This window comes from Dipodomys merriami, unplaced genomic scaffold (assembly GCF_024711535.1).
Source record: "Dipodomys merriami isolate MVZ:Mamm:240054 unplaced genomic scaffold, mDipMer1.0.p SCAF_305, whole genome shotgun sequence".
In the NCBI taxonomy this organism is placed as follows: domain Eukaryota; kingdom Metazoa; phylum Chordata; class Mammalia; order Rodentia; family Heteromyidae; genus Dipodomys; species Dipodomys merriami.
The window spans coordinates 314897-459075 of NW_027204549.1; the positions used below are offsets into that span (position 1 = coordinate 314897).

General features: G+C 41.9%; 1 protein-coding gene and 2 long non-coding RNA genes across 3 annotated transcripts in view; 1 reads left to right on the forward strand and 2 right to left on the reverse strand.

Moving 5' to 3' along the window:
• LOC138840877 (metabotropic glutamate receptor 7-like) overlaps window positions 1-1478 on the forward strand; it is a gene marked incomplete at its 5' end in the record, with an annotated part of 307199 nt that extends 305721 nt beyond the window's left edge. The window contains one exon of the mRNA XM_070041270.1: window positions 268-1478. The remainder of the gene's footprint in view (window positions 1-267) is intronic.
• A 25391-nt stretch (window positions 1479-26869) lies between these two features.
• Window positions 26870-29270, reverse strand: LOC138840886 (uncharacterized). Its single transcript, XR_011376258.1, has 3 exons — window positions 28811-29270; window positions 27119-27195; window positions 26870-27022 (listed from the first exon to the last, which is right to left on the reverse strand). It is a non-coding gene; the product is annotated as an uncharacterized lncRNA (long non-coding RNA).
• A 12397-nt stretch (window positions 29271-41667) lies between these two features.
• LOC138840885 (uncharacterized) lies at window positions 41668-112707 on the reverse strand. Its single transcript, XR_011376257.1, has 4 exons — window positions 112630-112707; window positions 73675-73812; window positions 58094-58243; window positions 41668-42029 (listed from the first exon to the last, which is right to left on the reverse strand). It is a non-coding gene; the product is annotated as an uncharacterized lncRNA (long non-coding RNA).
• Between the last annotated feature and the right edge of the window lie 31472 nt (window positions 112708-144179).

Consider the following 144179-nt stretch of genomic DNA (forward strand, 5'->3'; position numbering starts at 1 on the left):
CAGATTTTAGTGGAAAAAGTTTAGCTATAGAGATACACAGGGTAAGGGTGTGTGTGTGTGTGTGTGTGTGTGTGTGTGTGTGTGTGTGTGTGTGTGTGTGTGTGTGTGTGTGTGTGTGTGTGTGTGTGTGTGTGTGTGTATGTGCGCGTGCGCGCGTGTGCGTGCGCGGCTCAAAGCACAACTTAAACTTACACCCTGCGCCATCAGAGCCATCCTTCTTCAAGAAAGGTCACTGCCACAACTGACTCTTTTCCTTTTTTCTTTCAGGCCCTGCTGCAAAAAAGAAGTATGTCAGTTATAATAACCTGGTTATCTAGCCTGTTCCATCCCATGGTACCCTGAAGGAGGAAGACCCTCACTTAGTCTGTCACCCAACCTGGCATAGGACTCTTTCGGTCCTGCGCGCTTCCCACCACCCGGAAGAGTCACCCAGGCCAGGAGACCAACGTTAGAGGATCCAAGTGTTCTAAACAGCTGCTTCATGAAAATATTGTTACTTTATCTTGGCTTAATAAGTCACTGGCATCCACACTGCCAACTTGGCTGCAATTCTGGACCTTCCCTTACCAAAGGGAGAGTTGAGACTCAAGTCCCAACCAGGCTCTTTAGGAGAAATCGCTGAGAGCCAGAGGACCGATCTGGGGCTGCCTTGTCTTTCTACGTATGTATTTCCAGGCTGCAAGGTTTTGAAATTTTCTGTACAGTTTGTGAGGACTTTTGCACTTTTGCCATCCGATGTTGTCCCTTGGTTCTGTTTGTTTTCGAATGCCCTGTTTTCATAGAGCACCTATTCTCTCAGATGGTGGAATCTTTGGGGAAGTTTTAAAATAAAAAAAAAAAACTCATAAAAGTGATCTCGGCAGACACTGAAAAAAAAAATCCCTCCACATACATCTGTACATGACTGTATAATTCTGATATAGAACCACTGCAAATCACATTATTTTTTTTAAAACAACAAAAAAAAAGATATTTAAAGACCAAAAACTGTGCTGGGAAAGTAGACTCCACCTATCTCTGCTACACGGTAGGTTACACAGAAGGAAAGTATCGGCCGAATGGAAGCGAGGTCTTGATCTTCGGAATGCATGTCAGTAATGTATTTTTACAGTACATGTTAATAATTTACGTTGGCTATTTGTATTTGTGTTCTCTTTCGTTATTTTCATTAGGGTATATGGGTATTTTGCAATAATTTGAATAATTATTAAGCTATTGGGAGGAAAGAATATGGATTTTTCACGTCTTGAGGTTTTGTTCATGCGCCCCCCCATGACTGAACAGTGTGACAAGAACAAAAAAGCATGTATGTTTTTTACTGTTTGTAATAAGTACTTTCGTTAATCTTGCTGCTTATGTGCCAATTTAGTGAAAAAAAAAGTTTCCCTTGCTGAAAACAAAAAATTCCCTCTTTCCATTCTCTTTCGATTCTGTGGTATTGTCCAAGAATGTATCAATAAAATACTTTGGTTAACTTTTTTATTTTTCTGCAATAAATATTTTAGTCGTTTTTCCCCCGTTTAGTTAAGAGTTTATTTCCAATCATAAGCTAGGGAGCAATGTAGAAAACCAAACTCGTCAAGGTAATACTGCGTAACTCACCACCACAGCCATACAGAACCCAGAGAAGCTAGCTGGTGCCCTTGGAAAGGAATGACCACAAGAATTAGGCTTTTCTTCTTTGTCTTTGAAGCTGAGAGCTGCAATCTCTTGGACATTTTCTCAACAAGCTGTCTATCTAAAACAAGTGACAGAGAGAGGAGAAAATAAAGTATAGCTTACATAAGCATGAAGGCAACTTAATGAAAATATAAATGTTTCTGCAATCTTTAAGAACACAAGGAACTAAAAGTAAACCAGTATGAGGCATTTGTTTATGGTTTAATTATGTATTATCTCTAGTTGTACAAAGAAGGTGATATTTAACAAGGCAGTGTGTGAATACAATGCATGTTGGTCAGTATCATTCCATTCAACCTTCTCACCAACCCTTTCTTAATATTATGAGATATACCAAGAATTCTTGATTGCATCTCCTCTTTTCTCTTTTCATTCATCTACACCTCTCTCCTTGACCCCAAACCATGTCTTGCATGTACCCATTTCTTTGTGCTTCTTTTGTTGGGCTTTGACATAGAACTATCCTATGATCCAGCAACACAAAGTTACAGTTAAGTAACCAGCACAACCACATTCACTGCAGCATTATTTACCAGAGTCAAGATATGGAATCATCTATATACAAATTAATTTTATTCACCCATTAGAAAGAATAACATTTTGGCAACTACCAAAGTCTTCTTTCTGTCCCTTTACTTCCTGGGCCCAACCAATGCGTTTGCAGAGACTAGAAAATAGAGATAAAGAATATCACAAAATTTGCCATTTCCCTTATTCCTTAACTATCCTTCAACCAACTGTCCTTGGAAAAAAGGCAAATCAAAGCAGAAATGAGTTTTGAATTCGCCATAATTTTTATGTTGTACAGTTAAACTGGTATAAAAACCTGGATCTGAATGCCAGCTAACTGTCCTTGGGGAAATCATGTAAACACTCAATTCTTCACTTCCTCAGCCAGAGGAGAATGCGGCACAGAAGCTGTTCCATAAGGATATGAAAATTCCTGTGGAGTTTTTGGAAAACGACTCAGCAAATGGTGACCTTTCTACACTCTGCTTTGATAACCACTGCCAAGGTCATCCTGGTATCAACGTCAGGGCTGTTGTCTCTTGTTTACAAAATAGATTTAATGCTGGGCACCTTAGGAGGCCAGCCCAGGTTAAGAAAAATAAGAAGGGGGCTGGGAAGGTGGCTCAGTGGTAGAGCGCTTGCCTTGTATGCATGAGGCCCTGGGTTCGATTCCTCAGCACCACATAAGCAAAAAGAAAAAAGCTGGAAGTAGCGCTGTGGCTCAAGTGGTAGAGCACTAGCCTTGAGCTGAAGAGCTGAGGGACAGTGCTCAGGCCCAGAGTTCAGGCCCCACAACCGGACCCAAAAAAAAAAAAAAAAGAAAAAAAAGAAAAATAAGAAGGAATAATACATACTGTATCTCAACAAGGCCAAGTCAAATTAGAGCTATGGCTTAATCTAAAATCTATCTAGTCTCCTGTCCATTTTACTTATCACCTACTGCTTTCCAATCTCAGCCAAGCCATGCTCCTTTGGAGCCCTCCAGTTTCCATCTTTGGTGTGGGAATCAATTATAGATGTATAACCCTTTTTATTAACCAAGTGACATGAATGAACATGATCAGATCACCTAAGACAGGGTTGGACTTGGGTCCAACGAGGGAAAGAACAACATGTGTGACTGTTGCCATAGCGACTGACGCCTCAGTTATCCAGCAAAATTTTTGGCCACCACTTCCCACAAACAAAAGCAATCAGACTTCAATGGGCTCACACCCACCCCACAAGCACTGTGCTCCTCACTGGAACTCTATTGTTTTCCATAGGACATTTCTTCTATCAGTTTGTCTTTATTGTGCTATCATCACTGTCTGTCTAGATCCTGATACTCAAATCTCTTTTTTTCCATCCTTCCATGCTAGTTGTGCTGGTGATAAGTCTGGTTACAGTCCTCAAGAGCCTAGAAGATAACAGAGTTGTAGAATAGGGTGCTAGAGGCTCCCACAGAGACCTGAGATTTTGGTGTGTTACAGTCTTCCATGGGTACAGTTGTGATTATTTATGTCTGTGTGTGTGTGTGTGTGTGTGCGCGCGCGCGCACGCGCGCGTGCTTGCACCTAGATTGGAGCTTGAACTCAGTGTCTCAAGCTCTCGTTTGGCTTTTGGCTCTCCTAAATATGACCATTGGTTTTTCTCTCATGCACAACAAATACATAACATATGAGGGGCATTTGTCCTCCTGGAAACACCAGTTGCCTCCGTGGCATTTCTCTGACTCTCCACAACAAAACTAAGACATGGGATGGAAAACCTGGGAAGGGCTCAACAGCTCCCTGACCTGGCTTTTGGTCTCTGTGTACTGAAAAGGATTCAGAGGGGGAAATGCTTACAACTATTGTCAGGATTATCCCCCCCCCCCCGCACAAATACACACACACACACACACACACACACACACGCCAAGAAAAACCTTGAAAGAAATACACACGATGGGTATGCAATCACGAGTTATCATTCACTCTTCATCCTGCCTCCCTTCTTTCCATTTCCTCTGCAATGGGATCGTGCTGCATTTGTTTACAGGAAGGAAAGTCAGTATTTAAAAAAAAAATCCTATGGATTTCTGCTAAGATGACAAACAGTGCAGGATGCTGACTCCCAGCTCAAAAGCATCTCTGAACCCAGATTTCAGGAATACACAGCTGCTCTGCACCTGTAGCTATAATAGAATCGTCTGGGGGACTTTAGAAAAATAGCCAGGCTCAGACTCCACCTCAAACGGTGGCAGAAACATCGGAGAAAACCTAGACAGTGATGTATATTCTAACTTCCCCTAGCATGTTGTGTTCTTGAGAGACACTTGGAAGCATGTACCAATGGGCGCACACCATCAGGAACAAGAGCAGCCTCTGACATTGGCTCCAAGGTCCCATCTGGGCATTGCACAGCCTGCCAGAGGATCAACACACCCGATGGGCCAGAATGAGATGCTAGAAGGAAAGTTCGCCAATGGGATTTCGTCAGGTGACAGAAATCTAAGAAAGCACTTATGTGAAAATATCTTGTAATAGTTCTCCCTGTGATGCACAAAAGTAACAATTCCAGATGGACTATGGACAAAAGGGTACAAGAGAAAACAGGTTTGTTCAAGGAAAGTCTGAGGGTCTCTTTTTGACTTTGGAAATAGGGGATTATTTCTAAAGGGAGATGAAAGGAATAGTAATAGTTCTTATATTTAAAAAATAAGGCTACTGTTGGTGAAAACAATATATTAAAGGAAGTAGAAACCTGTGAGAAGATTTTTTTAATTGTGAAAATACTGTATAGAAGGGTTACAATTACATGGGCAAAGTAATGTTTCTTATCAAACTGTGAGAAGATTTTTGTAATACATATCCCATCAAAGGATTACCAGAAGAAGTATCTATTAGGGATAAATACCCAAATGCACATGGGACATATATTTATACACATATGTACACACATATATATATACATGTGCATATATACATATATGTGTGTGTAGCATTGGCATGTAGCCAGTGAATGTGTGTGTGCTCCTGATAATCCTGGTCAAAGTCTCAGCCTCTGAAACCATGTATTTCCTTCTGGGCCTTCTGGGAGATAACAGGGTTAGATGTGGTTATGAGGGTTAGAAGAGAGAACAGAGACGTTGCTTGCCAGGCACAGCTTTCTGCAGCCAGAAAAAGACCCCTACCACCACCCAACCATGCTGATGCCTATGTCCAAAACTGTGACCAATACATTTGTTTCTAACCCACTCAGTTTCAAACCCTGAAGGAATACTGTGTTGGAGTATGTTTGTGTGTGTTCATGTGTCTGTGTCTGTGTGAAAGACGTACCTATCTATGAAAATAACATGTTAGGACAACACTTAATCCCTTATAAATCAGGAAGATATAGCCAAACCACTGAATAGAAAAGAAAAAAACGAAGAAGTAGTTGTTCAAAGAGGAGGAAATGGTATGTCTGATAAACATAGGACAGGGAATCAGGGAGAAGTAAATGAAGATCATCAATGCATTTCATTCAAATGGCAGGGTTAAGAGGAAATGTCAATAAAAGGGAGCTCATCTATCCCTGAACCAAGAGTTCATGGGTTCCACTCACCTTTCATGGTGTTGAGCATTCACATTTTCTAAGGGTCAGGATTCTCCTTCTGGGCATGGACTCAAGGGACACTTGAACGCATCGGGAGCTATGCAAGAATATCTTGGCAGTACTTGTGTGGCACACTGGAAAAGCCCAGACACAGCCCAAAGTTCACTAACAGGCAAATGAGCTTTGGTGCAGTCTGACTGTGGAATATAATACAGGAATCAAGCAATGAAATCATTGCAATAAATATTAGTAGCCTAATATTGGGTGGGAGAAGCAAACCATGAAAATCACAAAGTTAAGGGTCAGAAAGACGGGACACAAAAGAGAAATGAGGATAGATGTGAGCTATTGATACAGTTGAAGTTCTTGCTCCAGATAGAAGTTAGTTAGTATGTGATCTCATAGTAAGTCATAGATGAAGAAGGAGTTTGCATGAGCACATGGATGTGCTAATGGTGCTTCATACTAAGATGATGACTATCTTAATTGTCTAGAGTCTATGCACACAGTATATTCCCAATGCTCAGAGTTAAGATTCCAATCTTATAGATAATGCATCTAGAAATCACTGTGGTGCTTCTCAGGTTATTTGTTGAGTCACAATTTATGTTTTGGCAGCTCTAGGGTTTGGAACGCAGCTGTGCACTTGGTAGGCAGGGGCTCTACCACTTCAGCTCTGCCTTCAGCCCTTTAGTTTCTTTGTTTTTCAAATAGAGTCTTTCTAGCCTCAGACCATGATCCAACAGGCATGTATCATCTTGTCCAGCATGTTTTGCTGAGATGGGTATTGATCACTTTTTGCCCAGATTCTCTTCGAATCACAATGCCTCCCAACTAGATGGTGTTACAGGCAAGAACGACACAAATTGCCAGGCCTCACTTATGAGTTCAGTTAACAAGTAAGTGGTCATTTCCATTGCCCACTGTCACTGTCTTATTTAATTAATTCTGTTACAGAGGACAGCTCCATCTCCATTTGACAGAAGAGGCCATTGAAGAGCAATGGGTTAATGAAGCCGACTTCTTTATAATCTTATAGCTAGAAAGCTAGGATCTGGGCCTAGTGAGTCACAACAAATCTCTCTCTTGAAAGCATGGCAGAAGGTTTGTTGGAAGGGCCAGAGGGCGTCCGCATCAGAAGGGGAAGGAGAGGCCTCAGATCACTAGCAAATCACCTGGATTTACTTTCCTGCTAGTGTCATTTCTGCAGTCCAGATCAAGAAGGCATGGGACGTAGTGACAGCTTTGACTCGTCTCCTTGGAAGGAAGGAAGTCTGGAGGGAATTTGGCAGGGCTACAGATACACCTTCCTCAAGATCCCTTAACAACAAGGACTTCTACTCATCTGGGAATAGTACCTAAGATATGTGACCCCAGCACCCAAGTTGTGATAAATAGAGTCATGTGACAAAGCACTCAGTGTGAACTGTAAACTTTGGAGCTGAGCTGCTAATGGGTTGGGTGGTCACAGTGCATGATTTCCATTTTTGTATGTTTTTTCCAAAAGTAACCTTTTCATAGGAAAGGTTTAGGGTGAAAAAATATTTTTCTAATGAGGGTAGTACTTTTTTTTTTTCTGTCCTATTTGGGATTACATGGAAAATCTCATGCTTTAATGAACTGTACTTTTTCACTAGTGTGTTTACATGACATAACTTTCAACGGGCAGGTGCTGGCCTCATAAGGACATTTTGGTCAGTGATGGACTGCATATATTATTATCCTCCAATGATAATAAACCTGAAAACCTCCCTTGCCCAGTGGTGTGGCCACTATAATGTCACCGCATCCCACACAGGATGTTTGCGGTGTCAGTGCTGTAAATATACCCTACAAGCCATCCTATGACAGGATAGCACAAAAAATTATGCATGCTCTATAATCCTTGAGGGTGGTAATAAATAATAATGCCTCTGGTGTATGTATTTCCCATACTATGTTTATGTTAGAGTGCATATAAAAGAAAGCTTCCTGTATGAGAGTGTTGCTGTATGCTAACCGCTTCTTCCCTGCATGCTCACTATGTTTCTTGATTATCTTAGGCAGCCACAACAAGTCATATTGACTTTCACCATCTCTGTGTAAGACCACTCTGATGTTCCACAGGGACACACTCCCCCCATGCTTGCCTCTCTCAGCATTCATTCTTGCTGCTAAGCAACATGACTCTGGCCTACTGGAAAATATCATAGATTTTTTTTTACAGTGGTGAAGCACTGGAGTAGGTTTTTCAGTCACTTCATGTAGATAGAATGCATCACACATGGAGAAGGTGGAAGCAGCGGTGTCTTTGAGGAAGGCATTATATGACGGGGGGAGTCTAAAAGCATAATCATAAACAGTAAATACTCAACAGACTGTTTCAATCAGAACTTCATTTGGCTACCAATAAAACTTAACTATCAGAATTCTTCAAGTTTTGGGGTTCCAAGCATGTCACCACACCAGCTCCTTGAGAAAGACGGCTGCTTCCGAATACACAGACTCGGAGTAGGTGACATTTTATCTTGGCAAAGAAAAAAATGAAAAGAAACCTCAAACTCTGTCTCAAGAGATACCATCATACATCTCTTCCTCATTCTAGCAACTACTTTTACCCAGAAGGTAACAACTGCAGAGTAGCTCCCATAATCCCTATGCCAGTAAGAAAAACATAGGGGTTTCCACATCATTCTAGAAAGGCTGCCTCACACACTGAACGTTAGTGCGTCGTGAGGCCTATGCATTGACTGTCAGAGAAATATCCTCACTGAGAGCTCTGTGGAGAGTCTGGCAGGCTGTGTTCTGTTCCACAAAGCTATCTTTGGACACTGACTGAAACAGATAGCATCCCCAGAGTTGCTTAACTAAAACTCAGGATGGGAAAGCGAGGAGCTGGCAAGGACCACTCCGATCAATCCTGCACAGATGGTTAGGCAGTTCCCGCAGCCTATTTGCTCCGTGGGTAGCAGCCACTATCCCTGTGTTTGCTCCCATTCTGGACTGCATTTGAAGGCAAATTGACTATTCCATCGCTGTTGCTCATACCCAGAAATCACAATGACGCATTTAGTTCCAGGCTGCAATGCATATACCGATCTGAGCATGAATCTAATTCTGCCTCTTGCGGCTTCAATCCAAGCTGGTCTTTATACCAAAAATTACAAGATAAGGTAATCATGTACTGTGGTGCTAAGTATCCAATAGAAGTGGAGGCAGAGCTAACCAAAAACACAATAACAGAAACATCCCCATCCAGACATCTACACATCATCATCGGTCTACAGATTACCAAGGTTTTGAATGAATCCTTTTCTAATGTGTTTTCTACTCTCATCTGTTAATTGCCTTAGTGGATTTCCTGACTGTCCTACAAAATCTAACAGAGAAGCCGTGTAATAATCATTTCCAAATAGGTCAACAAACTATGGAAGTATCACAAAACCATAAAGGTACTGGGATAACTACAAGTATCTGTTTCCAAATGCAAGGCCCAGAGCTTTCACACACACACTCATCTGTCCAGGCCGCAGGTCCCATGCAGAGCCCCTAACACAGTGTGGCTCAGGCCAAGCCATGCTGACAGAGAACAAAGACCAGCATTGTCAACTCCCTAGGAGGTAGATATTGCAAATCCTCTCTCAACAACCTTTTGGACTCCTTTTCCATAGAAGGGATGGCAAAGCCTAAAGGTATGTTACCCAGGGTCCTTTGCAGCTGAACTTCTAGCTGCGTATTAGTTATATGGATTTGAAATCATGCCAGTGAGACATAGAGAGTGATAACAGTGTAGTGGATAACAGAAAAACATTTCAGGCTGAGGGCAGAGTTAGGCAGAGTACTTGTCTAGCAAGCAAGAGGCCCTGGGTTCTAACTCCAGCAACAGCAAATCAAAAAAAAAAATAAAAATCCCTCAGTCCCCAGATTACCTGCTTTCCTATTAACTCCTATTAGTTTGAGCCACCCAGCGTGTGATCGTTGGGGCTATGCTAACAGTGGAAAATTCACCCTGTCACCAAGAATTCATGGGCTAAAAAAGCAGACACGGCTGATTTCAATCTTACTTTTTTCCTTCTCTGGCAAATCTGCCATCTCAAGGGCAGTAAACCTGGAGTCATGCCTTCAAAATACACATCATTACAGGTATCAGGAGACAGGTGTGGTGGTTCAAGAAAAAAAGGGTGGTCTGAGGAACTGAATGAAAGGAGCAAGATCTTTTAAAATTTTTATTGTTTTAATTCTTTTATTATCTTTAAGTGTTGCACAAAGGACTTGCCATTTAACAAAGCAGTTACAATACAGTATCTCTGGCTCAATGTCATCCCTCCTCTACCCACTACTTCTCTGACAGTACTTTTGTAGGATATACATTGGATTATCGACTGCATTCTCTCCTCTTCTCTACATTCATCTACTCCTCTTCCCTTGATCTCACCTCACCCCTTTCAAGTAGCAATTTTAGTATTTGCTGAACTTTGTCTTTGCCTTTCAAAGGATTTACACTATTTGACTTCTCCTTTGAATCTACTGCATTTAATACATTTTTATACACTTGCACACCACCCAACACATTTCTTATAGGTTCATGAACTAATTCAAGGTTCCGCCTATGAGGGGAAACACACATGCTGTCTCTGGTCCTGATTTAATTCATTTACTATAAATTTCCCAGGTCCTTCCATGTCTTTGTAAATGATACAAAATCATTCTTTCTAATGCATGAGTAAAATTCCATTGTGCATATATAACACATTTTCTTGATCCATTCCTCCATTAAGGAACATCTGGGCTGATTCCATATGTTGGCTATGGTGAATAGTTCTGCAGTGAACATGTTTGTGCTGATGGCTTTACTGTATTCTGGTTTTTTAATCTTTTGAATAAAGCACAGGACTGCAATTGCTGGATCATAGGGTAGTTCTATGTTTAGTTTTTTGAGGAACTTCCATACTGCTTTCTAGAGTGGTTGAGCAAGTCTATAGTCTCACCAACGATGTATTAGAATTGTCTTTCGCCACATTCTTGCCAGCATCTGTTGCTGTTTGTTTTTTTGATAATGGCCATTCTAACAGGGGGTGAGGTATTGTTTTGATTTGCATTTTCTTTATGTCCAGAGATGTTGAGTATTTCCTCATGTGTCTCTTGGCCATTTCTATTTTTTATTCCCATTTGTTAATTGTGGTTTTGGTTCTTTGAGGGTTTAAGCTCTCTGTATATTCTCATTAGGCCATGTCTGATAAATATAGCAGGCAAAAAAATCTTTTTCCATTTTGTTTGCTGTCTTTAGCTTGTTGGATATGTCCTTTGCCAAGCAGAAACTCTTTACTTTGATGCAATCCCATTTGTCAAGTCTTTCTTTGATTTGTTGAGAAGCAAACTCTTGACCGTAAGAGGATAGGGCAAATGGACTTTATAGAGCCTATACAATGACAGGTGAGTGGTAGTGGGACAGCCAGGAATGAGAAGATCCCATGTTTTAATCTGTCTATTCCAGCCAGCACTGACCCTTGTTCCCCCTACAGCCATCCCCAGAGTTCATGTAACACCCACTATTACCTTCAAGAGACCATGTTTCATCTTTTGATGTGACCAAGCTCTTCCAAAGCACCCAACTACACAAAAGCCTTCTGGTTCCATGGGAAGCCCAGCAGGATGGCTTCTTTTTGAACCTGTGGTAGTGACCTAGGTGGTATGACAGAAGACAGCAGGGAAAGAAGAACCTGTTAGTCCAGTCACACTCTCTTGAACCATCCTTGCATCTACTTCACTCACCATGTCTATCCTGGTTCTTGAGCCAACAGTTGCAGGAACACTGGGGAAATGTAGAGAAGCTAGTTATTTTATGATTGAACTTTAGGCATAATATCACATTGATTCTGGATGTCTTCTATTTTTAGACAATAATAGATTAAAAATGCTAAAGGCAGGACAATAAAACATTGTAGCAGTAATTATTCAAAATCCTTTGTTTGGTCCAACTCTTATATCTGTGCATTTTTTTTCTTAGAAGGCAACTAGGACTCACATCATCTAACCGCTTCTAAAGCAAGTTATTTATCTCTCAGCCATGCCCTATGCTACACAGTGACAAAATGGACTTAGGAATCCACCTCCTGCCTCCCCAGTGCCCTCCTCTTCTCGCACAATAAATGACAGCAAATTGAGAAAAGAAGACAGCAAAAAAATTAATAATTTTTGGAGGAACTTTCACATTGCTTTCTAGAGTGTCTGAATAAGTTTACATTCCCACAACAGAGTGGTGCTACGGTTCCCTTTCGGCCACGTCTTTGACAGGACCTGTATTCACTTGTTTTCTTTTTTGTATATTTTTATTTTCTTTAAGTAGTTCTGCAGAGGAGTTGCCATTCAACAGAGTACTTCATGACTGGTGTGTCTCTTGATCAATGCCAGCCCTTTTTACATTCTTACCCACCCCCCTTATCCACCTCTTTTCTCATTTTCTTAGTTTTTAGGTTACCTATTGGACTTTTTGCCATTTATCAAGGCAAATTATACAGATAATGCATCTTGATCTGTATCACCCCTTCAACATCTTCACCCTGCTTCAACCCACCATTCCCTATTTTCCTTAATTCTGTGGGATACACAATGAATTATTGCCTGAATTCTACTCATGCTCCTTTCATTCTTCTAGACCTCTCTCCTTGGCCCTCTGCCCACTCCCTAGCAAGTACCCATTTCCTGGTGCTTACCTTGTTAGGCTTTGACTTAGTCTTCCTAAAGAATGATACTATTTTGTGGGAGGGTGTGGGGGGATGATTCTATTTGCCTTCTCCATAGAGTCTATTATATTTCAGTTAGCTCACTTATAACTACTTGGATACCACTGTGTTTTCTTCTAGATTTATAGACACATTCCAGCTCCCACAAATGAGGGAAATAGTGCGATTTGTGTTTCTCTAGGTCTGGCTTATTTCACTTAATAATGTTTTCCAAATCTATTTCCTTACAAACGATACATTATCATTCTTTCTGATGTATAAATAGAATCCCATGGTGTTGAGATATGTGTGTGTGTGTGTGTGTGTGTGTGTGTGTGTGCCACATTTTCTTGATCCATTCATCCATTGAGGGGCATCTGGGTTGATGCTATATCTTGGCTATGAGAGACTTCTTGGAAGAAGAAGTAAATATGGTCAATAGACACATTTGTTTAATATCTCTGGCCAGAAATGAAAATCAAAATGCTACCAAAGTCCCACCTCACCCCAGTTAGAATGGCCATTATCAAGTAAATTCATACTAAGAAATGCTGAAGTAGATGTGGCCAAAGGGAACTCTATTACCCTGTTGGTAGGAATGAATGTAAGCTTGTTCTGCCACCCTGGAAAGCAATATGGAGGTTCCTCAAAAAACTAAACACAGAGCTGCCCTAGGACCCAGCAATTCTACTCCTGGGCATGTATCCACTAGAGAACAAACAAGGATGCACTAAAGCAGCACAACCGTGTTCACTGCAGCACTGTCTTCTTGATAATGGGCACGCTAACTTTGGTGAGGTGGAATCTCAACGTTGTTTTAATTTTCACTTCCTTTATGGCAAGAAACATTGAGCATTTCTTCATGTGTTTATTGGCCATTTTTATTTCCTCTGAGACGACTCTCTTTAGCTCATTAGGCATTTATTAACTGGGTGTTGGGTTTTGAGGATTAAAAACATTAGACACTCTTTATATTCTGGATGTTAGGCCATTACCTGATTGCAGCTGGCAATCTTCCCCACTCTGTAGTCTATCTTTTTAGCTTATTGGCAACAAGAAATGGAAAAAAGAGGTCTCTGTGTTTTTTAAAAATCTATACTGTTTATAGCTATTTCTTCTTCTTTTTTTCTTTTGGTTTATCCCCTGTTGTCACTGCTTTTTGATTTCAGAACCCTTAGTCTTGTATATAAGTTTATTGATTCAGGGAAGGGAAGGGGAATCACAGAAATGGTCACCCAAAGGACAAAGGGTGAGCCAGTGCAACAGTGATACTCAAAGATACTATGTTGGAAATGAACTTTGCAACTTGGGAGAGGGTAGCTGGGGGGGATAGCAGGAGAAAATGAGGGAGGGATAACACTGTTTGACAAGAAATGTACTCATTTCCTTAGTGATGTAATGGTAACCTTCTGTACATCACCTTCACAACAAAATAAAATAGAAAAAAGAATCAAGTTTATAGACTCTTGGTCCCTGTTCTCTCCAGTGAGAGTCTGTGGCTGCCTGGAAGAGCTCTGCTTTTGTGAATACTGTACTCGCTGAACTGGCACATATGAGCTCTTTACAAGTGAACAATTTAATCTCTCCCTTTTAGGTTGTAAATGCCAATTAATGCAATTTCTGAGGGAAACTGAAAATGGTACCTGCCACACCTTCATATGAGATATATCAACAGGCCGTAAGAGTAACCACACAGTGTTGCTTTAATATATCCCCAGATGGAGTAAAGGCAGGACAACCCACAGAACATGGGATTCATGAAAACATCATAAGCTAACAGATGATGACAGAAGTGATCACATAAAATTCAAGCCCTAATTTATCCAATGGAAGAATGGCTTCCAAAAAAAATGCTAAAGTTTGTTACTTAGATTCACCCAAGAAAAAGGAAAACAATCTTCTTCTAAGTTGGTTTAGAAGAGGAGGTTTAGAATATTAATGAGAATAAATCTTTTATGACAGATCCAAAGCCTACTTCTCCTTTCTGCCACTGTCAGGAGTTTCTGTCTAATATCTTAAGGCAAACTTGGCTTCTGTATCTCTTGCTGTTGTTCTCCTTTATTCTCCTCTCTTTCAGACACTCTTTTGTTGTATGCAAAGTGCTCTGGGTAATATCCTGGGGTTCTCTAAGGAGACCTGGCTGGCCTCTGCTGTGATCCTACATGGCCTCTTGCTTCTGGCTAAGTCAGCCTGACCATCTACAATTCCTCCTTCTTCTCACAGCACCTGATCTGAGGCACTGACATGCAGAGACTATGGTAAAAGTCTCAAAGTCCCTGCTGGGAAGAAGGCTGAAACTAGGTCAATGAGTCCCAGTCATGAAGCACAGCAGGGGCAACACTATAGGAGGCAGCCTGAACTTTACACTAGCCTGATACAGAGCTAGAGGGCCCTGGGGCCCGCTGAAGGCAGAGAACAATGTGAAAATAATACACGTTGAGTCAACATGGACAGAAGAGAAGGTCACAGACCCAGAAACCAGAGTCCAGAGCCAGGGCACTCATTCCCCACTTCCGTAAGACTCAAGCAAGCTGCTCACTTCTGCATAACTCAGCTTTTGACTTACTAAGTATTTGGAGGTTGCGTAAAACACAAGTCTAACAGCTCTAACAGTCAGATAAAAACCCAATACTCACATTCATCTTCTCGAGTGTGGCCACAGGCAACAATGGTTGATATGAAATGGACTCATTCTCTTGCTCACGTGATTACATGTAACCCCTCTGTAGAGTATTTTCACAATAAAAAACTGATTAAATAGAAAAAGAATCTGAGATGATAGGAAGCAGGGCGATACGGAAGGGATAAAGTGAGAAGGGTCAGGGGTCACAGAGTTGGCATATTCTGGAATGTGTGTTGAAAGGACATGTTCAGTCAGAGGAACTGGGCATCCACTACATATGCTGGGTTTATAATAAGCAATCAGGAAGTGCAAATATATGCTTGTCATTGTCTCCATCCTCAGAAGATCTACACCATTAATTTAGGAAAATGCATCCTTGGTAATAATATAATATGACAAAAATAAAACTACAGATAGGGTTCATCAAGGAGTAGGGACAGGGGTAGAATGTGCAGAAAGACAATGACATCGCTTTGGAATTTTCAAGATTTAAGCAGGCTAGTATGGAAGAAAAAGGAAAAAGAATATTAAGAATATATATATATATATATATATATATATATATATATATATAATTTCCAAATGGACCAAGTGGTAGAGTGCCAGCCATAAGCAAAATGTTCCAAACCTAGTACCCACACTAGCACATGTGCACACACACAAAACACACAGATTAATATTGATAGAAATCTATTGTCCCACCGTTCTAGAATCTGAAGGTAATATAATAACCAGAGGTAATATAATGGAAGTCACACACAAAAAAAAACAAAACAGAGGACTTCAAAGGAAGACATTTCTCTTTAATCCACTCTTCCTGGAACCAATTCAGATAGATAATTTTCACCTTATTCATCTATATCTAGGCCCTAGACTGATTTTGTGATGTATGTTTACAGGGTTAGAGGTTGTTCAGCAGCTTCCTTGCTTTGGTTGACAGGAACACAAAGTGGCCCACAACAAGAAAAAAAATGCATATGGAAGCCAACAAGAAGGGCCAGTGAGCGGCCAGGGCTCTTCTCAGCTACTGCTTTACAAGCGCTCCAAGTTGTGGTTCCCTCACTTACCTGATGGGTTATCCATTTCTCAGGGCTTTAAGCTTTTGCTTAAGCATCAGCTTTCGCTTAAACATCTGGTACTTAAGCACAGGCTGCCTAGAGTCCAAGTAGGTTGGGTGTCTGGCCTTTCAGGAAAAGAAATGGTAGCAGAGATCAGGCACTTCTGCTTTTGCATAAAAACATGGCACTCAACATCATCATGGGCCCAACCACATCCACCAAGCATGCTGAGAGACAAGAAAGCCTATGCAAACTTCAGTTTTTTGCCACAAAGCCAAGCTGTACCCAGTGACGCTCTCTGGATCTCACTCTAAGTCATCTCACAGGACAACAGGAAACAAAATGTCAGCAATAAAAGCTTCGCTGAACCTCAGCAAATTATATTAAGAAATAAGACACCACACTCCTACACCAACTCATAATAAAGGGCAACAGCACCTAAACAAAGCTGTTTCTCAATGAGTTGCTTCAATATTACTATGTGGGGAAGGAATCCTAAATCAGGATGAAGTCTTTTGAATTAGATACCTGCAAGCAATGTGACTTAATAATGTCTTCACTTTCCTTTGTTCAAGTAACTGTTGTCTTATTCTGGGAACAAGATTTTTCCTTGGCTCTCCATGAGGAAAATATAACTCAAAAAGCCCCCAAAAGCCATGTGCACAGCCCTAAAAGCCATGAGCACAATACCATGAAAAGCAATCTACTCATCACCAATGACCAGGCAGACCGACTAAGGTGTTTTCTCCTTGTTGAAATATCCCCCAACTTAAATGAACCGCTTTGGAACTATATTTCCTTTCTACTTAATTACTTTCCTCCACAGGTGACTGGCTGTTCCACACACCTAACCTCCTAAGAACAGTCCTAGAAGAATTAGTAGAAGAGTAGGAGGGACAATGCAGTTAATACCTATTTACAAACACTTGGTTTTGGGTACTGCGAACATGGCAGTACAAGAAGCATACTGCCTGCCCCCAGAGCAGCTCATGGTGCAGTAGAAGGGATAAGGAACAAAAAGATCATCAGAGGACACTCCTCCTTCGCCACCACATTTGTATGTATACGACATTGTGCTTCCTTCTCCCAAGTCTGAGGGTTGGCAATGTGGAATCCCACTTCACGGGTGAGATGCATGGGCCCAGAACAGCATCCAATGGGTGGGGGACAGCAAAGCTGACTGGACGACGAAGAGTGGAGTTTCCATTGTAACCAGACATGATCCAGGTGTGGAAAGCAAGGATGAGCAGAGGGACTAGCCCATGCACAGCCACGGGGTCAGGCTGAGGCATAGTGTGCTCCAGAGAAAAAGGAAAAGCTCCGTGATACGGGAGTGCAAGCAGGCAGATAGGGAAGCAAGCTGGCTGTGGCAGGGCATATGGTAGCTGCAGAAATGAGAGGTTCTGCAGGAGGAGGAGGGGCTGAAAGGATACCAGGTGTGTGATGAGAGAAAACAAGCCATGAGGGGTATCTCCTTGCCTACAGAGGACTTAGGTGGCGGAGTCACACCAAATGGGAGGAAATTATCAGTCACATCTGAGTGAAGGAATGATACCTTCCTGAATTTGAAATTACCATGCGCACAAGGCTATTGCGGAGCATCTGTTCTGCACTGGGCTTTGGTGCATATGTAGAGATCGTTTCCTCCTGATGCGATCTTACAACCCCCTGGAGAGGATTTTAACTACTACGTGGAGACAGCAGAGGGACGGGCTTTTGAAATCCTTCACCACCAGGCAAAGGAGAGCAGGTTGCAGGAAGTGATTGGCTTGGCGATGTAAGATTAAGGAGCTCAGAGGTTTGCATTGTTATCTTATCTCTGCAGGTGTGCCACTCACGATGTCGACCTCTGCATCAGATGCCACGAAATTAGGTTGAATTAAACCGCACTAATTAAGACCATTTACGGAATGGTCTGTGTAAATTAATAAGATGCCAGATGGTAAACACAGTGCTAGAGCCTCAAAATCAGATTCATCCAAGGGACTAATTCAGGATTCTGGTGTTAGAAGAAGGGACAGGAGAGAGACAAGGTAAGGATGAGCACAAGGAGTGTTTTCATTATCTATTGCTTCAAAACAAACAGACCTCCCCCCTCCCCCCCAGCCTACTTGCTTCAACTGGAAACCTCGGGTTGAGTATGTTCCCCTTATTGGAAGTACAGAGAATCAGGAGCGTTTCAGAAGCTTTTCTTTTTTCTTTCAGGTTTTGGAATATGTGTTTTGTTAATCACATATAGTTTGATAAATATTCTTTTATGCCTTGACAACAATTAGGTAAGAGTGTAAAATTTTGTTTAGCTTAGAGACTAAACAAAAGCAGACTACCACCTGGATTCGGCCCATGAGCTATAATTCCTATACTTTATGGGGGAACCCATTCTTCAGTACACTTGTAAGACTATACATTGTGTGTGTTTGTGTGTGTGTGTGTGTGCGCGCACGCATATGCGCCTTCAGGGCCTAAGCATTTTCTTTTTTCACTTAAGGCTAACGCTTTACCACTTAAGCCACAGCTCCACTTCTGGCTTTTTGGTGATTAATCCTACCTGGGCTGGCTTTGAACCATGATCCTTAGATCTCAGACTCCTGAGTAGCTAAGCTTACAGGTGTGAACCTGTTGACATTCAGCTCTATTTTTAAGAACTTCATAGACTATACTAACATAGCAAAGACCTAGAAATTCTCAATAATCAGATTCACATTGACTTAAAGATTTACATTGATAACAGGTTTTTTTTTCATGGAAAATATACTTCTGCCTCTCTGTAGTTTAGGTTAGACTGTGACCAAGGAGACTTGAGAGCTAGTTAAAGATTGAAAAACATTATTTCTATAAAATGTTAATTAGATATCAGCAATGAGTTCTCTTTAGTATCTAAAAATATTGTGCTCTTCTCAGGAGGTTAAGTCTTACCCTTAAAAGGATATTTTCACCATGTGTACATTTAAAAAATTCCTATTGTCCCAAATTTTAAAAAGTCTTTCACAACAATCTCACAAGTTAAAAGATAAATGCAAATTAAGAAGCCAGGGTGGGTATATCATGACAAGAGGGTTGGGCTTGAATCAGGGGCCCTTCCATTACACGTCCTCTCAAGAATATGTGTGTTGGAGATATGAGTTCCCCTACCTTTCAAGATGGCTGTGAGGATGACAGTGAATGGAGAATCATTAGTGGAAACATTTCTACATTATGACATTGTGCTTCCGTTCTGGGTAGACAGAGGCAGAACTTAGGGATGTGTTGGGCTAAACTATCAGGTGTCAATCTTGACTCAACTGTCTATGTGACCTTGTGGCAAGTTATTTACCCATCAAAGACTCCAGTGTTTCATTTGCAAGAACCCTACTTCTTGGGGTTTGTGTGTTTGTGTGTGTGTGTGTGCGTGTGTGTGTGTGTGTGTGTGTGTGTGTGTTATCAAGGGCTATGCAGGTAGGTGGGAATGTAAAATAGCATTCAAACTCTGATAGGATAATTTAACTGTTGTCACCACTAAAACTGATCAGTTATTGTGTGTGCCTACTACTAGAAGTTAGCTTTAATCTAATCTGGATTCCCAATCATTTCCAAAATTGTCATGTGTGAATAAGACTAATAACAATCACTAATAATAATAATAATAATAATGTATAGTTGTAATGTAATAAAAATAACATGAAAGTTAATACCCATATGTTTGCCATATTCCCAGTCTTGAGTGTAGGTGTGGTACATGGGCTATAGAACTTCTTCTTACAAGTGCACCACAACCTAGCCACTGACAAAACAGGAATGCTAAGTGACTTTCCTGAAACATGGTGGAACTTTTTCCATCAATTCTGCAAGCCAACTTCCAAAGTGCAGATTCTCCACCACTATACCCTGGTGTGTCTGGAATAATAAAGACTGGGAAGGGAAATTAAAGAAGTCAGGTGCCCCTAAACAGAATCACTGCTGCCCCTTTGTGTAGCAGAGAAGAACTGGATCTGGTTCCAGTGTTTAGCGTTCTTGCCCAGGACCAGCCTACACCATAGGATTCCATTCTCTATGCACAGAAAGCAATTGGCACTGATGACCTGGAATAGATGAAGATAGCCCCTCTAGAATAGCTTAACACCTTTGAAACAGCTCTGCAAAATCCCAAGTGTCAGCAGGAGCTTTTGCATCAAAAAGGACCTGGGGCTAAAATAAAACAGAATGCATTTGGGACAGGAGATGTATACACACGCACGCTTCAGCCGTCCTCATAGGCTAGGCACTTAGGCTAACCTGTTTAGTTGCCCAAGCTTGAATTTCCTAGCAATCCTCTATACACACTAGACAAAACAATACCCCTCTTATTCACTCCCATTGTAGATCTTACAACAGTAAATTTAACATAAGCCTTAGGAAAATAGAATTAGGAGCTAAATCTCCAAGGGATATCTCTGTGAAATGTATTCATTGATTCAATAAATATTTACTGAATGTTTGCTACCAGCCAGACACTGCTGTAGGCATTGGAGATTCATCAGCAAACAAGACAGCAAGAGGCTGGATCCTCAGTGTGTTCACTGTGCTACTGAGAAAGTCAGGCTAAGTAAAAAAAAAAAAATAGAAACAAAAAAAAGTTTATTTCAGGGAGTGGGAAGGAAGCAGACTACATACAAAATAGTGATGTAATGGGGTATGGCTTTTAGGAAACAGCTGTATCAGTTAGCTACTGCTGTATAACAAAGCACTATCCAATAGAATGGTTTAAGATAAGAAGATTTCATTGTTGTTGTTTTGATAAACAAATAAGCAAACTATGTATTTCTGCTGTCTTGGTGCAGGGCTAATCTGAGTTGGTTTTGTTGATTAAATTTCAGTCTAGTTTATTAATTTTCAATCTAAGGATAAGGTGGTGAGGCATGGTTACTGCTTACCCAACAGGGCAGCTGGGTTGTGTGTATGGGAGCAGTGGGATTTCAAAGAAGCATGAAAAGCATATGGCCTCTTGCAACTTATAGCTAATTTGGGAGGTTGGCGATTGGTCTAAGAAAGTTTATGTGGCAGGTCAGAGGAAGGGAAATGGATTCAGCTTCTTGAAAAAAGGAGCTATAAAATCATTCTATGACATTTGCACAGCAAGACGAAAGGAGAATATTCTTAGGAGACAATCACAAGGGCTCAATAGCTATGTGCATATGATTATAAAATGATGTTTACAGAAATAAACTCCATGAAATGGAAGCAAGAGGTGTTTTTGTTATTTTGCTGTTTGTGTGTGTGTGTGTGTGTGTTTTCTCCTTTGTCATTGTTTTGGATTTCTGTACCTTTTGTCTTGTATGTAAATTATTCTGTTCTGGGGAAGGTAAGGGGAAGCAAAAAATGATGGATAAAGGGTGAACAAATGCAGCGGTGATACTAAACACTGTATTGAAAATGAACTGTATACCTTGTGGGAGAGGGGAGTCAGGGGCGGAAAAAATGGAGAAACAAGGGAAGAGGTGACACTGTTCAAAAAGAAATGTACTCAATATCTGACTTATGTAACTGTAACCTCTCTGTACATCAACTTTACAATAAGAATTTAAAATAATTAAATGGACAGAAAAAAATCATCTTATGAAAGGTACAAACACAAGAGGATTGAAGACAGGGAACATCAACCACAAATACCAAGACAGGCCTTTCTAAGGAAGTGACATTTGAGCTAAGACTTGAATGTTTGAAAAAGTCAGATACAAAAAGAGCTCCTACTTGGACTAAATACCCTTGTGCTTGAACATAAACAACAAGTTTGTGTGTGCATGAATTTGTAGATATAAGTAATATGTACTTGTGTGCATGTAACACAAAATTCACATGAAAAGACTCTGCTAATAGAAAAGCCCTGACTCTGGGTCTCTTGTCCTTACCTTCCGTATTTAATACAGGAACAATCACACCTGTGAGTGGATATACTTCATTCTTACAACCTAATGTGCAGAAGAACCACCTTCACAGCATTTTAGAAATATGAATCCTTTAGTCTCCTCTCTAGCAATTCTGATCTGCGAGATCTAGAGTAGGCCCAGGGGATCTTCAATTCATTGAGTGCTCTTAGTCCTACAATAAGAACCCAGCTCTTCTGCACCTAATAAATTAAGAAATACTGTTTTAACTTCTTCTTGGCTTTTGAATTCTTCATGTCTTCTCCATCCCTAGACAGTTGTGTTGAATTTACAGTTCCAATCTATGCTATCTGGCCCTTTTTCTTGAAGAAAATTTAAGTGAATGTGTACCGGGCTGATAAGGGAAAAACAGAAACGAATGCACAGTGAAAACAACAACAGAGTCCTGGAGATATCATGCAATTCCCCAGTTGCTTGTTCAAGTAAGAAATTTGCAACTCTGCCTGCTGTCAGGGACAAGCTGGGGGGAGGGGGTTGCATAACCCATGGGTACACAACTCCAAACATCAAGTCAAGGATGAAAATATTCTTCCCAGAGTTTCTCAGCACTGGCTAGACACTGAACTATCTATTTTCAAACAGGAAAGAGCCAGGTGCTTGTGATTCACCATGAAGACTGAGCTCCACTGAGCAAAAGGACTGAATTAAAATTTTAAAAGCACAAAACCTTCCTTAGTCCTTGAGTGAAGGTTTTGAGTCAAGCCCTGCATATGTCAACGCATAGCTACCTGCCAAAAAGGGCCCAGGACTTTGGACTTGAATTTCTACTTAACAATCAGATTCTTTCTTTGTGTATGTACTGATTATGCTCAGGCGCCATGCAAAAAGCCTTCAATAATGAAGGCTCTTGAGTGGGTAGTATAATAATTTCCTTAGATAAGCAACTGCCAGGATATAAAGTAAATATGCCACTGAGATGTGACTATTCCATAGGGACCATTTAAAATGTCACTTGGTTTATGGGAGAGAAATATTAACATATTATAATCCATGGCAGGATGGTAATAACATATGATCCAGATGATTAGCCGCATTCATTGGGGAACGCAGAAAATATACAGGAAACGTACATTGCAGAGGTTGGTGAACTTGCAGTAGAATTGCATCTGCACTGTGTGTGTCTCTGGTTTGAGAGTCTGTTTCTCTCTGAGTCTATTTTGTCATCAGGAAAATGCACCAATCATGTTAAAATCACAGACAGATGCTTGGAATAATTTGAAACAGGAGTCAAAGACTGTCACACAGAAGCAAAAAACAAAACAAAACAAAACAAACAAACAAAAAACGCAACAATAACATTAGGCTTTGTGAACCAGAAAGTATGTCATAGCCACTCAATTCTGCCAACATGAAAAGAGTCTTAGGAAACTCTCAAACAGATGAATCAATAAACAAGGGCCATACGCCCCTGTGGGTCAAACTCTGACTTGGAGAATATGTGTGATATACATAGCTTCATTTGGACAAAGCTATAACCTGGACAAGATGGTGCCCAGCCATGCTGTGAGGCTCAGGAGGGGGACGGAGAGGTCTATGGCATCATTACTATTGTGATTACCACCCCCATCATCAATGGAACCCAGAGTCTGTGAGCAGAAGGTCTTCGTCTACTTCTGACTCCAGCCTATTGTAGGTTGCTTTTCCTCTCTGGATGCGATTTGAAGGCATTCCCGAGGAGGACCTCAAAGTGCCTTCGGCCTTCCATCCTGAGTCAAGAGCATCTCTTATAAAGCCATCTACTGACCTCACAAAAACATGCAGCACTTTCACACTCTTACCTTGTTTTCCTTCTTCCTGTGAGCAATGGAGGATAATCTGCACAGAGAAGGATGTGCCTCCCAGAAGCAAGAGCAAAGAATGCCTCTTCTTTAAACTAAACTTCTGCCACAATACTTGCAGGAACAGGTCCCTCAGTCCTCTAGTGATTCAGAGTTTGACTGCAGATGTCAAGATGGATAGACTTCCAACCTACTGTGGGGGGTGATCATTTTCCTCTTAGGTTTTTACATGGACAGGAAATGGGTAAAGACAAAAGCGACTTACCAAAAAGATTAGGTAAGGTTGCACTGTGAGACAATTTAAAAGACATCCCGCCCGCGGTCACTCACAAGTTAAAGGCAGCTGCAGAGTTATAATGAAGATAATTAACTTCAAATTTTCAAGTGTTGATGTGTTTTATTTGTTTCCTAGCAGGCATGGGGAGGGGGTGGTTTCTAAAGTCTAGATACTATTTATGAGAAACTGAGTCCCAAAGTCTGTGCCTGCATTATTTCAGGAATTGTCCAACAATGGAGAAACTCAAGACCTCACTCAAGCACAGATGAGCAGCCCAGTGGAATCCCTACCTGTGTGAAGTTGGAGAAGTGCTGATGTCAAGTGACAGAAGCATGGCTGATCAGGACCTGTACGCACTCATGCAGAGATTCCTAACCGGCAACTGTTGTTCTCCTGGAAGCCAGCGCTTTTCCCTTGTCTGCGGGGGTCAGAACCATCATTTCCTTTGGGGTAACCCATCTCCCTCCATTGCCAGAGATTCTGGACAATCTCTCTGTCAAAATCCCCCACCTCATCTGGAACGGGGCCAGAGCGAATCTTTCTTTGGGGACCTGGAGCTTAGTAGAAGGACTTCAGGCACACGAGGAGCTCAACACCTGGATCAGGAAGACACATTCATTCATTCTTGCTTGCTTGCCCTAGAGCTTGCAGGTTCCAAGTTCTCAGGACCTAATCTCCCCTGCCATCGTATAAGCTACCTGACACTCTTCCACAATGAAACCTTTGCTTTCTCTTTATGAAAACCAAAACAACAGAAACAGCCCCGCCAGGTGGCTGCCTGCTTCTGACACACACGTGATCATGGACAACGACCATTTGAATTGCATAAAGATACCTGAACAAGGAAGGATGTTGCTAAGCTGCTTAACCCCATCATCCTGCAGGGCAATCAGTCCAGTGCTGACCAAAACAAACCCCAGTATCCCATGATGCCTGGCACCTGAGGCAGCGGCGATCTGGGCAGCAGGTGGGGATGGAGGCCCAAACAGATCATGGGAGATGAGCCCGGGAAAAGCACCCAGATGTGGTCCCAGGTGGAGGCAACAGCAGCACCCCCGCTAGCAGCTAGGACTGGACTGCCCACTCACCAAGGAGCAAGCATCAGGACCAGTCTTGTGGCGTTTGCTATGCTGTCCGTAGCTATATCACATCCGGTCCAAAGGGACTTCAAGGATGAAGAATTTGTTCCTATAAAAACTGTCAGCAGCTGGGCAGGATGCAGGTTGATCTGGGGTGTCTGATGGAGATTCAATAATATTTCCTCAGCATCTCCTTTCTCGGTGTGGGCTCCCAGGACGTCACAGCTGTCAGAATTCCTGGGGATAGCCTTTCCACATGCACAGAGAATGGCAGGAAAACCCTGTCTCTCTCCCCAAATATTGAACTTCACAACCAAGAGCTGACTGTACCTGAGGAACAATGGAAAAGGAGTGGGGCCGACCCCATACACCCAGGAAAAGGGTGAGATCGTGCCGGCAGCAGCCACTGACTCCATGAACACAAGATATGGGCCTTAACTATCACAGCCCTTAAGTAAGATTGCTTATAGCAATGAATACAGTGGGTAAGGAGCAGAAGGAAACAAGGGTATCAGTGGAAACTGTTACAAGTATATTTGAAGATTCTCCAAGTCACGAAGTACTGATGAATTGGAGAGGCCAGCAGACAACTTCAGCAAAGGGCCAGAGAGTAGATGGTTTGGGTTTGCTCTCTAGTTCACCCATTCAACCACTGCTGCAGAACTAAGGAAGCCACACCCAATACATAAATGGTGGGTGTGGCTACGTGACCCTGACACTCCATTTATCCACACATACTGGCTGTAGCTTGCCAAGCCCTGACTTAGAACTGCAAAACTTGCGTGCTTTGCTACCATGAGCTATGGCAGATTAGCAGAAGCACCTTGACCCAGCCTCTACCCCTCCAACTCCAGTCAACATCCAGAGTGGCTTGGCGTTTGCCCTCACATTTCTTAGATGAAGAACTCCACTGATATGACCAACGCAGAGCACACCGTGCAAACATGCAGAGTATAATTGGTGTTCTTCCTGTCCTTCACCGTCTCCCAGAGGATAACCTTTGGTCCCTCCTGTCTCCTCTCCCCAGCAGCTGTCCCCAACCGGCACTTTTATCTACCTCATTCATCATCAATTCCTACTCAACACACACTTAAACTATTCTTTTGTATCTTTCTGCACAACTCTGCTTCTTTGCGACCTTCCAGTTCCACTGCGTTCATTGCATTGCTTTTGCTCTTCATTTCCCTCCATGGCTCCCAACTTTTCAATCAGTTGTCTGGTCTTGGTGAATTTTCCTGGATAGGTCTACTTATCAAGACCCCTTTTCCACCTCACTAACAGGCTGGGTGTGGCCTGCCTAGTAAGCTCAAACATTTAGGTTTCCTTCCCAGGCCCAAACGCCTTTTAGAGTAGATGCCAGGATATATGACAACCCCTTTAAAGTCAGTTCCGTCATATTCGAGTTTGTATTTTCCTTTCCTACCTGCAATCCTTTCGGGCTTGAGGAGTTTACACCGGCTGCTCATCCATTGCTCTTACAGTATATTTTAACGGGCAACTGTTACAGCATATGCCTGTAATATGCTTTCCCTGTGCAATTAAAATTGCCACCTATCTGTATGAATGTGCGTGTACATACGTGTATGCTTCACCTGGTGGCAGAAGACATTGTCACTGAGGAGTCTGAGGTACCACATCATTTCCCTTTTGTTAATATTTTATTTCTGGAGCTTATATAATCTCCTTTCTAAGGTTCACCTTGTTTGCAGCAGAACTAATTCCCCACTCTAACCACAATCCCATTCCTTGCCTTCCCTTTGTAGTTCATGCATCTGGAAGGATAGAAAGCTTCAAGCAGATCCAGCACCAGGCTGACTTCATGGGTCTTGTGGCACATTCATAGCAGAAGTGAGACCTGAACAAATTAAAGGCCACCACATCAGCCACTTTCCCTTGGATTTCCCGGCTGGCTGTAAAGTCGACTCCTACCTCCCGCAGCCATCAACAGCACCTGGCCTTGTAGCTGAGGTGAACCTTGATGTTCTGCTTATGGTCTTGTATGTCCTCCTCCGCTGGTTCACTCTACTCCTGTGGACAGAGTGCAGAGAAAGGAGGAAATGATCAAATGATGACAAGTGCACTGGTTCTCAAACACGAATGGACAGCCATATCGCTTGGAGATCTGGTTGCAACACAGAATCTGGTTCCTGTCTGCAGTGTCTCTGATTCCTCAGGTGTGAAGGTCTGGAGGGGGTTGTGGGGGCGGGTGGAGCTCAGAATTTACAACAAGCTCCTGATTGTTGCACATGGGGAGAAAGCCTGGTCTATACTAATCCGGGAGCCAGCTTAACTCCAAATACACTTACTGAATGGTGTCTCTTATGAAGACCCCTGAGGTCTATACATTATGTAATAAATGTTTGAGACAACTTGGCATGAGGAAATGTGCCACTGTAACTCAATCTTGTCTTTGGGAAAAAAATTCAAATAAATGGATGTTTTAGAAAAACAAACAGATCTGTCAACACTGAGCTTTTCATCCTCCTGTCATTACAATGGATGAACCCAACCAGCGTCCCATTAGAGCTGTGCTCTTCTGTCTTGGCCTTGCCTCTAAATGACCTGAGCACTCAAGCACAACAGAACCTCTGGGGATAGGCCTTCCTAGCTAATGCTCTAAAGCGCCAGGGAAATGCTGCACTTTCCAGAGTCGCTGCAAGCAACAAGCGATATCCGTACAGCAGTAGCCATTGCTTCCAGTATTTAGTGAATACTCACTCTGGGCAGGCATGATGTAAAAGATGTTAGACATTTAATGAACCTTAGAAAATAGGGGAGATTGTATAGTCATGAGTGTCCAACAACAGAATGAATAGAGGTGATCTATTGCATTAAAAAAAAATGAAGGGACTATATTACATTTACTTAGTAAAAAAAATAAATAAATTGAGTTATTTTCAGGCTTGACTCTTCCAGTAACTAGCTGTGTTCTCACAGGCAAAGATATAAAGTGTGTGTGCTCGGAGGCTTCAGTTATAAATATGGGTAATAATCAGATGCACTTGCTGGGCGTAGAGGATTCAATAAGTAGATATTTGATGTGGCTTTCTAATTTCAGCTCCGGCATCTTTCCCACGTCCCTATCCTTGTCTTTCTAACACCTCCATTCTTACAATGGGAGGAAGCTGGATAAATTGAGAACCAGCGTCTTTTTCATAGGACTGTTTCATAGGACTGAGATGGCAGGGAAAAGCACCACCATGGGTTCTGGCAAGTCAGGTACACAGAGTCTCCGGGACGTTCTGCCTGCCTGCAGCAAGAGGCCCTCGCGGGGACACAGGATTGAGAGTGGACGTCAGTTGCTGGTGACGCAGTGTGGACCGGCCCGCAAGGATGATCCTGGCATCACTGAAAGATGTAGGAAGTCTTCTTCCTCCTCTTTTTCCGTGGCTCTCTAGACCTGGAGGTTTGTTGCACTTTGTGTGACTGTCATTTTAATTCTGTGTAGGCTGAGATTTGGTGGGAGAGGTGTCGCTTTCTGGACTCAGGAACGGTGTGCAAATCTTGAGGTGAAGAGCCTGGAATATTTCTCTCTCTGCCTCTTGCGGATGCAAGGAGGAAAGTCATTATGACAACCTCAATCCCAAGGTTTTCTCCGCAGCAGAACAGGTTTGGAGGCCTTAACTCCTTCAAGAGTCCTCACCTGCTCAAGAGCTCTCCGTCCACCCTGCATCACTAACGGGGAGTAAGGCATAGGACTGAGGAGAATTCTGGGACAACTCTAGTGCAAAAAAGAAACAACAGATAGGGGTTAAGAAAGAAAAGCTGCATCTCTGTGAACATTTGTGAAGGTCGTAGGACTAACATTCTAAATGTAAGGAGGACAGAGAATGGTCCCTTCCCCGGTTCCACCCGTGACGTTCCCACTAGAGTTCCCACGTGGAGCTCTAGTTAATACCATGCACTGCGTAGAAGGAACTGCAGGATGCAGACATTCCCCGTGGTGGTGAACTTGGAGAAGCTCAAAGTCATGAGGGGGAAAACAAAGCAAAGATTCCTCAACAGGAGCTCCAGGCACTGACAGCTACAAGGATTAAGCTCAGCCTAATGCCTACCCAGATTAACATGCTGTCTCACACTGAAGAACTGTTTACTTCAACTCCTTTCACCCAATGGACACTGACCTTCAACAAACATTGCCAGGCATACTACAAAGGGGGAGGAAGCCACACTTGTAAAGGACACAGCAGGCATTAGAGTCAGTCTCAGACTTAACGCAGGTGTTGCAGTTAAGGACCTGAGCTTTTGTCCTTTTATAAATGGATACTAGATTTTGCAATTTTTGTGTTTTTTGTTTTTTTTTTTCTTTTGGGTCCGGTCGTGGGGTTTGAACTCTAGGCCTGGGCACTGTCCCTCAGCTCTTTAGCTCAAAGCTAGTGCTCTACCACTTGAGCCACAGTGCCACTTCCGGCTTTTTCTTTTTGATAATGTGGTGCTGAGCAATCGAACCCAGGACCCCATGCATGCAAGGCAAGTGCTCTACCACTGAGCCACCTTCCCAGCCCTTGTTGTTTTTTTCTACATGTTTTGATGTGATCATTTGATTGTTGTCTTTAATTGTCTTAATACAGTCTTAAGATATTAAATTGCTGGGCACCGGTGGCTCACTCCTGTAGTCCTAGCTACTCAGGAGGCTGAGATCTGAGGATCACAGTTCAAAGCTAGCCTGAGCAGGAAAGTCCATGAGACTCTTATCTCCAATGAACCACCAGAAAACCAGAAGTAGCACCATGGCTCAAGTGGTAGAGCAATCACCTTGAGCTGAAGAGCTGAGGAACAGTGCCCAGTGCCAGAGTTAAAGCCCCATGACAGACAAAAAAAAAAAAAAAGATATTAAATTTCTGAGATAAATTTCTTTGGTTATAATAAACAACCTTTTTCATATATAAGTAGACTTGATTTACTTGTTTTTTTATTTACTTATTTTTATTTGCCAGTCCTAGGGCTTGAACTCAGGGTCTGGGCACTGTCCCTCAGCCTCTGTGCTTAACACTAACACTCTACCACTTGAGCCACAGCTTCACTTCTGGCTTTTTCTGAGTAGTTCGTTGGAGATAAGAGTGTCAACACCTTTACTGACAGGCTGGCTTTGAGCCACACTCTCCAGATCTCAGCCTCCTGTGTAGCTAGAATTACAGGTGTGACCTACCAGTGCCGGGCTGAGTTGCTAATCTGATGAAGAAGTGTTCATGTTTATGGTCCCAGGGGTATTAATCTGTGAGTTTTTGTTTTATTTTGTTCTGACATGCTGAGGAATCAAACTCAAGGCTTCATGCATGGGAAGCAAAGCATTCCACACTGACATACAACCTCAGCCCTTTCTTTCTTTTCAACTGGTCTAGTATTATTGACATCATGAGCTGAAGAGAATGCTAGGCCTTAATGGCTCAGACCTGTAATCCTAGTTTCTCAGGAAGTTGAGACCTGGAGGGTCAAGATTTGAAGCTACCCTGGCAGAACAATCTTCAAAATTACTTCATCACCAATCTAGCAGAACTGTTGGACTGGAGGCATGATCCAAGTAGTAAAGCACTAGCTGTGAGCAAACAAATTGAATAAGAGAATAAAGCCCTGAGTTCAAGCCCCAGTACTATGTTCTCTCATTCTCTTTTATCCTTTGAAATATTTATGTAGGATTGTGTTGCCTTAGGATTATTTCTTCCTTTAATGCTTGACCGAATTCTGCAAAGAAGCCATCTGGGCCTAGATTTTTATTTGTTAAGACAAAAAAAAGTTGTAAATTTCTAATTTGAGTTTCTTTCCTCAATGTGTACATGAATAGATTTTCTATTTTTCTCTTGAGAAATTTTCAGTAATTTGTGTCTTTCTAAGAATTTGTCTATTTTGCCTAAACTGTCTAATTTGTCAGTATCCATTTTCTCATAACATTTTATCTTATAATTTCTGTAGGTTGGAAATAATGTCTTTGATTTCATTTCTAATTTTATGATTTGTGCCATCTTGTCTCTTCCCTTGAAAGCAAGTACATATTAAAAGCTGCCATAACTCACAGGAGAAAAAAAAAGAAAACAAAAGAAATAGTGAAGCCAACCAACAGAGAAGAAATGATTGCAAATACCTTGACATAGAGATAACAAATTCCGGTTCCCAGTCATACTGCTAATTTACTTTGAGGAGAAAAGATGCTGAAAAGATGTTAAAACCTAGGTTAGATTCTGGAAGACAGGCAGACCTTAGAACCCACCTGACTACCGGGACCTTTGCCAGTCCCCAGCACCTTTCCTCTATCTCCATTACTGACAGCCAATCCATGACATTCCACACGGCTGCTTTGCTGCCCAACGTACTTTATACCCTTCGCTACAGCTATGAAGCACAGTATAGGGTACTTAAGATAAAACTCAGACCAAATCATATCAACAGAGAGTGCACCACTGAATGAATCATACATTCTTTTCTATGTTCTGATACTTTGACATCTGGGGCCTTCCTGAACTGGAAAGAGCTCTTCCTTCCACTGTGGGCCAATTCTCAGAGGCAGACAACTCACCTGCAAATTCGCTTTTTTAATGCAAACCAACCGATCCAGAGTTCATACTTACACTGTCTCCCTTGATTGAATCCCCATGCTTCAGGGGACTACTGGGCTGTCACAATCCTCCTAGGGACAGGTACCAGACAATTAGGGACAAGCCCAACACTGCAAAACACACTAGAATTATTCAGAGCAGCTGATGCCACCCTTGAATACCCTCTTTCAACTATTCCCCTACCAAGAAACCACAATAAAGGCTCCAGCCTCCATCTCTCCCCACCCCCACACCTCCTGGCAATTTCTAGTGTGTCCTAGCTGTGGCTCCTTGTGGTGTTGTGTGCTTCTCTTCTTGGGATCTCTGAATAACATTTTTTATTTAAAAAAAATGAAGGAATAGGACTAGGGAGTCAGTTCAGGCCTTTGCACTTGCTAGGAAAATGCTGTGTCTTTTTATTTTTTAGAGAGTCTCATGCTTTTGCCTAGGGCTGGCCTAACTCCTCCCATCTCTGCCTCCTGAAATGCTGGGATTACATATGCATGCCGCCATGTCTAGACCGAATAATAAACTGCACAGTGGCACCTGACTCTGAGTTTGCTGGTCTTATCACATTATCCTATGAACAATTTAAATCAGTCAATGAGCAATCTCTCCCACACTGTGGACATAGGCTGCGTCAGTGAGTGGCTGAGACAGAAATGGATATGTCTACATCTAGGCATTTCCTTCTTCCATCACTAACACACGCAGCACAGGCCTGCTTGCTGGAGCTGAATATAGCAGCTAAGAGGAAATGACCTTGAGTAAGGACTCCATTGTTTCTATCAAACCCCAGTGGCCTTCAGGAGGTTGCTGGCAGAAAAGCTCTCCTATTGCCACATTGACCAGACCCGATCTCATCCATGGTGGTGGGGTGAAGGTATTAGGAAGGAATAAGAAAGCTGGAGTGTTATATACCCAGGTTCCAGGTCACTGTACTCATCCACCGCCTCATACCTGTATCTAACAGGGGCACCAAGGTTCCTCACAAGACATGCCAGGCAAAGGTGTGTGTGTGTGTGTGTGTGTGTGTGTGTGTGTGTGTGTGTGTGTGTGTGTGTGTGTGTGTGTGTGTGTGTGTGTGAGACGGGATATGAGAAACAAGAGGAGAGGTATCTTCAGCATTGTGGATGATTTCTTCCCCTTCAATCAACAACCCTATATATCCTTAAGAATGTTTATCTGCTATACCCAGTGTCAACTACAGGTCTACTGGCCTCTCAGAGCAGCTACAGCATGCACATGTATGAAATGTGTTCAAAACCTACAGCAAATACTTATCACAGGCAGGGCCCGGGATGTTGATGAAGCACAGAGGTGTTGACAAAGTGTAGGTCTGCAGACAAACGTCATGTTTCTGTATGACAATTCAGAGACTGCATATTACAGACAATAAAAACACATTCCAGGGTGATTCTTGATATTCTGCATATACACCTTCCAATAGACTGTACAAGCAAACTCATCCCACTTGGCACTCACCATGGGTAGGAGCTGTGACTAGACACCTCCAGAATACAATGGAATGTCCAGGCTCTTTAAACTTCTTTACCAACTCTGGAAGACATGGGAGCAAGGGAAACAAAAACAGTCAAATATCAGGTATGGCATAATAGAATCAATGGCATCTCAATTAGACCTAGAAGAATAGATCGAGCTTCTAGAATAGATGACAAGATTAAAGGGAATTCCAGGCTTTGGAACTTTGGAGAAAAAAAGAGAAGAAATGGCTTGATCTCTCTTTCTCTCTCCATCTTATCCTCTCTCCCTCTCTCTTTGTCTCTCTGTCTCTGTCTCTCTTTCTCTCTCTGCCCACCATAAGTAAGCACACAGGCCAGAAAAAGGATAGAATAATTCAGCAGCATCTACAAACAATGAAATGGGAAGGCACCCTGAGCCTGGAGGACTGCTTCTGATCCCAGTAGAGAAATGCTTGCCCATGTGCCTGAAAATTCACATTCATTTTCTCAGCAGTGAGGCCAAAATTGTGCAAACAGTACAAGTACCCGCCAGCAGATAAATGGATAAATAAAAAATGCATTGGGGAATAGTTCTGGCTATCACAAAAACACGATTGGGCCAAAAAAGCAAATCATGGAACAGTACACACGATACATGAACTAATATAAACAAAGTAATATCATATAGGCTTAGTCTAAAAATGAGCCAGGCAATCAGCAATAATCCTACGGGAATGGTCCTCTGAGGAAGGTGGCAACATATCAGGATTGACCAGAGCAATTAAGCAGAATTTATTCTCTGCAAAACACTTCCTCTCTTAGAATATGTATCTCATATAAAATATAAATAGAACATTTACAAGATTTCTAAAAGCTAGAAGCAATGTGGCTCTCTGGCTTACCACCACCGAAGATTAATTCCCAATAGAACTCTGAATGTCTTAGTGTTTGCCATTCCTCTGAATTCTTTTCCATCAATCAAAACCATAGTGTGCTATTACCAAAAAATAAATAAATAAATTAAAATAAAAAGAAAAACAACAATGACAAACTGAGATCAGAAGGGGAGAGCAGTTTAACTGGGACATCAAGGACAGCTCTAAGAAAGGGGGTCAAAAAGATAAATGGGTGCCGGGTCACCCAAAACTTTCAGCTCAAGGTTAGAAAGTTGAGATGCTCACTGCCTCTCAACTGGATTTATTACTTTTTGTTTTGAGCTGGGGACCATCGAGGATCAAAAGGATAAATCAATATCCGTTCTTCACTCCTGCCTCTCAAAGAGCATCTTATCAGCTCCAATTGGGCAGAACTCCCGGAGGTTTTAGACGGCAGACAGGAACATGAAAGACAGGCTTGCTTCTCTCCTCAGGGAATACACTGTTTAAGGGGGATTTAGACGCTCAAGAAACACACTGAGAACCGCTCCTTCATCACGTCTCTTCATTCACCTTTTCTTCAGAGCATGAAGATTCCTAACAAGGCTCTTGAAGACGCTGGTGCTTTTTGATTGTAAGTTGTACATGGCATCCATCAGCAGGAAAGGGCTATCATATTTCTTTTATCTCCACACCCTCCTAGGGTATGCTTCAAAGTGGAAATGACTCCTAAGCCCTGTGGTGAACACAGCAAAGCAACCGTAAATGGGATGGCTGTAAAGAAAAAATAAAAATCTGTTAATATCCTTCCTGAAATCTTGTGGCATTACCGAGTTAAGAAGCTCTGAGTAGTAGAAAGCTATGAGACAGACCTAGTTTGGTTCCCAAGATGCAATTTGTGTATATGATTTAGCCCCCAAGTGTGTGCCACAGAGAAACCCAGGGATGTCCACCCAAAAGGCTTAATGCTGAAATGTGAGCAAACCAGAAACAAAGGCTAGCAAAGGAACTTCCCATCTGTTCTTCAGACATAACCAAGACTCCCTTCCTTGATGCTCTCCTATGCATTTTCAACATGATCAAAGAAAGTACAATAAGAAAAACAGCCCAGGGGGGAAATAGGGTTAAGTAATAGAAAATAAAAAGGGATGAAAGACAGAGATAAGAGGAGCAACTCTTTGTAGACTTGTAGACAAGCTGCTACTAACTGCCTGAAACCACAGGTAGGACTTCTATCCTGGTGAAGTTTAAGTCTCTGCCCTGGTCATTCATTCATTCACTCATTCTCAATTGGGCTGTGCATAGACTGTAAGCACAAGACTGAATGGTAAGTACTGGAGCAAATCCCTATTCCCAACGAGCTTTACCCCTGCTCAACCCCCCATTATTCCTTCATCGTGGGTAAGAGGTAAATGCACAGCATCCTGATACATTCATATGTACAGGTAAGACCATAGCTTGCCTGAAGTCTTATAGCTAAGACAAGGCAGAGTGACCTCTGACATGAACTGCCTAGGCTTCTGTTCCTTGTACTCCATGATTCTTCTAAGAACCTTTGTAGTAGAGAAAGAGCCCTACCCATCTATCTGGACACCCAGCACAGGGGCTGCTGCTTTCTACTGCTTTGGTGGAGAGCCATGCACCCAGAGTAGGCCTCTATCTGATTCTTTCTTTAATGCACTGTTGTCAGAGCCAGCATGTAGTTTATTTCCCAAACCTCCGTGAAATACAAAATATTGTCACTAGAGGGCAAATTGACATGTGCATGTTCTTGTTTTTAAAAAGATAATGCTATATTCTTAGAACCAGAAAGCCTTTCAAAAAAAAAAAAAAACCATCTTGGAACTGGCACTGTGGCTCAAGTGGTAGAGCGCTCGCCTTGAGCTCAAGAGCTGAGGGACAGCACCCAGGCCCCAAGTTCAAGCCCCACGACTGACCAAAAAAGAAAAATCTTAAAAAAAAAGCTGTCTTTACTGTACAATTTTTCTTTTGCTTCCAGTGGTATGCGGAATCGGGGCTGGCACACGGCTTCCTGACACACCTCTTGCGGAGTGTCATACGGAGTTGAGATGTCAAATTACAGCTCAGAGCATCTTTCGCTCAGAACCACAGCTTGCTTTTGCAGCATGCTGGATTCTTCACAAGAACTAGCACGTGCTAGGCTTCATGACAAGTGAATTTCTGTCCTGCTTCCTGTTGGTCCAAAGTTCTACAAATGCCCACTGTTCTTTGTGGACTGAGCTTGCTTTTTACCTCCTAGGCTTGCCTCTCTCCCCTCTCGGGAGAGGGGTGGGCAGGGATGGGGGTTTGCTCTGTCACCACCAGTGTCCTGCGGACATCTGTCCATCACCGTGCCGTCAAGACATTCCAGTAACTTCAATGTGTCTAGTACCTCTCTTTCCCACGTACTTCTCACAGTGGATGTCTGTAATCTTCACTGTTACCTTTGAAAGGGGAATCGATTGACTTCACCATAGCCTGCTCGTCCGTCAGCATGCTTTTATCAGACAGGGTGCTCCCTGGGGAGAAAGCCATTATCCCCTAAGGACTCCCCTTGAACAGAGAACGTCTTTTGTAAACCACATTGATATGAACCAATGTACCAAGTCAATTCACGTATCTGCTTTGTGTAGCAGTGGGGAAGAAGAAATGATGTAGTACCAGCCAGAGAACAGACCCTTACTGAATGGTTACTGTTATCATTAGGATGCTGTTGGTCTTTGTGATGGATGTCTGCTGCTGGGTTAAAATTCAGACTTCTGTTATGGTACTGTAAGATCGTACCTCCACTGAATCTCCAGCCTTACCCTGACCTGCCTTACCTCCACTTCCAGGGCACACCAGCCCCTTTCCTGCTCTTCAGTTGTGTAAAGTTCTTCTCTGTCTTGAGGCCTTCGCACGTGCTATTCCTTTGGTTTACAGCACTATTTTCTAGTGCCCTGTGGACATCAGTTTTTATCTTTTAAGTCTCATGGCTCTTCAGAGACACCTCCTCCGGCTCCCTTCGCAATCTCTCCCACTCCCTGCCTTGACCTCGTTTCCCTCTTTCATTAAACATAGCTGGTAATTTTGTTCATTTTCTGACTCCTTCAGCGAGAAGGTTTCTAAGGCATGTTCCTGTCAGCTGACACTCACCAGCAGGGGTCCAGTGCATTGTGTACAGTAGGCACTCCAAATGGCATTCCTGAGGAAAGATGGTGGTGGGTAACCTACTCACTATCCGGGTGGGTGGATTAAAGAGAGAGAAACTAGAACCCAACACTAAAACCTGAGATGTGGAAAATAAGGCATAGCCTGTGGAAAGCATGTATGGCTAGGATGCTGACAGAAAACAGAAAACACACAGGCTTTGGAGTGTGTGTGTGTGTGTGTGTGTGTGTGTGTGTGTGTGTGTGTGTGTGTGTGTGTGTGTGTGTGTGTGTGTGTGTGTGTGTGTGTGTGTGTGTGTGTGTGTGTGTGTGTGTGTGTGTGTGTGTGTGTGTGTGTGTGTGTGTGTGTCTCCTGAGGCTTGAACTCAGGGCCAGGGTGCTGTCCCTCAATTCTTTTTGTTCAAGGCTTGTGTTCTACCATGTAAGCCACAGCTCCACTTCCAGCTTTTTTGGTGGTTCACTGGAGGTGAGAGTCTTGTGGACTTTGCTGTCCAGGCTGGATTTGAACTGTGATTCTCAGATCTCAGTTTTCTGAGTAGCTATGATTACAGATGTGACCACCCTCCCTCAGCTTAGAGGCCAGCTTTGAGTCCAGCTCTAGCGTCATGAGGTACCTCAAGACTCCAATCATTGAGCAACAGAGTTTCCAGGCCTAGGAAAATGGTAGGCTTTCCTTCTACCAGGATAATGGCCTTCCAATGACCTCCACCCCCGTGGCCGGCGGAGGTGGGGACCCAGTCAGAACCCTCACCTGAGCGTGGGCTTCTCCAGGCATGGGGCCTGCTTGCCTGGGGCCCTGTGGTTTCCTCTCAAGGCCTGTGCTCACCCTTGGCTTCCCTCGCGGCATGCCGCCCTGTGCAGGTCCTGGCCTACGGGGATACGGGGAGCTCCAGTTCCACACTTAACTGACTTCACAGAAGGCCGGCTCTTTCACCACAGCTCTGGTCCCACTGCCTGCAGCCCGGCCGGCTACCCCCAGATGTGGGTTGTCCAGTTACTGGATCCTTAATGTTGAGTTCACAGTATCCCCATGAGAGGAGAAGAAAAGATGGTAGTCACACATGATGAGATGAATTCACACCCAGGCTCTCTCTGCATGGGCTGTTTGGGTCCAAGTGTTCTCCAGAGAAATAGAACTGATAGGATATATGTATAAGGGGAGACGGACAGTCTCAGAGAGGAAGAGAGAGTTAAGAATGACTGACATATTCTATTATAAAAACTGAAGTTCTAAGAACGAGTGGGATACAGAGATAACCACCTGGAGCCCCAAAACTTGAGGACCAAAGATAGCAGAAGACAGATGCCTGGCTCAAGAAATCAGAGAGAGAGAGAGAGAGAGAGAGAGAGAGAGAGAGAGAGAGAGAGAGAGAGAGAGAGAGAGCTCTTCCTCTACTTTGTTCTTATTCCTGCACCTTCCAGTTCTCTGTGAATGAGGCTACGTCCACCGCACGGTGGCAAGCGTATGTCTTGTCTGTTGAGCCAAATGATTCAAGGTTCATCTTTCTCATGGACCTAGAAAAATACTGCAGCAGGTATCAGAGCACCCCTTGGTTCAGTTCAGTTGGCATATAAATCTGACAATCGCAGGCCTATTGCATTCTCCTCTGTGAGTGAACGTAACAACACCCACTTCAGAGAACTGCTGTGATGACTGGGTTACTGCGAAAGCAAAAACCCTCTCCCCTACTGTGAACCCACAACCAAGTGTCTTGGAGAAGGGCGGCTTGTTGGTCTTCCAACTGCTACTAAAAAGTGCAGCCTTGGAGCTCAGACTCTCACTTTCTTCTCAATTTCCACTTAAGCCCTCATCGAGCATTGAACACTGGGTGTGAGCGCCACTCAGATTTGCCTGCCTGCCATCACACAAGCACTCCTTGGGTGTGGGGGCTGGCGGAGCAGCAGAGGAATGGCTATGCAAGCGCCTCTCCTCACTCGCTCAGATCTAAGCAGGAAACCTGCAGGCCACAAACTGCCTTGAAACTTAAAATGGAAGAAGAAAAGAGGGAGAGAGACAGAGAGACAGACAGACAGAGAGAGAGGAAAGGAAGGAAGGAAGGAAGGAAGGAAGGAAGGAAGGAAGGAAGGAAGGAAGGAAGGAAGGAAGGAGGGAAGGAAGGAAGGAAGGAAGGAGGGAAGGAAGGAAGGAAGGAAGGAAAACATCAAAGCTAAACATTTGCCATCTTCCCAAGGCATGGTCTTTGGGCAGATGATGTCCTCAGAAGCAGAAGAGCAAGTGCCAATTTTGGAACTGACCTTTCAATACCAAGCAATGGTTACAATAGGCAGGAGCTATTGTGTCAATCACTGCCGCTAGCCCCTCATACACATTAATGAATTCGCTCCTTATAACAACTCTAGGAGATGGGTGTGAATATGAAGAACTTACAACACGGGTCTATGGTCCTCACTCCCACCACCACCACTTAACACTACCATACGAACAACGACAAATCTGTGCACACCTTCTCGGGGGCCCACGCTTCGTAATCCTCCATTCCTACAGGAACCTATGAAAACATACTACCAATCTGCTCATCGAGGTGGAAGGGATGGACTGGTCATATATTTCAAAGCGCCTCCAAAGCCATCACGTGGAAAGATCAAAAAGAATCTGTGGTGTCTCCAATGGCATCTGATGCAGCAGAGAGCATACTTCTCTCTCTGTTACCAGCTTTTAGCCTTTTATAGCCCTCCAGCGATGCTAAAAGGGTAAGTTACAAGTAGAAATGAAAAACAAACCTTATCTATAGACTCACAAATAAATTCTGTTCACCAGAGGCAAAGCTGACTCCAGTTCTCTTCCCACAGAAAAGATGGTGGGGGGGGAGGGATCTGCCAGCAAGTTCATTTCCACTCTCTTAATATATCATATTCTGGGAACCTGTGTTAACATGTGTCTATGTGTCTGGTTCTCTCATTAGGAGTGACTCAAGTCTTTAACATAAGCTCAATGTAAGTTATGCCTGAGAGTCATGATTTCACTCCTTAACGTGTAAAAATTATCATTGAACATTACTCTTATGAAGAATGAAGAGCACTCCTATTTGGTGAGCCCATTCTGTGTGCCTCTGGCGTATTCACAGCCCTCATTTTCCTTTGCATGTAGTTCAGTTACTGTCATTGCAGTGAATGTAAATCCACAGGATGATGGCTGGGTGGGCCTTCATAGAAAACATGCATTGTGCAATATCATGGAGCATCTTGGGTTAAAAAAAAAGTGGGTCAACTTCTGAGACTTGCGCATTTCTGTGAGAGGGTGGCAGCATATTAAGTCTACACAGGCTTTTGTTATACAAATCTGGACAAAAAGCAATGCAGAGTAACTGTCAGGACATATACCACAGAAACGGTCTTTAGAGGTGGCATGCCAGTGGATCTGTTCTGACTGGCTGGAAGGAAAAATAAAAATCTAAGAGAATCAAGATGCCTCTCTCCACCCAGGATGGCCAGCGGAGATATTGAAAACAAATCCTCTAATAAAACAGCTTGAAATCGAAAAACAAGGCATGGCATATGATCTAGGTGCATCTATACTGTTGAGAAACAGCTGATAAAACCCAGAGAGAAAAGGAACACACACACACACACACACACACACACACACACACACACACACACACACACACACACACACACACACACACACACACACACACACACACACACACACACAATGAACTTGTAAGTGAAAATAGAATTGAAGCCCACAGCAGTAAATGGTCGAATCTTAGCAAGACAACACCTAGACAGCAGAGGGGAGATGCAGCTGGTTGTAGGGAAAAGAAACAGCTGAAAGAGGTGAGTATAACAGGATGCATTTCCCTAGTAAAGAACGTTCAACCCATAACTATGCTGCAAAGAGGCTGGAGGAGCCACCTTTCATTATTATTACACGGCAGGCCCCGTAAAGGAGATATGGCAAAGGAGCACACCCTGTGGGCCTTCTAGAAGGTAGTGACTAACTAAATGTGATTAGTTAGAAGTGGGGTGGGCATGAAGGAGACTAGGGTCAGCTCCAAGTTACTGATTCCGAAGGTTCACACGCAGAGATTCTAACCCCGCTGGTGTGCCTTCCATATCAGGTCTTCTGAAACGTCCCTGTCTTGTATTGTATTCTGCAGTCCGTGTGGACAGTCAAGACTAGAGGAAAGCCGAGTGCTCGCACTGGAGCCGCGTTAGCATCCTTGCCTGCAACCATGCAGGCTCAGCAGCATCCGCAGTGCCAGCCTCTGCAGGTTCTCACGTAGGTAGGGGAAGAACCTGCATTTCCAGCAAGGTCTTAGCTCCTGCTTCAGCTGATCTTCCATGAGTACAATTTAAGAACACCAGTTTAAAGAAACATGACCCCCCATGTATAGCAACTGGCCACCTCCTGATTTGAAAGCAAAGAGCAAAACGATTTCAAAGGCAGTATTGGAGAAAGGGAAGAGAAATTGAGCATTAAATATGAAGCGATGTTTAATCTTCATGGGCTTGATAATAGTACTAGGCCACGGAGGAACAGGTCTTTAGTAAATGCTGCAACAGATGATTAGAGTTTCTTACAACTAGTATTTTGTGGGACTGAATTGGATCAGTACAATGTTGCAATGTAGCTTAAACCTTGTATTAACTTGGGGATGTTTACTTTATTATCTTCTCCTCCTGTCCAACAGCATTAAATGTCTCAAGATTTAGACAAGTCTGTTAAGCTCTCCATTTGCGGCTATTGTTTTCTTCTTTCTTTTGGACATGGTTTCTCTGTGTAGCTCAGGCTGGCCTCAGGTTTGTAATCCTCCTCTCTTCGGCCTCCTCTCTTGGACGGGTGTGCACCATCACAGTCGTAGTCTTTGTCACAAATACCTTCCATAAATAAAAATATAAATACTTAATCACCACTCTTAAATATCTCCTTCTGAGTAGAAGAGGAGCTCGGTTATATAAGGAATGGCTTCAACATCTCCTAACTCTAATAACTAGAATTAATGTACAAAACAAATCTGTTCATGCGATGGTGTAAAAAAAAAAGTAATAATACTTAGCTGAAAGATTTTTTTTTTCTTCCTCTCTAAAACTTGAAGCCTCAGATGAGAAAATTCAGGTTTGCATCACTAATGGGGGCATAAAGCTGTCTGGGCTTCATAAATCTGGAAGGACATCAGTAACCGAAGCTGTCACATCCTGGAAGCAACAGAGCAAGGAAGAATCCTCCCAAATGTGCCCAGGTGAAGGCTGGCTTGATTTGATTGCGCGAGGCTCCCCACACCGCCCCCGAGATCCACGTCAGCTCCGCGTATTTTGTCTCTCGCTGTCAAGTCCCATCAATTCCTCTTTCACTCTCTATTTCCCATTCCTCCTCCCCGGCCCAGGCATTGATGAGATGGCGTGGGGCGCTTCTCCTTCTCACGCGGCCTCCTGCCCATGCCCTCCCCGCCTGCTTTCAGTCCATTTACACTCCGCGTTCAAAATGAAGCTTCCAAACCGGAGACCGGCAAACATTAGCCTGCAGGCCGAATCCAGTCTCCTGACTATTTTATGATTAATTTTAATTATACCGAGACACAGTCACATCCATCCATCCGTGGATAGATTGTCTAGTTCTGCTTTCATGCTGGAAAGTCAGAGTTGAGCAGTGGCTAATCAAATGGCATGATTACATAAACCCTGAGATGGTGACTATTTTGGCCCTTGAAGAACTTCTCAGGTGATGCTTGTCTTCTATTTAAAAAAAAAATGTAACCCATGAACCAGAAATATTACCTGAAAGTTGGTCATCACATCAGCCAATATTTTTCAGGATGAGCAGGCTCCCTCCCAGGGCAGCCAAATTAGATTCCAGGTTTTAAGAAAATTCCAGTAGATCCACAGTGACATGAGACCACACGTCTGCTCATACCATACCCCATCCCAAAACCCTTCCGAGGCTTTTTCTCTCAAACCAGCAACAGGGTACGACCTGCCTGTGTGTGCACACGAGTCACTCCGTTTTACTCCGTTCCCTGCAGCCAGATCGCTGGCTTCAGAGTCACGCTGCAGAGCAACCCAGGGCGAAAGCCTTCAAACCTTCCTACGTAGAATGGAAACATTAGCTTTGTTAAGTAGCATCTTGGTGGCAGCATGGACTTTAGTTGGTACAATAAACAGTGTAGAAATGCATGGGTAGTTGGCAGATCTGGACCAGGACTTCTAGGATGTGCCGGGTCCAATTACGTAATGTTTTCCCGCAAGTATAGTGGGTCCCGAGGAGCTACATGGTCTCCCATCTCCTTCACTGAGAACGGATCACCTTGTCCAAGCAGAAGATGTCATACAGCTGCTGGTGTACTGACACAGCTGCTTCGAAAGGAACCGCATTTGCAAGACATCTGACCAAGTGGGTACTTCACCGAGTTCTCAGAAACTAGCCGTTTCTTCTTGCTTCTATTTACCGAGTATTTTGTGTAATTGCCACATCTCCTCAGGTCCTTCCTGTGACAAAGAACAGGCTTTCTAGTAGCAAGATTGTGGAGAACACCTGCCACCCCATGCAATTATGCATGTACGTACCAAAAGCAAATAGCAACCAAGGTCAGCTCAGAAGAGGCCTCCTGCAGACCAGAGTTCAGAAACATTAACGGCATCAAGCCACCATGCTTTCCTTACATAATACATTTCCAATAAGGCGGAATTCTGTCTCGGTTTTCTAAAAGAGATATAAAATGAAGACATGTGAAAGATTTTTATTTAATCCATTATTAATGAGGAGATTGGCAAGATGTTACCAACTACAAAGGGGAAGCCAAAGAAACATTCATTTATGTGGGTTCAGAGGATGTTGAGATGAATTTAAAAATAGATTGTAGGGGTGGGAAGAGGAGTCAACTGATCTTCACTGGGTAGAATTTATTTGCATGGATATAAGCCAGAAATATTTTTCCATTACTGTTTGTGATCTGCAAAACAGTTCTCTACAATTTGTAAAAGAAAAAGTTGGAATTACAGGGCCTGGGAAGGCAAGGATGGCTTCCCAGGGAGGTCACCCAACACTCTCAATTCTTCTCACCACAGTAATTCCAAGAAGTGAGTCGGGGTCTCCAGAGTCCTGGGCTCTTCAGACCTCATTTCTCTCCTCGTTCTGGCAGCACCTGGCCTGGTCGTACATCATTGTTTTTCAAGCATAGGGGCCAGCAACACAAAAGCCCCCAAGGTAGAAAATATTGGCATATCACCTACGCAGCTGTTTCAGTATAACTGTTTGAAGCAAAACAAAAAATAATCATAGAAAAATTCTGTCAGGAAGCTAGGTGCCGTGCCTCATTTCTGTCATCCTCGCTACTCTGAAGGCTGAGATCTGAGGATCACAGTTCCAGGCAGCTCGGGCAGGAAAGTCTGTGCAACTCTTATCTCCAATTAACTACCAGAAAACCAGAAACAGTACTGTGGCTCAAAGTGGTAGAGTACTTGAGCAGAAAAGAAAAAGCTCAGGGACAGCATGCAGGCCCAAGTTCAAATAGAGCATGGTAGTGAGTGGCAGTCATCCCAGATCTGAGGGAAGTTTAAATACAAAGATCATAGTCTCAGAAGACTTGGGCAAGAGGTAAGATCTTATTTTTAAAATAATGACAACAGAAAAGGATCAGGTGGTGGAGCTCCTGCCTACCTCAACCACTGGGAAGATTGTGGGAGCCACGCGTTAGGTAGCACGGCTTAGATCTGAAATGTACCCTCCGAATCCCATGCTCTCTAGTTCAGCACTATGATAATGTGATGAGCCCTTTACGGATGGGGCGGTGTGGGAAGAAGTGCGCATGTCCTCCAAGGAGACTGTGCGTCTCCTCCCCTCTCCGCCCCCTCTCTTCCTGGGCACCATGAAGTGATCAGCTTTTTCCACCAAGCACTTTCTACCACATGTGTGTCTCATCTCAGGCTCCAAAGCAATGGGCCAACTGAGTATGGTCCGAACCCATGAGGAAAATAAACCTTCTCTCAAGTCAATTCGTCTAAGGTGCTAGTTACAGTGACAGAGCAATGCTAACACAGTGCCATCTTCAGAGAGGAAGTACTCTCCCCACTGTACAGAGGAGAAGTGCAGTGTCCGCAGCTCAGGCGACTGCCTTCAGACCACTCAGCTAACAGACAGAGTCGGACTGCAGGCATATGACCATGCAAAGACTTGGCTCATTTCTTTAGCTGAAATTTCTTTATGAGCTTGAAAAGCATAAATAACCAGTGAGAAACCAGTTCCAAATGCATTCCTGTGTGCTGCAGATGACTCTCGCTTTCACAGAAATCATGGAGGGAGAAGAGGGTGCTTCTGAACAGACATCAGGCCACAAATTCAAGATCATGCCTGGTTTAATCATATTCAAACTGAAAACTTTGTTCTAGTTTTCCTCTTTCCCTACTTCTGCTATTAAAGCAATGTTTTAGTTACTCTAGCCAATAACCGGGGAATCATAGACATCTATAGCAATCATTTCTTAACAGAACAATGTTACTTTTGAGAACAACAAAAAAAATGCATCCAAAAAGTTCAACTGTGAGAATTTTGTTGCAATATTAATAACTGCTGTTGTTCTTTTTCCCTGAATGTGTGTAATGAGCGTAAACTGTCAATAATTAATTACAAGAGAAAAGGGCCCAAATGCCATTTTGCAGTCATTTTATAGAGCTGTTTTCCTTCCATTAATGTGGTACTTGCACTAGATGCTGTAGTAAAAGATTTATGTACTTAACCCCTATTATTGTAATTAGTTCTGTTTAACAATGCTACATCTCTGAAAGGCATTTGAAGGCTTCTTGCTAAAGCTGAAATTCTGGCCAGACTCTAAGACGGTATGTTGTAACTGTAAAACTTGAAAGCACAATCATTCCACCAATATCTTTTATTACTTACTGAATGTAAAGAACTGTATCACACCAAGTCATTTGCCCAAATATTCGAAGAGTTCCCACTACCTGCCCAGCAGTGACAGGCACTGGGGAAGAAGAGATTCCAGACTAATAATGAGGAGTCGGCTGTTCTCTGGGCCAGCAAGATCTTTTGAGGAAAGCTCTTCAAGTCTCAGAATGTCCCAAGTCATACGAGTGCCTTTGTTACTCATGGTGCACCCCTTAGACCCTGCCTGGCTTTTTAGTGACAAAGTGACCTGTGGCAGATCCCCTGAGAGTTTAAGCTAATGAGATACCCACAGCATGAAACCCACACAAACCCTGGACATGGAAACTTGGTTCAGAACATTCTGTTGAGTCTGTCATTGTTATAGGAAGGAGGTATGTCCCTGATGATACATTTTAGGACCTTCTCAGGCCTTCCTTTTCTGACTCATCCTAACCTATGTCTTTTTGCTGTAATTTAGAAAAGAAGCAAAAACTGTAACAGAATAATGCTGTCTTGAGTTCTGTGAGTCGCTGGAGCAAAGTGTCAAACCTGGGCATTATTAGCCTGTCTTCAGTGAGGCAGGGGAGACTTTCTGACTTCTGAGTTGAGATTCAAAGACGGAAGATGAGGGACAGTGAACGAGGAGGCCTGGGCCCCTGGCCTTGCTGAATTACCATCAACTGAACCACCCAGAAATCAGGAGCAGAAACATCTTTAAGTGTTCTTTTTTCCATTTTTATTATTAGTTTCTGGTGCTGGTCCTGGGGCTTGAACTCAGGGCCTGGGTGCTATCCCTGAGCTTCGTTTGCTCAAGGCTAGCACTCTACCACTTAAGCCACACAGCTCCACTTCCAACTTTTTTTCCCAGGGAGTCTCAGACTTCCCTGGTACACAGGAATCAACTGAGGGTCTGGTCAAAGGCATACTCTGTTACCAGGAGTCTAGAGTGTAGAAGATCTGAGGCCTTGCGTTTCCAACAAGCTGTCCGGGGATGCTGAGGCCCCTCCCTGGGTGACCCTAGTGTGAGGAATGAATCCCTACCACCTACTGTCCAATAACAAGAAAACGTGAGCCACAAATTCAACCCAAATACCAATTACTTTCTGATCCTCACATGTTAAGAGAATTTAAGAAGAAGCTGTTAATAAATAAGAATTTTATTTAACCTACTATATCCAAAATAGTATCATCTCGATATTACTATGAAAGTATCAATGAATCAGGTAGGATCATCTGTACCTGGGAGGTGGGGATTGGGAGGATCACATTTCAAGGCCAGCCCAGGGAACATATTAAGAGAGAATTCATCTCAACACACAACGGATTATGGTCATGCATGCATGTAATCCCAGTTAGTCAGAGACTGTCCCCAAACAAAGACAAGACTCTATCCAAGAGATAACTAAAGCACTAAAAGAGCCGAGGCTGTGCTTTAAGTGGTAGAGCACCTGCCTCACGAGCCTGAACTCCCCATATTCCTAAACAAATGACACATACATATGCCAATGGGGCACTCTGACCACCTTGTTTTGTATAAGCTACCACACCCAACAAGCGTTAAACATTTACAGTCCTTTCAATCTATCACCAGCTACCTAAGGTAAAGTGCTGCCTGGCCAATCAGAACAGCTGTCAGACAATGGTGGTCTTAGAAAAAGGGAGGTACACTTGTAAAATCCAAGCCTAGGGCTGTCCTTGCTGGAGGAAACTGATTTGAGTGTTATTTTCTTTCTTACAGGCAGTTTCTTAACGACTATTACACTGGTTACCCAGCATGCTTTGTAAACAGACACATACCATACTTTCACCCGTCTGTCTATACATAGCAGCTTTTATTCCTGGGAAGACTGGGGTGGAGTGGGAACGCTCACTGTTGTTTCCCTGAAGCAGGGTAGAGGCTGGGTACAGGAAGTGCAAGGCTGCATGCAGATGGACATTTTCCTGCAAGGGAATTCTCCAGGTTGTTGGCCTACATTAACAGAAGTCAGCGGGACTTCCCTGGCATGCCCTTCCTTCACTGGCAATGCTATTAGTCTCTTTTATCCAAGCCCCATTAGCAAAGAGCTAAAGCCTCTCAATGCCCTGTGACTCAAACAGCCCCAATTTACAAACAATGTAACCTAGGGGCCATGGCTCTGACTGGTAATCAGAAAACATGGTGCTGGGCACCTTCGCCAGTTACTCTGGGCTCCCAGGGACGTGGTATTTTTTTTCTACCTCAAATTGATTTTTCAAAGTGACCTAAAGCAATGGTCTAGTGAAAAATGATGTGGGAAAAAGAAAACAAGCTGTAATGATCAGTTAAATACTATTTTTTTCTCGATAGTCATAGCTAGAAGTGAAGATCTTTGTAAAGCAGGAAATGATCAATCACAACAAAAGACAAAATAAGGTTATGATCCACTGTAAATGAGACTCTGACCATAGCAAGGTATTTTTTACAGATGGAAGGAAAAGCAGACTTAAAAAAAAAAGGAACTGCTGGGGCCACAGGGGCAATTTTAAGGGGTTAGGAGACAATCTCCAATAGCACAGATACGAATCATTTTGTCATTTGCCCAAAATGTATGAGAGGGCTAGCACTGGTTTCCTCCTGACATTTCACTGGTGGTGATTTCAGTGAGCTCTTACCTTGCCAGTCACAGCAGTGACAACTACCATCTATGTACTGTCTCAAGAGTCCCTCAAGGAATCATGGAAGGTTCAACCTTTAATCAGCTCCATGTTATATGTGACAGAAAGAAACCAGCATTTCCAAGACCTCAACAAGGAGCCACAAGACAACATTTGAACTCAGGCCAATCTTATGCCAGCCTTACCTACCGTACCTTCGTGAATAGCCAATGCCTCACTTTTTATTTCCAAAACACCGTCACGGTTATAAACAGACTCTTTCATACAGTAAGCCAGAGTCTCACTTCGCCTTTTTCCCAATTTTTGCTCTTTAGCTCAGCATTTGGGGTCCAAACAAAATAATTTGATCCTTGCCTAACGGATGTCTTAGAATAGCTGAATTTTTCCTAACTCTTCTCTTCCCTGAACCACCCACTCCTGGGTTCCCTCATCGTGGGTCCGAATCCCCTTCCAGAGCTCATCTTGTGCAGGGGCAGTCATGCTGGTGGGTGGGAGGAAGAGTCTGAAGCAGGGACAGGCTTTATCTGTGGTTGTCAGGCAACCACAGACACTTTCAAGAAGCAAGGCATTGTGGGAAGCTGCCTATATGGGAAACATCTCTTTATGTTCTTCAACTCTTCCCCTAACCATATCCCCTCCCTCTACACAAACATTTCTCATGGTAGATGCTATGAAAGATTTAACTCATGAATGGTAAAGAGGAAAAACAGGACAAAAAAGAATACCAGCTTAGAGTGCAGGCTTTAGTGAGGTTCAGGCAAAAATTCAGTCTGGGCCTCCATCATCCCTCCCTGTGTTCTTGCTCATGGTAAGGTGTATTTCACTTGTTCTGCTCAGAAGGTGGAGGCTGCTTACATTCCACTTTAAGACAGCCTGCCAGTGTAACTTCTTATAGCCAAGATTAGGGGAAAGAAAGGAACAATCTTTTCCTATCCTGACTTCCATCCTAAAGAAGCTCACAGGCTTACATTCAGTCTCTAACAAATCTGCCCAGTTGCCATGGGAATATTGCAGACACATCTGCTCAATTATGAGAGATGGGAAATAACACCCAAAGCATGGAACTCCCATCTGTGGAGCGCTTTGACCCCCAAGGACACAGAAGAGAAGGTTCTCAGGAACAAGGGCTCTCTGGCGCCCTTCGCCCGTCTCCTGCCCTTCCTGCCTCTGTTCCTCTTCTCACCCAATGCAGATCATACAAACTAGACTTCTTCTTCCTAATCAGCCATAAGACCTACAAATCTTACTCTTGCCTGGCACCACCTTTTAGAATAACATTATAGAACAGTTCTCTAGCTTACCTTGTCTGCCTGATTGTAAGAGCCTCATTCCTATACCTGTGAGGAAAGAAGACTGTACAGAGGGGAAGAAGAAAGTGAATGGACAGACCTTGTTGGTCATGCCCAGCTTGGACTGCCCACTAACATCCAACCATACCTGCTATTGTCCAATCACCTAGGCACAAAAAAATGGACAATTTACCTAGGTTGCAGAGTCTTTAATCTGAAGGTAGCCATGTTATACAAAAATCTGCTCAAATCAATGTTATGCTGGCCTCTTGACAAGCTTTCTTTTGACACAGGATAAAGAAAATGGCCGCGCATTCCCTCTCTTGCTCTTCCAATAGACACTGCACAGAACAGAGCTGTAGGCCCCAAGCTGTGGTGAAAGAGGCCCTTTGAGATGACCCAGGCCTTAGTCAATCCTACAGTTAAGCACCAGAACTATAAAGCAAGTCTGCATGAGTGCAGAATAACCAGACACCTAACTAGCCCAAATTATGAAACTTTGAAGCTACGAGCTAAATAAATAGGTGCTATTTTAAAGCCATTAAGTTTTGTGGCAGTTTGTTACAGTTTTAAAGCTTACCAATACATGTGTCTGCAGCTAATATATGATATCCTCAAGGAACTGTATGCACTATTAATAAATATACTATAAAACATAAAGTCAGAACAACAATTTTACAAAGAAAGCATCATAAATATCTGCTTTTAATAATATGTGGCCAGTATTAATACTTTCAGTTGAAGACATCTACAAAAGTGGGAACTGGACCAAGAAGCTATTTTATTTTATTAGTTTTTACTTGTTAATGAATTCCCAACTTGCAATGTGGCAAAGCATTTTCCCCACAAATCATGTCAGATAATTAGCACTCTTCTATGCAACAGCATTCATACAATGACTATTGAATGGTATTTACTGACATGAAAACATCCTATCTAGTCACACACTCCATTTGTCCTCTTACCTTAGTCTGTTGGTTAAAGCTTGGGAGCTCCTAACCCCTCCCTTTCCTCTCCCCTGCAAAAAAGGAGCATCTAAGATCTAAGGATCAACTCTCTCTTGTCCCTTTGTCCTCATTGGCAGATGCTGAATTTTCACATTTATCATTGTTGGAGATTCTCCAGTGGGCCTTTAAGATTTGAGTCCCAGCCTTTTTGACAGCTGCTCCGAATCTGGTTTGCATGTAATATTCACGCCTCCACTTTCCTAAACTGTAAAGGACCCCAGTTGTCATGAATTGACCACTGGTGGAAATGGAACATTTTCCATTGCCTTATGGATACAGACAATCGCAATGTCCAGCTGGGCTTTCTGAGATTCTTCACCCTTTTGTCAATCTTCTGGTCATAGCAGCCAAATTTAGTAAGGTTGGAAGTGAAATATTAATCTAAAATGCAAATGATCTGCTAAACTGGAAGAATGTGGTACTAACCTGTGGTAAAACTTCCTTTGTAGACCTTTCACCTCATGTTGGCTGTTGGCACTGTAGCTGAATAGAACAGGAGCCTTCTAGTTCACCATTATTGCTCATCATTGCTTAGCTGTTGGTCCCTGGATAATTACAACTCTAGATTGGTCTTGCCACATTTCAAAAGAGGGGATAATGGTACATTTCTTTGAATGTGAGATGCTAGAAACAAACCACGGTTTATTCATTCAAGCAGTAGGAGGGGAGGCATCTAATCACACGGTGAGCTGGGGAAGTGCAACGCAAGGTAAAGGTGAATGAGTGAGGCACACCGAATCCTTTCTGGCTTCGTTGGAAAGTTCAGTGAAGAAGTGTGGAGAAGCACCGGGGCCAGGCTGACACCCACTTCCCAGGTCTCTAGGGACGTCAGTGCCTGATGGCAGAGGTGTCATAGTCCGCTCAAATACCGGCTCCGACATCTGCCAGCCACTTGACACTGGCACCTGCCCAACTTTCCAGCCTCCGGGCTGCCATTTATTAAGTATCAGCACGTGAAAATGCTAACACATGTCGAGGATTAATCACAACATATCATGGCAACGAGCTACACGATGAACATGTAATAAATGTTAGCGTGTAGTGCGTTTGAGTTACTAAGTCCTCCTCTTACCCTATCACAGCATCTCATGCCAGACCAAAATATTTTTTTCTTCAATTTCTAGAAAACCACTGGGACATTTATCCCCATCTAATAAAGTTGCTAGCGTGGTGCCTAAATGGTAGGTGTTGCACCCAAGCTAACATCATGTCCTGGTGGTCCTTCTTACCATTTAAGCATGCACTCCCCATCTTGTCCTTGTCTTAGAATAATGAGCATTCATTTTATAATTACTCTAACATACTTCTAACCTGGGTATAACCTCATCAGTTCTAAGACCCTCACCAGACTTCTTCTTTTTTGGGGGGGGTCTGGTCACGGGGCCTGAACTCTGGGCCTGGGCGCTGTCCCTCAGCTCTTCAGCTTAAGGCTAGCGCTCTACCACTTGAGCCACAGTGCCACTTCCCACTTTTTTCTTTTTGCTTATGTGGTGCTGAGGAATCAAACCCAGGGCCTCATGCATGCAAGGCAAGTGCTCTACCACTGAGCCACCTTCCCAGCCCCAGACTTCTTTTAATCAGCACAGCAGATAGTGATGTTGAACTCAGTAAGAATCCGAAAGCAATAGTAATTCAATAGATGCATGGAGCAGAGGGAGGTGAAGACAAGTTAAGCATCTTCAGCAGAGTAACTATCTGCTGGGATTCTGGACATCTCTGGTTTCACAATACAGCACCCACCCCTCCCAGCACAAACGGGAGCAAACAGTACACTTTTCCCTTTTCCTTTATCCAGAAGCTACGGCTCAGAGACTCTAAGGAAGTGATCTAGGATCACATGTAAAAGCTGATATTTGAATGGAGGTTGTCTGAGCCAAAGGCCCAAGTAATACAACACAGGGCAGGTGTGACTGTAATCATATGTTACCTTTCCTCGTGTTCTCATTTAACTAATGTGGACATCAGTGTATTATCTAACATCATATAATAATAACATAATAAAAACTATCAGGGAAAGAGTCTTTTAGCTTAATGTTTCTGGAAAGCTCTGAATAAACATGGTATAGATAAGTATCAAATATTGCATATGGTACTATTGCTACAGATCGAATCACTTGCAAAAAATTTAAAAAAAAAACTAAGAGAAAAATCTTCACAAGTCAACTTATAATCAAGAAGGACTGGGGGTGGGGAGAATGTCCTCACAGAAAGACAGTGATTCTCATGTTGGGACCAGTTGAAAATTGCTTAAGACTAGTCTATCTGGGGGTCTATACAATTACAATAGCTACAGCTTTCTAAATTCCAACATACTTGTGGCTGACAGCACATGCTTGCATGGTTATAGAGAATAAGACAGCCATGTTGTATCATGAAGAATAAAATGCGTGATATTATCTCAAGTAGTGAAAATACGAAAGAATCCCATAAGAACCAAACACACTGTCTGTTGCTCACAATGCTTGGTGATTTATGTAGATTACTTTGCCAATTCTGATGCTCATGGGATAACAGATGAAATACAGTGAATTTGATATTGGCATTTTTAAAAATTTCAAGTATGGATTAGTTTCAAGAAAGTGCTCTGAAGTTGCCCCTACATTATATTTTTGATTGGCATTAGTGTATAGTTTAGTTGTCCATGTTGGCTAATATTTTGTAAATTTTATTTCAAATACCTCCAGAGTCGTTTCTAGAACAGTTTCATAACATCAGTGATAGTCAGGCTTTGCTTGTGTAGTTTTACATAGTTGATCACATTTTATAGCCTGTTCACTCTGTGTCTTGCTCTCACTCCAGCAATTTCTTATTTATTGGCTTTGAGTGAAAGTTATAGGCCAAGATACATCATTGCAAGCTTTAAAAACAAAAGATCGATAAAAGCTCAGCTGTCAGCACCCTTGTTAAATCTGTCCCTTATCTATCAGGCTGGGGTATATAGCAGCAGAGTATGTAATTACAATTCTTCATAGCTCCACAAACTTTCTCTGACATCAACATGATGATTTCCTGGGAAGCTATAACTTTAAGCAATTCCCAGACTTCAAAGTACATGAATCAGCACCTTGGAGTCAAGATTTGAAGTGTCAGCAAATCATCTTTTAAAAATGAGTCAGTCCAGAATACTTGGTTTGAAAAAGAAAGAAACAAACTCATGTGGTTCTTCAAAATGTTCCCAGATCTATGTAGCATTATTTTACATTAAAAAAAAAATTTGGCCCTTCTTTTGCTTGGGTGTTTTCTAAAATTTCCTAGCATCAATAAGAAAGAAGTTAGAGGATTAAAAAAATAAGAGGGTAATATTCAGAGGCAAGATTGTAAGACACTATTTAAAAACTGACTAAAGCAAAAGAACATTTTAGTTCTTGAAAGTCACAAACTGTATTAAAAAAAAAGATATCTCCTTACAGCAAATGCTAGATGTGAAATCAAATTTTATCTCAAGGAAGATAAAACCCAACAGAAAATAACATACATAATTAAATTGATATAAAACAGGTAACTCACAGAAATTCAGATATGAGAACAGGTGTTCAGATATAAGAACTAACAAGGATTTAAAACATAGAAGACATGAGACATGTCATCCCTGGAAATATTTCAAATAAGAAATAAATGTTGGGGTTAGAAAACTGGAGGGAAAAAATGATCAAGTACTTGCTTTGGTTACTCATAGGTAATCTCTAAAAAAGGATTTGAAAGTTAAGATTCACACAAAGTACACATTAGCCCTGCCTTTAACTAGAAAACAAGATAGCTTCATTCCAGTCCTCATTACCTATAAGCAGAGAACAAAAGAAATGCAGTAACAGTGCCTGTCCTGCTAGCCACAGGGAGGCTGCGGGTGCAGAGGTGGAGCCAGAGCTTAGACTGTGCTGCGGTGTTTTCTCTCCCCAATCCCCTCTCCTTGGACTGCCCTCCTACTCTAGCACCTTTTTACCCAGCTAAATTTTACAGAGGACTCTTTAACACAAAGTTCGGATCATTCAATGCATCATATTCCCATTATTATTTGAAAGCCCATGAGGCATGTTTCCATGACAACAGGTAAGTCTAATGTGTCCTGAATACCATTTCTGGACTTGCTCTTCACTTCAAAACTTCCTTTGACTTCTTCAAAACAAGACAGAAGCCTTATTCTGAATATGCAATGCTCACATCATCACTATCATACTATGGCCAGCCTAGATATAAGGATAATGTTTTGTCTAGCATATTTCTCCCGGATAGAAGATGCTTGGTAACTGTTCATTGAATTGCAGAATGGTTCATCTTACAATGGATGCATGAAAAGCCTGTTTTACCTGGAAGGCAACAATGTCTATTAATCACCCAGATTACATCATCTACAGCAACTATTTTTACTCATTTCTCATTTTCCTACAGTGCCAACATTTTAAGACCAAGACATTTTCTACCACGTTCTGGGCCATACCAAGTTGTGAAACAATCTACCAGCAACTATGCAGAAACAAGTGAAAACCACATATATTCTTGAAACATAGAAGGCAAATATGGCTCAGCAAATGTGGTGTTCAGGCACAAGATGTCTCAGATTAGCTGTCATCGTCCTATCCCATCCTCTCTCCCCACAACACCACAGTAGAGTTGTGAAGAAAACACCATTTACCTAGGAATACAGAAAGCATCTCATACTTTAAGTATAGAGGAAATAATCCGTTGAATATTAAATAGGTACCCGATGACTAATACAAATATTTAACTCAAATGTCCTTGAGAGTCAATGAGTCATTTGTATCCTCCAATCTATTTCTCTAGGTTTGCCTCTTAGGATGACAGAGAAAGGATCATAGAAAAATACCACTTCTCACATCATGGTGATGGCATTTAAAAAAAAAATCCTTTATCCTGGTAAGAGTTAGCTATGAAACATGACTTTTCCAGGAAGTTCTGATAAAAACGAATGGAGCGGTGGAATGCCTTTGGTTGTCATGGTGATGGGGGGGGCAGGTCTTCTCACCTTCTACTACTTCACGACATGACCAGGAATTTTTCTCACATCGCTACCCTCCCCTTCCCTCCCCCGCTCTATCCACCCCAGCATTTTCAGAATTTCATGTTCCCTATGCGAGGAAGTTCGTTTACCAAGTATGCCTGTTTAGACATCTCCACCAAAGCATATTTACTGCTTTAACACTTTGCTCTACCTTTCAACTTCTTTTCTTCTCAACTAAATTCCTTGAGGTTTAAAGACATCTTAAAGTCAAAATGATCAATAACTGTCAACAACAATACCAGTGAGTGGTGAGTGCTTTCCAGCTTTCTACCTACTCCTTACGGTGTTAATGGTACAGGGGCCTCGTTTACCGCTCACGGGCCCCTTGTATGAGACAGGCTCTCAGAATTCTCATTTGAAGTTGAGGGAATGGGCTTGGAGACATTAAGGCAATGCCCACAATTCATCTGACCATCAGTGAGAAGTTCAAGGATTAGATTTTGGCTCTGAAATCAAATTGGTCCTCTTAACATACAACACAAGAACACTCTTTGAGTCTTTTTCTAGACTCCTTAAGCAGGGCTTTGGGAATTGCTTTCATAAATTAATAATACAAAGGTCTAACAGTGCACTGTATGCCAGTTTGCAGAGGAGAGCAAGCTGATGATTGGGTATGGACTTGGATCCTCTAAGAGTATTTGCTCATCATTTACCTAGATCCTTTATGAATAATTTTTTAAATCTTGTAAGTCCCTCAGAGCCCCAAACAGATATTTGTAAATTAATGACTATTTGGTTAAATGTATTCTTTCTTACCTTCTCCCAGCCTCTCCATACATTTAAATGTATGAAATGTATGTATTTTATCCGTTTGTTGAAAGGGGTAACATTGATTAAGATACATTGTATTCATAGTATTCATAGGCTAGTTTGTTGGATGGTAACTCCTTTGTGCAGCTATTTAAATATAAAAAATAAATATGAATATATATGCACATAAAAATTGATGGATATTTAAATCTCTACATTTAATACCTTCACTTGGATGCTAACTTTGTCTTTAAATATTCTTTGGGATTTGAGTCTTTCTTCAGGGTTCATTGATAACTGGAGAATTCTGAAATGTGTATTTATTGCAAAAACTTATGTGTGTGTAAGTGATAGTTCGGAGCTTGCAAAAATTTCTTCACGTGCGTCTATCAAATTGTAGGAAATCAGCAGCTCACTTGAGACAATTATCCATTCCTATAGTGGAAAATCATTTCTACTACTTATTTATTTTGCAAAAGCAGTAACAACAGAAGCTAGAGTCCAGGGCTTGTCACATCATTTCTTAACAAGAGTAGGAATCCATGACATTATTGGCTACTTTACATGATTGGGTGCTATGCTAGAAATATCTGCGGGTGCTACCTGCAGTTAATCCTCAGAACACCCTTATCAACCAACAGCTGTGACTGTGTTGAACTTATCAATTTTATCATTGACTTTTAAATGGCAAAACTTTAGCCTTTCTTGTGAATTTGCCTAGTTACATGTATTTTAGTTACATTATTTTAGTGCATTTTGCATTCTAACTTCTGTCTTTGACCATTAAGTCAAAATGGGGAGATTATTTTTATTCTCTCTGATGCTGTTTCTGTGGGTGTGCCTGTCTGCCTTTATCTCTTGTTTTGTGCCTCTGTCTGACTGTCTGTCTCTCTGTGCCTCTCCTCTCTCTTTCTCAGCACCTTAACCGAATACTAGTTGCTTTTGAAACAGATGAAGGACATTCTGCTCTTGCTATTAATATACTAAGCACATTCCTGCCTTAGATGATACTTTGTATAAAGTCATGCCAGGATAACTTGGAACCCAATGTAAAGGGAAGACAAAAGAGTCCTCAGAGCGTGAAGTGCATCCAATCTACCATTCATCAGGCCACCCCGAGGGACACCGTCCTCTGAGCATCCTAGCAGCTGAAGGATGCTTCCCCTTTTTGCAGAAGCCCAGCAGCTACTTTTAGTGCCTATTCAGTCATTATAACTGATACTATAAGACTATAGCATCAGAAATCTAAAAATGTCCATTGTAAACTGGTCTTCTTACTCTGGAGATAATGTTAGTCTGCATGGAATAGGAAGTTCTCTACCTACTTGTTAAGAGTTGACACTTGGCTAACATTTAAAAAAAAAACTTACTTTCTATAACATGGATTCTTGCTCTCCAATTCATGAATATTCTTCATAGGGTCCCTAATCTCAAGGCATCAAATTCCATGTAAAAGGAAGTGCAAACTTTCACGTGGGTAAAGATAATGTTCCTCCGTTTAAGTTGATTCTTAATGGAGTCTGTAATGCATAAAAGATGATAAGCCACTGTTCTTAAGGAAGAACATATTCTTCCTTATTCTATATTTTATAACTATAAAATACAGAGACCTGGTTAGCTTTCTCCTCATGCCACTCTAACTTAATTTCCTCTCTACCTCATAAAATAGACACCCACCATCAAAATGCTCTCATCATTTAATTCAATACCTGGATTCCTTTGGTTACTTATTGAAGAGATTAGAAAGTATTTTAAAGGCTATACCTGGCCATTTTGTACTGTGATAGATTGGAAACTTAGCAGACTGTGCTGAAATTATACCATCAGGAGTAGTACAAAAAAAGAAAAAAGAAAAAAGAATCAAACAACATTTCCTGAGCCTGAAAGTCACATTTACAATTATCATCACATTTTGGTCTTTCAAAATCCAGGTGAGCTTTCTTTTTTTAAATTTTATTTTATTTGAAGGTGATGTGCAGAGGGGTTACATAAGTAAGGTCATGAGTACATTTCCTTCTAAACAGTGCTACCATTCCCTCCCTCGTTTTCTCCCACTCCTCCCCGCTCCCTGCCCCCAAGTTGTAAAGTTCATTTCCAGTACAGTATCTAGTGAGTACTGCTGTTGCATTGGTTCACCATCTCTGTTTTACAAATCAGGAAGTTGGGGTTGCAGTGTTAAAACCCTTTCTCTGAGACATGTGACTAGCAAGTGGCTGGTAATGGCATTCTACTTAATCTGCTTCTGAATAAGCAGGACCTTTGCTTTTGTTATTGTAGTTGTTTTGCTATCAACTGGAGTCATCTATTTGTATTTCCCTCAGACAAAAATCACGTGCATTAATCACATTTTTGTGCAAATTAATTTCCATCCCTACAGAGTTGTGTAATGAAATAAAAGCAAATTTTTATTCATTTACTTTTGTTCCAGTATGAAGGTTTGAATGCATATCCTTGGGCTTTACTTATTTATTTATTTAATCCTTAAGTGTTGTACAAAGAAGTTTCAATTCAACACGTCAGCCAAAAGTGGAGCTGTGGCTCGTGTGGTAGAGTGTCAGCTGGGGGCCAAAACACTCAAGGATAGTGCCGAGGCCCTGAGTTCAAGCCACAGGACTGGCACACAGGTGCATGCACACACGCGCATGCACACACACACACAGACACACAAACACACACTCACACACACACAAATACCTACTGGATATTAAATAAAAAGAGAACATCTAGGCATGAGACTCATTTTGCGTCTTAAGTAAGTTTCCTGTTTGGTTTTTGATAGTTTTTCACAAGCCTAGATGCTATCCAACCAAGACAGAATGCCCTTCCAACACCTTGCTGTCTACTAATCTCTTTACCATTGTGTGAATTAACTTGAGATTGGGTGATCGGTGCTTCAATGTGTGTCTGAAGACCAGCTCTGCTCCTCTGGGCTTTGTAGGCAGTTTGATGTCAGATGACCAGCTGAAGATGAATGGGCAATCCATGGGTATATGCATCATGAAGTCTGCATTTTATACGCGTGACGGAGCCATGTGTTTATGACGAACTCCTTCCTCATCTTCACATGCAGAAGGCAGCTGTGGGGATGCTGCCAGGTCTCAGCTGAGTCACAGCTGCCCAGATTCTACTGTCGGGGTAGCTCCCGGCTTGGCCTGAGATGGACACAGCATGCTCAGGTAGGAAGCATGCATGCCTAAGCACCTGGCCCACATCACAATTAATCCTAAGTTACTATTTGATTCAGCAATGGAATAACCAATAACGAAAACGAGAAAAGAATAAACAAAATTTTCTTAGAGCATAAGACTGTCATCATGATAGCTTCCACTTAATTTTTCAAATCATCATTTTCATAGCTCATTAATGTCCTTTCTTGTCCAGTACTGTTCCATCAAGTCACGGCACACCCTATCACAACTGGTTTATCAACTTCAACTTCCAGGCTGAGGGTACTAACTGTATGGGTGTTTTTGTAAGTGCTACTTGTCATCCTGCCACATACTGGACACTGTCTTTGCACAGAGGGTTGTCTACTGTAATAGTCACTGCAATGATCACTTAGAGCCGTCGCATTCTTTTTTAGAATTTCCAGTGTACGTTAACCACAGTGTCAGAATTGCAGGAGAGTGTCGATGGGCCGACCACAGTCATTCCTTCCACACGCGGACAGTTTGAAAATTTTGAAACTACATTAGCAAATATGCTCAGGGATTTGTCTTATTTTAAATTTGCAACACTGAGAGTCTTTTTTTTATTTGTCCACTTTTTGGGGGGTTTAAATTAGTTTGAAATATGTGTCATTCACATCTCCATAAAACACAATCCCACAGTAATGAGGATTTTGATTGAAAGTGACGTTACAAATCTGAGCCAGCCAGGTCTATAAAGAAACGAAGTGCTAAGGCGCATGCACAGATGCAGCTCAGGGTGGGGACACCTTCGCTTCCGCCGTCTGACTCAGACAAGCTGGAGATGCCAGCACCCGCCCACGTGAGACCATCCCTTAACATGTCTGTCTGTTGAACCGACACCTTTCCCTGTTTATCTTCCGAGCTGCCCTCTTTTCTGGGTCACTGTTGATCCCAATGACTGCCAAACTCTCCATATTTCCTCAGGTGCCTGCTCCTGTGACCCTGGATGTTTCCAATCCAGAAATCCAGCTTCCACTCAGACTAACCACACTGCTTCACACCAATGTTGCGATCAGCCTGACCAGTAGTTCAGGCTTTCCACACATGGAGTCACTAACCAAGTTAACAAATACATACAGGTCCATGCACGTGGCCTTGTGTACAGCCAATCAGTAGAGGGTCATAAGAGCTGATGCTTAGGCTTTCCGGTGTTCAATGGACCAGTGGTGTGCCTTGGACAGCTTAGAGTCAGCCATGTTGAAAATACCCATGTCACAGAAATTATTAGGGGTTGAGAATCCTCCTCATCTAAAAAACAGAACCCTGCTGGACAGAGTGTGTGTGTGTGTGTGTGTGTGTGTGTGTGTGTGTGTGTGTGTGTGTGTGTGTGTGTGTGTGTGTGTGTGTGTGTGTGTGTGTGTGCGCGCGCGTGTGTATGCAAGTTTATATTTCTAAATATTAAACTTGAAAACGAATATCCAGCAGCCCAGATTTGGATCCCATTTAAACACTTAGTAATTTCTTAAGTCACCAAAATTTCTTCAATGTCCTTATTTGCCTCAAAATCTAGTACTACAGAGCAGAAATAAAAACTAAACTTAAACATTCATGTAACAAGATTGTCAGGTGCCTACACACTGTATTGTCTGATAAATGTCAAGTAATATTATTATTGTTGTGGTTATCATGATTATTACTTCTTAGCTGGGACTCAGCAGAAAAGAGAGATTCTTAAGATTCCAGTCATAACTAACTAAATGTCATTTAATCCATTTTTGACTGGTATTTGGTGTTTAAAAGAAAATCCGGCAAGCATTAACTCACATACTAATTAAATAAAGCTCCAAGATAACTCTCAAGAGTGAACATGGGGTTTGCTCTACCCACCCCCCCAAAAAAAATGAAAGTAAAGCTTAAATGTAGCTGTATGACATGGAGCAAGGCTGCTTAACCTCTGAGATGAGGCTTTCTCACTGATAAGAATGAGGATAACAGTACTGAACACATTATTTGGAGAAATGTGCACATTATATAGACAAAGACGCATTTCCTTCTTGTATTTTGTTTTGTTTTGTTTTTTAGAACAACAAAGAATGGGGCTGGGAATGTGGCTTGGTGGTAGAGCGCTTGCCTTGCATGCATGAAGCCCTGGGGTCGATTCCTCAGCACCACATACACAGAAAAAAACTAGAAATAAAGGTGTGGCTCTAGTGGTAGAGTGCTAGCCTTAAGCAAAAGAAGCTCAAGGACAGTGCCCAAGCCCTGAGTTCAAGTACCAAGACTGGCAAAAAAAAAAAAAAAAAAAAAAGAATGAAGTATGCAGACTCATCAGGAATGCTTTGGGAACTTTTTATACAGCTTTGCTCTTTATTATTTCTCCTTAGCTCCTGATTGAAGCTAGATTTGTTTTTCAGGACCAGGAGGAAAAATTTGAAACAAATAGGATCATTACTACAAATGACTAAGATCTCATCATAGAAGACTGATGCTACCAATAACAGCAAATTGGAACGTCTACTGGGTAAGTTGGCTTGGGGCAAATGGTGATGGATGTGGTCTCTGCTCATACATAGGAAGTATGAGCAGAGAGAACATTGATGCAGGTAACTGAAGATGCAGAGAAGGAAATTAAGAGTGAGATGAGGGTCAAAAATGTAGGATTGTGAGAGATTGCCAAATAATGCATTACTACTAGGAGGGTAGAAGAAATTTGAGGATGAAAGGCCAGAGAATTGTGGAGGAAGACAAGAGAAGTTACTTATCCTAGGCTGTGAAGGGCTGGAGGAAAATCACCTTAAAGAAAATCAGAGGTATACATGGAAAATTAAGAGAGCTACCAAGTGAGAAGTGTGTGTACTTTTGTATAAGAAGGGCTGTGTGTCCACAGCCCTTTTAATTTTAAATGCCTTTGGAGGGATTCCACGTGCCTAGAATTTTAAGCAAGAGTTGGCAACATTTAATGCTAGGCATGGTAGTACATGCCTGAAGTCCTAACTACTCAGGAAGAAAGATACAGGAGAAACATGATTTGAGGCCAGTCCAGGCAAAAGTGAGAGACACTACCTGGCAATAAAAACTGAGAAAAGGTCTAAGGGTATGACTCAAATGGTAGCATACTTGCCTAGCAAGCAATGACCTGAATTCAATCCCTAGTGCCACCAAAAGTTGGCCAGCTCTTTCTTAATATTCTTGTAGGTCCTATGGTTTTATATCAAACTATCTCCATTCTGCCATTGTAGTATAAAAGCAGACATCACACACACACACACACACACACACACACACACACACACACACACACACACACACACACACACACACACACACACACACACAAATGGTTTTTGCCATGGCACAGTAAAATATAATAACAAAAACAGGCAGTAATCTGGATTTGACTCAGAGGTTCTAGTTAGCTGGCACCTATTTTTAAAGGACCAGGAAAGCATTGAAATAGATTGTATGAAGTCAGAGCTACATTTACAGTGTTCTCTACAAAATCCCTAGGCTCAGAAAAGTCATTTAGACTACAGTATAAAGGTCTGGTAAGTAGCTTCTTTACCAAAAGTCAAGACATGTCCACATTTCCACAAGGAATGCAGGACTGCACTAGGAAGAAACTTCTATAGGGTCAAGGTAGGTATCTGCCCAATTCAAGATACCTTAAGGGGTACCAGGGCCTGATGGGATTCTACGCTGTTGTCAAACCCAGTGCTGCCTTCATGGCCTGTGACTTCCTGCTTCCCCTCCCCCCATTCTCGGAAGTCCCCACCCCTGGCCCTTTGTAGATTGCACGCACTTTGTCCCAGGTAAAGTAGGATCTTCTGCTACAGCCCCTTGATTTCACAACCTAACAGCTTCCTCATTTTACTATCCTTAAACCCCCACACCTCTCCCCCCACACTCCTTAAACCCCCACACCTCTCCCCCCACACCTCCTGTGGTTCCAACCTGGTTCAGAGCTCCTTGGTGCCCCTCTCCAGCAATGATTAAGTCTGGATCTGATCTGCTGAGGTCTCTGTCCTCTTTCTTCCCTTTCATCTGCTCCATCTTTCCTAACAGGACCCATGAGGCACTAACATACCAGAGAGGTCAGTCACCATGATGTCTGCAAAAGCCCAATCTTGGGAGTCAGAATGTTCTCTTGATTTCAAAACATCCCCCTTAGAACACACTCATACCTCAGAAGTTGGTATTGCTGCCACAAAACAGCAGGCCGTATATAAAGGCCTTAACCACTCAGCCACAGGCAAATTCTTCAGAGAGAGCTAATTAACCCATCAATAAGCTTGGCTACATGGTAGTAACCTAAAGGGAAGATGGGACAAGTAATTCCAGGGGAACTATGCGTATTTATGACAGATGTCACACTTCTCAGATTGATGTTGAACACGTGGAATTTGGCGTTCTCAGTGCCCAGTAGGACAGCTGCCTTTGCTGCCTTTGTCCAGTTCTGGACATTTGGAAAGATTAATAGTTACCAGTTATTTCAAGCTCAGAGAAATAAAGCCCCCTGTGTAGAGTGTTGTGTTAGTCCTTGGTCCTCAATGACAGGTTCTTAACTACTAAACTCTCAGCTCAGGAACATTTGCCAGGAAAGACTGGGACATGCTGGCTGGGAGCTGATATTTCTACTAGAATGGAGAATTTACTCCCCTATCATCTTTATATGTAGTTTTTGCTTTCTTAGGCATCCTTACAAGCCTAGTTTAACAGGAAGGCTGGCTGAGAATATACACCCTGGGGCTTGTGGGGTCTCCTTGCCGCTTCCCCGCTGAGCCCAGCCAGCGGGCAAAAGATTGTCTCCAAGTGCTGTAGCAAAGCAAAAATGGGAACGGAGTTTGTCACTCTTCGACCTCATCATCTAACACTAAAAATGCGTATTGAACACCAGTGAGGCCCAGCTCCAAGGTTTTACAGAAACCCTCAGCTCACTCCACGGTCCACTGTTGCTCTTGCTCCCAAAGAACACATATCTAGTCCATGTGCCAATAAAATCCCTTCGCATTCTCAGAAAACACAAGTTCCACACAGATAAGCAGACAAACCCCACACATGAGTCCCAAACATCACCAGGATTAAGGCAAAAACCCCTGAACCTTGTTTTAAATTAGATTCTCTTCACTGTCCCCATCATGAGGAACCTGCAGTTTTGAAGGCTCTCAGATAGTATCTAATGAATGAGTGAAGTATGATGGATGGATGGATGGATGAATGGATGGATGGACAGATGGGTGCATGAATGTGCAAATGGATAGAAACATGGTTGTGTGGATTAATAGGATAGGGGATAAAAATGGACAAACAAAATGGCAGCCCATCTCCTTCTTTTGTCAACTTTTCCTGATAAATTAAAACTATTTAGGTTAGATATATCCCAGTACCAAAAGTAATACCCACAGTAGGCCGGATGCTGGTGGCTCACACTTGTAATCCTAGCCACTCAGGAGGCTGAGATCTGAGGATCGCAGTTCAAAGCCAGCCTGGGTAGGAAAGTCCAAGAGATTCTTATCTTCAATAAGCCACCAGAAACCCAGAAGTGGTGCTGTGGCTCAAGTGATAGTGATAGAGTGCTTGCCTTGAGCTACAGAGCTGAGGGACAGCGCCTACTCCCAGAGTTCAAGCCCCACGACTAAAAAAAACAAAACAAAACAAAGTAATACCCACAGCAGATTCCTAACCTTGTGGTGGTCCAGTGAGATACCAGACACGTGCATTTTTAAAAGTTCCCAATTCTTGAGGAAATTTTAAGTTCTCTTTTCCTTGACATTGTTGCTACCAAGATGTTCAGTATTTCAATAGGTTCTACACTGTGGCTCCCTATTAAATTGAATTCTAACCTAATTTTCCTCCAATTAACTTCTCCTTTGGGTAACTTTTGGTGAATTCATTGGAATTAGTGTTCATGGAGTATATTTTAGGAAACTTCATTTCTAGATTTTTTTCACCTTCCTGGAAACTTTCTCACAAGTGCTCTGCTAAAATGTGAGAAGATCTAAGTGTTTTATTTCCTAAAGAAAAAAGCATAGTACATTATCTGTATGATAGTGTGGTCCAAGAGAGTCAATCCTTGCTCCCTCCCCCAGAGGTGGAACCTGGCCCATGGAGATCTGGCTGAAATCAAGTGCCATTCAGACATTGTTTCTTGAGAATTTCAGGACCAAAATCTTCGCCTTGAGTGTGTATTTGTCTTGGCAATAGTTTCATCTGGTTCTGACCTGTGCATCAGTTTTGTCTTACAAGCAAATTAAGTACTAATCGGTTTTTCAAATACAAATCAGTGAACTGCTTTATTTCCCCCACCAACAATCCAAACCAGATACAGTACGAAAATTACAGGCCAATTGTCTCTGTGTGACTAGAGAGAAATCAATCTCAGGCTCTTACTGAAACAAGCTAGGGTCTGTAGTTCTTGGTTAACACTACTGCCTTCTTCTTTACAAATCAACAATTGTTTTATCACAACCACCTCCTTGGTCCTATACACAGTCAGGGACTAGGGTCTGACAGATCTCAAGAAAGTCTTGACCTGCCCAAGGGGTGCTGCATCCCCACCGGAAATCATGCGTATTCAAAAGGAAAAGCAAATGCACTATACCCATGGGGCTCCACAGAACCAATTGAAAAGCTCCAGGTCAATGGAGAGGTCACAGGACCTCACAGACAGTGCCAAACAGGTATTAGCAGAGCACAAGGATTGACTGGAAAGGCCAGTATCTCAATAGATAATCTCCAGCAACCTCCCGCAATGACTGCTGTATTGCATAGCAAGTCAAAGCAGCGATAAGCACGCGTGTTTCAGCGTGGCATGTAGCTTCCAGGAGAACCGGTACCCATTCTCTAGTATTCTGAGTGCTATCATGTGGGAGAGAGTCATGTGGAAGACGTCATTTTTCTGTACACAAATGTTCAATAAGCAGAGTTTGTAGGGGGGAAATGTATTTAGTTGAATTCCTATTCTAATAGTGATGGTTTTAAGATCAACTCTTGTTTCAGACATTAGTCAATCCCCTAACTTCTCTTGCATCCATGGTCTTGAAAATAACAAACCTCGTCATTCCATTTGACTCCAATGAATAGATCTGTTTTTCTATCACATTCATGCCAGGTTTTGTTTTGTTTTCCTGTTAGTCTCATTTAAAACATAAATTAATTCTATAGCAGTATTTCCAAGAGGATAAGCCAAAAAACAAATGGCTTTACCAATGCCAAATTAATACAGAACTGTCTTCCACTAGAACACATACTTGAAATAAAAGATTGCATGTATGCATTTTATGCAAATATGCCAAATTTATGTATACACTACTGCTCAAGGAGACATTGTTCCTATTGATGGATGTCAGGCTGATCTGATAATTCTAACGTAAGTGAAATCAAAACAATGTTCTGAGTAGTATTATCTTCAGAATGACATTACACTAGAAAAAAATAAATAAGGGTATTATTAATTATTGAAAAGTAAAACCAGGAACTGGTGGTTCATGCCTGAATTCCTAGCTACTTGGCAAACTGAGACTGAGAGGATTATGGTTTCAGGCTAACTCCAGGAAGAAAAGGCCACGGGATGTATTCTTTTTTTTTTTTTTTTTTTTCTTTGGCCAGTCATGGGGCCTGACCTCTGGGCCTGTGCTCTGTCCCTCAGCTCTTCAGCTCAAGGCTAGCGCTCTACCACTTGAGCCATAGCGCCACTTCCAGCTTTTTCTGCTTATGTGGTGCTGAGGAATTGAACCCAGGGCCTCATGCATGCAAGGCAAGCACTCTACCACTGAGCCATCTTCCCAGCCCCACGGGATGTATTCTTAATGAAGAGCAGGATATGGGGGTACATGCCTGTTAGGAACTGCCCAGGAAGCTGAACATAGGCATATGGTATCCAGGCACCCTCCACTGCAGGAAGTGAGATCCCCTTCAAAAACAATAAGCAAATCTGGGGTTAAGATGTGGCTTAGTGGTGAGGAAGAATATCATCCAAAAAAGATTTTTTTCAATAAACTTAAAAAGTACCTTCCAAAAACCATCACATAGTAGAAAACTCTCCTAGCATTTTCCAAGTCAATCAATTTTAGTCCCAAGTCCCACATTTCTTCTTTACATTTTTATTTCACACTGCAAATACATTTTCTTCCCTGGAAGAGAGCTTGCCCTGAGAGTAAAGTTCATCTATCTGGATTACACTCATGCAAAGAGGGACCTGGCTGGCCCCTTGTCTTGTGTCAAGCACCTGCAATGAACAATGCTGGTGCATAGAGAATGCTTCATAGATACTATAATAACTTGTAGCTGGCATACAGTCTATAACCCTCACAACAGAGTAAATAGCAAGCATGAGAAAGTGTGTGTGTGTCCACAAGCCCACACACGAGGTAAAAGATAATGGTACAAAGATGGTAGGGTACCCAACTCCATGAATTTCATTGTCTTTGGAATACACATGAGTCTGTGCATGTTCCATGGAATCATTACAGTACATTTCAGTCAACGGACAGGAGTGTATGCCCTGTGTCCTGCTACCCTCCCTGCTGGCCAGTGTAGAGAGTACCACACTTGCAGATCCTATCCCAATGTGCTCTTTGCAGCATGGACAGTGAGCATATTAACTAACATTCCGTGGTGTGATACCTCACACCCCTCATGGGTGAGATGCAGGTCGAAGGGTACAAAGTTACTGTTAAAAGGACAAAGCAGTCTGAAGCTTTAGTATGCAACAGGAGAGCATTGTAATTGGCATTCTGTGCACTAGGTTTCTGCCATTATTCAATAGTAGACTTTAGGTACTATTCCTAACTCCATCCACAGAGAGGTAACTATGTATGATGATGAATACATTAATCTGCTTGACTATAATAATCGAGATATATGTATATGAATATATATCATGTTGAATACCATAAACCTATATAAGAATAGTGGTACTAAAAAGGGAAAAATTCAAAATTAATATTAGCAAGTGGTGACTCATGCCTTCAATCGTAGGTTTTCAGTAAGTGGAGATCAGGAGGATCTTGGCTCAAGGCCAACATGGGCAAAAATGTCATGAGACTCCATCTTCACCAGTAGCTGAGCATGGAGCTCAACACCTACTGTTTAAGCTCTATGGGAAGCATAGAGGCAGATCACAGTCCAGGGCTGATCTCAGCATAAGCATGAGCCCCCTTTAAAGAAAGACTGAAAGCAGGGATGGAAGGGAAAAACTGAGAAGGTGTGACGTCATCCTACAAGACATGTACTCTTTACCTGACTTATGTAATGAACCCCTCTGCACATCAACTTTATAAAAAATTAAAAAGAAAGCAAGCAAGAAAGGAAAAAGGCAAGGAAAGAATGAAAGCAGAACGGGCTGGGGACACAGCTCAAGTGGTGAAACCCCAGCCCTGCCAATTAGCAACTGAGAGCGAAGCTACTTCCACACAACTTGGCCAAGAGCAATGGGCAACGAGCAAACCTTTCCATCCGTATGTGCAGAAAATGAGAATAAGGAAGGCCACACCTCCTGGAGGACTTGGTGGGCTCTAACTGGGTCACTAGATCTCGCATTCTGGGGCCCCTGCGGGAAATTAAGCCATACTGCTCATCAACAGATGTCTTCGTGTGCTTGTGAAAGCCAGCAAAGTACTGCTGTGAGAAGAATGCACTGTTCTATACAGAATGAATGTGCAAGTGGCACAGATAATTCCACAAGAAGAATGGTCCACTGGAGAGCAAGCTATCAATTCATTTGTAGCTAGCACAGGGCTGGTGAGCTACGTGCTCTCCACAGATCAGAATGTACTTACTTGACTACCACTCCTGAGAGAAAGGAAATGAGAGTGTTAAAGAATTTCAGGAACCAGTGCCTTTGGCTGGAACAAAAATTACCCTGGAGCTTTCTGGAAAGTGCCAAGTTCCAAACACAGCAGCAGGGCTGTAGACCTTCACCTGACATCCGTGGTATCCATTGCTAGAAACATAGCACAAGGTGTCAACGACAGGAGAAGATGTCCTGGCTTCTCCTTTCCTCCAGCATCCTCTTTGTCCCAGCCTTGGTGCAAACAGGAAGATGGTAGTTGTCACAAAGTTGGAAGGGACAGAAACCTTTAAAACAGGGGAATACGCCAGGCCAGGGACTGAGGGAAAATTAGCTAATGACCATGGGAGGAATCAAATGAGAATTAAGACACAGGAGAATGACAGGGAGCAGACTATCAAATGTACTACAAAAAAGCTCCTGGGAGAGAATGGTTTTAATTTGTGGATAGACTTGCTCTTCATTATTGCTTTGAGTTCTGGGCAGACATGGAGCTACTCCCTCTGAGGTGGGCAGCTCATTTTGTTGATGAAGTACATATTATCCAGAAGGATGTGGTTCATATGCTTCCTTTCTAATGCACGGAAATTAATTCACTCTTTCTCAATATCATAGGCATCGTGTCTTCAAAACTGCAAGTATAAAATGAATAGACATTCCATCACAGATTGTGATGTCTGTGACCCCAAGGTTAAGTGCCACCTAAAGCTATTCTTTAGAAATACAAGAAAATGAGGTGTTGACGTGGTGTTTCTTGTGGAGAGATGTTCAGAAATGACTGACATCCCTAGGACTTACTAGAAAGCCATGTGTAACAGTGAAAGGAAAGGGCTGGAGACTCCTATCAGAATCTTCTTGTGGAGGTAACATCAAGCTAACAGGAAGTGCAGGGGCCAGGGCAGGGCCTCAGGAAGGACAGGCAGATGGAGGTGTGGGCACACCGTGGAGTTGACGCAAGGCCTGGTGGCGAATATGAAATCGTCAGGCTTGCATTGCGGGCAGTTCAAGAGACATTCCACTGTTCAGACTTCACCAGGAGATACTGGGTCCTGGGGATCCTTGCTGTCCCTTGTGTGCTGTCCATTCATTCTCTTCCACACAGAGGGATGGGTGTGGTCCTCTCCTCCACAAACCCAGGCTCACCTGGGACACAGCCACTGCAGGAACTTTCACATACATTTCAGAGGCAACTCTCCCTCGAGCACATCGGCCACTACTTAGGCACCTAAACTTTTAGCTAACTGCTGCCACTCGGGTGCATCTCCTTTCTCAAATGATGCCTGGGAAACATCCTTTCCGATGGTCTTCTGCCCCTTCTTAGAACTGTTCATGCTGTGTCTACCTGCATTGGCTATCCAGCACTTGTGGCAGTCACAAGTTCTGAGATAGTGACTTACGAAGACGAAAGGTTTACTTTGACGTATGATTTTAGAGCTGACAGCTCACAGATCAGGTAGACTTCTTCTGTATAGGCTTCTGGTGGAAGCACTGGATGGAAATGGTACAGAGTGGCCAGGCACTGGTGGCTCACGCCTGTCACCTTAGCTACTCAGGAGGCTGAGATCTGAGGATTTCGGTTCAAAGCCAGCCTGGGCAGGAAAGTCCATCAGACTCTTATTTCCAATAAACTACTCCAAAACAAACAAACAAACAAACAGATGTGGCGCTGTGGCTCAAATGGTAGACAGCTAGCCTTGAGCACAAAGAGGCTCAAGGACAGCACCCTGCTTCAGGTCCTGAGTTCAAGCCACAGGACCAACTCCCCCCCCACACACACACAAAATAAATGCTTACAAAAAGCAAAAGAATGAAGGGAAAGGACCAGGCCCCCAATATCCCTTCCAAATACATGGCTGATAATGATCTAATGACTTCCACTAGAGCCTAGCTCCCAAATGATTCACCACTTCCTACTAGCAACAACTTGGAGACTAAGCCTATACACAGCACAAGGGCCTTCAGGAGACACAGGGATCCAACCTATGACACTGCTACAGCTGCCAAAGGAGTGCTGGGTGCAGGGCCAGCCAGACAGCAGGCATTCCAAAAATGGCTATCTGTTAGCACTGCTATTAGGACTGTTAGACACAGCAGACTCTTACAGGGCAGGACTTTGCAGTTCCTTTCCCCTTCACCTCATCCACATCTCCTGTCAAAACCATGTTCAAAGGTGCCTCTCTTTGTCAGGCAGTCCCCAAACAGTAGGATGAGTCTGTTCACACTCCTGTGTTTTGGAGCAGTGGGGGTCACTGTCATGCCTTGTGTCTGACTGATTAGCTTACTTACAGAGGCAGTGCCTGTACCTTGTGTTCCAATGAGCATGCCTGTGTTTTCATTTTGTTTGTTTGTTTGCTGTTATTGGTGGTGGTGGTGAGTGTGTGTGTGTGTGTCTGTGTATGTAGTCCTGGGGCTTGAACTTAGGACCTGAGCACTGTCCCTGAGCTTTTTTGCCCAAGACTAGTGCTCTACCACTTGAGCCATAGATCTCCTTCTAGCTTTTTGGTGGTTCATTGGAGATAAGAGTTTTACAGGCACTCCTGTCAGGCTGTAATCCTCAGATCTCAGCCTCCTGAGTATCTAGGGTCATGAGTATCAACCACTAGTGCCAGTATGCACGGTTTTTAAGTAGAGCAAAATCGTTATGTCTCAAGTTTGTTGGGCTTTCTTCACGGTCTTTGCTTGTTGCTATTTTGGCTTCAAGTTTTCCTGCAGTATAAACAGGAGTGATTTCTGTTTGACATGAAGTAGCCCAATCCAAGATCGAAAGTGATGTGACACAAGTGTGTTTCTCAAACACGAGCCTTGGGGAAACTTCATTGTAATATATACTGTCTTGCTACTTAGTATTTTTCTTTAAACCCAATTACTTTATTGAAAATTTTAATTTCATGAAGTAACACTATAGCTACTGAAACATTTTAAAAGTGGTATCATCAATGCTTAAACTGAAAATAATAGAAACAAGGCTACATTATTAAATCTATCAGAATCTACAGAGGCTCACTGACACAAAAACTAGCTAGTAGTCACAGAAGTATAAGGTATGGCATTCAATGGCGATTTCCTTGTTCCCAACATCTAAAAGAGAATTGAAAAGGAAGTGCTTCTTCTTCTTCTTTTTTTTTTTTTTCCAGAGGCTTGACCTCTGGGCCCAGGCACTGTCCCTGAGCTCCTTTTGTTCAAGATCAGTGCTCTACCACTTGAGCCACAGCACCACTAAGGAAGTGCTTCTTGTAGCAGGAAATTCTCTAAATCCATCTGCAGGATAATTAGTAATAGGCACCTTACACTAGGAGAAAGGCAGGTGAGGAAGCCAGATGGCTGCCCGCCTCACCATTCGTAATTCCCAGTTCTACATCACACGCTGCTTCCTTTCCCTAGACCTCAGCTTTCCCATGTGTGAGATACATGTGTAAAGCACAGGTTTTATCCATCACGTTCCAGTTCCGCAAGGAAGATAAAATGAGTTGGAATGCAGTACAATCCAAGGAAAATGTCAGCTCCCATGTGGATTGCACGTGTCTGTCTAAGGATGGAAACTCAATGTCTCATTTTGCTTGGTCCATCGCAGCCCTTGTGTGAATCATTGTGGGAATGTCTGACAATCAAAGAAATCATCTCTACTAGATAGTAGGTGAGCATGAGGACAGCCCTGCTCCAGTGTAAGCTTGATCATTCTAGAAAAAACAGACTTACCTTGCTGGCATTGAGCTAAATTGCAGGCAGAATACTCTCAATTTATGTTCTATCAACAGTAATTCAAATCAGGTTTAAAATCTCCACGCCAACTCCCACGGAAATGCATTCCTTACACCTCAGACTCCAACAACACAAAATAATAGATGGTATTCATTTAGTCCCATGCTTCACAAGGGCCCTGATTTTTCAATGGGGCTAACCTACAATTTCTCCTGAATTGTAATTGTCAGCACAAACTAACAGTCCCAAATCAATCAGCTAGATTTCCCTGAGATACATTTGTTAAAGGGTGGTCCCCAAAATGCTGATAGATCATCCTCTCCCAAATACATACATTCTTAAGATTGGCCCAGGTGTCCGGGTCAACTGGGGTTGGGGCAAAGCACAGGTGTCTTCATGGAGGCAGAAGAATGAATCCCCAACTCTATTTTCTTTGAGTCTGCAGTTTATCTTCTACCAAGACTCCTGGGAACTGAAATAGGACAATGATGAGTCTTATTTATAAAAGAAAATGAGACAGTCAGTTTGTCTTTGATATAAATTTAAAATATGAAGCCCAGCATGGCTTTGGTCTCTGGGAAGAGAAGTGGGAAATAACACAGGCCAACCCCAAACAAAACAGTCTTTCTGGAAATGTTTTTCAGCACCATCTGCTCATCATCCCTTGGTGAATAGGTAAGGAGAAACTAGAAACTCTGATAGGAATTTTTAAAAACGAGGAATTCTGAAGGTCTGATGCACGCATGGCATTTTTGTTTATCAGCCCATGCTTCCTTCTCTCTTGAGAGACATACCACCCAACTCTTCATTCACTCAACTTCTCATATGCCAATAGGGCATGCTTCCTACATTTTACCCACACTCAATCACAAGCCCTGTCCTCACTGGTCACAGAAGGCACTTGTGGATTTCTGAGCTCTCTCATCATAGTTCTTTTCCTTCCAATGACTGTAATTGATTTAAGGTCTGGACAGCAGAGCTAATAGACTTATTCCATGAGTTTAAAAAATAAATGCTTAACACATGCACTCATTAACTGGCTTATGTAACTATAGCCCCTCTGTACCTCACCTTTACAATAACAAGTAAGTAAGTACTTAAAGAAAGTCATTGCTGGTATTAGGCAAATTAGGCTCAGTGCTGTTGCCATGACATATTTCAATAAAGTAAAAGAGCATAATTCTTGGACAGAAAGGTATCAGAATTCCCAGCCAAACTGAACACCAGCAACTCTGTTCAGAGTTGATATTTGGAAGATACAGTATACATATATACTCTATTAAAGTGTGCTGAGAATAAAATGCTGTAAGAATGTATACAGAACTGTCAACAAAATACAACAAAATACCCACCCTCTCCCCACTGACCCTCCCACAGTCCTGGGAAAGACAAGTACAGTCTTTCATGGTGCCATTCCCTGATGACAGCGACTGAACCAGGCGGGCATGGAAACCAAGTAGGGATCACAGTGTGCTTCTATGGACTTGAAAGCTAGAAGACAAGAAGATGCTCTTTTCTTTTTCTTCTGTGAAGAAATACTGTCCTTAGAATGAAGTCGAGGACAAAGAGTCAAAGGCAAGTGTGGGGGGAGGAACAAGAGGAAAGAGCGGGGTGGAAAGCATCCACGGCCTTGAGATCTGGAGCCCCAGTTCTAGCCCCAGAGCTTGCTACTCTACCTTGTCCCCAGAGCCCGTTAGAGGCCCAAGCATGCCCACAGTTCAGTACATGTCTCTCGGTTCTATTCTTTTAAGCTAGCGGCACCAAGGCATTCTAAGCAAAAGTTAGCTTTGGGAAAGGTTAAATGGTTGGTAGAGAATGAACTCTATGCCCTAACACAGAAGGTTTCCCTGGCGCTCAACAGTGCTCCTATCTAGATTCATCTTCTGGTAGGCTGGCCCACTTTCCGTCCTTTCAGGGAAATGCTGGTCTTTACCCCCAAACCCCTGCTGCTGCTTCTCAACATCATTCTGGATGTACTATAAGGGAAATCATTTTTGCCCCCCAGGAGAGGACTCTAGACAGAAGTTGTAACACCAAAGACTGCTTTTGCCTAACAACTATTCAACCTTGACACCGGGGCTTTGGCATAGCAAAACCTCTTACAAGATCAAGAAGGTTTTCTTGAAACCCAACAGCAACACAAGTTTTGCTTCTTTGCACCTGTCAATGGCTCTGGCTTACCTAGCATCTTAATACCACTGATCAGTAATAACTTAATGTTGACTTCTCCATCCATAAATAAGGACTGTGTTAGGGTCTCCAATAGATATCTATCAGATATGCCTAGGAGAAAATATCAAGCATTTGTTGAGTAAATGGATGTCAAATACAACTAGCTGGAAATCAACATAACTTTGAATTAATGAGTTCTAAGAAGTGAGTGCTTTATTACTTTTGCCTATGAAATCTGAAAAGTACTAGAAGCAATGTAAACCTCAACACTACAGAATCTCTCCTTTTTCTGCGAATTGAATTGATGTTCTGATTTTAAAATAACAGACTCTGAAGATTGAGAACAGTTTGCAAATCTTTGAGCATCATGGCTGAGTTACTCATCCACCGAATGGGCTCTTACAACAACTACTCAACCTTCCCACTTAGAAAAGACTAGACAGACAGAGAACAATACATGGAGCACAGTGATCCAGGATAGAAAGACAAATACCAGATGTTTTCACCCATGTGAGGGAGATAAAAATTTATTTCATAGTAGTAGAGAACAGAATAGACAGTTTCAGGGCCTGGAAAGAAAGACTAGGAGAAAAGAGAGAACATAAAAGCAGGTCATTGGAGCTGGGCACTGGCGGCCCACATATAATCCTGCCTATTCAGGAGGCTGAGATCTGAGGATCACTGTTCAAGGAAGCCCAAGCAGGAAAGTCTGTGAGACTCGTATCTCCAATAAACCACCATAAGTCCAGGCTTGGAGCTGCGGTTCAAAGTGGTAGAGCACTAGCATTGAGTAAAAAAGCTCAAGCCCTGAGTTCAATCCTCACAATCCCCCCCCCAACACACAGAAAAACAAGACACTGGGAAAAATATACAAATATTATAGAAGGAATGAGTTTTCATGTTTCATCCACAGTAGGACAACTAACGTTTATTTATTCATTTATTTATTTTGGGTCCAGTCGTGGGGCCTGAACTCTGGGCCTGGATGCCGTCCCTCAGCTCTTCAGCTCAAGGTTAGCACTCTACCACTTGAGCCACAGCGCCACTTCCAGCTTTTTTCTTTTTTGCTTATGTGGTGCTGCGGAATCAAACCCAGGGCCTCATGCATACAAGGCAAGCGTTCACCTTCCCAGCCCAGGACAACTAACATTTAACAATAACTTGTTGAATAACAAGAAGGAGCCCAGGGTCAGTGGTCACATGCAATCCTAGCTACTCTGAAACCACAGGATGTGATCCTGAAGCATGATGTACATGTATGGAAACATCCCACTGTGTCATGAATATGTATAATTATGCCAACTACAAATAAAAATAAATACATTAAAAATGTGCCCAAACATACAGAAGGTTAAGGAGAAAAGACAGAAAGGAAAGGATATATTCACAGGATAGATTTTCCTTGTGGAGCAATTTTTCTTTCCTAAATTATTACAGAGAATGTTTCCTGGTATATTTACATTTTGAAGGAATGATTTCAGAATCAACATTAATGAGTAAATAAACAGATGGAGTTCTGGGCACTGTGTGGGACATAGTAAATTACAGGGAGGGAGCGTGAATGGATGGAGAATGTCAACACTGATTCAGAGCTTAGAGGCATACATTCATATAGCTTCCCAGTGCAGGCAGGCAAATGTATATTTATGTGTTCCCTGAGCATCCGAGATTATTCAAATTTGGCTAATTTGGGGCTTCCTTTTACCTCTGAACACATGCTATTTATTTCAAAACTCTGACAGCAGCCCTTTGTTTAAGAATTAATGCCTAAATAGCAGTCTTTACATAAGTTCAAATAAAAAAATAGGCACTTAGCTACTTAATTGAGTTTTATGCTTCAATGAATTTCAAATACACCTTCTCTTATTTCTTATTCACAGCAACAAGATTTAAAAAAAAAAAAACACCTTAATTGACCCTGTGTTAGATCTTCAATCAATACTCATCTGAAGGAGCAGAAGGGGATGGGAAGGAGGGACCAGCGAGGAGGTGAGGTAGCTGTGGAGCTCATGGAAAATCAATGCTTAAATCCAGGAGAGATAATGATGATGAAGGAGGTGTAGGGCCTGGTTTTTTTTTCAATCTTATTCAAGGGTCTACTCACACAGCTAGCCTGTTCTGCTCAGTTAGCTGACAATTACACCAGGAGAGGCCTCTTAGAAATCACCTGGAATGACCTACTTTTTCTTGCACCTGTAACCTTAGCTGGAATGGCAGGTGCCTGTCAACATACCCGCCTTCTGCTATTGAGGTCTTGGAAACTTGTGCTTACCCATCTAAACTGAACCTTGGAAGCGTGATCCCTGGATCTCACTTCCCTGCACCGCTGGGCTGACAGCCATGAGCCACCATAGTCAGCAACTGATGAGAGACAGTGCCTAGCAAATTTCCTTCCCTAACTGGACTCCAATCACAATCCTCCCCGCCTCAGCTTCCTGAGCACACTTGAAATACTAGCACCCAGCTTCCCTTCCTGTTTGTCTGTTAACTCACCAGTCCCCTTGGTGTGCTTGAGTCTTAGCCTGAGATTCGTGTGACTACAAGACCCCTCAACTGGCCAGGCATACCTGTCTTCAGTTGGGGCATTTTCCTAGGTTGCTGTAGGGACCTTCATTGTCTTAGATAAACTAATCCCAGCTGACTGAATGATAGTCTCCTTCTGTCATGGTGGATGGCAGCAGGTCTACCCGGGCCACAGAACCACAGGACATAAAACAAACCACATACAAAATAATTTAAACCCATGCACTAGAGTGGTGTGTACTTTCCACTTACCCAGCCTTTTGCTTTGGTTACAGATTTCTTTTTTTTTTTTTTATTGTGAACATACTGTACAGAGGGGTTACAATTACATGGGCAAGATAATGAGTACATTTCTTATCAAGCATTGTAGCCTTCTCCTTTGTTTCCCCTTCACATCCCTTCCCAGCCTCCCCGCCCCCCACTTCCCCATCCAATCCTCCCCCCCCACCAAAGTTGTAAAGTTCGTTTTCGACATGACAACTTGTACTTCTCATTGTTGCAACAGGTCCACCTGTATCCTTATTTAAACGACTTGTTTTTCCCCTTCCCCTCCACAAATTATACCGACATCAAATACAGTGAAAGCAGGGGTTATACTGTGGAGGAGGGACACACAAAGCAACAAAGAAATAATCTTATAAATGTGTTAGAAACAAATGCATGAAAGAAAAAAAACATTTAAATACATATCTAAGGGTTCATTTTCCTAACATCACCTTATCTGACCTTCTCTGCTTGACTCCTACATATACTAGATATTGCAAATAAGGGAAACCATGGGACCTATGTTTCTTTGGGCCTGGCTTACTTCACTTAATATAATTTTTTCCAAGCCTTTCCATTTTGGTCACAGATTTCTAAGTATCACATCCATTGGTTGATTACTAACAGAAAGAGCCACATCATGAATATTTGGAAAGCAATTATAGTCTGCAAATGCTTGTATTCACACTTAATTTCCACTTTTTTAAATACGTTTTTCATTGTAAAAATACTGTACAGAGGGGTTACAGTTACATAAGGTAATGAGTACATTTCCTATCGCGCATTGTTGCCTCTTCGTTTTTCCCCTACCATCCCTTCCTTCCCCACCTCCCCATCTACTCCCCCATTTTCAACATAGTGTCTTGTGCATCTCATTGTTACAACGGGTCAACCTGTATCCTATTTAAGCATTTTGTTTTTTTCCTTCCCCTCCCCAAATTAGAAAAATGTATATACAAGATGCAGAGAACTGGAATCAATTTTCTCAGTAGCCAAAGAAATATTTTTCTCCCAAATATACAGATGCAAACCCTGAAGCTCAGAGTAGTAGATAACTCAAATAATCAACAACGAAGACTACAATGTGGACCAGAAGTGGCCATGTACTAATATAGTAAATAAATGTGTTTTTAAAGGAAACTGTAGGAGCTGGGAAGGTGGCTCAGTCGTAGAGTGCTTGACTTGCATGCATGAAACCCTGGGTTTGATTCCTCAGCACCACATATGCAGAACAAGTTGGCAGTGGCACTGTAGCTCAAGTGGTAGAGTGCTAGCCTTGAGCTGAAGAGCTGAGGGACAGCGCTCAGGCCCAGAGTTCAGGCTCCACGAGCAGCAAAAAGAAAAAAAAAAAAAAAAGGAAACCATATTGTGTTGGTTCAGTAGAGCAGTAGTCAGGTGAGCAAGAGGAAAATGGAAATAGCCTTGCAGGGCTGAGAAGATAGGCATCAACAGAGACTGACCAGTTACTAAAATGATTCATTGGTCTCGAGCTGGAAGGGGAATGATGTTCCCACATAAGTGGGAACAGCCAACAAGATCAGCTGCCAATGAATACGCCTACCATGTTCCTCTAGATCCTGGGCTCTCCAAAGGCTATGCGTTTGGAAGATTCTCCCCACCCCTCAGTTGTCTCTCCTGAGCGTGCCAAGCGCTGAGCCTGCTTGCAGGAAACCACACTGGAAAGCAAATGACTTCTGGACCACTTCCCATGGTCGGCTCCTCCCTCCCCATTTTCTGCTGCTGATCACTGGAAAACACTCTCTCCTGATGGCCTGCTGCTTGCACAAGAGCAGCACCACGTGCAAACACACCAGGCAAGTGCTCTGTGGCTGGCACTCACAGTCCGAGACCATCTGCTGAGATGGCTTCCAGCCTGCTGAGCACACAGTGAGTTCCTTCTCTAGAGGCAAAGAAGTCCAAAATGAGCTTGCGGCGAAGTCTCTGTCAACTAAAGCTAATCATCAGACTCCCCATCTCCCCAAACAAAGAGGTCTGAGTCGTACTCTGCTGCATGAGGCTTGCGAATTTCAGATCTCCCAGCAGTCTACTGTGAAAGGCTGAACTTTGTATTCCAAGAAGCCTGCCTGACTTTTGCATGCTGGTGAACCCACAGGAGCTGTGTGGATGAGGGACACCCTTTTGCTTTTTCACCTGGTGCCTGGTATAGTAGCCAGTGCACAGGAGCTATTTTGGAAACATGCACTAATAACATGACCACCAAATGCAGAAGCTCATGTTCTCTGAGTGGTCAGTTCTTTGTTCCGAACTAGCACTGGTAATGAAGGAATCAATTCCTTTCATCTCTTTCTTTTTCTTTCTTTAGAGAATGCATAACAGTCTCTACGTATTTTGGTAGAAACGGAAGTGATTATCTGATATGCAAATTACTTCTCTTTTATATTTGGAAAAATCTTGGAGTAGTTGGAGCGAAGACGTAAGAGGATGGGCCAGGGTGGGAAAAAGGGATAAAGATAAGAGTGTCCTGTTCCAATCCTGAGGCGTAGGGTGTCCACCGAACAGAACACTGAACTTCAAATGTTCAACACAAATACTCTTCTACAACAAAGATTTCTCCAATTTGGTGACAGTAAGAGGCACAAAAGCCTTCTGATGACTCAGTTGTGAACATATGGTACAGACAAAGATCAACCAGGATCTTGGAAATAGCAGTGTTTCAAGTGAGTGAATGAATGAATCATCTCCCTGGAGAGAAACACACAAAAACACCTCCAGGTCCTAGCTCTACCTATTTTCTAAAAGATCCCCTTCCCAATGGTTGCATGCCTTGTCAAAACCTTTTCAGAGAGCCTCTTCAAATAGTAATTTAGTAAAAGGTGGCTGCACTGGTTCACCAGTAAGAACGTATCTGGGTAGAAGAGGAAATGGCAGTAGCAGTCCGAGCTGCACTGTTGCCTACAATGCTGTGAAAGGAAGCAGGGACACTCAGCATGAGGGACACAAGGCATGAGAAGGTTTCAACCAGCAGCCAGCAGCATCAGAAGGTCCCAGTCATTATATCTATTGGGTGATTTCTTTACCTGCAGGTGGATCCCAATGACTGATGGACTGTGCTTCCCCATCGTTGATTTATTCTGTCTTCAAATCATAAACAACTGAATGACTACTGGGTAATAGGATCTATGCTATAATCATGAAAAGGAAAATGAAGTCTTAGGCTTTATACATTAAAAACATAGTACATGTTTTCCTCCATCCCTTGGAATGGGCCTTACACAAAAGAAACCTGTAATATGGATGGATTGGTATTGGATGTTCTTGTTAAACTTATTATTCACAAAATATGCAGCTGAATGTTGAGCACACACAGACAACAGATGTCATACAATTTGGTGTGTTGTAAAGACATACTTCCTAGAAAAGCCATCCCAAGGAGATTAGGAATGGTCAAAAAAGGAGGGAACATAATATACCAAGGTCCAGAAGATCAAAGCTCATAGGAGTTTACAAAAAAATTATATTCAGAGTGATTAAAGACCTGGTGGTTTAGGTTGATGATGGGGATAGGAAGATAAGTAGAAGATCAGCCACAAATGATCGTGTTGAAGAGGACCAGGAACATTCACTGTAGTATTTTAAACCGAAAGCATGTGATCCTATCAGCACTTTATCTTAAAAAAAAAAAAAAAGCAAAAACCTGTTGGATGGAGTGGGGATAATATGGAGGCCTAAAGAATGAGCCAACTGGTTGTCATTTTAGCCATGAAGTTGACTGACACGTGGGGTACACTGGAGGTTTTGACAGTGGTGAGGTAGGTGTGTGAAATGCTCACAATGCATAACATGTAAGGAACTCAGGGGCCTTTTCAAGGAGGGTGAGAGATTCAATTCCCTCCTAGAGCATAGCTGCCAAGGGGAGGGCCAATTGTAGGTGAGGGGAAATGGGTGGTGAGATCATTTTAGGACATACTGACTTTCGGGTACCTTGAGGATTTCCAGATAGAAATAGCTTGTGGGCTTTTTTCTTATGTGGGTATCAAAATAGGAAAGAAGTAAGAGTGATGGTGGAGAAATCAATGGTGATCGCCCTGAGAGAAGGGAAGATTTAATTCAAGGACAATGGGTTGTTTGAGAAGACAACCAAGAACAAAGCCCATGGGGAAACTGTGGCTTCAATGTTGGGAAAAACCAGGGCTGGGAAGGTGGCACAGTGGTAGAGCACTTGCCTCACATGCATGAGGCCCTGGGTTTGATTCCTCAGCACCACCTAAGCAGAAAAAGCTGGAAGTGGCACTGTGGCTCAAGTGATAGAGCGCTATCCTTTAGCTGAAGAGCTGAGGGACAGCGCCCAGGCCCAGAGTTCAGGCCCCACAACTGGCAGAAGAAAAAAAAACATTGGAAAAACCTACAAAAAGAATAGGAAGGGAAAAGCAGAGGGAAATGAGGACAGTCATTCGATTTCTCTAAATTCGACAACATGGAGTCCAATAGAAGAGAAATGTTAGCCACATGGATTTTCCCCACATGATGAAATGTAGACTCTCTTCATCAGAAAGTGGAAGCAAACTTAAAACTCGTTTAGTGATTTAATAGTAACTATTAGGATGCAAAAGCTGAGATAGTAGTGGAGGGAGGAGGTGTCCTTGCTAGGAGACTGTCCATTACAAGGAATCCAGCTGTCAAGAAGAGGGGAAGAACAGCAGTGGTTGAAGGAGGGTTTGGGATGAAAGAGGCAAGAGAATTTCCTCCATCCTTCTTTTATGATTACTCTACTTGGACAAGTGAATAGTTAGGGCACTTCTATCCATTATGCAGACACTGCATGAGCTGTATTTAATCAATGTCTGAAGGCCACATTGGAAAAATAAGTTTTCATAGCCCAGACAGAACACAGAGGTAGAATATATCAGATTTTGTGAACCGAGACAACTTAGATTCATGTATATTCATAACTGTATTTAAGGGTCTTAAGCATAATTTTAATGCATATTATCTCTTGGAGGAGGCACTTAAAACATTCCTTCAGTTTAAAATTCTTGGCTTTCTCCTCCCAACCCATACATGTCTTAAGTATGGAGTGACAGGGTATCTGATTATGAGAGCCATGTTTTATTTTTTTTTCAAACTAATATTTGATATTGGCAATTATTTTTCTTTAGCGTTGCCATGTTTAAAGCCTTGTTTTATAATTTGTATATTTGTGTGCATTTTGATATTTTGCAAACAGATACTGTGTTTTACGACTACTTGATGAATTCCAGTTTCTTGGAATCATTATAGGTCTAACAACACAGACTTGTAGTTTTCGTCATTTAAATGTGCAAGTGGAGGGCTATGGAGCTAGTGATAGAGCAACTGGTTACTATGTAAGAGGCACTAAGTTCAATTCCTAGCAATGGGTTTAAAACAGGAAAGGAAGAGAATAGAATCAGAGGGGAGAAGAGAGGAGGGGAAGACAGAGAACAGAGGTGTGGGAGAGGAAAGGAAGGGAGAAGGGAGGGAGGGAGAAAGGGAGGAAGAAGATTTATAAAACCTAGATTAACAGAGAATAAAAAGTACAAATTAATCATCTGACACAAATAAAGGAAATAATGCAACAATAAATAACAGGTACAAAATAACAAGTATAAAATAATAGAGGCTGTACCAGAAGATCATCATAGTGTTGAAGAGCCATTTTATTACATCCTTTTTTATTAAAGGCAAAACAGCTTAGCTACATGATACCTAGAATAAACACAACTAAGATGAAGCATAAGGAAAGTTTAGGATAAAGGAAGGGAGAAAGAAACATCGTAAAGTATCATTTTATTTTACAAAAACCAGACTCACTTAAGCAATGGTCGTCTAGGGAGTGCAAACGGGAGGGAATTTCCCCTCACCTTTATAGACGCTTTCATTTCAATTTTCCTTCTAAAGCCAGTAAGACACCAAGTAGTAACTTAAAAGGCTCAAGTTGAAAGTACTGATTTGCACTTGACTGAATTTCCTGGGCTTTGGTGCTTTCTCTCAGGACCGTAGCTTACACTCCTAAGTGTCGTGAGTCAGTCTCAAAGGCCACAACATGCTTGCTTCTCATTTCTTAAAGGAATCCCCCCTCTGGGCTGAAGAAGCTGGAGGCTTTCATGCCTGGCGCATATTGATCTTGCAAGCACTCACCCTTCCCTAACAATTCAGAAGGTGGGGACTACTCCAAATAACCCTAAGCCAAGCCACCCGATGGCAGGTGGAGGACTCCGCCAGGCAGCTCTGCTGTCTGCGTGCTGTCAGACAGGTTCCTGAGGACTCCTGGTCACAGCAGGCGCCTTGCTAACACCCAGCAAACCACGCACCTCCTCTCTCTGCTGGCCAGGTCACTCCAACTGGGTAACTCGTCTGGGTCAGGTTAGCTGATACCTCAATCTTCTACATAGAAAGGCATCACATATTGGTACAGTGGTATTAGATGATAAAACGTAGCTTGTATATAAGAACAAACATAATATATATCTGCTCATAAATAATAATGTACCACTGGGAAGAAAACCCGCCAAGGACAGATATCAATTTGCTGCTTAACAAAACAGGAATCAAAACAATCAAGATTAGAGAAGTATTTGGGTTCTAATAATTATTTTTCTGGGTCAAAAATTCTATTTATGTTGCCGCAGACATTGTGGTGTAGGTTTTAGAAGAGTCATTTTATTTTCTCTTGATGAGTTTTTCTGTAAGTCCCATTATTTGCCCATTTTTACAAAGGAGGAAACTGAAGGTCGGAGCGAATGAGGAAAATCCTCCTCAGTGCACTGTCTTCGTAGGCCTCACAAGCGTTGGAATGCTCGGGCTAGGTCTTAGCTGGCATCTGAGCTAAGACTTTCCCTATCAACTGTCCAGACTCCTTAGGAATGTTGCACTGTGTGACTGAAGTCACAAGGAAAGAAGACAAAAACCTGTATCTTATAAAGGATTTTGGCAAATCCCAAACTATCTTTTGCCTAATGCTCAGAACAGTTAGGGGGACTTCTGAAAGAAGTATATCGCTCAAATTTCAGAACTTTAATTGAGAATTAAAGTTAGAACAGGCATCATATCTACGCCCTATTTTAGCATGTTATATCTTGTATTATTATGTACAATTACACATATAATTACATGTATGTTTCTCATATCATTTTAGTTGCCTATAAGGTTTCCCTCCTACCTGAGGGCTTGCCCCCAAACTTACATTTTCCTGGACTCTTTAAAGATAACACTGAACACCATAGGTCAGGAATTTTTTCCCTTCCTTTTCTTTATGTTATTTCTGATTCCCTTGGTAATTTCAGAGAATGAAAGAAGCTTAGATCCTACTTAAAAGTCACATTGAAAACAATCATTTTAAAATGCCAAATCAATGTTAGGATATAGGAGTTCATTCCACATTTAAAAGCAAACGGAACTTAAAGTTCACAGTCATAATGATGAAGATCAATCTTGCATATGGTAGAAAATTCTGCAAAGTGATTATGAGTGCTTCACTCTTTGAAATACTGCTTATCTAGCACAATCAAGGCATTCTTGAAACAGCCAAGAAAGCAGAAACAAAGACATTTCGGCAACAGGAAAAAAGAACTCTAGAAGGAACACACCAATCCCCTACAGAGGCGAGGCAGCTGCTGCGCTGCTGCTGAGTGAACGTGGCCGGATGAAAACCGCGACGGTGAAGACCGAGAATGGGGTGTTTCAAACGGCCACAAAGAACCTGCTGGGGTTTTTATGTGTCGTAATATAAGGCTGAGACAACAGACTCTACCCTATCTCAAACAGAAACTGGGATGCCAGATGTTTGAGGTACCATTCCCTCATTCTTAGACCATCATGCATGCTACTAAAATGAAAGCAGTGGTCTAGCATCCAGACCTAAGCCCTGCATCCAAGATCAGCCAGCCGAGAGCTCTGAACCCTATGCCCACCTCTTGCCTTTCCCTTAGACATGGGAGCTGGGAAACAGAAATGAAACTCCCTAAGTCAGATATGGTGAAAAAGACAGTGCTAAAAATTGAACTCGCGTCTCTTCCTAACCTCATTTCCTCCGTGTTGATGTCATAACTCCCAAGATATGACAATTGACAGGAGCTCTTGGTGGCTGTTTCTCCAACATTCCCTGGCATGCATGGATGGGGTCATCCCCTAGACCCTCCTCTACTGAAAGAAGGCTTGCTGGAGAAGTTTGGAAAATAAACAAGCAGCAGCAAGCTCATGACACTTTTCTGTTCTGCAGGCTGCACAAGACTTTTCTATGCACTGTGTCCCTCACAACCTAGGAGGAGAAAGGGCAAGGCAGGATGGTTCTGACAGGGTTGAACCTGATTCACATCGCTGGAACTTAGGAAGTGCTTACACTGTGTCCTCCTGTCACCCTCTGATGATATGACTGTTAAACGTCTAAGAACAAAGGAAATGAGGTTAAGAGTGGTGAAGCCACTTGGCCAAGATAAAAACCAGAGAACAACTACTACTCCGGTTTCTATAAATAAACTCAATGCTCTACACAGCTAGGAAGGCAAGAAAGACACCTGGATATCTTAGAATTCAACCAGCAGGGGAAAAACACCCAAAATCAATATCAAGCCTTCAGGTTTTGAAGATGTTTGCTCAGGACTCTATTTATTTTGAAATCTGCATTTATGTGGCCTGTGAAATGATCTTCATCTATATTCAGAGAGGAGCAGAGAAAACAAATACGTTGGCATTAAGTATTAGGACTTGGAATTACAGCATTAGAGGAGATAGGGAACGTGTGTCTCGCACTCTTGAGCTCACGGATTTATAAACCATCGCTTCCTGAAAACCAGGAGAGCAGCCAAGCAACTCAACAGATTGCAAATAGCAAAGCTCAAATATTAAAGAGTAGCTACTTCAACTGATGCTCTGCCCAGGAAGAGGGATGGAGCAATCAGGGGTTCTGGAAAGTGAACTACTCAGCTTGAAAGTCTGAATCACAAAAACTAGAACCCCCTGGCTATAATTAGTCCAAGATTTTCTCCTCTGTGTTCAGGTTACATTGTAGGGTTTATAGGTGAAGTTAAGGTTTTGGAGTCCAGATCCATCAGGTTCAAGTTCTAATGCTAACTTGTGATCCTAAACAAGTTATTTACCTTCAGTTTCTGCATTTGCAAAATGAAGACAGTAATACGCCTTCCTACCAGAGTTAGAATGTATGTAAAATACTGCACGTGAAATCTGACCTGAAGATGGATTCAACAAATGTTCAGTTTACTGTCATGTTTAGAAAGGCACATTACATACTCTAAAGTGTCACTTTGCTGTTATTTATTACTCTAGCCTAATATTCCTAAAATGGTGAAGTAGCATCCTATATAAATCTATTCTTCTTTATACATCCTAATAGCACTTAGACAGACACCAAAGGATCCATAAAGCCATCTTGTTTCTCATCCTTTTTAATATCAGAAATGCAAACTGCATGCATAATCACTTCTAATATTCCTACATATGGCAGTCCAGACCTCAAGAGTAAATGTCTCTTTGCTGGAAGCTGCAAATTAGTCAAGAAGACAAATGGCGTTCTGTGACAACAACATTTATTCAAAACAAAATTGAAAAGATACACCATAATAAAAATAGGTGTTTACGCGCTGTTGTGGAGTTGTTGGCACCCCGCACTGAAAACTCTTAGGATTTCCAGAGCAGTAAGACAGTCTTTTGTTACATTTGGAGCCAGCCCCCTCAACCAAAAAAAAAAACAAACAAAAAACCCTTCCAGAGTTCCTACTGCTGGAATGGCTCATGCCAAGGCCCTAAATAGCGTCCAGGAGGGGGGAGGGAGGGTTTGTGGCTTCCTACCTTGAGTGACAGACTTCAAAGAACAACTTTGAATCTAGTCAAGGAAAAAGAGCTCCTATTTTATTTATTTTTCTTTTCTTTTTAGCCTATGTTTCAAATAAGAGTAGACACTTTCCCACAGATAGCTCAAGAAATAACTCTATGAATATAGACTCTTCAAATATGTATCCTTGCATATACCACACGCACACACACAGCATTTTTGTCACTAGACATTAGCTCCCTGTGGGATCTAAAGCAAAGATCATTTTCTTTCCCAGGGCCTGCATACCACACCCAAGACTACGGAGCTGCCCCTGACTCCCTCCACCACGCCATGATAAAACAGGCCTTGAAATTTGAGCCCTACGCGCTTTCAACCTCTGATCATATTTTTCTTACTTTATTTTGTCTGTTTTATTTGCTTTGTTTTGAGGTAATGCCTCTCACTAAGAAGCCCAGACTGGCCTTGAACTTGCAATTCTCCTGTTTCTACCTCTCCTTTGTTCTGAGGTTACCAGCATACATCATTACCTGCTCAATTTTAAGTAAACAAAGTCTGCACTTTCTAACTCCAACTGAAGGCAGAAATGTCATTTCTTTACATAAGCAAAATGCTTTCTGTGATCTGGATCCTAGGAAAAATGCAATGAAATGTCAGCTTCAAGAACACTTTTCTTTAAAAACTGAAGCTTGCACCTACCCAATCGAGCCCCATGCTTCACGTTAAGTTTTGGATGCATAAAAACAAACTCGGAATGTGGCAGAAGGGAAACAGGCCATCCACTGAGCTGCTCGCTAAAGCCAGAATTTTCAAAGTGGTTTCATGCACAAGGATCATTCTAGAAGGTATCCAGTTGATAGAGATGCACCTGAATCAAGGTCATGTTCGTTACAAGTCTGAGTGTATCCAGAATTGAAACTCTTCGTAGAGTAGGTTTCAGGAAGAAAATGAGATATCTTTGACTATTTTCACCTTCATCTCTACTCTTTTCTTCCTTGAGACACATTTAGCTTCCACTCTCTGCGTTAGACCTCTTGATTCACATCCACCATATCCTAGTTGCTAGGTGACTACTGTTGACTTCAAGGCTTAAAAGGGAGAGCCACAACAGGAGGGGACTAGAAAAGTGTGAGCATCTGTGCAATGAACAATTGGAACAGACAGAACATCTGGCTGGAAGAAGGAAGAAGGGACAAGTCGGAAGGCCGCAGGCTGAGCAGAGATCTCCAGCATATGTGAGACTGGGAGAGCAGATTCAGAGACTTTCATGGAAAACAAAACAAAACAAAAACAGGAAAATTGGAAGAGTTGAGGATGTTCTCTTGTAATTATAATTCAAAGCTGGGGCCCATTGTGGCCCCAAACTTTGTTAAGCAGCATGTGACTATAGAATTCCTTAGAAGCGTAGGCCTATATTTGCTCTTGTTATCCATCCAGTCCAGTGACTGGAGAGGCACAGATTAACTTGGAGATTAATATTCTGTATAGACTATATTCCTGGTAAGTGTGGTGGTGTGTGTTTTTCATCCCAGTATTCAGGAAGCAGGAGAATCTCAAGTTCAAGGGCAGCCTGGGCTATAGAGAAAATGCAAGGCCAGGCCAACCAGGGCTACTTAGCAACACTGCCTCCAAACAACAATGAACAGACCCTAGGGAGGTAAGGCTTCGTGGCTCTGTGGAACAAGAACTAGTTCTGTATCAAGCCAGGAAACTTAAGCTGACATTTTTTTTTAATTCCTGAAAATCAGGATTTCTCAAATACCCGTGCAACTCACCAGCTCATTTGCTCCCTTGTGAATGAGACACACTCATATTTATATTTGTATGTGTCGTGTTTCTAACTAGTCAAGAATTATGGAGGTCTCCCTTCTCCATCGTGATCACTACCTTTTGCTTTTGAATTAGCACCTCAGATTTCTTCTGGTTATTGTAATTAGCTGTGAAGCCTTTTTTTTTTTTTTTTTGTCGGTCATGGGCCTGAACTCTGGGCCTGGGCGCTGTCCCTCAGCTCTTCAGCTCAAGGCGAGCGCTCTACTGCTTGAGCCACAGCCCCACTTCCGTGAAGCCATTTCTTTGAACAAAATTCTGCCCTGAGCCTGGCTTAAAACAAAATTGCAGCTGTGCTCTAAGTGCTTTATAGTCCTGGCCTACGTGGCAGCTGCCTCTGGGGAGGCACACACACCTTGCATCCGAGCCTGGCTTCTAGGCCTTGCTTTAGGAGGCACACAGGGGGACCTGGGGGCCATACTCAACTTCTGGCCCTTGCTTTCCCTGACATTACAGGGACTGGGAAGCTCTAGTCAACCCATGAATTTGCCTAATCTCTGTTTATCCTTCTTCCTTATGAGAGATACAGCCTCTAAAGGCTGTTACCAGTTCTGACAAACATGGAGTCTACTATAGGGTTTTTCTTTGTTCTAAAGACTGTTGTAAATCCTCTTGTTTAAGTGACAAAACAAAAAGTCTGAGTTCTCCTCCAGCTTCCCATCTTGTTCCACACAGAGGAAATGAAAATGAGCTTATCCACTGAGCTGAGCTACTCGAGAATGACCAGCAGAGGCAGAACTGAGTCCTGATGAGGAAAGAAATTCACAGGACCAGAGTGGCAAGGTTTACAGAGAACTACTGTGAACACACAGAAAAGCAAAGCTCCTCCTCCTGGCTCTGACTTTGCAATTCACCAAGTATTTCGTATTTTCCTTTGGGTAGAGGCAATAAAGAGAAAATTCAGTTGCTATCACTAATAAATATTTTATTTAGGGGCCATATCAGCATAAACACATGTGGATCTGTATTCGTTTTCCAGTCATTTGAAGTATTTGTATCTGTTGAATATGTATCATGACATTAATGCTGATTAGAATAAGGAGGTAATTTAGAGTGAAATATATTTCATTGTGCTGTAGGTAAACCGGAATGTGGGAAGCAAATTAGTTCCCAAATTGAACTTGCTATACTCCATTCCTGGAGAATATCTGGCTTTCCTAATTATCCGCTCTGTTTCCTTCCCAGGGAGCCTGGCTTCTTCCACAGCTACCATCCGGGAAGAGAAGGCAGTGTGGGGGCTGGGCAGTAACATGAGCACAGTGGAAGGTCCAGGCCCCAGCGAGCCTGCCAGGCCAGGAGCATCCATCTTGGACTTCCAATCCATCAATCAATGGTAGAAAAGGCAGTGCCGACTCCTTTTCCCTCTTGAGTTGGTGCAAAGTCAGAGTTGAATTTTCAATTAAATTACATCAAAAGAATGTGAAGTTCGTTCCATTAAGAAGGAGCATGGATTCAAAGGGAAGGAGATGGTTCATTCAGGGGCATCAGAATTTAAACAGGCAGTCTTCTCAGGGCTATCATTGGGCTTTTCTCTGCAATGATCCCCTAACCTTTCCCATTCTCATTCTCTGCAATGATCCCCTAACCTTTCCCATTCTCATCCCATTCTGTACCTTCCCACATCACAGAAGGGATTAGCCAGCCAGAGTTCCACTCAAACCATTCTTCCCTGGGTCTCATCTTTTCCAAAACCTCTGAGTGTCCTGAGAGCTACCAAGCACAGGGGCAGGGCAGAAGGTGTGAAGTCTCTGTAAGAGCTGGTGATGCCCAAGCCCTTCCTCAGGATTCACAGTGAGAAGAGAGCTCCACACCAAAGCTCCCTTCCCCGGGAACGTAGGCATCTCTCCTCTGAGAGCAGCACATTTGAGAGACAGTCAACACCAAGTCCAATTCCCACCTACCAAAATGGGTAGTTTCCGTTTTCATTGGAACTTGCCACCCTTGTCCCCATTGGTTCTGTAGTTGGAGAGGATCAGTGACCCAGAAGTAAGAAACTGAGAAGGGACATCCTTTTTGCAACCATATCCTATTTGTAGATACACAAATTACAATGGTAGAAACACCTGAAGGAGCAGCCCTTGAGCAGAAGGCATCAGCTTTGGAGATGTCAGTTGGAATACTTCGACCATTTATTACATTGACCATGTAGCGATAGAAAGAAACAGAACAAATCTCATTTCTATGAAGACTAGCTCTGGCTCCACTAATGAACAGAAATAATAATGCAAATAGCAATGTGCTAAAGTTTTCAAACTATTCATTCTTGTAAATGTTTTATAGCAATCGCCTCCATTTAGTCCTCACAGCTCAATAAGATATCTATGTTCATTTTCTCATTTTACAGATAAGGAAACTGAGGGGGGTGGAGAGAGGAAGTGAATTAGCCTGCTCAGTGCTATAAAAGAAAAGTGCATTTCTCCTTCCAACAAGTTCCAGTCCAATATTTCAAATCAAGCAACCATGATTGGTAGTGGTTCATTCATAAGCCACAGCTCACAGATGCAGGTTTGGCACTTTATGAACATAAAGGCTGAGCTTGGAGAAGACAAATCCAATGTTGAGAGGCTTCCAGGATAGGACAGGCATTGGGTCCTCTCATTCTATGGCCCTTCGACAATCGCAGCTCTCCATCTAAATGCACAGAAGCTCAAGACTATGATGCTGCCTGGGGCAGAGAGATTCCCAGCAGCAGGGTCCCATTCCAAGTAGAATCCACCTGCTGTTGTCACAGCTGCCACCTACCGTCTGTCACAGTTCATGTGTGGTATATCTGAGATTTGGGGACCTGGTATCTTTGAGACAGACATTAATCTGGGTGCCAGTGGCTCATGTCTTTACCCTACCTTCTCAAAGGGCAGAGATCAGAAGACTTAGAGTTCAAGGCCAGCCTAGGGACAAAGTTCACAAGACTGTATCTGAATCAATGGTTGAACGGAGTCATTGGTGTGAGCTGATCATCCCAACTATTCAAAAGTCTGAGATCAGGCAGATCAAAGACTCAGGGTAACCCAGGCAAAAATATTAGCAAGGCCCCAATGAAACATAATGAGTCTGTAATGGCCGCTCAAGTGAAAACTGCAACATTCACCTATTTGCAATTCCTTGATGGAAGATAATATAGGTAGAACTTGGAATTACGCCCAGTGCATAAAGGCCTCAATGACTGTTAACTCTGATTGCTCTAACTCCGCCCTCTCCTTCACCCTTTCTCCGTAATGAACTCTCATGTCTCATTAAGTTCACTGTTGAGCTTCTTTCCTGTTCTTGTCCCTCCCTCTCCATTCTCACAGCCATGACTTCAGTTGAGGTTTTATTACCACACAGCTATGTCATTCCAGCAGAATTCTAACTAGAAGCAAATTCAGCTTCACAATTCAGAGCTGGCTGGATGGCCAATGACTCCACTAGGGAAAATAAGCAATACTTATTAGTGAATAAAAAAGACTGCTTTATTTGGGGTGAGAGTACTCCATGTTTAGATGGCCACAGTATGACTGATCTACCAATGCCCCAAAGGAGCTGTGTCCGTGAAGGTGACACTACCAAATTTTCTATTTCATCCAGTCATTCATTCACAAAGAAGCTATAAAAACGAGGAAATACAGGAACATTTTATGATCATTTCATTTATGCCTACCTAGCTTGTCACTGGGAGAAGTAAAGATGAAGTATAGAAATAGAAGAAAACATTTTCCACTTAGTCTGGGAGATAAGAAAGGTCAATACGGTACATAAAGAAATGTCATCATACTATCAGGTCTAAAAAAAAAAAAAAACAACAAAGAAATTACCATCAAGAAAAGGTACTAGTACCATCTTAGAACTGAGGGGAGAAAGAAGTGCGAGACAAGGGACATGTAGAGGAGGATGCCCATTAAAGGGAAGAAATAATAGCAAGAAAGCAGAACAGAAAATATTAGCAGAAAATAGCTGAAAAAGGAAGGAACACCTGGGATGACATATGTAAACAAATAAAGATGAGAACTGAGGTAAGGAAAGCTACTAATTTAATCGCTAGGAGAATATAGAGACCTGTTGGTAGAGCCATTGGAGTAAAGGAAACATGCAACAGAAAGCCAACGAGCCAAACAGGGCAGAGGCAATGTCAAGATTCCAGCGCTGGAGAAATAAATAAGTACACATCTATCTATGCACATAGAGAAGTATCTATATAGATAAAGATAGGTACAGAATATAGATATCATAATGAAACCCACCAAATACTCCTAAACAAAGGCACCAGTGGCTCACACCTATAATCCTAGCTACTCACGAGGCTAAGATCTGAGGATCACGGTTCCAAGCCAGTCCTGGGCAGGAAAATCTGTGAGATTCTTATCTCCAATAAACTACTAAAAAAAATCCACAAATGGTGCTGTGGCTCAAGTGGTAGAGTGCTCGGCTTGAGGAAAAGAAGCTCAGGAAAAGTGCCTGACCTACAGTTCAAGCCTCAGGGCTGGCAAAAAAAAGAAAAAAACGGAATGGGGAGAAGGATATTAAAGAGTAATATAGATAGGGCTAAATATGATCAAAGTACATTATATGCATGCTGTACATATTACAATGAAGCACCTTTATACATTTAATTTATGCTAACACAATTTTTAAAGAAAGAAAAGTAGCCAGAAGTTATAAAATACCATTTAATCTTTCTAATAAAAATGCAAAACTAAAGGGAGAGAGAGAAAAAAGTATTTTAGTGATGGCCAGATGTGTGCATACCTATAACTCTTAGCATTTGGGAGATGGGGCAGAAGAGAATGGAAAGTTCAAAGCCAACCTGGGCTCCATAGTGAGCTCCAGACTAATCAGAGGTACATAGTAAGACCTTGTTTCATAAAACAACAGCTAAGCCATGTGCCAATGTTTTAAGCCTATAATCATAGCTGCTCAGGGGATTGAGATCTGTGGATCACAGTTCAATGGCAGCCCAGGCAGAAAAGTTCCAGAAATTCTTATCTCCAGTTAAGCAGCAAAAAAAGTTGGAAGTGGAGGTATGGCTCAAGTGGTTGAGAACCAGCCTTGAGTAAAAAAGCCTAGACACAAAGCCCAAGGCCTGAGTTCAAGTGCCAGTCACAGCATTAAAAAACAAAACAAAGCAAAAAAACAACAACAACAGCTGGGAACATAGCTCCTTACTACAGTATTTGCCTAGCATGCCCAAGCCCTAGTTCAATCCCTAGTAATGAAAAGGGGGAAAAAAAGAGTTTGTAGTGATAAGAGAAACATAAGAAAATTAGTTCTCTAATGCAAATTACATTCCAAATGACCCAATTTGCTTTCAGAGTTATCCTGGACATTCTTCATTCATTCAAACATGTAATAACTCAAGACTTTGGATAAGGTCATCACTCCCAATGGTACTAATCAAAAGGCAGTTATCCGTGTAATTCAAGCCTGTTGGTTTCAATTACTTGGGTAGCATGATGGAATGTACTTAGTGACTTGAATTACCCACTTTGTCCCCTCTCAACCTTCCACTTTCTAAGAGCAGAGGAAGAAGAAGGTGATAAGTGAAAGAACTCCCATCAAAAGAAGGTGAAGGCTCAGGAGAGTTTTCTCTTTTAGACTTCAAGCACCAAGGAGAGCTAAAATTTAGACACAGAAAGAGAATGAAAATAACCTATTCCTCTAATTCAGTGTCCCTGCTCATGCAGTGTGCTGAGACAAGGAGACTGGTCTCTTAACAGAGTTCAAATCTGAATCAGCCAGTCAGCCCCTGCCCCTGAATGGCTGTCAAGCCTTAACCTCACTAGCCCAGTGTAGGATGGAACTTGGAGGCAAACCAGTTCATCACATCTATCCTATTACTCCAGAAACAAGAATTTGGGCAGCTTACATTAAATGTAGAAGAGAACTTGAAATTCCATATGGGAGAGATAATGATTTTTTTTTATACTGGGGTTAAAAGATCATTACAGTTTGACAAGACCAAATGTTATACCTAAAAAGCTACCTGTTTGCCTTTGCCTGTGCTTGCCTTCCTCCTGCTGGCCCTTCTCTCTGGACAGATGGTCAATATCACCAACACACCACATCCCCTTCCACCACCCCACTCACGCCTGCTCACTACAGAGCTGTGTTCCAGTGTCTGCATCTGCACACACGCGCCAACTCCTTAACAAGGTCCTACACACCACCACAGAAAGTCATCACGGTCCTCATGTCCTCTGACCCCTGCCTACAAAGCATGTGGACGGGGTAACTAATGATTTGCTCTCTTCACATATATCCAGGATGGCAGGAGACATACTGCCTTTCCTCAGCACTGCCGAGTTATCTCCACCTGGGTGGTGGAGACGGCAGGATCACGGTTTGAAGCCAGTCTGGGCAGAAAAGATTGGTCGATCCACGACAACCAATGGCAGAGTGGAGTGGCGCATGCCTGTTTCCTTGTCTGCAGGAGGAGCACTGTGTGCCTGCACAGTGGTATGGGCCTGCTCTCCCAGCAACACAAGGAAGCACAAATAGGAGGATCGCAGACCAGGCTGGCCTGGAAATAAAGCAACACCCTACTTTGACAATACTCAGTGCAAAAAGGGGCTGGATGTATTACTCAAGTAGTAGAGCACCTATCTAACAGGCAAGAGGTCCTGAGCTCAATTCCCAGTAATACCTCCCCCAAATGGCATTTTTCTTGTAATAAAAACATGAAATAATAATTTCCACTTAAATTGGTTCCTTCTCTCTGTGCCCAATAAAAACAACTGGCCACCAGGGTCATTATTATCAGTGCTGCTGAATTTTTAATTCATCTGGCCTCTTTGGCCAGCTTAGAATGGAAAAACAATAACACCATCAACAAAAAAGAACAAGGCATATTGGTAGACAGAGAGGAGGAAGCAGGGAGGAGGGGAGGACAGGGTGAAGGCGCAGGGCTTGCCTGAGGGAGGACAGAGGAGAGAACCGGGAGGAATCCACCAACTTTCTGCTGTAATATAGTTACAAACTCCCTGCATCTTACAATCGAGCCTTCCTACAATCTGCTACATTTCACCCCAAGCATAGGTCTGACATGGCCATAACCAAGATGCCAGCATGGCTGGGCTGTGTTCTTTCTGACACCTCTAGTGAAGATCTTTTCTTGCTTTTTTCCCAGCTTCTAGGGGCTGTCTGTTTACCTTTGGCTCATGACCACTTTCAGCAGCATCCTAACTTCCATTCTCCATCTCTTACTCTAATTCAGACCCTTCTCTCCTCCTCTTAGAAGGATCTGTGTGATTGCCTTGGGCCCAACAGCATAATTCAAGATGTTCTCGGCACTTCTAAGTCCTTAACTTAATCACCTACAAAAGCCCATTTGCCATTTGAGGTACATCTTCACAGATCCAGGGATTAAAATGTGAACAGCTTTGATGGGCTATTATTCTCTCTGCCACAGAGGCAGAGAAACGAGGGATAAAAAGGAAGAATAATTCTTCCTTCCTACTCCCTCATCTCATTTATCCTAGCCAATACTCAAAATCTGATTGCTCTAAGAGAAATATCTTCCTACAGCACTTCTCCTGAACCTCCTGGTCCCTTTGGTCTCCAGCCGAATTTTTGTGGACTCAAAATGAAGCAAATAAATCACTAAGAGCAAATCCAGATTATTTTTCTTTACTAAATACACGGTCTTTAATTGTTAAAGAATTTACGAACTATTTGATTTGGTTTATTCCATGCCAAAGTTGGTAATTATTATCCATTCAAAAATCAAGAGAAAAATCAAAATGTTAGTAGACTTTGGGAAACTAACCAGAATGACAACAAATGGGAAAAGAGCCCTTATTCTGAAGAAGAGGTGACAGCTACTTATTCTAATGGAGTCTAATAGCCTCATTCTTTTAAGCTGCGTTTCAAGAGTTACTTTATAATTGCTCAACCAATTCAAAACTTTGGATCCAGAAACTATTTGGTGAATTGTCCCCCAATCAAACACCAAATAATTATTCTTATTGTCTCTTTCCTCAGACAAATGTATTTTCCTAGCCATCTCCACATATGTAAAATGAACAAAAGCAAATGAGTTGCAGATTCCACAAATATAACTGACTTAAAAATGGCCACCAATGTTTCCAGAAGCAAGATTCTATTATAATATCCAACGTAAACACTTAAGAAGTCCTAGCTACTTTATCAATCATTATTATGACTTGATTCTTGACCTGGAAAGGCCATACCTATCACCTAAAACTTCATACCTAATAGTAACTAATTTGCTAAATCAAAAATGAAGGCTTCTTTTAGGTGAAATTATCTTGATTCAAGACCCTCCCTTCCCCATCTCCTGCTGGCTTCCCAATTAAGATCTATTCTATATTCAAAATGTGCTACAAGATCCTCTCCCACTCCACCAGACCCTCAGCTCCATAGGTGATGGAGTATTGCATCATATCACCTGGAGTTCTTGACAAGAGGTGGGAGAAAAAGGAGGAGGAAGGCACTTCAGGAAATAATTGAAATGAGAAATGTCACCTCGAGTTTAGTGTCACTGAGCTTCTGCTCAGCCTTGACTGGAAAGCAGCCCGTGAAAGTAAACTGGCATTTACTAAACACACAGATCCCATGCATGAACAAATCCATCTTGCATTAATATTTGATTTTTTGTCTCTGTATCGATTACCACGATATGGTGTCACCTGGCTGCATTTACCATGGCTATCCCATGCAATTTCTTTCCAGAATTACTGTCTTGAAGGGGTTGAACATCAGAGTAGCCTTGTCACAAGTGCACTTGTCAACAGCATTTGGTAGTGACGGTTCAATAATTAATTTACTAGGCTGGACTGTCAGTACAATTTGAAAAGTTCCTGTTTGCTGTTCACGGTCCTTGAGACCAATAGCCGAGGGAGAGGAACAATGATTGGCCCATGCATAGCACAGACAATCGACTGTAAATCTGCCCTGAAGAAAGGAGATTTTTGAATCAAAGGCTAAAAGAAAGGTAACATTATCAATTGATCCTTTAATTAAATGACCCACTAGTCATTAATCAAAATATCTGTAGTTACATCTGTGACGTGCAATGAGTACACTTCATTGTCTGGTATACTAAAGTGACACAGGGATATTCCTTAACAACCAAAAAGGAATCACCAGACCAAGAACTGTTACAAAATGACAAACCTGCTGAAAACAGACCTGTTTGGGGTTTCTCTGCCTCACAATAGTGTTAAAAGTGAGTACAAATTATTCACTTTCTTCCCATTAAGAGTCCAAGACCGAGAACTGCCAGTAGCTCATAGCTGTAATCCTAGCTACTCAGGAGGCTGAGATCGGAGGATTGTAGTTCAAAGCTAGCCCAGGCAGACAAATCTGAGGGACTTTTATCTCTAATTAACCAGCAAAAAGTCAGGACTGGAGATGTGGCTCAAGGGGTAGAGTGCTAGCCATGAGAAGAAAAAGTCAAGCAAGAATGTAAGGCCCTGAGTTCAAGCCCTAATACTGGCACTTAAAAAAAAAAGTCTAAGACCTCTTTCCTGGAAAAACTCCTAATGCAATAACTAATGTAGTTTAATGGAGATATGTGATCTGGGTCATGCAACTTTTACTTTGCAAACTAGAGCCTTTTCTAGAAGCCTGAGCTACAGATGAGCAGTCTAACTATTCTTAACACTACTGTGCTGACAAAACCTTGAGACTGTGATTAAAAATCTGTATTCAGCTGGTGAGTCATTCCGACTCAGGAATGTGAATGAGAAAACTTCTAGAGGATCCTAGAAGCCATGGAATCTTCCCTGTGGTAAATTATTAATATTAATTTCACATGCACTTAATTTGTATGTCGCAGTTTGTCTAATTTAATTTTTATTATCTTTAAATAGTTGTACAAAGAAGTTTCAATCCACCATGTCAAATTATGTATACAATCTTGTTTCCAAGTTTGTAGATTTTAAAAATCATCTATTAGGCTGGGCACCAGTGGCTTACTTCTATAATCTTAGCTACTCAGGAGGCTGCGATCTAAGGATTGCAGTCCAAAGCCAGCACTGGAAGAAAAGTCCTCATGAGACTCTTCAATTAATGACCAGAAATCTAGAAGTGGCACTATGGCTCAAAGTGGTAGAACACTACTAGCCTTGAGCCAAAAGAGCTCAGGGACAGCGCCCAGGCCCTGGGTTCAAGCCCCACAACCACCACCACCACCAACAACAACAACAACAAAACAACAAAAGCCCTGCAGCATTCTATTAGTGATGTATGGCCAAAAAATGTCATCTAATGAATTATTTTATCTCTGTTTATTACATGGTTAGCTGTAATTGTTTCCTTTTTGCAGTCAGAATTATCAGAATTAGTGAAACATAATCTAAAAACAGTGAAACAAATGCATTTGGTATGGTTTGACAGGTTTGAATAAACAAATATGCTTCAGGAACAAATTCTATAATCAACCACAGGGTAATTCCATTGCCCAAGGTTGCTAATGCTCCTTTGCAGGCTTCCATTCTTCACCTTTGTCTTGTCTTTGATCTGTTATCAGGCTCAAACTGATTAGTTTTTACCCATAAATCCATGGGAATTGAAATCGTTCAATGCATGCATCTATGTAATTTTGACCTCAGATGACATCTACATAGCATCATCTACACCAGCCCAATGTTAAATATGCTTATTGACAAGAAACATGTCATTGCATGAATGCATCACAGCCAGTTCAACCATTCACCATGTGGAGGTCATTCAGGACTCCTTAATTTGTTTGGGGTAGGGTGCTTTTTCTTTTTGTTTTACTATGTTGCATTGAGTGACATGAACTATTTTGAATGCATATAGGTATCCTTATTTTCATAAACATTTTATTTCAATTGGATAAGTATCTGGGTGTGGGATTACGCACTTGTATGGTACGTTTATGTACCACTTTGTGAGCAGTGTTCCCTTCTTTACCAAGTGGCTGATACAGTGATTTAGCCTCAACAAGAATGAAAGGTCTGACTGGTCTATGTTTGGATCATCACCTGATGCTGTCAGTACTTTTTAAATCAAATGCAGTGATTAATGACATCAATTCTCACCATTTTTGTTCCCATTTAGATTTTATAAATGTGTATTCATGGAATCATCATCAAAATAAAGATGCAGACTCATCCATGCATCCCCAGTTCCTGATAACATGTGATCTCTTGTTTTCCCACAATTATTTTAGGTTTTTTGTTCTTTCAAATACCATATAAACAGAATCATATAATAGGTATCACATGAAATGGCTTTTTTCACTTTGGACTGATCACTTTGAGGTTATGTGTGTCATTTATTTTTCTCCTGTTAAGCTCAGTATTGTACTGCTATGCAGACATGCTAGAGTTTGCTTATTCATTTATCAGTAGAAGAATATTTTCACTGTTCCCAGTCTTCCATGTTACTAAGTATTTGAGTGCACTATGCCCTATGAATATAAGTTTTTCTTTTGAGTTTTAGTAGAATTGATCTCAAGATTAAATATTTTTAATTTATTTGCATCTTCCATTTCTACCCTCATAAGGCTTTTTTGTTCTATTTTCTTCTACAAAAGAGTGTGCTTTCCAGTTGATATTTTATTTATTCAGTAATTTCATCATCTGTAATGTTTCCATTGACTGATCTTTCTGGAATGTTGAAGAGTTATATTTGCTTCTTACTTTGGATGACTGGCAATTTTTTTTATTGGATATGGAACATTAGATAGTTCATCAGCTGTTGAACATAGATTTATTTCCTCAAATATTGGGCTTTTTTAAATACTTGGTAAAGTTGCTTTTAAACAGTTTCATCTATTTAAAATGTGCCTTTAAGCTTCATGAGAGTTAGGTCCAGGAGAGGAACTGGTCTCTCAAGTATTTACATCGGACCTTTCTGAGGAGCCAAAGTATATTAGGAAACCTTTCCAACTGATTATTAGAAAATCTTCTCAGTTCAGAAGATTTGCTGAGCATTCTTGCTGTACTACCACCTTCTTGTCTAACTCCCTGCCGTGGGTAGCTTCCTCTCATACACTTTAGCAGAGAACAGCACCCAGCCAAAGATGAGAGGGAATACCTTGGCCAGTCATTTGAGTACTGCATCTTTCTCTGTCTCATTCTGCCATCTCTGATGGCCACTCTAAATTCTAGTTCTGGTGCTTGTTAAACTACTTTCTTAACTTTTCCCCCTTCTCTTCCTACAGTTAGTTGAATGATTGGGAGAAAAAAAATCACTGAATTTTGTATGTTCTGTGTTTCTTTGGTTAAAGTGCAAAGTGAAATCTGCTCCTCTTTCCCTACCATGTCCCTAAATTATATTTGATTTGCCTTGTTTAATTGCTTATTGTTGAGTGGCTTCTAAAGATAACTTTGGGAATTATTTTTATCATTATCATCCTTGTCTATATCCAAATTTAAAAGTAAAATATCACTAACAACAATCCCAGAATAATATCATCCCTGCCCTAATAATCTCATAATGCTCCTTTCTGTAACATTTTTATCAGTCCATGGCTTATCTTTATAGTATTCAGAATTATCTAGAATGATGTCATATAAGAACTAGCCTGCAAATATCTATGAAGAGGACATTTGTGATGGTTCATCTTGATTGTCAACTTGAATGGACTGAGAAGCACTAGGAGATTTGTAAAGCACACTTCTGGGTGTATCTGGATGTTTCTGGAAACAATTGGCATGTGAGACAGCAAATGAAATGAGAAGACCCATCCTAAATATGGGCAATACCATAAAATAGGGTGGGCTCAGAGGGAACAGAAGCAGCAGGCAAAGCCTAGCAGGTAAGCACACTTCTCTCTGCTTCCTGGCTGCCATCAGAGAGCAGCCTCTATTCCATGTTCTTGCTGTCATATTAATCTGCCTCATTTCAAGCTCAAACTTACAGATGCAGCCAACCTTGGTCAGAAGCCTCTGAAACTATAAGCCAAAACAAACCATTCATTACTTAAGTGCTCTCCTTGGGAGCCAGGAGCTGGTGGCTCATGCCTGTGACCCTAGCTTTTCAGTAGGCTGATATCTGAGGATCATGCTTCAAAGAAAGCCTGGGAGGAACAGTCCATAAGACTGTTATCTACAATTAACTACCAAAAAGCCAGAAGTGGCACTGTGGCTCAAGTGGCAGAGTGCTGGCCTTGAGCAAAAAAGCTTGGAGACAGCACCAAGGCCCTGAGTTCAAGCTCTAGGCCTAGGACCAACAAGAAAAGTTCCCCTGAGGTATTTGTCCCAGGGATGGAAAAGCTAACTGAAATACCATTTCATGTATAAACACAATTATGTATAAATGTCCAATGCTTCATAGAGCATGGCTTATTTTAAAAGGAGAGGGCGGTAGGTGAGAAAGAAATCCATGGAATGTGACCAGAGCATAATGGTAAGGAAAAGAAAGAATCATTCCTTTTGGGTTGCAGAAGTCAGCAGCAGAAATGTTACCAGAAAAAAAAAAAAAAAACAACTCTGGCATGTCAGAAGGAGGAAGCTATTCTTTTCAGTGTGACAGGAGGCCACTGGAGGGTTTTAGACAGAGAAGTGATGGGCAGATGTTTCTCTTCTTAAAACTTCCCTTGTGGTGAAGGAGGCTCAGAGGCATATGGGAACAAGAACAGATGTATGGAGAAGATGATAGGTTAGTGTAAAAGTCCAGGTGGCAGATGTTGGTACTGCTGTCAGAGTAAGTGACCAGAGTTGAGACAAGAAGAAAAGCGCCACTGAGGGCATCTCTGCATCACAAATTGTTAATGAATTCTGTGAGGATGGTGAAGGAAGGAAGGAAAAGGATGATCTGAGGCATTTGGCTGGAGGAAATAAATGAACTGAAGTAACTCAAGGGAGAAGCAGGCTGGGTGGAAGGAGACTGGGAGACTAAGAATTCTCTTTAGACCATGCAAAAATTCAGTTACTGGCTGGAATTTCAGATACACAAATCAATTGAGGGGGATCCTGGCCCAGAATCAGAGATTAGAGAGAGAAGAAAGTAAAGATAATTTGAGTGGCAACAGACAAATACTAGATCAAGTGTTCTAGGGCAAGTATGCATTCACAAGATAGGAGGAGCAAGACACAAGTTTCTTAGAACACGTAAACAGTCAAAAGTTTGGGAGAGGTAAGAATACAGTGCATAAGTACTGGAAAAGTAAAGCTGGTGAAGCAGGAGAAAACTAGAGAAGTTCTATGTCTTAGAAAACAGAAGTACAATGCGTGTTCAGGAGAAACTAAAGTTAACTATGTGTGATTGAGAATTTCAAAGAGAAGCAATCTCAAGAAAAGCAACCACGTAGGAGCAGGTGGTCCAGAAAAAGAAAACTGGCCTCTTAGTCCCTTCCTAATTCCAGTGGTGGAAAGTTAATTTACAATATTGAAGGGAATTTGAAATATAATCTAAATTCTTCTTCATTTCATGCACTACAAGAAAATAGTTGTGAATTCTTATAGTTGTGAATTCAGTAATACCAATTCAGAGGGCTAAAGATTATCCAAAGCAGAAAATCACATGTATCAAGAATGCTAATCAATGACCAGGATCATAGGGGAATTTTCACAATGTTAAAAGGAATTTTGAGCACTGGCTATACACCAAACACTGGATGTACTTGCCCATCTATCCTGGCTCTTAACCCTGTATAGCACTACACAAAATTAGACCTGGCTGTCTCCCACTGCATATTAAAAACTGGTCTCAGCAAAGTTACTCACTGATTACTTAGAATAAAAGCTGACTCATGGTAATCAAGTTTCAAACAGACAGACAGACAGACAGATAGATCTTAGCCCCTCCTTACTGACTACCACAATTACCCTGTAAAATAAATAAAGTCATTATTTTAAAATGCATAGCACTTTTTTCTTTAGGCCTAGCAGATCCCATTTCCTGGACAATGTTTCCATCAGCAAACCTTACCCATAGCCTTGGCCACAGGCCCTGCAATGATACCAGCAGTTGGCCAACAATGTCATCACAATTAGAAAAGCTCAGTGACATGCCAAAGGAAACGTGTATTATGGGCTCTGAACAGTGTGCACATTAACATGTATACAGCATCACCAAAACATCCCAACTAAAGGTATCACAGCAACTGTTTAAAAATCGTATAAACATTGATTAGATGTAGTAGAGAAAACTCGCTGAACAGAGAGAAAATAAAACAAAACAAGGGCACTCTGGGAATTTCATCATTTCAGTTTGGAGAAAAATTTACCATCTCATCTAGAAAGCACGTAAATTGTAAGAAACCACTGTGAATATTTAAATGACACAGAAAGAGAGCTGAAGAAGGCATGTGCCTGGAAACATCAACTACCTTACTTAACAGGTGAAGAGTTTGAGAACTAGTAACGCTGTCTTGCCCAAGTTCAGACGGCAGGTTAGCCACCCAAGGCCCAATGAAAGACAGGTGCCTCTCATCCGACCACTGAGCTCTTCGTAGGAATTTCTGGAGAATTGGTTGAAAGTTCTATGCGTGTGTGACCAATGAGATCCATTTCTAGCTCAGTTGTGGCAGATGCAAATCTAAATATAAAGTATCTTGGACATCTGCATTCTACCTTCAAAAACAGTTAAACTAATCATTATTTTCACTATCATTGTACTTTAATATATATATAAAACCCCTGTGTTCAGGAAAGAGGTGTTTCAGGCTTTAGATGGGTGCCCCAAAGGAAGAAGGATTCCAGAGAAATCTATGGTGCTCCCTCCATATGGAGAGGCTGAGGTGAGACAGGATCTGTGTTTTGGAAAAGAGACATCGAAAGTAGGCAAAAGTAGAGTGCGTATGGGCACTTTTCTCCTCCCTTCCACTGAATACTTGGCTTTTGAAACACCTGATTTTACTCTATAAAGGATATAGAGTTGTCTAAAATCTTTGAAGCTAAAAAGCAGAGTTGCTTGGTGCTGAGGGCTGCATCGTGTTAGCAAGCCACAGAAGCAGGAAAGCCCAAGGCTTTTAACTCACCCAGGAGAATGGCACTCATCTAGGTAACCTTTCCTTGAAACACTTCCTCAGAGATCAGCACCAATTGCAGCATAGCTAAGAACCACTTGATCTCAGAGCAAATGAGACAAGATTCACATAGCACTGAGGTCCCCTCTAGCTCAATGCCATGCATCTAGAACCAGGGCCCATACCTGTAATTGCTACCAGTCATGTCATTTCTTTTCCTACTTCCAAAAGCCTAATCATCAAAATCTAGAGATTATATCTTACTGATAATCTGATTATACCTTTATACCTATACTCCAAATAGTAGATTTTCTCAATCCATATCAAGTCCCAACTCAGTTCTGTCTAAAAGAATGCACTTTAAAGACACAAAAAGATTAAAAGCAAATGCACAGAAAATGATATAAGAAATAATAAATAATGAGAAAATCGCATAATGTATGATAAAGATCTAATAAAGTTTAAAATATTCTTCTGGATAAAATGATAATGATTTCATAATGATAAAATACTTCAGTTTGAAGACTATAAATCTAGTAAATACGTATGTACCTTATGACATAAATTCAAAGTACATAAAAAGGACATATAAAAGAGAAATAAAAACCATGTTTTTACAATGTTAGGGATCAGACCCAAGGCTTTGCACATTGTACGCAAGTGCTCTATCCTTTTGGTTATGGTTGGAGATTAGTGCTCCTCTCAATGACTGATAAAATAAACAAAAATCTCAGAAATAACAGAGACTAACCTTGGACATCATCAACCAATGTGGCCTAATTGGCAAACATAGAACATTACACATACATTTGACAGAATCTACACGTTATTTTAATTGCATATGAATAATCCACCAGGACAGCCAGATAATGGCTAAGAACTTTTTTTTTTTTTGTCGGCCGTGGGGCTTGAACTCTGGGCCTGGGGGCTGTCCCTCAGCTCTTCAGCTCAAGGCGAGCACTCTACCACTTGAGCTACAGCGCCACTTCCGGTTTTCTGGTGGTTTATTGGAGATAGGGGTCTCACGGTCTCTCCTGCCCGGGCTGGCTTTGAACCGAGATCCTCAGATCTCAGCCTCCTGAGTAGCTAGGATTACAGGCGTGAGCCACCAGCGCCCGGCTGGCTAAGAACTTTTTATAGGTGTACAGCTTTGGGAAGTAAAGGATTTCTGAGGAAAAAAAAACAGTGATAAACTCAGAGCTAGCCAGTTAGAGTACAACTGTAGAACTTCAAACACAAAGACATTAAAATCAGCTAGAGAGAAAAGAAAGACTATCTCAAAAAGACCAGTAAATAGGCTGACAGAGGACATCAGAACAGCAAGAATGGATGCCAGAAAACAACAGAATGTCTTCGAATAGCTGAGAGAAAAAGCATTGTGGTCAGTTAAAACAGGAATGGGTTTCCTGCAAAAAAAGAAAAATCTTTCTCAAGAACAATGTTAAAAATGATACTTTTATAGTATTAACCACCATCATCCTTAAAAGAACCTGGGGACCAGAAAGGGAGAAGAAATACTGTATCAGAAAGTTCTGAGATGCAAGTAGTGAATGATGAACCAACTAAACTAATAAGCATGTGGTCAAATCAACACAAGCACTGCCTGTGAGCATTGGTAGTGGTAATTCTGGGCTGAAAAAGAAGGTAAATGCTTCCAAACACATATTAAGGTCAATATGATACATTATGTGAAAGAATACAATGAAATGAAACAAGAAAACTAAGGATAATAGAAGTAAACTTGTAAAATATTACAAAGAAACTTGATCAATTGAATTGCCATTTGAAAGACAGACTCTGGAATAGAAATTCTGCTCTATGCAGTGAAGGAACATACCTGGACACAAAGAAAATTGATTACAATATAGAATTTTGAACAGCTGTTCTGGAAAAATATGAGCTACAAGGTAGTTGTAGAAGTGGTTTTGTATCCGTCAAAGCAGTATCATTCACACAATGATAGGTTGTCCAATGCTAAAAGTACTTTCTTAATTCTAACTTAGAATGCATCCAAAACATAAATAATTTATCATGATATCTTTGGAACAGCTCCCTTTATAATTTGAAAGATAACACTATTAACAACAACAGCAAAAAGAGTTAAAGGCTCTTGGTACAATGGCTCACATCTCTAATCCTAGTTATTGGTTCAATAGAGAGCAGGAAGATCACACTTCAAAGCAAACACACAGGACCTTATCTGGAAAACAATCTGTATATGTGGTCAAAGAGTACTGTAATTTCTGGACAAGCACGCGCGCACACACGCACACACACACACACACACACACACACACACATTTCCAAGTTTGTAAAGAACACAGCCTCAGTGTTACATACCACTACCCAGAGAGCCAAGATGACAGACAGGGAAACTTCCAAGTATGATGTGTGGGAAGACTTCCAGCATTCTGTGAGCTATCGGACAAATGAGCTGCTGGTAACAAGGGTAACCCATGGTCCTAGGGAAAAGGGATTTGGAAAAATACGCTGTCTTTTAGGTACTCAAAGTTTTAGAAGGTGGCAAATGGAAACTTCAGTATAATTTGGATGGGGGGCACATTTTGCATTCTATGGAGAATGGGAGATTAAAAACAGCCAAGTGTGAATGCATTCGTCCCCTCCCCCGCTGAAAGTGTCTGGTAAGCCCCTCCCCTCTGCCTGTCCAGTATACATTTCATAATCATCATCTCACGACAGCCCAGCCCTCTGTAGGAAAGACAACTTTTATTTAGAATATTAATAAGGCAGGAATAATGGCTTTATTAATTCCTTCCTTCTCCCCAAATCCCCAAGCACATTCACTCAAAATCCAGCTCCTATTAACCCAGAGTAAAATCAGAAAACAATTCTGAAAGGATTTTTGTTGTAGGTGATACAGAGCTCACTACTGTCTTTTTTAAGTTAATCAGAATTACTAATGTAAAGCCAGTTGACCACAGAAACAGCCACCACAATCATCAGACTCCTACTGTCCCAAGGTACCCCACCCCGAAAACATGTAAAAACTCATCAACTCTCAGTGGTTGCTGGGAGCAAAGGTATAAATACAAAAAAAGAATATGTAAATAATAGGAATTCTAATCTATTTTGGATATTTGAAAAATGTTCTGTCTCTGATCTAATTCAAATTCATTTTTTACAGCATTCTCTCTTATTCTGCCCACAGAAGTCTGTCTTCCACTAATTTCTGCCTCCTGGAGTTGCTTGAGACGTTCAAGCTGCCTTTAATACGTATGTCTAACTGATCTCTGAACTACCTCTTGCTCACATTAGAAAATGTACCTAAAGTCACCAGTCACCAGAAAGACTGATACAGAGGGGAGTTGGCTTATTACAAAGTGATTATTTCCATTGAAGCTGATACTTTATTATTTTTCCCATGCCTGTTGGGTTTTCACCAATAAAACAAGGCAGTGATTGGATTGGCAAGTACCAGAAGCTCTGGCAGTCTGAACTCCATCAATAAAGTTGACAACTGGCTGGAAGTCTCTCCGGAGTCAGCTATCTGTTCTGGAGCTCACCCCGCCCCAGTCTAACAGCCAGGCTGTGTCCCGCAGCCCTGCTCCCCAGGCATACACTGCAGGGCTTCTGTGCACCGCTGCTGAGCCAGCTCCACTCACATATAGGCCTCTTAAGGGAGTGTCTCTATTTGTCCTTACTCTAATACCTGCTGCTGCTTCTCTGGCTCCTCAGTCTACATCCATTTTGAAACTTTACTTACCATTTTTAAGCCAATCCCCTAACTTCAGTGAGCCACCATGAGGATATTTCAATGATCAAAATGTGATAAACCAGACTCTCAAAATGTGAATCTCTAACAGGAGGAGCCCTATAACCTCTAGATTTCAAGCAGCAGGAGAATTTGAAGCATAGGGCCAGCTAGTCAAACACTGCTGTGGTAATGTCACACCTTAATGCACAGACATGTCACTGAATGCCTGCCAGACAGACAGCGTATCCTGGCCCCTGCAGACTCAGGAAAGCAGGCACTCTCTGGCTATGAAGAGTTAGAGGTAGGGCCTGGGGACACCGCCATTTGAGGATGGATGCCTGTCTGAAGCCCTGGTCACCCGAGCTCCTGGAAGCTGGAAGCTGCACACAGTGAACAAAATCCTCGGCCTTTCTGAATCCATACACAGTAGGACCACCAGCCCATCATAGTTAGGGCTTTAGGGCGTCTACTGTATTTAGTCCAAGTTGTCCAGAAAGGAAGTATGCATAGAGAAGATAGATGAAATGAACAGGATAAACAGAGAGATGGAAGGGGGTCCTTAGAATCCGCTTACTGGGAATGCTGAGATATCCAATCCACAGGTGGATAACTAGGAAAGCTGCCACTATGGCCGGTCCAAGTCCAAAGGTCTCACCATCCTGGAAGGGGCTGTGGTGGTTCTCAGGCTGATGCTGAAGGCAGAAGAGCCAGGGCAACCATTTGTGCGAGTTCTGAGTGCAAAGGTTTCAGAGCCTTGGGTTCTGATACCTGAGACTGGGAGAAGAGAACATGCAGGCTCCAGGAGAGGAGGCAGGTTTTTCCTCCCACCTTGTCTATCGGGCTGGGTCTCCTGTACCCAGTTTAACTCCCATATCCATCCTTCAAGCAGAACCTGCATGACTCCCATACAAGGAGCTCCCAGCTACTTCAATCAGCTGCCATCCGCAGGACAAGCTCAGTTCTTGTGCGTCCCTGCAAATAACTAATGCCTTACAAGTTATCTAAGCATCTGTTCATCCAGCCAAGGCAACAGCCCAAACCAACCACCGCAGAGACACAACAATGAAAACCACAACCAAGATCTACAAAACAGTTCTAGTCTCAAATGTTCACAGGTTGATTTGCATATCACTTAACTCAATACTTATCTCTAGATGGAGCAACAAATGCCCAGGAAATCTTAAGCGATTCTCCTTAAAATTTGCAGGCAGGCATAGATTCGGTACTAAGACCTGCCCTGGATCCAACAGACCAAACCATCATACAGTTTAGCCACAATAACAAAGCACTGCATAGACACAGAGGGCCTTGTAGCCAATTAGCTGATGAAGCTGTACACAACTGAGCAGTTAAGCTGGAACCAATTAAATTGCTTCCTCTGCCCCACTGTTTCCAGAAATGCCATCCCATGACATGGTTGAGTTTTCGGGAGCTGTCCAAATGCCAAGAACTGTCCAGTTCCTGAATTGTTTTTGTTTGCTTTTCTTTTGCCCAAATTAAACTCTACTAAATTTAATTGGTCTAAGGCATTTTTTCTTTTTAACACAGAGAAGCAGCTGTTTCTTTTCAGAGCTGAGCTAGTATTGCCAGCTTCCCCAAGATTCACCATTACAGAGACTCTGAGCATCAGCCGTTGGTGAGGTCTATGGTTTCTGGGAGCTTAGCAACAGTGGTTCCTTAACAAGGGATGTGACTTTTCATCTTAGTCTAGCTAGGTTGTCTGCTTGCAGATGGAGGATAATGATGCTCTCTATGCTCACAAGTTTGCAGGGCAGCTCAGGATCATGCAGGCTGGGGGTGTAGCTTAGAGATGGAATGCTTGGCCCTGAGTTTGTTCTCTAATACCGCTAAATAAGTAAATGCCATATGACGTGTTGAAGCTCGGGCTGAGGTTCAAGGCAGGAAGTTATTGGTAAAGAGGATCCAGAATGAATGGGGGAAAGGGAAACAAGACAGCTTTGAAATCTATAGCTTAAATTCTCACTGGCACTGGCTGCATTGCTCTGCCTTGCTCTTGTCAAAGAAAGAGCAGCCCTGGGGTCACATAGGGTAGTACCCAGGAGAGTGTGTATAGCAGGATAAAAGGGAGGTAGGAATGTGAATCACATTTTCCCAGAGTTGCTAATATTCACTGGCAGCTCCTCTGGTCTCTGCATTTATTGTTCTGGCTGCAAACTCTGACATACCTTCATGTCCTCTAATGACCTGGAATGATAAGGTTCAAATTCAAATCTCCACAATGGAGGGTTGGGGAATTATAAAATGCCTGCCCTAGCAGGGCCGCTTTTGCCTCCTTACAGAGCAGCAGCAGCAGTGATGATAGTGACAGTGATAATGATGATAGTGATGGTGGTGGTGGTGGTGGTGATAAGAAATTCTGAACCAGAGATTCAGCCATGTTTTTGGTTCCTCTGTTAACTGGAGCAGGCATTCCTTGAGCTCATGCTACTTCCCAGGCTCTATCATGCTAAAGGTATTTGTTATCCCTTATGATAATCCATCAATAAAGAACTCAGCATAGAAGCCTTCTGGACAGGGCATAACTGCACCCCAGGGAGCCAAGATCTTGCCAAGATGCCTCAACTAAAAGATACCAATTAAACCCAGGCAGTTGACTTCAGATCCCTTATCTTCCTCTGCTGACTAAAACAACTACTGTGTTCCTGGCACAGAAGTAGAAAATAGAACTATCTACTGGTTTGTCTGTGGAGTCTAATGAACTAAAGAAGGCCATGGACTCTGATGTCAAATTGGCCATCCCTCTCTTACACCACCAGTGCTTAGGACCTACCCATCATCAACACTGCTAGTGACCCCTCAAGTCTTCCTGCCTAGGTGTGGATTTCTCATCTAGAATTCCAGGAAAGCACTACCAAATTGCTTTCCATCAGCCTGTGAGATGACATTCGTTTTCCATCCAATAGAAAGAAAGCTAAAATGATTTATCCCTCTTGTATCTAGACTTAGCCTGTAACCGAAGCAAAGGAAGGTACTGACATTATAGACAGATAACAATATAACATATTTAAAGATATTTTCCAAGCAGACACAAGCCAAAGAATGAAAATATTGGCAAAATGAGGAAGTCAAGAATATTACTCTGATTTGTTCAATCGTCAGGGGAAAAAAAGGCCTTCTCTCTTACCCTAAGAATCCCCAAATCCTCCACACCCTTATGGTTCATGTGGGTTATTTGCTTGAACTTTATCTTCGCAGGAATGAACAGACCTAGGTAGAAAAACATGGAGTTAAAATTAGGATATGATACAACTGCATTCCCTGTCAGAAGGGGTGGGCTGACAACACAGAAATCTCCCTTCGTGAGCCAGCTAATTGAAAACGAGTTAATGCACAGGTGGGCTGAGCCAAATTAGCATAAAAGAAAAACAGTTTTTTTCTGTTTATATAATTTGCATGTCTTTGTAATCAGGGAAATGACATATCAGAAAAGATCTTTAATCCCTGTCATATATTGATCATCCCTCTGTAATATAATAAAGCTGCTTCTGTCATGATGGCATCAAATGTAAATCATTCCAATTACTGGTAATTCTCACCTGTTTTGCAAGAATAATTGTGAGTATGATCCACAGACTGTTAGGACATAGAATCAGGAAAGAGACTGAGTTATATATCTTAGCTGAAACTTTCCTGGAAGCTTCCTGGGTTGTGTATTTTCTATTTTTGGATTCTTTTCTTTTTCTTTCTTTCTTTCTTTTTTCTTTCTTTCCTTTCTTTCTTTCTTTCTTTTTCTTTTTTTTTTTTGTTGGTCATGGGGCATGAACTCTGGATCTGGATGATGTCCTTAAGCTCTTCAGCCCAAGGCAAGTGCTCTACCACTGAGCCACAGTGTATTCTGGTTTTCTGGTGGTTAATGAACTCTTAATCCCAGGCTATAATGCTAAAGTTATTTGTTATCCCTTACGATAACCCATCAATGAAGAACTCAGCATAGAAGCCTTCTGAACAGGGTATAACAGTGCCACAGGTAGCCAAGATCTTTGTAATCAGTGAAATGACATTATCAGAGTTAAGAGTCTCGTGGATTTTCATGCCCAGGCTGGCTTTGAACCATGATCCTCAGACCTCAGCCTCCTGAGTAGCTATGATTACAGATGTGAGCCACCAGAGCCCGGCTGTTTTTGGATTATTTCTAAAAGCTAAAGCAACATAGCAGCGGTCCATGGGAGCAAAGCATCTGTCATTTTCTGGGTGATTTTTAATAGATTGAAAGTGAAGAAGGGAGCTGTGTGGCTAATTTCCCGCAGGCATGTTTTCAAGTTTCTACCCATCACAGTGTGATGCCTTTGAATTAAAAGGCCGTGCTTCAACCAGAAGATCGTTGTTGATCTTGTGGCACATGAGGGAGGAATAAAAATAGTGCCAGCAGTGAAAGTGAGCTACAAGACAGGGAACAAAGGTCACATCTGCCTAGAATACTGAGCATTTTCACTTAAAGCCACCTTCCCCATTCCATGGGAACTCTTGGAAGATAGATGATCACTACTGTTTGTGATACTTCTTGAGATGCAGTTTCTCCAAGCAGAGCTGAATTCTATGACTTCAGGGAAAGGCTATCATCTGGATGGACAACTCGTATTGGGAGGAACAAAGCCAGTCATTGTTAGCCACTATCTCCCTCATGGCAGACATTACTAATCAATGTCAGTGCATTCTCACTCTGACCTCCATGTAGCCTTCTTACCTTCCTTCTCTGGGGAGCCATTAATTGAATTTCAGTTGAAGTAGGAAGTGTATGTACATCATTTCTTCCAAATTCAAATGGCTGCCTAGAGATGACGGCATTCCCCTGTTTCTCTATCTAGATGTCATTTATACTGGACAACATATTCAAAAGGAGATCAGAGGAACAGGAAACAAATGACAATATTCACTAAACCTTCCATTTCCTTCTTCCTGGCTCCCATATCTTGAGCTCTAATAGGGACATAATGGGTATGAAATAGGTGTGTAAAACCCAGCACTTGGAGACTTGAAGCTGGAACATTACAAGCATCCAGGGTTAAAGATATTTTATAATATTATTAAGCTTTGCTGATTTTTCTCTTGTTATTTTTTTAACTTTGTCTCCAATAGTAACAGTAATTATACAGGTAAAACTTTCACAGTTGGAATTCTTTACACTTTGCTCCAACTTTTCATTTCTTGGCTAAATTCAAAATTTGAAGGGTAATGTTTTGCTTGTATACTACTGGTATTATGACAAAAAATTTGGGACTCTGACCTGCAAGCACCTCCCAAGGAGCCAGAAGTAAAAGAAAGCAAGAGACAGCAAAATGGAAACCCAAAGCAGGCATGACCCAAAGTCAGCAGCTGTCACTTAACGTCTCTGATAAAAAGCAGTTGGGATCCCAAGCTTATCAATGAAAATCAAGTGTATTCTGCCATGTTACAGCTCCAAATTAAACTCCAAGCATGCTTAGTGAGTGCTGCCAACACAGTGTGAAAAGAGACAGCCACCCCTGTCCACATATCTACCCCACTGGGCAGAACAAGACAGGGCTGGGGACCACTAGTCATATGCTAAACTCTGGACAACAGATCAATGAATGTTCTTTGCAGGGAGTGGGAGTAATGATCTGCAATGATCACCACTTGAACCTTTACACTTCCATGCGGGCTCTGCCCTTGTCCCCATCAGCCTCACTCACCTCTTCCTTGGCAGCTACTGCGCATGTCATTATTCTGAAGCCTCCGTTGTTTCATATTGCTTCCTTGTCCCATCTACACTGCAGTCTTTCAAGATAAGGCTAACTTTGTCTTGTGCATTCCACAAACATTATTCATACACTTTTCACTTCATAATGTGTTTAGTATTAGAGCATACAATTAAGGTTATTTCTCACATATCTAAATATTCTCAAAGTACTGAAAGTTCTTCACATGATGCTTATAACAATATTTAGAGGAAAACATTAAATGTGATTTTTTGTTGTTGTTGTTGATTGTGGGGCCTAAACTCTGGGCCTGGGCGCTGTCCCTCAGCTCTTCAGTTCAAGGCTAGCGCTCTACCACTTAAGCCACAGCACCACTTCCAGCTTTTTCTGCTTATGTGGTGCAGAAGAATTGAACCCAGAGCCTCATGCATGCAAGGCAAGCACTCTACCACTGAGCCACCTTCCCAGACCCTAAATTTGATTTTTTTTAACAATCATGATGATTAAAAAACAAACCAAAGAAAACAAAAAACACAAACAGGTTGAGGGGCAACATCTACAAAATGGAATAGAAAACATCCATTTCCAGAAGAAACCTGGTTCATGAGGGGCAACATCTACAAAATGGAATAGAAAACATCCATTTCCAGAAGAAACCTGTTCATGAGCATTACAAAAGTTATAAGGTGAAAAGTTTTCCCCTGTTCACAGATTGTAGAATCAACATGATGAAAATGGTTGTAATATTAGAATGCAGGTTCAATGTAATCCCCAGCAAAATTCCAGTGACATTCTTTGTGTGAGCACGCGTGCGTGCGTGCATGCATCCGTGCATGCGTGTGTGTGTGTGCGTGTGTGTGTGTGTGTGTGTGTGTGTGTGTGTGTGTGTGTGTGTGTGTGTGTGTGTACTACAAAGCATTATCGGTCATGATGTGTAGGAGGCAGACGCCCAGGTCCAACCTTCTCCACCAACTGGTCTAGCCTGCCTGAGACCATGTAGGGAGACTCATGGAGAAGAATCAGACAGTTTAACGAAGGAAAGCCAGTGCAATATGGGTGTGAGGACTCATGCTTTCATTAGCAAACATGGAAGGAAACAAAACAACCACATATCAGACAGTTTAACGAAGGAAAGCCAGTGCAATATGCGTGTGAGGACTCATGCTTTCATTAGCAAACATGGAAGGAAACAACCACATATCTTGAAATAGAAGATGACAGATCTCTCTCCAAAAATAAACAGCATTTAAAAGCCTTAGATATTGAGGTAATGGGAGTTGTCCTCAGAGTAATATTTCTAGGATGCTTGTCTCCCCCTGAATCTTCCAGACAACCTAGGCTCTGGGCCACACTTGGGCCTTGCTCAAATGCCTCTGTGCTTCTGATGCCCCATTTTCCCAACATGCAAGTTTCATCTGCTATTCAGAGTCTCCGAGAAAGCATAGAGCTTCCTCCATTTAATTACTGTCTTTTCAACAAGTGAGTTGGGAATATTCCTACTAACTTCAAACAGCTAAGAATAAACTAAAAAATCAAAATATTTATGGAATGCCTAGTGAGCACCAGGCAAGACGCTTGGCAGTGCAGCCAGATAGGAACTATGATGGTTACGATGGAAAAGTTCCATATGCTGAGTGGCTTTTTACCAAGTTTGATACATTGAACTCAAATGCAGTGAAAGGGTGCTGATGGACCAGAAAGCAGGAAAGTTGGCTGCTGTTATGTGGGAAGGCTTCCCAGAGGAAGCAGCAGCTGGAAGGATGGCAGGGAGTTACAGGGAAGGAACTAAGAGAGAAGCAGAGATACTGGGAACCACGTGTACCAGACACAAGAACAAGAGAGGGAGGTTCTGCTGAAGAGCTTCCCGGGGGGAAGAAGGGTAAGCTGACGGGGCTGGGGATGGGTCAGGGGTGAGGTATTTCTGGGAGCTTCCCGGGGAGAAGAATGGTAAGCTGACAGGGCTGGAGGTGGGTCAGGGTGAGGTATTGCTGAAAGTTGCAAGAACTGTTGACATTATCCCAACACAGTTGGGATGGGATAGAAAGATGTAAACAGGGTGGCAACATGTGCAGATTATAAAGTGGGGGACACAGAGACAGACGCTTAACGGCTGTTTTCACACGCAGGCAGGCAGGCACTGGCCTGGGGGATACATACAATTTCTCCAAATCTTGTCTGAAAGCATTTCAAGGGTTGCATTTTGACATGCAGTCCATCCTGGATTATTTTTGTACTGAAAATATATCTCAAGTATTTATTGGGGCTAGCACCAGACAATGAGTAGTAATTATTCCTGCTAACATCACCCTAACTTTTTCTCCTTTCTGAGGGGGTCATGGTCTTTACACATAGGATTAAGACAGTTCTGGAAACTAAGGGTAGAGCAGAATCATTTGGGAGAAGATTCTGGGCAGCCTTTTTCTTTCCTTCAAAGGAGGGCAGAGACTCACAACCACTTTCTCTTTCTTGCCTTGAACACAACCCCCATTTTCAGAAAACTGGTAATTGTACTGTGACACAAATGGGCAAGGACAGGACAAAAGCTGACATGCTTAGGATGGTTGAAGAATGGCTGGTAGGGAAAAAAATACCATACAAAAACTCTACTCTCTGGAAGCGCCAGTTGTCTTGTTCCATAGGCCGTATTCATGAAAGCAAATTCCTGGTTTCTTTAAGCCACTGTTTGCTGTTCTTCCAGCCAGATGCACTCCCAATTGATATACTAACCCTCAAGTAGAACAAAGAACCTACTGTAATATATCTAACTTTCTCCTGGGGTTTCCCCTGCCACCAGACACACCAGGCCAGACTCCCAGAGATCAAATACACCAAACATGGCCTTAGGCAAACACTAGCATTTTCAAATAACTCCACTCTGACATTCCAGGCCCAGATTCTTTTTCTTTACTTAGTTTTTAACAAAAGGAGCCATTTTAAACTCTAAAGACCAGGGAGGACGCCAGGGAGGCCTTTTATCTCGTGTGTCCCGGCCTGCCTGGGCCAGCTGGGGGTGGGAATGGCCATGACATTCTCTGACATCCAGGCCTTCTGATGGCGGATGAAAGGCTCTTTAGCACAAAGTATATTCATTGTCTTTGGAAAGGTTTTCCATCTATTTCCTTCAGGACTAATGTAATTCTTTTTTTTTCCCATGAGCCCCTGAGCCTTCTCATGCATCAACTTTCGGTTTCATTGTAAGTTATGCAAGCAAAGATGAAGAGGGGTGTCCCTGACAATGGAAGAGGGCACTCGCACTTGGCAGTCAAGCGAATGGTCTAAGGGGAACGGGGCTCTCCCAGCCCTCCTCTTGTTTGAACCCCGCACTCCTGTCCCAGCATCTCAGAGGTGGTGCCAGGTGTACGTCACAGGCATTGTTCTTTGACAGCTATTTATACTGGCTTTTCCCAGACTCTAGATGCTGAATCTATTTGTCTGATATTTTTTTAAAGACAGAAGCAGGGCCATTTGGAGGAAAGGGACTTTGAGTCTGATGAGTGCAATGGACGCTGTGGTTTTGTGTGATTTATTATAAATGAGTGAGAGAGGGAATATAAAAATGATTCCATTCGTTTCATATCCAGTTTAGTGGCTGGAGGGGGGGGGCTAGCTGTCTTGAAAATGATCTTCTTGTTCTCTCAGGAGAGAGATCTGCAAAACTGCAGAAGGGCTGCCTGTGTCTTGGCATAAGCAACAGATGCGGCCATGTGAAGCTGGCTCTCCTGGATCTCTCAGCCCTAAGCTCAGATAATGATTTTTGGGCAATGAAAAAAGACAGGTATTTGGAGCCCTCCCCGAATTCTACATCTCTCCAAGCTAATTGCAGGGCCATCATGCTTTCCTGCTAACAGCACCTGCGTTATCACTTCATTCATTCACGTTTCAGTCCCTCTGCTCCTTGAAGGGGCTCAGTAATGCCTTCACTTGGAAATTCCATTGTACTGATTATGTTTTCATGCCAGGAAAGCACTTTTTCAAATGTCTGCATGACCATTTTCAAACCGTGATTTGTACACTGGACATTTAGGAGCACTCATTTGAAATCCCTGCCAGCACTGCCCAATTCCCAAAGACATCTTCAAGTCAGAAATCCCTCACTACACCACAAGTTCAAGGTCTATATCACAACTGGCAGAGGATCATTACATCCTAAACAAAAAAGGCGTCATGTTAGCTTACACTGGTGAATGGGGTTCATGGGACTGACAGAATTTCAAGGCTTCTCCCAGCATCCTCTCCTGTCAGAAGCTGCATGACATCTTGCAGTAGGAATGCTTGTCATCACCTCCATTATTTAGATAATAATGAGAGGAAGTGGCACTGTGGCTCAAGTGATAGAGTGCTAGCCTTGAGCTGAAGAGCTGAGGGACAGCGCCCAGGTCCAGAATTCATGCCCTATGACCGACCAAAACAAGAAAAAAAAAGAATGACTAGATAATAATGACAACAAAGAATTGAAGTTCATTGCTAAAACCAGACTTGTGGCCAAGACTGCAGTCTGCCTTTGAACCCAGACATTCAGATCCAGAGTCTAGGCTATTAATTCAACACTGGGCAGCCTCTGGTAACTCTTCAGCGGAGGTTATGCTTGGAGACATCAATTATTAAACCTGTATTTTCTGAGGCTCTGCTGAAGAACAGATGGAATTAGTGGAGAGTGAATATTTTTGCGGCTGACTTATCCCCTTCCTGTTTTCCAAGCAATTATTTTCTTGAGGATTCACACAATTTGTGGAACTCATTCTATTTTCACCTACAGAAATGCTCTTCAATGAGTCTAAGGAAATGGTCGTACCCCATTCATCCTTGGTGGTGATTAGATCTCAGGCCCACAGGACAGAATCAATCTCAGCTGGAAATTCTCCAAGTAACCACACTTGTGGTCCATTAAGACTAAAGGGAAGAACACGCATCCTATCATTAAGAAAATGGATGATATTCCACTAGAAGGAATCATCTTGTCTTGGGTCCTCTCTCTCTGTCTCTGTCTCTGTCTGTCTCTCTCTCTCTCTCTCTCACACACACACACTGTACATACATGCACACACAGAATCTTGCCTGCCGGACAGTCTTCTAAGCTCAGCTCAGTTAACCTGTCTTCAGAAAAACCTTGATATTTCTATGCAAATGATGTCTTCTTGTGAATCACTCTCAAGAGACCACTGTAGCAGAGACTATGAAAGGTTTCCCTACATCTCTTTTCATCTTCAAACAAATTCCAGAATTGGTGTGAGAGGAAAACTATTTCTGCTTCCTTTGCAATAAGGGGCAGCCATGCTTGAACCAGATAATCATTGTCATATTATATGTTTTACATATATACATTATATATTATACATATCACTTATTACACATACTATATAGCATATATCTCATATATCTCCTATATGATACATATTATGTAATATAATTTGTAGTAATATTATATGTACTGTAATGATATATGTAATATACTAACTATATGATGTTACATATAAAATCATATATGTAATAACTATATAAGTATATAATGTAATAATTATACTGATGCTGTTTGTACCTGGTCCATCCTGCACCACAATCACTATTCTAGGATCTCCCAATTTCATCCCAATGCCAACAGTGGGTAGTCTCTGCTGGAGGCAAGGGCCGGCCTGAAGTCCTGCAGTGAGGGAAAGCAGGACAGAGTGCAGTGGATGAGAGACTGGTATGGGGGGATACATTCCTTAGGTCCTTACTTTTCAGGTAGGATTACCCACAGGCTTAAGAAAGGGGACCAGGGGCTCCAGGAAAGTCAAGGGTTAGAGGGCTCAGCATGCTACAACAATGCCTCCTAGAGTCGCCAGTGGGAAGAAGCCTTTGTCTTCTCAGCCATAATGTTCTAGAAATGTCCTTTATGGCTTCTTTTCCTTTTCACCTCCCCATCATAGTTTCCTGAGATCATCTGGCAAACTTACTGGACACACTTCATTTCTTATCTCAGGGGTTTGCTGCTAACAAAATCCAGCCTGACACGTTTTCTCTCCCACATGGTGGGCCTCTCTGATCTTTTCAAATAAAAACACCTTTCTATTCCAAATACATTTATACTCACATTGTAGTAGTTTTATTGTTTGCCATATCACATTGGCCCATAACTCCAATAAGAATCTAAATACTGGGAGGGAAGGGATCATTGGGGAAAAACAAAGGAGGGGGTAACAAAGCTTGATAGGAAAGATACTCATTACATGTAACTGGAACCCCTTTGTACGGTCCCTTTACAATAAAAATATATATTAAAGAAAAGAATGTAAATACTTTGCATACCAAAGCTCTGGTGCTGGGGTCAGAAATATTTAAGATGCTGGTTCTATTTGCAACTAACTGTGTAATTTCCTACTGTATATCTCTGGGTATGTTACTTATGAGTGAAATAAAAATGAGAACAGAATGTATGTTTTCAGTGTTTGTTGTGAGGAATAAATTAAGCAATGTATGTAAAACATTTAGGAACATGCCTGACAGAACTCAATGAGTATTTCCCACAAGAACATCATTACTAGCATTATTAATGATATGAATCCTGGCATCGTCCACAGTTCTTTGACAGCACTGATTTGGGAGGTAGCACAAAATTGATATTTGTTTATTAAATAATAAAGTGGTGAGATAGAGCAATGCACTTTGTTTTCATACTGAGCATTAAGACTTGGTTCGACTCACCGGTTTTTATAGCATATGCAGCAAAAGTACCGCTAAAGCAGTCCTGAAGATGTCTCACGTGATGGCCTTGCTTCTGCTTCCAGAAAGATACACAGTTTGTCATTTTCCTAAGAAGTTCAAAGCCATTGAAGTATGTGCTGGTTATCTTTTTTCTTCTGCTTTGATGTGCTTAGGACGCGTTTGAAAGGATAGACTAACCACTTAGACTTTCTTTCCACATGGAGATGGATCTTGGACCAATGCAGATACATTCTGTGTCTTTCTCCCAGCCATCTTGTGTGTCCTGAAGAGTGCGCCTCAGAAGCTAGCCCAACCAAACCAGTCCCCTGGCAGCAACTCCTCAAGAGCTCCACACATCCTGCTCTACAGCGTGACTTTCAAGGTAAGTCACAGCTCATGCCAGGAAGCGCGGGGCACACAGACCACAGTATCTAGGTGATACATACCTAAGAGAAAGAATTCTTTGTTTCAGCCAAGCCAAAGCATATTTAGCATTCAAATGGCAGGGTTTCTGCAGTTTTCTCATGGGATTCTTTCTGAGGCCACTAACGCCGCCTGATGACGTGCTTTTTTAATTGATTTTTTTCTCTCCTGAATTCAGCCCCTTCCTGAGCCCAGTTCCTGCTTCTATCGAATCATCTCTCACTGTGGATGGCAGCAACAGCACCTCTGGCCTCAGGAGCCCAAGGCTGGCAACAGGAGAGCTTCACATTGGGCAAGACAAGCTCCCTTTGGAACTATGGAATAAGTGACTTCACATTGTTGTGCCTTAGCTTCCTCAACCAGAAACAGAATGTTAGAAGAACGCACTTCAGAGTAACTTTGAGATAAATGAATTCTATGCATTAAGCATATAGCACAATAACTAGCTGGGCATCAGTGACATATGCTTATAATTCCAGCTACTTGGGAGAGGGAGATTAGAAGGAATGAAGTTCAAGACAAACCTAGGCAAAAATCTAGCAAGACCATTTTACCCAACTGCAGGGGAGGAAGGCATAAATAGGAAGATCATAGTTCAGGTACACAAATACTGGTCTGGACAAAAAGGCAAGACCCTTTAGTGTTGCCTTGTTTGTGATCTATTGGATACATGCCCAGGAGAGGAATCACTGGGTCATAGGATAGCTTTTTGTTTAGTTTTTTTTTTTAATTTAATTTAATTTTATTTGTGAACATACTGTACAGAGGAGTTACAATTACATGGGCAGGATAATGCATACATTTCTTACCAAGCATTGCAGCCTCCTCCTTTGTTTACCCTTCACATCCCTTCCCAGCCTCCCCCCTCCCCCCCATCCCAATCCTTCTCCTTCCCCCCCCTTCCCCCCCCCCCGTTGTAAAGCTCGTTTTGGACATGACAACTTGTACTTCTCATTGTTGCAACAGGTCCACCTGTATCCTTAAACAACTGGTTTTTCCCCATCTCCTCCACAAGTTATACTGACATCAAATAAAGGACCCTCCATAATGCTTTACAGAATGGATGAACAATCCTACTTTTCCACCGACAGTGTAATAAAGCTCCATTTTGGCCACATACACACCAGCATTTGTTATTGTTAGTTTTTTCAATATTGTCCATTCTAACTGGTGTGGGTAGAATCTCAGTGTTGTTTTGAATTGCCTTTCCTTCCTGGCCAGAGAGGTTGAAGAAGATGCATTGTTTACATAACCTGCTTTGTTAAATGGCAAAAACAATTCAATACATAGCCTAAAATTAAGAAGAGTGAGGGAGGGGTAGGATGGGAGGGGTGGATGAGAAAGCTGACAAGGGTGACGTTGATCAAGATGCACCATATTCAGAAACTGCTGTGGTGAATGGAAACTCCTTGTGCAACTGCTTAAAGATATTAATATTTTTAAAATAAAAATAAGTTTAAAAAACCCCACAAGATCCTATTTAAAATTAATGAAAGCAAAATGGAGTAGGAACATGGCTCAAGTGATGTTTACTTAATAAGCATGAGGCCTTGAGTTCAAATCCAATTAACACCAAAAATTGGTTATTATTTCTTTTCTTTTCTTTTTTTTTTTGGGGGGGGGGTCCGGTCATGGGGCCTGAACTCTGGGCTTGGGCACTGTCCCTCAGCTCTTCAGCTCAAGGCTACCACTCTACCACTTGAGCCACAGCGCCACTTCCGGCTTTTTTTTTTCTGCTTATGTGGTGCTAAAGAATCGAACCCAGGGCCTCAGGCATGCAAGGCAAGCACTCTACCACTGAGCCACCTTCCCAGCCCTGGTTATTATTTCTTATATTGTTATTGGATGTATTATAAAAAGTAGAAATATTTATTGCCTCTTAAATTATAACTTTCATGGATTATTATGCCAAAAGACTCCACCTCTACTAGAAGTAAGGACAGAGAGAAATAGAATGGAATTTGAAAGCAACAGTCCTGGACCATACACTTATTTGTTAAAGTAGGTGTTCTGTTCCTCCTCTCCCCATGCATCGAGCGGACTTTGAGCATTGTGAAGGAAGGGCCTATGTCTTAATTCTACTTTCTACCTCCAATATATACTATTATATTTGGGACTAGGACTGTTTGTTCTATTTTAAAGGCATGCTTGAAGCACACCTGCTATCTACCTAGCATTGGTACTAACTAGGAGGAAAAATAACCAAATACATCAAGAATCTGATGAACAAGGACTTCAAGAACAGGGTTGCTTTCAGGACAACTCTGCCCAGGTAACAGAAAAAGGTTAGCTTTGCTGACCAGAACCCCAGAACAAACAGACTGTATTTATTCCTCACTGCAAGCCAGATGCCAGGAGTCATTTCTGGCTCTAATTCTTTTCTATGATATATTAATTCATCTCTGCATATTTACCATTTCTTCCTTTTTTAAAAAAAAAGAATGACTTTAAATGTACACATAGGATTATAGGAGAACAAAAAAGACATCAAAATTTATATTTTCTACAGTCAGAAAACTAATGAAATAACTGCAGAGTATCTCCTCTATAAAATACCTTTACGAGCAAATGCAAACTAACATTTATTAGAGAGCAAGGAATTTTAAGAGAAGAAGCAGAAGAGCTTTTACATCAAATCTGACATCTGTGCCTCTGATTCATCCCCTCACCGGGTGGCGTGATACATTACGGCTAAGGAGGCAAAACGGCACAGTGGCTCACTCAGAGGCTACTGGAAACTCCAAACTCACTTCAGAACTAGTGTGTTAATACGGAGACAAAGCGTAAGGAGGGTTGTGAAGAATCCCTACCTCTAAGTGAGTTTATCCTGATTTAGCTGGGAGATTTTAGCTTCATGACCTGGGCCAGCCTTTGACATCACACTACATGTAGCTTTTTCTTTTCTGTCCTTTTGTCCTGTTTGGACTCCGAATGCAGAGTGAACAAGAGACCCAGTGGTCAAACACTGCAATGTGGTATCAGTGTGGTTGTGGGCAAATTGCTTTTCCTCAGTACACTGGGGATGCTCTGGTTGGATACAGTTGATATGAAGATGGAAAGATTATATATAGAGAGAATGAATATATTATATATTATAGCAACATAATATAATATATATACACACTTGGGGGTAGTTCTTAGATCGTTCTTATTTATTTTCATAATGTTCTCATTGCTAATATAAAGTCCGTTTGCTATTACAGCAAACACTCCTATGTCCCACCAATATCCCCTTGAGGAGTTTAGTCATCTGGGGACACAGAGTTAGATGTGTGAGCAGGTGGAATTACAGAAGAGGTAAGTGGAGGTCAGTCATATCTTGTACCAGACACTATAATTGTGTTTCTAAAAACCATTAATATAACATTCCAAGAGAAAAACCATTGTGATGCTTAGATTTCCAAAGAGGATTTCAAGGCTCCGAGCTAGGTTATGGACCCAATTAGAAAAATGAAAGAATAAGCTTTTGACTTGTCTTGACTCAAAATCCCCTGACCTTCTGTTGTTTTTGCCTATCCCTTTAAACACAAATGATACCAATGGATTAAGAATACTGATAATGACCTGTTTTTAAACAAACTGGCTCACATATTCTTCCTGGCCCTCTTTAGAGGTAGGTATCAGGGTCTCCATCTTCACTTCCAGAGGTGGGAAAATGATAGATCACTGGAAGACCATCTTGCCAAAATCAGAAATTGCAGAGCCACCATTTGGAAGTAAGGTACGTGATCCCAGAGGTCAACCTTGCCTCTCGCTTTCCCTCTGCTTCACCCCTGCATCGCACATGCTCGCGGTGCTGCTCCAGTCCTTCTCCAGACTGCAGCAAGGGAGCAAGGGACACTTCCTCTGAAGCCTGAGAATAAAACCAGCTTTTCTTTCCCAGAAGATCAGCAGTGCTTGATGTACCTCTTTGGCCCTAATTGCTGGTAGAGCCTTCCTCACCAAATACGTGCCACCATGGGACTGGGCGGGGGGGGGGGGGCGGGGGTAAGGGGGAAATGGGCAGACCATGTCCCAGCGCTCCAGGAAAATCAACATCCTTCTTCTTGGAGGCTGAAGGTAGAGAGTCCATTCTCCCAAGAGGCATAAAGCACATAAAAGAAAACACTGGGTCACCAGTGTTTTCAGGGGGAGTGCCATATTTAAATAACTCAGTAACCAAAGTCATCTCATTTCAGTGAAATGTTCTTTCATTTTGCAATAACTGCCTGATGAAAAATAAACCAAGCAGGAAGACAACGTGCTTTTCCAGGGCAAATAAAATGGTTCGCACCTGAGGAGCTCTAGAATTTAGAGACAGGTTGGAAGTGTGGTTTGCTCAAGTGTGCCACAGTCCTGGACATCAACACCAGAGGACTCAGATGACTCAGGAAGCGTGCAGGGGTGAGGGCAGAGAGCTTTATGGTTTCATGTGGATCGCCCCCTACATGCACTTACTCAACACACTGCTACTATTGTGGTAAAACTTTTCGGAAGTAATTACGTCACAGGTGGTACTACCCTCCTAAGGGATTAATGTTGGTTTTGTAGAGCAGGTCAGCTCTCACAAGAAAAAAAAAATCAAGACAACCTCTTGTGATTGGGATTGACCCTCATAGTTAGCAAATCCCTTTCTGCTCCCTGTCCTGTTGTGATACAGCAGGGGCTCTCCCCAGAAGCTGGATAGATGAGGTCACCTGGTCTTGGATTGCCCTCTCCAAAACTGTAAACTAAATAAACCACTTTTCTTTAGGAAGTTCTAACTTCATGAATTGTGTTAGAATAATGGAAAAACAGACCAATATAGAAAGTAATGGTTGAGATAGAGGAAGATTCTAGATTGCCATGGTAGTGAAAATAGACTTGGTTTAGAAAATCTCAGTGAATTATTGAAACTCCATTAGGAAAGGGGAGAGACAAAGGCACAGCTGTGCTTGGAGGACTATTCTCAGAGCAGTACATAGAAATGATCCAAAGAAAGAGACATTGAAAGCGATGGATTTGACAGACATCAAGAAAGAGAAATTGGCAGGGCTTGGTGACTGATTGATTTTAGTTAGAGAAGGGAGAATGATGGCTTCGTGCTCTAGCAAGAGGGGCATTGATGACAGAGGTATAAATTGTATTTATAAAACTCATATCTCAGGGTTTATTACAGGTCACTTTTGATATTTAAGAAGCTATTGGCTCAGTATAAAGTCAACTTTAAAGGTAGAGGATTAAGCACACTTTCTGCAAAAGGAACCTGGGGAGCTCAGAAATGTGAAGGACGTTTAACTTAGATAAAAAAGAATAAAAATAAGGATTTTTATTCATTCTTCAGCATGGGTTTAAAAATCAATAAAGCAAAACTATCCATTTAAAGCTATTGTATACATTTTTTACTTTAATTTGTCTATTTTAAGTGTCAAATGGGAATGATTTTGTATTTGTGAACATCACGTTGAAGGCAAGGTCAGATCCCTATATATTAAAATTTGTGTATGACCCTTATATTTTTCAAAGAATAATTAAGGTCCTAAGAACATTACTTTTAAATTAGGAAAAGATCACAGGTTCTTTCATCTTTTGCAATTCCATCCTAGAATTATCATTTGAGTACTATTCATCTCAATTTTTGGAATATTAAATAACTGGCAAGCATATTTGGATGTATCTTTTCAGTCACATTTCCTGAAAGTTCTCCCTCCACAGTTTTGCTTAAAGTGACAAACAGCAATGACTTTCTGTCACAAGCAGATTGGGGCAGATATAATATGATCCCATCGAAGCTAAGCAGATGTTTTCCCCTGATACTAAGTATTCTGGGTCAACCAAGAAGAAAACAATTTGGCTAGGGATAGAGGTTTGCAAGAGATAGTGACTTTGGTATTCAAAAATACCATTTGGGGAGTAGTCCTGAAGGGTGATGTACAAGTGGAGCAAAAGGGTATGCTATTTTTTGGAAAACAGAGAGACAGACTTTGGGTGCCAGAGGAAGATGGAAAATAAAATAGCTTTGCTTTCTGGTAAAATTCCTCTACTGTCGGGGAACCCAGGTACAAAGACTTCCTATTTTTAAAATCAATGAGAAATCTATGAATCACAACCAACATCTACGTGATACCCAGTGGGGATATAACTTAGCAAATAAGGTTTTTGAAGTTGTATATGTGGTTGCACTGGATTACTAGAGTGTCTTTGGGGACGTTTTAGTCTTGATAAGCCTCTGTTTCTGAATTCAGCAACCGTCCCCATCAGGCTTTCTTATGTCCTGCTCCTCTGATCTCTCCATCTCCCCTGCATTCCAGGAAGCTTATGCCTACGGGTGGTAAGAGCTTACTATGTATTAATTAGCTTGAATTTTGCTGATAATTGGAACAATCTAATGAGCAAGGTACAGCGTGGAGGAATGCTTTCCTGGGACAGTTGACAAATATTCTGAGGTAAGATCACTACTCACATAGACAAAGTAGCAAATGACAATGTAAAAACACGATTCATGTTCATTCTTTTGATGTGGTCACATTTATGGCTTATCACACTGAAGGTATCATTACATCACCTATTAAAGGAGATAGTATCTTGTACCTTCATCTATTTATACTCAAACTACATCTCTCTAACAGCATCTTTAGACATTATGGGACTGTGTTCTATCACCAGATTGGTCAATGATTCTGAGATGCTCTGGATACCTACCATTTAAAAATGAGGAAACATAGAGAAAAATATCTTGTTGGGTGATTTTGTCAGAGTGTATTTATGCAAACAAAGATGGCTACACTAACATTAAATGATCTAATCTTATGAGATCATAGTTGTATTACGAGTCCATCACTTGCTAAATGTCACCATGCTACACACGACCATACTTCCATTTTTTAAACCAAGCTGTCAAAATTAATCATTGTAAGGTTATGAGTACAGGTTTTATCCCTGGTTGTTTTGATTCCCTGTTAGACTTCTCCAACAAACACCATTATCCTCCTTGACATTAAAACCGAGGGGAAAGTCCTTGAAAGAGATGCTCCCATTATTTCTGGTCCCCTGGTTTTGATAGCCTGGTGCTTATATAATCTTTCTAATATGATGAGATGCATAATGCATCAAGCTCTCCGACTGCCAAAGGAGCACTGGAGACAGATGGGATGTGTAATGAGTCAGGCAGTTGAGACAGAGCCTGCTCAAAGCTGGCTGGTGGGTTTGGTGAACATACACCAGCATTATGTGAGCTCTGCAAAGAATACCACAAACTGAGAGCTGCAAGTTCTGACACTGAATCCTTCCATCTGGTAGACTTGTTCATCTGAAACACTAGGCCAACAGGGCTGAGCATGCACTACCAGTGGTTCTGGGAAGGCCAGAGTCCTTGTGGGACTGTCTACTCTCCTTGCCTGTTCTCAAATCTTCACCTGAGTTATCAAACTCAGACATGTAGATCATTTGTTTATGTCACACCGAATTAAATAGAACTATTTTTTTATTGTGCTGGACCTTTGGGTCCAGCCCCTGAAGGGCCCATTCTGAAAGGGGCAGGAGTCCTGGGAGAACACAGACATGCTGTACAAAGAAAGGAAGAGGAGAGGGAAAGAGGTGGAGAAGGGATGTGGGACAAAGGAGGCAAAGGATGCATCGAAGGAAAGGAGAAGAGGAGGGAAGAAGAGGGGACAGCAGGATGAGGAGAAAGGGAAGTTGGCGAGGGAGGGATTTAATATAAGAAGCAGAAGGAGGAAAGAAAGGGAACAGGGGTGGAAAATGGAGAAGAAAGAAGCAAGGAGAAAGAAGGCAGAGTTGGCCATAATAAAGGAGAGAGAAAATATTTTTAAATTAATAAAGGAAATGGAAATGAAAGGAACAATCAAGAAGGGAGAAATGAAAGAGGAGAGATGAAGAAAAGAAACATACTCACTACCCGACTTAGATAACTGTAACCCCTCTGTACCTCACTTTTACAATAGGGCAGGAGGAATTGGTTTGTCTATGAATAACAGCAGACCTAGTGCTCCTCCAGATCCCCTCAAAGCTATCTAGAGAGATAGGGGTGAAGAGTTAAGTTTTCTAAAATGGATTTTCATAGAGAAAAATGATGGTAAGACTCACCGTCATGGTAGCAACTTCTTACCCAGGGTTCTGCTTATTACAGTGCCACTGCATCTAGTGCCAACTCCTCCCTGGTCAATTGCCCCCCATTGTGCAATCACCAGCTTATTTCTCATGGGTACATTTTATGTCAGAACCTGCTCAGGGAAGTTTAGGGTCATTATAGGATTACTTTATTGGGTCTTTTGTTTGTTTGTTTTAACTATATTTTTAGGAAGGGAAAGGCTAGTAATCAACGGGAAGCAAAATGGGGTGGTATTTAAGACTCGTAAGTTCAAGCTCATTATTTTTGCCATTTTATCAAAAAGTTCATAAACCAATTGTTTTTATGTCCCTCTCCTTGGAAGTGTGAGTGTCCTGCTCACAGTACCATTGCTGGGCTGACACGTCATCTGCCAGATGCTATTTTGTATCGCAGTTTCACCCTTCTGAGGATTGTCCTTGACAAAACTTAAGTCGTCTCCCTTGGGAAACTGTCTGCCCTTCTCCCCTACTACCTGTAGCCATTCACTGACCCACTGTGATGGGGTACAAAGCCAGTAGCCCAAGATGGACCAGACTTGTAGTGAGATTTACATTCCACAGCTACCAGGGGCTAAAACTATGGCCACACTTAATCCTGAAGTGATATCTACCTCTTCTCCAAGCTTTCTTTTACATCTCCCTTTTCAAGCACAACCTCTCAATAAACCACTTGCAAAAAGGTTTTTCCATTTCAGGCTCTGCTTCTAGAAACCTGAACCAGGACAGGTTGTCTCTAACAGTGATCATGGATACATTCAGATCACCAGGCTAACAATGTCTACAAGGAGAAAACATATGCTTATCGGTCAAACAAATGTTGATGCTGTCTTAATAATCTGACCTGATGTGGTTGAGGTAGAGACTCTGTGCAGGTGAAGGTTAAGGAATTTAGGAGATCATTTACATATTGTTAAAGCAAAGACATCTTATAAGGTGTTTTTGTTTTTGTTTGCTTGCTGATCCTTGGTCTCAAAATCAGGGCCTGTGCCTGGGCTCTGTCCTGGAGCTTTTCTGTTTTAAGACTAGCACTCTACCACTTGAGATTTCATTCCACTGCTCCACTTTTTGGAGATAAGAGTCTCACAGACTTTCCTGCCTGGCCTCATTTCTCAGCCTCCTTGAGTAGCTATGATCATAGGCATGAGCCACCAGTGACTAGCTAGGAAGTATTCTTTTACCCGATTTCTTATTTACCCAGCTTAGGAAACACTGCACTCATGTTACAATAAAATGAATGTGTAACCTTTGGGTGAGGTAGAAGAGGAAAATATCCTACATAACTTCATATAACCCTGTGGTAATAACTAAACACTGCTTTTCACATTATAACATTTGCTGACTGCATTTTATTTCTGCTTCTGTAAGAAGTTGTCAGGCACTCAGAATTTCACCACTTCACTTTACCGACTACATCTTGCCATAAATTAATTACTGCAAATGCATAATATTTATTTCTGCCCAAGGCAGTCTCAACTGCAGTGTCTTATTAGCATTCACTGAAGAATATAAAATAAAGAGAATAGTTAGCATGAGAAACTCATTTATGCTTTCACATCATTAGTGACAAAGCTTGAAAATAATTTTCCACTTTATTTCTTTGTTGAGTTGGTGTTGTCTGCAACCACTTCATATCGTTAAATTGGTTGTACAAGACAAACGTAACTTATGAGCAATTCACACTGCAACCTCCCTCCCCCTACCACTAAACACCCACCAAGTAAAACACTGCAGATGTAAAACACTCAGGATTGTAATGTCAATGTGGGTAGGAGTTATGACGGTTTTATTATTTTTTAAAGGCTCATTTTAGTGTCCCCAATGAAACTACCTACAGTGATATACAAATAAGGTACCACTGCTTGTTTAAGAGGTGAATGGCCTGGAGTCTGGAGAATAGAGAGAACCATCTTTGTTTATGCATCTGGACTACAGATTTAGCTATTAACACTAGGGCATGTTCCAATGATGTTAGGTACTTTTCCTGATTTTAGTTTACAGAAGGTCGTGGACTAGGGGATTTGAACCCTCCCTTGCAAATCTAAAACAGAATAAATAAATATTTGACTTCACTGATAAAACATTTAGGGAAGTTCAAGACTGAGGCCCAGCGCCTCTTAGGGAAGCAGTTCTATTTCAAATTCTTCAGTAAATCTTTTTTTTCCATGAAAACTAAACCCTACAAACTGAATAAAACTGAGACGTTTTTCCCACTAAAACATTTCCAAGCATTTGGTCCATTGCTCCCAAAATGAGACTCATAAATAGTACTAACAGCAAAACCTGGAGCTGCTTAAAGACAGAAGTGGCAGAGGCCTGGACCTGCCCACCCTCCAGCCTGGCTCACCCCAGGTGCTTGCCTGCCCATGCAAGCGGTGGGGAGTGGGGTAATGGGTATAGCGGACTGTTGGGGAGGGGCCTGTGGGCCCAGGCTCCCTTCATAGTGATGTGTGTTTATACTTGCACCAGCTCCTATCTCTATCTCTTTGTCTCAAGCCTTCTTGCCAACTGCCAGGGCAGTTTTACCTTTGAATATAGACTGCCAGACACACACTCAAGAGGTACCCACCTGCATGTCTGTGCTAGTAAGAGCTAAGATGCAGAGTTAACCTAGATGCCTAGCAACAGTGTATGAACAAAGAAAATATATTACATATACACATGGGGTGCTTCATATGCCTTCATTGTAGTCTGCCATGCAGACTTTTAGATTAATGCTCAGATGGGGTATCACTGGGTCACAGGGTAGTTCTGGGCTTAGTTTTTTTTGAGGAATCTCCATACTAATTTCCATACTGGTTGCACTAATTTACATTCCTACCAACAGTGTATTAGGGGTCTTTATTCCCACATCCTCACCAGTATTTGTTGTTGTTCACATTCTTGATGAGAGCCATTCTCACTGGAGTGAGAAGGAATTTTGATATTGTCTTAATTTGTTTTTATGGGTCTTACACTCAAAATATAACCTCTCGTATAAACATATATAAGGGCACACACATAAATACATGATCAAATGGACGAAAATTTAGTATATGCAGGATTCACATTCCATGGGGAGCAAACCCTCTGAACATTTAACAGACAATTTAACAAAATAAATTATCAGGAAACTGAAGTATAATTTACATTGGTGGGGAGGCTGGGTAGAGGAGGGTGGGTAAATACAAGAGAATAGGGGACAAATAGTCTTAATACTCCATACACACATGTGAAGAAGAAAGCAGGAAATTGTATTGGACTGTGAGGAGGAAGGGGTAGGTGGCAGGCATGAGGGTGAATGATGGAAGAAGGGGAGACTCTGATTATGGTAAACTGACATTGTAAATTATGTCTTTGTACAACCACTGGAAAATTAAATAAATAGAGTTTAATATCAGAATGAAATCATGTCCTTCACAACAATATGGAACTCAAAGACATCATGCTAAGTGAAATAAACTAGATGAAGAATTTAAAGTATCACATATTCCCTCTCATGGGTAGAAGCTCAGAAATCAAATCTGACCTGAATGCATATAGATAGTGAGATGTTGAGCAGTCTGGTTGGGGCAGAAGGGCAGGGAAAGCCAGAGCCTGCTAAAGAGAAGCTGGACTTAGTGCATACTGTGTACACGTATTCAAATAACACAATAATTAACATATTCCCAATAGCATCTATAATTAATATACGCTGGTTTAAAGAAGTACAAAAATAATTCCACTTAAGGATCCCTTTCTACAAATCACAACCCAAAAGTCATAGTGATCTGTGACAGGCTGGGAAACACGGGGAATGGTGTGTGATATTCAGTATTTATTAATTTCCAAGTTGCAAACATTCTCACTATTATGAATGTCAAGTTATGCATCAATGAGGTCAGCGACTTAGGAAGAGGAGACACTCAGTGTTTACTCTCATAAACCACTATGAGCTCTTTCTAGCATACCTGCGCATCTCTTTGTGCCTCATCTTCTTTCAAGCTAACAACATTTTTCTTGTAACTATGGCATCATGTTTTCTTGTTCTGTAGAGTAGTAAACAAAGCAACCTGTCTAAAGAATATGCAACACACAAAAGATGCTCAGTATTAAGCAACTACTATGTCTATATCTCAACTGTAAGGACAGACCTGAAACTGGGAATAAGACATGTATTGTTAAAAAAACAAAACAAAACAAAACAAAAATGAAAAAAAAGGCACGTATGGTCCAGTGTATGAGGAGTTTGCTCAGTAATTTACAATGGTGACAAATGGCATATAGGAAATGAAGGAGTGAAGACAAAAGTTCTGAGTGGGTTTGGAGAGTCATGGTAGACAGAACTGCCAAATGGAAGAGGGAGAAGATGATTGGGAAAATACAATGGAAAGAATACTCAGTCCAGATGAACAGAATGGGCAAATGTCTGGAGATAAGAAAGAAGTAGGAATAGTATGAGCATGGAAGAAAAAGGCAAATATGAAGTGGCACTAGATTTATGTGTATAAAATCTGGTTTATAAATGAATCCTTGTCTCCTTCTCTCCTTTCCTCCTTCCCACTTTGCCTTATTCCTTCCTTATTATTCCAACTCTTTGTCCTTCTTTCCTCCTCTTTTTCTTTCCTTCTACTTTTCTTTTCTTCCTTCCTTCTTTCTGCCTCTGCCTCTTTCTCTCCATCTCTTTCCTCCCATCTTTAACACACACACACACACACACAATCTTTTCCTAATGGATCCAATTTATCTGATGTGTTTTTCTTAAACTTTGTATTATAATACATCTTTGTATTTCCATACTATGTTCCCTTCCCTCTAATGCTTATTATCTCACCAAAGTCTTGCAGATTGAGCATCGTGGACAAAGGACCCCCATGAGACAAGCAATAAGGTAACAGCACTAGGCTTTTATTGCTGTCCATTTCCTCCCTAAAGAGGCCTTCATTGCTTCAGTAAAGATGCACTGTGCTTTTCAAAAGTTAGTATGTGTTCATATCGATGAAACATTTGGCAAAATACAGATTTGGGAGCCACAACCCTAGAGTTCCTGACTTAATTAGTCTAGGACACATTTCAAAGGATGTATATTTATTTTTCAGCAAGTTCTCAGCTGAGGGTGATTCTAACAGGCCAGGGATACCATTGCAGAGCCACTGAGGTAACTATCAAAGGTGTACTGAGATGTGCCCAAAGACACATGAAGAGGGAAATAACGTTCCCCTTGAATAATACTCATAATGGTTTACATCCCAACATCATTTCTTCTTCAGCTCTAGGTCTCGGTCATCGGCCTGGCTGCCTGGCTGCCACTATGTGTGACATGAGCAGCGCAGCCCACCAGAGCAGGAGAACCCTCTGGGCGCAGGCGTAATTTCTCATTACAAGAGAGGAAAACAGATGAGTTAATCAGGAAGTCCCTTCCTCTCCTCAGAGACTCACCATTCCCATTTCAGGAGTTCAGACAAGCAGTTAATCTGCTGGCAAGATGGGCAATGAACTGGCTGCAACAATCTATTCATGCCAGAGGGGGCTTTCATTCAAAAGAGGACGCTCATGCATTACCGTTACAGACACCTAGGTTGTTCATTCAGGTATGTATATTTTAATGCTGTGTTGATTCCGACTGCTAGCTTTTCCCTACCTAGAAGGAAAAAACTACAATAAAATCATCATAGGTCTATACCTGGACTTTTTATTCCGGGAGGCCTTTAATAGGTCATCTTCTTACAGTCTGAGTATCATGGTGAGATAGAAATTATTTTCTGAGAGAGCAAGGGAAAGGATCACATTGTCCAAAAAGAAATGTACTCATTTCCTATCTTCTGTAACTATAATCCTTCTGTATACCACCTTCATAATAAACAATTAAAAATTAACATTAAAAAATAAACTGTTTTCCCCATTCTGCCCAGAAAAATTTGCAGAGCTGACAAGTGTGTGACTACACAATGTCAGGTGGGAGCATCAGGTCTTTAATCATGCAAAGATGGTGAGTTAATTTCATGTCTCCGCGATTCTGTAACTCCATAATTCCATGACTCCGGTTCCACAGCTCTGTGGTTCCATATATCTGTGGCTCCATTACTCAGTGATTCCATGAACAGATAGCACCAAGCTGCCACTCTAGAATGCTGATATCCATACACAACCACTACACCTGACTATGCCTGCCCAGAAACCCTTACCTAAAGTCTGCACTGTGTGGACAATGCATGGGAACAAATGTCTTCTCCTCCATCAGCCTTGGTCTTCCACATCTATACATTCTGATTGCTAAGGCTTTTGAAACTCGCAGGTTATTTCCTTTGACTATTGGATGCAGTTCTCTATTAATAATAAATTACAGAGCTGGGAAGGTGGCTCAGTGGTAGAGCACTTGTGTTGCATGCATGAGGCCCTGGGTTCAATTCCTCAGTACCACATAAGCAAAAAGAAAAAAGAAAAAAGCCCAAAGTGGCGCTGTGGCTCAAGTGGTAGAGCACTAGCCTTGAGCTGAAGAGCTGAGGGACAGCACCCAGGCCCAGAGTTCAGGCCCCACGACTGAATCCCCCCCCAAAAATAATAATAAATTACATTCTAAATAAAGGTGACAACAAAAACCATCTCTTGTTAGCTGTGGGGGTTGATTTCAGGATAGCCTCTGCTCACTCCCACTGATGGTGAAACCCAGTGATGCTCTAGTCCCCAATATAAATTGTATTTGCTAAGAGCATACACACAGGCTTCTGTGTATACTAAATCATCTCCAGATGACTTATAATACTTACTGCAATGTAAATGTTATGTAAATAGGCTTTATGCTGTATTGTCTAGAGAATAATGACAAGAGAGAAAATGACACACATGTTGAGTACAGACAAAACATTTCGTTCTGAATATTTTCCATCTGGCAATGGTTCAGTCCACAAATGCAGATCCTAGACATCAAGAGAGCTAACAGAGATTGGTTGAAGCATGTGAATCTCCCGACTTTACATCTATCATGTTGTATGTCAGTCTCATAAAATAACAAATGTGTTCATTGGTACTTTCCATGGACAGAGGAGGAGTGAAGGCAAATGGCACTGGGTTCTGGGGGGCACTCGTCTGAAACTCTGTTTGTAACACTTCATGTATGCGAGCAGTAACTTCTACACTCGTGAGAAGCCAACGATTACAATAGTGCTGACCTCACATCGTGGCTGGGAAGCTGATTTTGTGAGCATCTCATTCAGCTGAGACTTATGGGAATATCTATCCTATTCCAAGCACTCTGCTAATAGTTGAAGCTACAATGAAGAGTAAGACAGTCTCTGACCACAAGGAATACAGTTCAGGAAAAGGGGCAGGTAAACCAGTTACCTGTTGCAAAAACCTATTGGAAATCTGCGGTACAAGAGAATAGAATTGGGATGTGTATTCTATCTGTGATTGGAATAGGGCTGAGGGATTCTTAAGTACCGAGCAGGAAAGCTGTCTAACTGATGGGCATCTAGGATCTTGCACAGAGCTTTAGAAGCACCAAATCCCCAAGGTATTCAAGTAGGAGACAAGCAATGAAGCCAGCCTCACTCACTAATGAATGGAATGGGCCGCCTACATCAGACCAGCTTTAGTCTACATAGACAAAAATGCCAAGGAACAGGAAATTGTGGTTTTGTTTCCATTGAAAATATTTTCAGATGACTGAACTTGAGTTAGTTACAAAGGAAATAAACTTTGGAGAGGGAAAGATATCTCTACTTATGGTCAATAATCATCTTCCTTCAACCAAAGCTAATAAAATAACCACACAGGATTTGCTTGGGCAGCGTGAGTGCCAATCATACCTTGCAGTGTACTGAGCATGATGTATTCCCTTACGCTGAGACCTTATCACTGAAAATCACAGCATAGAAAAAACCCTTGGGTTATAGCCACAGTGTTCTGAGTTTTTCCAAGGATCTGTAGTTGTGAGAGTACATCATTATCCATAGACCATTATGTTCTCCTTCCTAGCCTCCACCCCGTGTCCACAGCTGTTGTTCTTGCTGTTTCCTTGGACAGTCATGTGATAGCTGAGTCAGTCACCAGATGTGACCAGGAACAGCTAGGCAAGGAACCCTATTGCATGTAAAACCCTATTGAATGTAAAACCAGCACCACCACTCTGGAGGGTGGCTCCAAGGTTCCTCCACAAGCTCAACACAGAACTAAGCTATGATCCAGTGGTATCACTCTTAAGCATCAACCCAGAACACTACAACTCAGCTTACAGTGAAGACACTAGCACAACCATGTTCATTGCTACACTATTCATAATAGCCCTGTTATGAAAACAACCCAGATGCCCTATAGTAGATGAGTGGTACACAATGGAATTTTACTCATTCATTAGAAAGAATAATATTATGTCATTTGCAGGGAAATGGGTGGACCTAGAACAAATCATGTTAAGTAAGGAAAGCCAAGCTCAGAGCTCTCTCCCTCTCTTGTATGTGGAAGGTAGAGCTAAAATACAACCAAATGTGTTCAATTATACAGGGTTCTATGCATTTACACAAACTGAATAAAGGAAGGTATATATAGGGGAGGAATTGAAAGGAGTAACTCCTTGGAACATCTCAAGTTCTATTCATCAAAATGAATTTCAAGAAATGGAAACATGTTTTTCTTTGTTGTTTTACCTTTTTGGCAGGAGTGGGAAAAGGGTGAACACAGGAATGGAGGAAAGAAGGATGAGCAAATATAGTCACTCTATTCCATAGACACTGTGTCTATGAATCATGTAGTGGGCAGGGAAAGGAGGGGAAATGGGGAAAGCGAAGGAAGCAGGGCAATGTCCAATACGTTTCATACTCATACGCTCACTTATGAACCTGTAACCCCTTTTACAACTCCTTAAAAGTGACAATAGAAAAAGAAATGAAACAAAGAAAACTAAAGAAATAAAAGGAAATGTCTACGAAAAATAAAAGAATCTAGAAATACCAATGTGATGGGTTCTCTTCTTCTCTTTATGGTCTGCTTCCTTATCGATTCCCTACTGGACAGGGTGAGAGGATCTTTTGTAATTACCCACTAACATTCAGTCATCGTCAATTGAGGAGACAATGACAATGCTTTTTTTTGGCAACTATCTCTCTTTCATAAATAATTCCACACCCTGGGCCAGGCCAGTTACTACACTTTACCCTCTGGTCAGAGAATATCAAATAATACACAGTAGTCACACGATGTCAAGGTTTTATCTGGACCTAAGAAGAAAGAAATCCTGCTCCATTAGGGGAGATTGGCTACAATCGACAAGACAATCGTGGGTGCCTGAGAGAAAATCAAGAAGGGAGATTAGTTCTGATGGCATAGCTGGGCTCCTGAGACTAATCTATGCCCGCCGTCAATGATCTTATACCCTTGCAATTATGAACCAAAAGTGTTTGATTGCACTCTAGATGGTTTTATTTTGGCCTTCAATAATCTGCCACTAAGGCAGTTCTGACTGGAACACAAAGTACTCTATCTTGAAAAATAGAGCAACATTACTTAGCAGATCCAAAATGCAAGACAGCTGCCTGAATCAGGCATCATACAGAGCAGCCATGTGCCAACTTTTTCTGCAAAGGGCCAGCTAGTGAGTATTTTGGGTTCTGCTGGCCATACCTCTCTCCATGGTGACTACTTGACCTTTGATCTATAGACCCCTGCTTCTGGTACTTATGTCCTGTGCTCTTTTGTTACTCCAGAGCTTGTGTTGCCCTACATTAGCTACCTCTATAGTGCACTAAGGAAAGAGGCTGTGTTTAGACCCTAGCAGAGTTTACAGAAGAACCCCACAGTCTGAGTAGATTAAGAGAAATTAAGGAGTAACCAGCCTTAGGAGTAGGATGATATGTCAAAGACTCACCTTTACTTTCATGTCCACTGTAATATTATCCACAATCTTCAAGATGTAGAATGAGCCAGGATGGCCATGGGTTGTTGTTTTTAATGTGATAGACATACACAATGAGATATTATTCCCAGCATAATGAAGAATAAAATCCTGCGACTCGTAGTAACACAGATAGAATCAGAGGACATCACATTGAATGAAGTAATCTTGGCAAAGAAACACAAATGCCATATGTTCTCGCTTGTGTGGAATTCAAAAGCTGATTTCATAGAATTGGAGTACTGTCACTAGAGGATAGGAGGTACCAAACTAGAGCTGGAAAGGAAGAAAGAGTTTTAAACTTCTACATTGATGTTATGTCTCTTTAAGAATTGTTAAGTGTTGAAAGCTACCTACACCAAAAAGTTAAGTGTTAAAGAGATGGAAATGCCAAACACTCAGATTTGATCAATTGATATTACATGTAGATACCATATTATCACATTGTACCCCATAAATATATGTATAATCATTATGCATCAGCTTGAAGGAACTAAAAGATTAAAAAAAAAACAGGAAGACTAAAATAGGGACCCAAAACCAGACAGTAAGGCAGGCTTGGACAATAGGAATTTACAAAGGATTTATCCATCATTCTCTAGATATCCAGACGTGCCTGAGCAATAAAACCTTCTAAGAGAGAGCTTCTGTGTTCAAACATGGTGGGGATACATGCCTTAATTTTTGTGCTAGAAAAAAAGGTGCTTAACTTTACCTTCTTAAAGATGCCTGGAGCCTGAAATACCTAGGATATAACTGTCTATATTAAACTTCGGAAAGCAAGCAAATAAATGTGTTTGGGCAAGTCAGACTTGTGATCCTTCCCTTTCCTCTCTTCTCTAATAATGTGTTTTAAAATAAGGTATTATTTAACAGCTTAAAAGCTTCAGAACTCATAGAAAACTAAGCCGGTGCACCAGGGTGAAGCCAGGACTATGAGACTACTCACCAGGAAGGTTAACAAGAGCCAAGGCTAAGATTTTTCTACCTAACCTTACAGCAAATCCAGGGATGACATAAAATTCATTTTTAAATACCTTAATTACTTGGATTTTTGCTTATTAGTTAATAAGCTGGAAACATGGAATAAGGCAAAATTAACTCATAAGCAATCTGAATAACTCAATTAACATAATTAGCCAAGATGTTGTTTGGAACCCTGTTGTGATAAATTTTGAAAACCTGGAGCTCTTCACTAAGGGAAAATAAATGGTCTCCTCTCCCTACAAACTGCGTTGAAATAATTCAAAATGTTTACTTTTAAATTCTGGACTTTCTTCTTCTGTCATCTATGAAATGAGGGGATTCAGAGACAAACACATAAAACAGATGCTGCTGTCTTTGATTAACCAGAAACTTCCTCTCCCCTACCAACACACAGAACCAGTGGAAAAAGTAACCAAAATTGGAATTCCGTTTTGTTTTTCAATTACTTAAATCCAACATCTAAGGTTGCACAGACCTGACTTAAATGCCCTTTAGAAGATAAAAGAGCTAAAATGCTTGCTCTCAGGAAGCTTAAATTCATCTACAGCATATGATTCATGTACAGCAAACATTTCAATATATGCAATAATAAGAGCACACTGCATGGAGATGCGCTGAGGAGAGACTGGTGGTCTACACTGCATGGGCAGGTAAATGTAAAAACAGCCGTGCCCAAGCTGGTCAGAATTTGAACAGGGATATCTAGAAGACCAAGCCTCTAGCTTGAAGAAACTGAGCAGATAAAGGCACAAATATTATCACAACGAAGCACAGAGTAAGAAGCAAGGGCTGTTTTACTAATAGAAATAGGGGCTGTGATGCAGGGGGGATTTCTGGTGAACTTGCAGTCAACGGAAGGGTGAACATCTGTAGGCAAACTTCTCTTAGTAGGTTTTTCTGAGGCCCTGCTCTGCTGACCACAGAGGGTTAGCAGGAAGCCTCGGCGGATAAGTCCGTTCAGACAAGGAGCAACCTCCAGTATGTGACCACTGACAGCATTCCCGCCTCCCCCAGCCATCGCCAAGGCCACCTGCAGCAGGCTTCGTTGTTGGCTGGTGGGTGCAAATGAGTATTTAAGTACCTGAAGGACTTCGCGGAGGTGGTGATGACTCACATGGCGTGGGGTCATGTTAGCTGGAGCCAGTTTCACACAGGTGAGAGCCGGATTTCCCACGCTGAGTTTGGAGATGCTATGCGCATAAGGTGGGAGGCATTGCCCTTGATGCTTTCCGGCCTGCATCACACTTCCATGACATTCTCTCATTCCACTCAAGCATAGGAAGGAAGTGGAGAGTTTTGGACCCATGGATACAGAACTCTGTTTTCAGAACCTAGGGAGACATCATTAATCAATTATAGGCTGCTCTCCGCTGTATCCTTTTTGATCTGTGCAGGCTTCCACCAACCAACTGTGGGCATTGGCACAAGAAGTAGAGACTTGCTGCCAATGCTAACAGTTCTGGAACACCCTGTAGGACAGCTGTTACCCCTGGCTTCCAGTGGACAAGATCCAGGACCCCCTGTCTGCAGTGGTGGGCTCTGTTTTTGATGGTGGGACCCTGAAAGGGTTAAGCGAAATGTCAGAAAAGTAAGGGTGATCAAAGATTGGGGTTCAAGGACCAAAGCCTCCTTTTTTGTCCCTTCTGCCTGGATTCAGTCACACATTCTGTTGCACTGAGAAGTGCTAGACTTTTCCATCATGGAGCCTTTCCACCTGCAGCCATCTTGTGGGCAGAGCATAGTTAAATCACCACTGTAATCAGCACACAAGGAGCCAGGGACAAAGAAACTTACTCTACTTTAGACAGAAAATCTTTCCTATTTTTCTTCATAGTAGTGTCCAGTTCTTTTTGCAAGACCAGGCTTCAGCCCCAATTTACCATCTCTGGCTACTTTTGATGTTCACTAAATAAATACAATCAATGAATTAAAGTGCCACAGAACCCACTTATTACTATGTAAACCCATGGAGTTGGAAAGGAAAAGACCAACACCTGAGTGAGAAAGACCTCTGCTTCATTTTTGTGTTGCGCATTAGAGAAGGAAGAGACTGAATTTCAGTTCAGTGTGACAGTGGCCAATTTACTCAGCTTCTGGGAGTTTTTGCTTTCTTCATTTTCAAATACTTTCTAAGTCTGTATCAGACCCATGGTGTGCATGAAAGGGAATGAGCCACATGCTGGTAGTCCACACCTATAATCCTAGGCACTCAGAAGGCTGAGATTTGAGGTTCAAAGCCAGCCCAGGTAAGAATGTCTGCAAAACTCTATCCCTAATTAAGTACCAAAGAGCCAGAAGTGGAGCTGTGAGTTGAGTGGTAGAGTGCTAGCCTTGAGAAGAAAAAAGAAACCCTAAGGACAGCTCCTAGACCCTGAGTTCAATCCCCAAGACTGGTACCAAAAAAATAAAATAAAATTATTGATACTCACTTAAAATGTATTAACCAGATAACTCTTGTATGTAGGTTCCTTCACTCCTTACCACATTTGCCATGTGATAAAAGTAAGGCTCAAAGAAGTTATTCTCTTGCATATGCATCTCCTGACAGTAAGGGGCAGGGGCAGGATTCAAATCCAATTTGGTTTGATTCCATAACCCACATAACCCACTCTGCCTACGACTACAGAATACAATTACAAGTATAGCTCTGAGCTGGCCAGCTTGGGAAGCTGTGTTCATAAACCTCCTAATCGTGATGCCTTTCAGGTAAACTCCAGATAAAACGCGTGCTTCCAGTCTTCTCAGGGGATAGCAAGAAGGCATTGCACACAGAAAGCTCTTCGAAGGGACTCATTCAGGAGGAAACCATAAACTCCCCGCAGCTCCTCCTTCCCCTCTGCAGCTAGAACAGGAATACAGTGGCTGGAACCGTGATGGGTCACCTCGTGACTGTGAGGTAACCTGGAGAGTGGGACAGAGGAGCTGGACAGGGATAAAAGCTGAGCTATCATATGAGTCCTGAACTGCCAAGGACTGGGCTTCTATGGAGTGGGGGGG